Here is a 131,167-nt window from a genome sequence, read left to right on the forward strand (position 1 = left end):
GGCCTGCCCTTCCTTGGGGCGCCTGCCCGGCCCACACCCTGGCAAGGATGAGCAGACACCAGCAGCAGCGCCGCCTTAAGATTGGCACAGGAGAACAGGAAGGGCCCCAAAGCAGCACTCCACACATGCCCAGAGGCACCCTTGCAGAGGGCCCGCCAAGGGCAAAGGAGGAGACTCTGCGTCCTTCGGGGCAAGCCCCGGCGGCCTCCGTATTTCTCAGGCGAACAGTGATGTAATTTTCACGAGGCGGCTGCGTCACAGCACAGCCTATGGCGTCACGGTATAACGGTTTCGAATCATGTGACATGGGCCAGTCGGGCCACGCCCAAGAGACGCGGGTAGCGGGGGAGGCGGCGCAAGCCGAGTGGCGTGGACATGCGCATTAGAGCGGACAGGCTGCCCGCCTTTCCCCTCTCTTCGCCGCCAAGCCCCCAGCGAGGACTCGGGGAAAGGTCACGTGCCAGGGGTGTCCCTGGCGGGGGGCGGGTCGAGTTCGTGACGTGCCTGCGCAGCAGCCCGATCGTGGTTTCATTTCCCCGCCCCTCCCCCGGCACGTGGCCTTCTCCCGCTCCTCCTTCCCAGTCTGTGTCACGTGACCGGGAGGAGGGCGGCCATCTTGGTTACAAACACAAACAAGCGGCGAGAGGAGGAAGGAGCGAGAGACGGCGGAGCCGTAGACGCCGCTGCGGCCTCCCCCTCTTCCCCCTCCCGCGCCCCCTCTCCTCCTCCCCGCCCGGAGCAGCGGGTAAGAGACGCCCCCGTTCCCTCCCTCGGGCGCCGTGGAAACAGGGGAGCCCTTTCCGCGGGCTCCGCCCCCTCCGTCGCCATGGTGACGGGGCCCCCTTGTGCACCCCCCACCACGTCGGGGCCCCAAAGCGGGAGACGCCGTGGGGCCCCTCCCCTCGGCTGTGGCGCTGCATGCCCCGCCCCGCTGCAGGGGCAGCCATGGCAACGGGTTCCCTCCGCCGCCGCCCCCCGCCGGCTTCCCTCCCTGGCCCGGCTCCCCCCCGCATTTGTTTACTGGGCCTCGCTCGGAGGGGGGGCCGCAGAGGAGCCCCGTCTGGCTGCGCGGCCCCTCGCCCGGTGTGGCGTCTGCAGGGGCCTTCGCCGCCAGCGGAGCGTGCGCGGGGTTGCAGCCTGCCGGCGGCGGCGAAAAAAGACTGCTGGGGAACGTGCCGACGGGGTTGGGGGCCTGGAGCGGGGTCGCCTTGCTGCTCCTGGGGAGACGGAGGCCCAGAGGAGGGGGCGGCTGCTGCTGATTCTGTGTGTGGAGGGATGGGAGGTCGACGGGCTCCGCTGCCCTCCCTGCCCTCCTCAAGGGCCTGTGCTTTTAGCCCTGAGCCTCTCCCCATCCCCCACCGCGGCATGCTTGCAAGGTCCACCTAAGGGGTGCACCATTGCTGTCTCCCAAGGCCTCCTCCCTTAGGCAGGTTAAGGAGAGGCTCGCTGCTGGTCTGGGGCAGTTCTGCGGTTCCAGATGTGGCTTTGGCCAGACCTGGTAGGGCTCTCCGCTTTGGAAGTCCTGAGGTGGGGGCTTCCTGTGTGTAGACCTGTTCGAGGTGGGGGTATGTTGAGAAGGGAGGTTGCACTCATCCTACCAGTGTGTTGTCTTCTCTCCAGACTCTCCAGTGTTTTGCCTAGATTCCAACTTGGGTGCCAAGAAGCAAGGGATGCTCCCCTGCACTGCATGAGGCCCTGATTCCTTCATCTCTTCCTCCCTCTTGTTGACCCCTTCATTTTTTTCAGTGTGTTGCTGTTGGGTTAGTTCTTCCTTGCCTTTTCGTGGTCTTGGCCTAGAATGTGTGGATTTCAAGTTACACATGGAATTGTCTGTAGAATACATGGAGTAGTCTGGAGTAACCTCTGTTGCCTGGGGCTGCGTGGCTGGTTTTAGTTCCTGAAAATCTGATAGCATCCCTTGACAGGAAAAGGTGGTTGTCTGCACTAGAACGTTGACTTGTCCAAACATTCAGCTAAGCAGAGGCAAACTTTTGAAAGGCATTGAGGGGTTTCATGCTGGCTATCCAAGTTTTTTGACAGTGTGTGTTCTGTGTGTGCAGAAAGTGGCTGGGAGCACCTTACTTCCAGTGTTGGTATCCAGGATGTTGTGCATTGGACGTGCATGACCTACTAGTATTGGGAATGTGTGGTCTGTGCCAGTGTCTCTGGCCCTCAGGATCTCAGTGGTACCTTCCAGGTCTTATCCTCTACAAGTACTGTTATAGCATGTGAGTTTGGATCAAATAAAAATCATGTGTTGGTTCTGGTTGCTATTCAGAAGGCAATAGCCCCAATAAATATAGACATGTAGATCATATTGAAAATAGAATAATCATCTATACATGGTGATATGAGTAAATCATACAAGGCAAATTATAAATAAGATATAAAGTGTATCCAGCAACAAAGATATAAACATAAGAACATTCAATGAAACATTCAGTGAAAGAACTAAATATATAAACAGCAGCACACCGGTAATCACGCTGTTTCAAGTGTCTTTTTCAAGTATCAATGAAAGTTCATATATTCTTCCAAGGATATCACTAAAATCTTCAAAATTTCAATGCTGTAGAATGCATCTTTTTCATGGGAGACCACTGGTCTTCTGGTGTGATGTGACAATTCTTTTCAAAGGTTTCTGATAGACTATTCAGAAGGGACATGACAGAGTGGAGCATGCTGCACGTCCAGAAGAAGGCAGCTAAAATCGCCAGGGAAGACTGGGGGCAGGGGAGTGAGTTCAGAGCTTCTGGGTGGGGTGGGGAATGAACATCAAAAAAGGTTACAAAATATCATCTGGTGGAGATATTCATGACCAGGTCATTCAATCAGTGTGGTGGGGATCAGACAGCCTTGGCAATAAACCTGCAGAAGTCTATATAGATATAATAGAAGTCTACCATCTATTATATCTCACTTATATGGTCATCAGTAGTCTAAAAGGAAACAAACTTTTGCAGAACCTCTTCCTGTCTTAGAGGTACTGGCTATTGACCAGTCTTGTGTGTTAGGTTAATGGGGAATGCACTTTAACTAATTAATGTGTGATGATTAACCTGTGGAATTCATTGCTGCAGGATCTTGTAATGGCTACTAGCATAGGTGGATTTGGATACATTAATAGAGGTAGGAGGTCCATCAGGGCTTCTTGCCACAGTAGCTAAGAACAGAATCGCTCTTAACAGAAATGGCTTGTTTTTGACTACCAAGTATTGGGGCCAAACAGCGGGTTGTATGATTTTGTTGCTGGATCGTTGGAAATCTTGAATTGTCTCTTAAGTTGCAGAATTATACTAATTAGGGAATGAAGTTCTGAAACCCCATTTTCACTGGGACCGCAGCACACTGTTTCTGGTGTGGTAGAATGGCTTTGGGTTGTTGATTTCTAGAAGGTGGAACCATGAATGGATTGGAAGATGATGGGCAAGGTTGGGAAATTCCAGTTCAAAGTATTTGGAGCAGGTATACAGCTCTTGAGGCCTTGACCCTGTAGAGGGTTGGAGGGAAGATCAAAATTCTTCTGGGTTCAGCTTCAGATTTTACTTTAAAGAATGTGTGTATCCTGCCCTTCCATGTTTTTGGAAGATGAGAGCTTACATTCCTTGGAAATCTTAATCACAGCAAACAACTGCATAGTAATGACAAAACAATTGCCGCAGATAAAAAACTATTTTTTCATTGCAAATGTACCTCCATCTTATGGCGCAGCGGGGAAATAACTTGCCTAGGGAGCAAGAAGCAGCAGGTTCGAATTCCCGCTGGTATGTTTCCCAGACTATGGCAAGTTCCTATATCGGGCAGCAGTGATACAGGAAGATTATTATTATTACTTTTATATCCCGCTCTTCCTCCAAGGAGCCCAGAGCGGTGTACTACATACTTGAGTTTCTCTTTCACAACAACCCTGTGGAGTAGGTTAGGCTGAGAGAGAAGTGACTGGCTCAAAGTCACCCAGCTAGTTTCATGGCTGAATGGGGATTTGAACTCTGGTCTCCCCGGTTCTAGTCCAGCACTCTAACCACTACACCACGCTGGCATCATCTCATACTCCGCGGGAGATGGCAATGGTAAATCCCTCCTGTATTCTACCAAAGAAAACCACAGGGCTCTGTGGGCGCCAGCAGTTGACACTGAACCGACAGCACAACTTTACCTTTATGTGCAAAAATGTCACATGGGAGCTCTGTAGCCTGGGCCCTGTTAGAGAGGAGCGGCTTGTGGTGGTGGTGGGACACAAAGCAGGGCTGCCTCTGCTGATCAGTTGACGGGCAGGTCTGTATTTTGAGGAGATGGTCCTTCAGGGATCCAGGCCAGCACTTTGAATTGCCTGGAAATGAACTGATAGTCCGTGCCACTGATTTAAATGTGAAGAACTAGCAAACCAGAAGTTGCCGGTTCGAATCCCTGCTGTTAAGTTTTGCAAACTATGGGAAACACCTATATCAGGCAGCAGCAATATAGGAAGATGCTATAACCCCTGCTAACTGAGCAAAGAGGCACTTTTTAAAAGTGGTGATTCTCTTTATTTAGCAGGGGGAGAGCAACTGGCCCTATCCAACCCCAGCACAGCATCTCTCCAGTGGCTGTTGCTGGTGTCTTTCGTGGCATAATGTGCTGGACTAGGACCGGAGAGACCGGAGTTCAAATCCCCATTCAGCCATAATACTTGCTGCGTGACTCTGGGCCAGTCACTTCCCTCTCAGCCTAACCTACTTCACAGGGTTGTTGTGAGGTGAAACTTAAGTATGTAGTACTGGGCTCCTTGGAGGAAGAGCGGGATATAAAATGCAAATAATAATAAATAATGTTTCTTAGACTGTGAGCCCTTTGGGGACTGGCAGCCGTTTAATTAATTAATTTCTGTATGGAACTTTGGTTGAAAAGCAGTATATAAATACTCATCATATTCATAAGAAGCTGAAAGGCATCATCTCGTACTGTGCGGGAGGAGGCAATGGTAAACCCCTCCTGTATTCCGTCGACTGATCAGCCAAAAAGGGCAAGCTGTTTGCAACGAAGCATTAAGTACACCACAATGCAGAAGCACCATACAAGACAATAAAATCTAGGACAGACTGGTGTTGGGTGGAAAATGCTCCCATCTTTAGTAGCTTGTGTGCAGGGAGAATTGTCCCCTTCTAGAATTTCACTGGCTAACATCCAGACTAGCAAGTTGCCTGACAAGCAAATCAAGACTCCTGCTGCCACTCTTGACACCTGAGCAGGGCAAGGGGCGATTTTCATCAGTCTCCTCCTTCTCTTCCTCTGAAGCCAACCCTGCATCACTAAAATGTGTCCCCGTTGCAATATTAGGCAAGTTCAGCAATATGGCCACCTAATGGCACAGTGGGGAAGAGAGCAAGAGGTTGCTGGTTCAAATCCTCGCTGGTATGTTTCCCAGACTATAGGGAAACTCCTATATCAGGCAGCACGATACAGGAAGATGTTGAAAGGCATCAACTCATAACTGCGCAGGAGATGGCAATGGTCAACCCCTACTGTATTCTACCAAAGTCAACCACAGGGCTCTGTGGTCGCCAGGAGTCAACACCGACTTGACGGCATACTTTATTTTAACATGCTCCACAGCTTTGCTCTGATCAAGACTTTCGCAGCTGTATTTTGCACCCATTGAGATTTCTAAGCACGTATCTCAAAGGCAGCCCCATGTTGGGTGCATTACAGTAGTCCAATCCTGATGTCACTGAAGGCAAGCATGCCCATTGCCAGATTTACCTCCATCAGGAGCTGATGCATCAGCCTAAGCTGGACAAAAGCACTTCTGGCCACAGTCCTTGCCTGGGCATCCAGGACCGCTTCTAAACCATGCACCTGTTTTTCAAGGAATATGCAGCTCCATCCATGGGGGTGGCAGTCCTGTTGACGAAGAGCATTTCTGTCTTGTCTGCGGTAAGTTTCAATGTCTTTGCCACATGCATCCTAGTGCTAAACTTGGGCATCAATTCAGGGTCTTTGCGACCTCCCTGGAATCTGTGCTGGTGGCGGCGGTGCTGACTCCAGAACTCTGGATGGTTTCTCTCAATGGTTTCATGTAGATGTTAAATAGCATGGTGGAGAGGATACAACCCTACATAATGCCATAAGCCAGTGGCTATTACATTTAGCACAATCTCCCCAGCACTACCTTTTGGAATCACCATATAAAGGTGACTGTGGGCTCCATCCCTGCCCAATACTCCAGAAGGATACAAAGGTCCATGGCAGTTCACACCCTAATTTGTGTGTGGAATGAATTTTGTTCTGAACGGCAATATCAAGGCCGTGTGCACGCACATGCATTCAGAATGGGGCCTTCCTGATTCAGCCTGAGTGGGATCTAAAATGAACTGAGTGGACTTAAAAAAAACTTGTGTGTGTGCAGGACTTAGAGGGAACATTGTTCCATGGTACTGAAAGCTCCAGAGATGTCGAGTGGAACCAACAGGGACACACTCCCCCTGTCCAGGTCCCAGTGTAGGTTATATAAAATGATGACGAAGGCTGTTCCAGTCCCAAAACTGATCGGGAAACAGATTGAAATGGGTCTAGAGAATCGCCTTCATCTGGAACCACCTGGAGTTGAGTCACCACCACCACACTTGAGCTCGTTGCTCCAAAAAGGAGATTAAGCATCAGAAATCAGTACAGTGGGGATCTAGTGGAAGTCCCCACCCACCCCAAAAAGTCTTACCACAACTGATTCTAAGCTCGCTAGTACTGCTCATCCTGGCGGGATTATTAATAACTACCCATTTGGTCAGCCCGCCTTTGACTGCTTTGATCGGCCAGGATGGGCAAAGGTTGAGCAGATGGGTGGTCAGTCTTGCACGTCCAAGAGTTCTGGCTGCATCCTTAGGTTGTGCACATCAAAAGAGATTCATAGCATCCAGCAGCCTTAAAATCAACGAGTCCAGTTTGGGATAGACACAAGTGCTTTCCATCTGCCAAGCATCTTGCGAATTGGCCACACTGGGCCACCAAGGGATTTTCCACTCAGTGCTGAGGACTGAGATGTAAAAGGTCCCATACCACTTGGAACATCTCCACAGGCTAACTGTGCAGACACAGCGGTGGCAGAAAAGTATCCTCCACTAAAATGGGCTCTAGCTATTGCTCAGTTGGACTAGCTAAGTTTCTTCCTCCACTGTTGTGTCATCACTTGCAACTCCCTGGAAAATAGGGCAGCCGGCTGACCTCTTGCGTGTTGGAGAAGGTGCTCCAGAGCCATGGTATCGGCTGCCTGGGCCCCTTCCAGAGGTTGGCCAGGCCTGGACCCAAACTGCCATTTTTAGGTGTCTGGGAGAGCAAGCACCTGGAATCCTTTCCTTTGGGAGGTGGGGATTTTCTGGCTTCCTTCCTTCTGTAGCAGTCTGTATGTTTGCAAGCCAACCTCTTCATTAGTTAAACCCGTAAAAGATGTGAATTTAGACATTGAAGCAGAATGTTGCCAGTATGAGCACTATATGCATTCTTGTTTCATGGCAGTTGCTGTGCAGGTAACACTGTGGAAGGTCAGCACTGCATCTTGTGCACAGAGGTTTTGTGCAGCTGTGTTAACCTTGAGTCTGAATTTGCAACCAAGGGTGTGCTTTCTCTACGGCCCCTCGTTTACACCCCTTTGCGGCAGAGACTGGTCGGTGGGCGAGCTGTGGTGGAACTGCTATGAAAGGGATTAGAACTGGACCGCAACGAAGGAAACATTGTTAACTGACCTGCTTTATTTCAAACCATGGGTTGTTGCATCCTGTAGCGGTAGTATTCAAGACTCCCACACTACCCAGAAGAAAGCCCTGTCTCTGCTGGCCATTAATGTTATCTGAGCACACCAGTGCTCTACAAGCTTCAACCGGGTTTTGGGCTGCTTCGCTGTCATGGTGATCCACAAGGGATTCTGGGAGCTGTAGTTCTGTTCCGTCCTCAACTTCATTCTTGCACAATAACATTTAGTTATGCTGGGCCGAAATAAACCAATACATACATACATACAATAACATTTAGTCCCAGCCTGCGCTTCCAAAATATTTCCAAGTACTAGGTGTTGGATTTAAACTTTTAGATGAGCATGGGGTTGTGAATTTTCCACCCACACCCAGTGTCTGCAGACCAAGAGCAGTTTCATTCGTCTGGTGCATAAGTGACAGTGCTAAGTGATGTGTGAGTAGCAGAATATTGTCTAGTGGTTTAAAAAGTTGAGATGTATAGTTGGTGATCTTTAATTGGATCAGTGCCTAGTATAATTCTTAAGTGCTCACGAAAATGGATTATTTTAAACATTAAGAATATTTGAAATCATTGTTTTCTTTCAATCAGGGCTTGACAAATCCCAGGTGCCAGGGAGTCATGACATTAGAATTTTTTTTGCATTTTAAATTTTATTGGATTTTACAATAGCTTTTACATTCAAATTGCATTCATTTATCTAATTTCTACACATAAGTGAATATTGACTTCCTGCTTGCCTGTCTGCGCGGTTCACAATAACTATACATATAAACCAGGCCTGCTCAACTTTGGCCCTCCTGCAGATGTTGGCCTACAACTTCGATAATCCCTGGCTATTGGCCACTGTGGCTGGGGATTATGGGAGTTGTGGTCCAAAAACAGCTGGGGGGCCTAAGTTGAGCAGGCCTGATATAAACCATTGCTATAATAATTCAAAACATACATACTCCACAATACTACTCGGATTTTACCCTGCAAAAATGGTTCCCAATCTGCTTTAAAACATTCCAATTTTTCATCTCTTATAAGTATAACAAGCCGACCCCGCACAGAGCATCTGTGCACTCTTTGGGGCCGGCTACCTCTCTCTCCTCCCACCTCAGTCTCCGGCCGGGCCGAGTGCGGCCGCCATCACGGCTGGGTCCGCTGCTACCTCGCATCCGGGCCTGCCGCCGCACCCGCGCCGGACCCACCGCCACTCTGGACCTGCTGCCTCATCTCGCCTCCGCGGCTGCCCGACCATAGCCCACTACTGCCGCCGCGGCCTGGCCCGCCACCGCCGCGCCAGGCCCACCGCCGCGCCTTCGCAGCCACCCAGCCGCCAATTCTCCTGGGTGCGCCTTAGCCAATCAGGCGCCCCGCAGCCCAGCCAATCAGCTGGGCTGCCGGGATGCACGTTTGAAAGGCACACCCAGGAGAATTATATATATATAGATTATAAACCGCCCTGAGCCTTTTGGAAGGGTGGTATCAAAGTTTTAATAATAAATAATCAGGGTGGATTTGATTTAAATCAAACTGATTTAAATCACGATTTAAATCACTAGCAGGGTGGATAAAAATCAAAAAATGATTTAAATAAAAAAATCTGATTTTTTTGATTTAAATTGGATTTTTTTGATTTAAATCGGATTTTTTTTATTTTTATCCACCCTGCTAGTGATTTAAATCGTGATTTAAATCAGTTTGATTTAAATCAAATCCACCCTGTAAATAATAAATAAATAAGTACTGTAAGCTTTGCCATCTCGGCATATTCCAAAATTTTTATCAACCAGTCTTCTTTTGAGGGTTTTTAAATGTTCTTCCATTTTTGCACATATACTATCCTGGCCGCTGTGGTTGCATACATTAAAAATGTTCAGTTTTTTCTGGAGAACTCTCTTTCAGTTATTCCCAGCAGGAAGGATTCTGGCCTCTTAAGAAATGTCACTTTAAAGATTTTCTTCAGCTCATTGTATATCATATCCCAAATGGCATTTGCCTTCCCGCATAACCACCACATATGGAAAAAAGTTCCTTCACATTGTCCACATTTCCAACATATACATCATCTTATAATAATTCTCTTTTAAAGTATAACATGCAGTAAACTTTAAATCAGTTTTCCATAATTTTTCCCAAGCAGCCATATCTATATTATGACCTACATCTTGAGCCTCCAAAAGCAACAACTTAGAAACTAGTCTTTCATTATTTTCACACAGCTCCTTCTCAAATCTCGACATTTGATCCACAAACCCAATGACATCTAGAAATTTTAATGGTGGGACCTAGACTAAGATATTCAGAAGCAGAGTTATTAAATGAAATTATTTGTGCCTGGCAGCCCCTTTTCTATTCAAAGTAAGTTACATATAAAGAGGATAAAGAGAAACTCATTTACTCCCCACTTTCTACAGTGTTTGTCACCAAGTCCAGTAATTTGGTCAAATGTCTGTTGTCTGGCAAAAAGATCCAAAGAAAATTTTTCGAGGCCTGCTTTAAATATTCATGCTCTATTAAAAATACAAACTAAGATGCAGTGTGTGTCGGGTGAGGGCTAGTGAGAAGGAAGTGAGAGACAGTTCTGTTGTTCAAATCACAGGTACGCTGGGCCAAATTTCAGTGGGAGATTTGTTACCCGATTCCTCAAAAGAGAGGGGTGTGTGTGTGTAAACTTTGAAAGCAGCACAAGGGAGGGTGGAAACTGGATTGGTACACTGACGAGTGATGGGGGTGAATGGGGGACTCTTTCTCACCTGTGTCATTTCCCCAATCAAAATTTTATTTATTTGAAATATTCTCATCCCACCTTTCCAGGCAAAAGATGTCTGAGTAAGGTAACAAAAAATACTACAATAAAAACAAAAGTCTGTAAAAATAACCCTATGATAAAACTCAAGAAAAATGCAGGGGATAAAACCAGCTCCAAAAAGGCCATGAATAATCTGCTGCATGCTAAAAGCCTGAGGAATAAAAATCTCTCACCTGGTGCTGCCAGGCCATTAGAGAAGGCTGCAAGGGAATTTTGGGGGGCTGCCAGGAGAGCCCCTTCTTGCATCCCAGCCACATGCACCTTGGATGGTGTTGGGGTGTGGAGTGGGGGAAGCCTCTCCAGCAGATTAAGAATGTAAGAACAGCCCTGCTGGATCAGGCCCAAGGAGGCCCATCCAGTCCAGCATCCTGTTTCACACAGTGGCCGAAAAGATGCCACTGGAAGCTTACCGGCAGGAGTTGAGCGCATGCCCTCCCTCCTGCTATTACTCCCCTGCAACTGGTACTTGGAGGCATCCTGCCTCTGGAGGTGACCTATAGCCCTCCGACTAGTAGCCCTTGATAGACCTCTTCTCTATGAAGTTATCCAAACCCCTCTTAAAGCTATCCAGGTTGTTGGCTGTCATCACATCTTGTGGCCAAGAATTCTACAAGTTGATTTCATACTTGAGGTTTACACGGGGACAGACAGTCCTTCAGGTTCCTGGGTCCCCAGCTGAGGGGGACTTTGGTTTGGGCCTGGAAATGGGTCAGCAGCCAGTAGCTGCAATAAGGGAGCATCATGGCCAGCAGACTGGCTGCAGCCTTCTGGACTAGCAGCTCTTTCCCAACCTCTTCCAAGGCTGTAGCCCTGCGTCGATTGCATTGCGATCATCCAAGCAGGATGCAGCTAAGGAACACATGCTGTTGGGCAAATGCTGTCATGGCCATCTCTTGGGTGTTCAGACCCAATGTTGAGTGCATGACAACTCCCAGGCGGCAAGCCTGTGATTTTGGGGATGTGTGTGTGCACTATCCCATCCAGCACAGGCTGGCCTCCTAGCCACAGACCGGCAACTGTGCTGACCAAGAGCACCTGGCAAGACCGCGTCCTAGTCACTTGCCTTTTCTTCCTCCCCCATATTTGCATTCACACCTTCTTGAAAGCTGCTTCTTTTAGTTGTTCTTGGTGGGGGGCGCGGGACAGGCACAAGAGCAGTGCCTTCTCTCATTCCTGTCCCTTAGTGGGACTAATAGCAGCTCTGGGAAGGGGTTGACTTTGATCAGGAAAGGGTAAACACCCTTGATCCCAGTGCCAGAGCGCGCACACACACACCATTGCTGGCTTTGACCCTGTGCTCTCCTGCCTAATTCATAGTTTGCTCTTCTCGCCTCTGACTTGAAGGTTGCCATTCATGAACTTCCCTGGACAACTGAGGTCTGAATTCATGGACATTCAAGTGGTTAGTTGTCTCTATGGTGACCTATATTCAGAGATGTGGATTTTCCGGGAATAATCTCTCATGCAGATTTCCTCCTCATTTGTATAGAACTCTAAAAAAAGAAACAAACAAATAAATAAATATCTACTATACACATTTTCCTGATGCCCTAAATAGATTGTCACTTGATTTGGCATGTTATTTGACCGTTTATACAGTTAAAAAAACCGACCACTACCATATTAATTTCCCACACTGTATCTCTAAAGCTTTTCAAGTAACTGAATTGAAATATTCAAGGTGGGTGGGAATCAATAGATATTTTATGTGTTTTAGCTTTTATACTGAAAGAAAGTCAAATCTTTGTGGGAAGATTTTTTTTCAGTTGGAATACTCAATGTATCAATAAAACATATGTACCCTCTCACACATTACTTAGGGATAATCACTTGAAAAAACTTTAATTACAACTTTGAAATAGCTGAAAAGTAAAGTTGTGCCGCCGAGTTGGTGTTGACTCCTTGCGACCACAGAGCCCTGTGGTTGTCTTTGGTAGAATACAGGAGGGGTTGACCATTGCCATCTCCTGCGCAGTTATGAGTTGATGCCTTTCTACATCTTCCTGTATCGCTGCTGCCTGATATAGGAGTTTCCCTATAGTCTGGGAAACATACCAGCGAGGATTTGAACCAGCAACCTCTTGCTCTCTTCCCCACTGTGCCATTAGGTGGCCATATTGCTGAACTTGCCTAATATTGCAACGGGGACACATTTTAGTGATGCAGGGTTGGCTTCAGAGGAAGAGAAGGGGGAGACTGATGAAAATTGCCCCTTGCCCTGCTCAGGTGTCAAGAGTGGCAGCAGGAGTCTTGATTTGCTTGTCAGGCAACTTGCTAGTCTGGATGTTAGCCAGTGAAATTCTAGAAGGGGACAATTCTCCCTGCACACAAGCTACTAAAGATGGGAGCATTTTCCACCCAACACCAGTCTGTCCTAGATTTTATTGTCTTGTATGGTGCTTCTGCATTGTGGTGTACTTAATGCTTTGTTGCAAACAGCTTGCCCTTTTTGGCTGATCAGTCGACGGAACTGAGGAGAGGCTGCCCCACTTGCTTGCATTTCTTGGGAGTTTCACTTGCCCTTCAAAGCTCACAAGGCACCATGAGACTCTACCTCGCGCCCTTGCAGCACAGCAGGGGTGTCCCAGTGCCTTGGCTCTGGCCTCGGAAAGCTCAGCCCGCAGGCCGTGGGCTGGCCTTTCAGGCACTGCAGCAGAGGAATGCTGTGGCGCTCCTGGAATCAGGAGCCTCTGATCTGCTACGTTTGGAGCCTTGTTTCTCTTTGGAGCTCCAGCAGTGCAGGTTGGGTTGAGATCATGTCCAGTATTGACTCTGGCTGAATGCTGCATTCTCCTTAGTTTTCTACTGGTTCTCATTTTGACAACATCCTCTAGTGTACCTTTATACTGCATGGGTATTATTATGCATCTTTATATCCCATTTTTCAATTTAAAAAAGTTTGCAAAATAAATGAGAAAAGCTATCCCGAAAGGATTCGCGGTCTCAAAAATCGACCACACACACACATGCACGCGCGACACTAGCCACGGCAACTGAGAGGGATGCTGGGCTAGGTAGGGTGATTTCCTTTCGTCCTGCTAATACACAGGTCAACTGCAGTAAAAGGTGCCTCTTTGCCCAGTTAGGAGGAGTTACAGACTGACCGCTGTCTTGGTCCACTTCATGCATCTGAGGAAAGAGGCGCTTGTCTTAGAAAAGTTTGTGTTGAAATTTTGAGGGCCCACCGGAATGTTCTCTGCTGCTTAGGTTGGGATAGACCATGTCCACGTAAAGACCTTCAGAGCTGAGCAGGGATTTGAACCTGCGTCTTTCTCTCTTTCTCCCACCCAGTAGATCAGTTTGCTGCATTGGGTCTCTAGTATATCCAGAATGAGTTGGATTTGGGAGTGGTCACCATGAGAGCACCAGCTGTTGCTGGTCCCCAGTCTGGTTGACTGCAGAAGTCCCTTCCCTGAACATGTACCTTAGTTGGTCATTTTTGACTTAAAAGAGCAGGGGGAGCCCAACTTTGGTAATCATGTTCATCTGGAGTGAATTCTGAACTTGCTCACTGATGATCTGCCAAATAGGTTAGTGACCATCTTGATGCAGTGCAAGGTATCGCATTGGCCCCTCTTGCTGCACCATTTATTTATTTATTTATTTATTTATTTATTTATTAGGAATCATTTAATATACTACCCACTCCGAAGACTCTGGGTGGTGTACAAAAACATGCAAAGCAAGACAACATTAAAATTACATTCTAAATTAAAAACTAAAGTAACTAACAAAAAGAAAAATACAAATAGGTAAACTACAGGGCAAAAGCCTGGCGAAAAAGAAAAGTCTTCAATAGAGATTTAAAAATCAGTAAGGGAGGGGCTAAATGAATCTAAAGGGGAAGGGAGTTCCAGAGAAGTGGGGCAGCGACCGAAAAGGCCCTTTCACGGGTCCTAGCACCCCAAACCTCTCGGAAACCAGGGGCCGACAAAAGGGCCATCTGAGATGAGCATTATGCTTCCAAGCCTGTGTTGGTTTGTCTTGATGGCCTTGTCAGTTTCACTTCTTGTGCTGCTGGGTCAGAGCTGGCTTGTTGGTCTCCCTCCTACCAAGCCGCCTGCCATGGCCAGCCAGCCAGCCTCTGGAGCGGCATTGCTGCTGGAAATGAATGGCACTGGTTTCCCCACCCACTACCCACCCCTGCCTTTTTTGTTTTTCACATTCTGGGACTCCTGGGTCCTGCCAGTTTTGTGACTGGAGTTTAGTCTAGGTCGGTGAGAGGGAGGCGTAGGAGGCAGAAAAGAGACGACGGTGGCAGCCAGGACTGCTCTGTTCCGTTTGCTGCTCTCTGGAGCAGGGAGAGCTCTTGTGGAAGGAAGTCTCCAAGGCTTGCTTTGGATGCGGGCAAATTGATTTCTTCATGCTTTCGACTTAACTGGGCAGGGATTTACAGCTGACTCTTATTTTTGACAGTGCAAGCAGCCAGACAGTCTGACCTCCCAGTCCCTGGGCTAATCTGTTCCTTTGGCCTTTGGCCATAGAGGGAGGAAGGCTCTCTGGGAACTGGCCTCTATGGCCAGAGGCTGGTTTGAATTCTTCTAAGGAGTTGGGAGGACTTAATGCACCAGCAGCATCCATGTGGGGGATGGGGGGGGCGGTTTAAAGAAGCTTCACGAGAGAGAGAGCAAGCAAAGAGTAAACGGAGTTTGCTCCCAGCCTTTTCCCCTCTTAATCCATAAATGCCATTTCATCCAAGACTGAAATGTTTGAGTTCTTCTTGATGGTGGCGGGGCTGCCATCTTGACTTGCACTGTTGGCTCTGCTGAGTGCCGAGGCTGTGAGTGTAGAACTTGCCCCCTGGTGTGTTTGTCTTAAGGTGTGGAAGAAGTTGAGGGTGGGGGGGGGGGAGGGACACAGCATGGGGAAGAGTGAAAGAGCTGCCAACCATTCTCAGGGGCTGTAAATAATGTCTTGCCTAAAAGCAGCTGGGAGAGAATCTGGGCCTGATCTGCTCAGAAGAGGGGAGTGGGGAGGCTGCACATCTGGTGTTAAGCTATGTGGACCACAGGATCAGGGATGGGCAGTGGAAGTCCAAAGAGGGACAGATCCCAGTTGTGTAATCTGAACACCTCCTGGGTGGGACATCACTCACTACCCGTGAAACTTGTTGCCAAGAAATTTAGGGCCAACAAAAGGAACACATAATTAACCTATGGAATTCTCTGCCACAAGATGTGGTGACTACCGCCAGCCTGGGTAGCTTGAAGAGGAGTTTAGACAGATTTATGGAGGACAGCAGATCTACCAATGGCTGCTAGTCGGGTGGCTGTAGGCCACCTCCAGCCTCAGAGGCAAGATGTCTCTCAATACCAGTTGTGGGGGAGCTATAGCAAGAACTCTCTGAGGCATCTGGTGGGCCACTGTAAGAAACAGGATGCTGGACGAGATGGGCTTTGGGCCTCATCCAGCAGGGCGCTTCTTATCTGTTTGATGTGTGGGGTTAGGGAGCTTAGCTGAACTTGAGAAGCGGGTTTCCTTCTGTCTTCTCACTGAAATCGAGCCATGTCACAGCGTGTCATCCTTTCCCTTCCTGGTGGGGTAAAAATGATCACCCTTTGCAACTGTAGAGGGAGCAGCCTGCCCACCCCTGGGGAAGGAAACAGCCTCATGGCATAGCTTACTTCTCCAGGGCATTCTGGGGTGATGGTGTGGGGTGTTTGGGGTGGGGGAGGCAGGCAGTGTTTTAATGTGCTGCTGCAGCTGCCCAGTGGGGAGAGAGAAAGAAGCCTGCTTCTCGAAGTCTGATAAGCCCACCCTGATACGATGCGGTTTGATGTAAAGCTGACCTTCTCCAAGCTCCTTGGCAGACTGAAGGAGGGAGTCCAGACTCTGTGCCCTGCACATCCTGAAAGCACTAAGAACCCTGTGCCCTTGGTCTAGCCCATGGGTAGGTCCCCTCTGGCAGGCCAACTGTTGCTGGACCACAACTCCCATCATCCCCAGTCACAGTTCATTGCCTACCCCGGCCTAGCAGCAAGCAGCGAAGAAGGGCAGGAGTTGGGGGCCCTCTGTCTGCTGCCTTGGCTGTCTCTTGCTCCCAGCGTATGGGATGGCTCCCTCGGTGGCGCTTGGGTGCTTTACAATGGGAGGTGCAGGGAGCCAGGTTTGAAGCTTGAGCTTCTGTTCTTCCTTGCAACCACGGGGGTGGGGGGTGGGGGGGGGGCGCGTCGTGGACTGGATGGTGGGGATGGAAGGCATCCTGCACCTGCTCAGAGGCACCTCTGTCCTTTGGACCTGCGGCTGGCAAGCAGCTGAGGCCTGGCCACATCCGCAGGGGGAAACCAGAGTGCGTCTTCCCTCCTCCTGCATGATGGAAGCCAGTTGGTGCAGAAGTAGCTTTGGCCTTTAAGGCGGGTGGGGTGGGGTTGGCGTATTGTTGGAACCCTTCACTGGGGCGCAGTGATAACTCCGCTCTTCTCTTGCAGAAGGTTCCTCTGATGTGAATTGAGCCCTTGGCTCTGTTGTGGGGGGAGACCAAGCGACCTTCTGGGGAGCTGCCTGTCATCCTCCTCAGGCCAAACTGGCCCCCGGGAGCAGCCTCGCCCGCTGAGATCCCGCACACCAGAGGCCGGCGGTTCCTCCCCGTCCTCCTCCTTGGCCTGCCTCCCCACTCCCTGGCAGCTCACAAGGGAGCAGCGCGTTGTGGGGCTACCACTGAGGTGAGCAACCCTTCCTCAGCCCTGGAGCATGCAGGCCGCGCATTGCGGGAGGAGATCCCCTGGGATCAGCTGCTCACCCTTCCTAGTTCTCATTTCCCCAGCAAAGCTGCTAACAGAGAAAATGACTCGCCAGAGGTGGTGGTCCTCTTGTGTGGCAGGGTGGGCTTTCTGGAAAACATGCCAAGGCTGTGCTTTGGGATCCGATCGAACATGTCCGCTCATGTACTTAGTAAATGGAACTGCAGCGGCACCATCTTAACCTTCATGCTGTATCAACATCCGACAACATATTTTCAGTAGCTTAAAATATTAGCTTAGGGGAAACATCAGTAATGTGACTTACCTGTGCTAAGTTTTCAGTGTCTTGGTGTTTTTCCATATTGTAATAATTGTGTCCTATCCAAAGACTTGTGTGTACCAGGTATCTGTTACACATGCATATTTCCTTGGGATAGCCACCTGAAAGAAGCCAACTAAAACTCCCAATGTAACTGGTACTGAATCCATTAACTATGTTACTAATTAGTTTTAATGAAACAGTTCGTGTTTTAGAAATGAAGAGCCTTTGAAAAAACATTGCAGTGGAAATGTCTCACCTCGCACGACGTCTGAATATTGGCCAGAATGGGGTTGCCCCAAGGTGTCTAACTAAATGTGTTCACACATGGGGTGGTGAGGCCAAGCGGGAGCAGCTTGTGCGATTTGAACCGAGGAAGTCCGGGACTTCCTTTCATGTCTTGATGAATGGGAGTCACAAACTGGGTGGAATCTGAGGCCTAGCTTGTTACGGCTGTGGCCTTGGGACAAGTGCTTGGCCCGCTTTGAGTCCTTGTTGCTTCTCCCAGCAGTAAGCACACTCTTGACGGGCTGGGAGGCCTCTGGCCACGAGGAGGCAGCTCTGAGTCGCCCCAGTCACGTAGCAGCAGAGAGGCCACACAGTTGGCTTGGGAGAGAGAACTACAGATAGCTTGGTGCAAGCCTTCGCTGAGTCTAGTGCAGGTTGCCCCTCTTCAGGAAAGGTGGCTGCAAGTTGGAGCCAGTGCAGAGAAAAGCTCTAGCTGAGGTCAGCCATCTAGGTAGCCTTTCCCCAGCCCTGCAGTTCAGACAGGTTTGCAGTCTGGACATGCCACCCTCAACTTTCCCTCTGTAGGTGCCCAGCTGTCGAAATTGGCCTCCAGCGGGAAGGAGTGATCCAGGGGCAATCCATCAGGATAGAGCAGCGGCAGGTAGCCTGTTTTCCAGTCTCCTCTTGGGGCTTCCGTCTACCTTGTGCACCACCTCTGGGAGTGTCCCGGCTGCGTTGCCTAGAGAGCCCAGGCAGCCTGTCTTCCTGCTCCTCGCCAACTCTGGGAATGTGGGTGTTGTAGCAGAGGCTTTGCTTGAGCCAGAAATCCCTCACTGTGGCTGACTTCCTCTGTCTCCAGGGTCATTGGAGAAGACTGTAGCGCACGAGGGCCTGGGCAAGGAGAAGGAGGATGGCAGCTGAGACACTGAACTTCGGGCCAGAGTGGTGAGTGGGGGAGTGTGGGCAGGGCAGGGGGGGGGTCACTTTAGGGGCTAGTTGATTCCATTTTTTCTGCAGTCCTTGGGAGGCCGTGTAGGGACCTCTGCAGCCTGAGCATAGGGAGGATGTTAATGCTTGTGTTTGATTGGCTCACGTCTGCTAGCCATGGAATAAACAAGAGCCCTGTTGGGTCAGGCCGGAGGTGTGTCTGGCCAGCCGTCTCGCTTCCCATAGCGGCCAACCAGATGCCTCCAGGAAGCCTGCAAACTAGGCATGATAGCAAACATCCCCCCCCCCCCCGCCAATTCAGTGTTCCCTCTAACAGGGATTCCCAGATGTTGTTGACTACAACTCCCAGAATCCCCAAGCAAAAGCCATTGTAGCTGGGGATTTTGGGCGTTGAAGTCAGCAACATCTGGGAATCCTTGTTAGAGGGAATACTGCCCACATTGTTTCTCCCCTGCAAATGGAATTCTGGGAGGCTTGGAATATGGAGACTCCACATAGCCGCCATGACAGGTGACTGGAGATAGGCCTCTCCTCCGCCATGTGTATTTCTAATCCTCTTTTAAAGCAGTCTTGTCCAAAAGTAGCCACCATAGGCCCCTGGATGATGTCCAAACAAGAAAAGAAAGTGTGTGTGCTTGAATTTCTTAAACACTCCCCCCGCCCCCCACGCCATGCCTCTGGGCAGTGGAGGCTCTAGCAGCTTGTACCCGTGGCCTTCCTCCTGGGCCTCACTCCAGCCCCTCCCCTAAATCTTTCCCAAGAGGCCCTTCCCTGCAAGGCTTTACCTCCCTGTGCTGTCGGCTCGGTTGCCTCCGCTTGCCAAAGCAACAACCTCCAGGAGGCAGGGAGGCAACTTGCATTTAACATGGTTCTGTCCTTTGGCTGCAGCAGCTTGGAGAAGCTCCTTCTCCCGCAAAAAAGGATGTGGGGAGAGGAGCCTGCCACCACCCTTGGTGGGAAGTTCAACTTTGTGGCAGGAGCCGCTGGTCCTAATGAGCCAGGGCAGGGGGAGCCAAAGGAGGCACAGCTGCCCCTGCTCCCCAGGGCTCCATTTGCTCCTCCCACCCCTTGCTCCGCACTGCCGGCAGGCTCTCCACTCGCTTAACTGGTTGCCGTGTGGTTCTTATTAGCGCTGGGGTGAAGCAGGGGAGAGAGGAGCAAAGGGAGCTGTGCCCACCCCCACTTGTTAGCACCAGCCGCCTCTGTTTTGTGAGTAGGAGCACAAAATGATGGCGGGGGGGGAGCCAAGGTTGCACTGGGTCGGAAAGCAGAAGCACAGGCAGACTGCAGTGCAAGTTTATAGTAACTGTATTACAATTGACTACAGATGCGAAGTCAAACCAAGTAAATTGGTCAGACACAAAAAAAAGCACATTCAGGACCAGTTTATAAAATCAGCTTGGTCAAATGATAGCTTTCCTAGGCTGCAGGTGGGGGTTAGGAAGTAATGGAATCAAAACAGCCTCTCTCCTCCTACCTGTGATGTTGCTGTTCTAGGTGCAGAAATTCTCCCCACACACAAATGCAAGTCCTCCCCCACCACAAAAAATCCCCAACATATCTGTAGCCAGAAGCACAGTACTTCATCTGCTCGTAGCCTTGAAAGATTCTGAGATCATGGAACTCCTTTTGTTGTGCTGGCTTCAGTCCAAAGGTTTGAAAATGTGGTGGCAGATGTGCGAAAAGATCAACACAAACAGAAGAAGCCTAAATATGTTTTTCTTCAATGTTTGCTGTTTCTAGCAGGCGAGCTAAATTGTTTGCAGGCTAGTAACTTTTGTGTGCTTAATTTCAAGACACGTTTAAAGCCGTTTAAACTAGTGACGATTGCCATTTTCTGTGGCAGTGAAGTCTGTCAATTTCTATATTTAAAATATGTAGCGTTTGCTCCTCCAGCACATTACTGCATGGGGCAGTTCACAAATGGTCTGTGTCAGCATGAAGAAGTCCCTTGCCTCGATCTGCTTCCCCTCCGTTCCATTAGCTGGCCCAGAGTCCTCGTGGTAGGCTGCAGGAGGACTTTCTCTCCACATGGCTTGTGGTTTATAAGCCTAGATCATGGTGGCCTTCTTTTCCAAATCAAAAAGCCCCCCCAGAACAGGAAAGAGGCAGAGACTGAGAGGGGGTCAGTGGCGCTCTGACTCCTGGACTTTGGGGCCAAAGTCTGGGGCCCCCAAATCCTCGTTAGTCTGTCCTGGGTGGTGTGGTCACTGCTGGCCCACGCTGTGCCAGGCAGCCAGGTGTGAGTGTGACCTGTGCCCGATGCTTTAGAGACAGAGGGGGGAGTGGGGAAAGAAATATGTGGGATAAGGATAGGGGATGATGCTTAACTTGCTGGGGTTGGTGGGGTGGCTGGCAGTGCTCCAAAGGCTTTTAAGTCCAGGCTCTAAAATGACCTAGGTGCACCTCTGAGAGGGGTTTGCAGTCCCTCTCAGTCTGGGTGGGGGGAGAGCTTTCCTTCCCCAGCCTTGTCTCTCCTCAGTGCGGGGCTGGAGGCTGCCCACCTTCCTGTCCTCTGACACCCCTCTTCCGCTCTCTTTCCCCACCCTCCAGGCTTCGTGCACTCTCCAGCGGTGGGAGTGTTGCTTCCCCCCCGCCCTCCCCTGCCATGCCAAAGTACAAACTAGCAGAATACCGATATGGGCGGGAAGAGATGTTAGCACTTTACGTCAAAGACAACAAGGTGAGTGCCGTGCGGCTGGCCATGCTGCTGTTGCTGCTGCTCATGATGGTTTAGGATGTTTATGTGGTGATTTCCCAAGCATTTGCATAGCAAAAGAAAAGTGGGCTCCCTGTCTCAAGGGCTCACAGTCTGACAACAAGCACAAAGAAGGATGCCACTGACCAGCAGACATTGGGAGGGACGCTGTGCTGGGCAGAAACAGGGACATGGCTGCTGGAAAGAGTGACTCTTGGCCCGATGAGCAGGGGTCATTCTCGCTAACCCCCATGGTGCCAAAGCAATGGCTGGGCCTGTGCCCCATAACTGCCATGGGCATCCAGGGCTGCTTCACCCCCAGACTTCCTCCAGGCCTGAAATGCTGCACTGGCCAACAAGAGGCTTGCCCAGCTGGCCTGGTGGGTTTGACATGCAGAGCAGCCGCAGAGAGGTGTGTCCTGCTCAGGGCTTTCTCCCTTGGCTGGGAGGCGGCCCTGGCCTTTTTCTCCCTGGCTTCTGGTCTCCCGCATCTGGTGGTCCGAGGAAGCCTGCCTTGGAATTGGGAGGGCTATATGCTGTGTTCTGTGTTTGGTGACCAGGAATTAATAGATTAATTAGTACTTTAGGAGTTCCTGCTTCCTTCTGTGTGTCTTTGAAACTTACAGCCCAGAGGGGGTCTAGGGTGTGGTGAGAAAACTTTCTCTCTCTCTCTCTCTCTCTCTGGGAAGAGGTTCGGTTTCTCGGGTCACTTCAGTTGCCCCTTTGATGCCTTCCCCACAGTGGGATTGACGCCTCCCAAGTAGGAGTGGTTTGTCATGTCACCTGCCTACAGGCAGCTTCCTCCCTTCCTTGCTGCAGGTCCCAGAGGAGATCCAGGACAAAGAGTTCTCTGCGATTCTTCAGGACGACCCTCTGCAGCCACTGGCTCTAGTCCCCTTGACGGAGGAAGAGCAGGTAGGGGCTGGGGTGGAAGGGGAGCTGGGGGTGGTGGGGGTGATGGAGGGGCAGCCTTGAGGAACTTGTCTCTCCCCACCGCTCAGCCTCTCTCTCCTTCTTGGTCTGCTCCAGAGGAACTTCTCCATGTCTGTGAACAGTGTTGCAGTGCTGAGGCTGATGGGAAAGGGGGGCGGGGCAGCCCCTGCTGGCGTCTCCCGTGGAAGAGGCAGCACGCGGAGCCGAGGTGAGGAGGTGGAGCAGCTGCTGTGGGCGGGAGACTCCTGCCTTCCCCTGTGCCCCCCATGGGGACAGAGTGAGCAGCTTTCTGCTTAGTGACGTCTCCTCCCCCATTGAACAGGCCGTGGCCGTGGCGAGAGTGGCTTTTACCAAAGAAGCATCGAAGAGGCAGAAGGAGCATTTGGCCGTGGTGGTGGTGGTGCTGCTGCCCGAGAGATCCACCGGAGCCAGAGTTGGGATGACCGGTGAGTAGGCCTTGCTGGTGGGGAGGGTCCCCTGGGGATGCTAGAGAGGTGGCCGCTGTCCTTGGTTCCTGTTCTGACGTTCCCCTTCCTTCCTTCTCCTACAGAGGAGAGCGGCGATTTGAGAAGCCTGTCCGACGGGAAGGAGGTACAGTTGGAAGAGGGAGGCGCAGAGCCTGCTTTGGGCATGCGCCGTGGCTTCTGGCCATGGCCAGAGGGGTTTTGGCCTCTTGGGAGCTGCCCAAACGAGATGGACATTTGGTCCATGCTTGGGATTGGAAGAGCCTGGCTGCTGGCTCAGGCCAGAGGTCCAGTTTGCCCAGCAGCCTGTGTCCACTGTGGCCAGCCAGATGCCTTGGGGAAGCCCATCCTTTGCTGTTGCTTCCCTGCAGCTGGTATCCAGAGGTTCACTGCCTCTGAATAATGGAGGTCCTACTTGGTTATCTAGCAAAGAGAGGCAACTCCAAGCTATCTGAGAAGGTTACCGATGGACCTCTTCTCCATCATGAGTTTGTTGAATCCCCTGTTAGGGCTAGTGGCCGTCGCCCCAAGTGATGTGTTGTCCGTGCACCCTGGGACATGACGGTCCCTCCAACCTGGTGTGTCTGTTTTAGCCCGGGCTCCGTTTGAGGAGGGGCCTCCCCCAGGCCGCAAAGATTTTGCCCGCTCGGACAGCGACAACTGGCGCACGCTGCGGGAGGAGCACACAGAAGAGGAGGAGGAGGGCGGTGGTGGTGGCGTCAGTGCTGCGGCCGGGTCAGGAGGCAGTTGGCGGCAGAGCGGAGGCGCCCGGCGGGAGAGTGAGCGTTGGCGGTCAGCCAGCCCAGGTAAGGACAGGCCAGGCATGTTACGAATCCAGGCCCACTTGCTACTGCTGGCTATGGGGAGCCCGAGAGAGGGGTGGGCTAGATGTGGCAGGCTGCCTGGTGGCCAAGGAGGAGCTTGGGGAGGTTCTGCCCAGAGCAAGGACTCTCCTTGACTTCCCCTCTTCTCTCTCTCCCCGTCAGATGGAGGGCCTCGCTCGGCGGGGTGGCGTGAGCACGGTGGAGAAGGGCGCAGGCGGAAGTTTGACTTTGACTTCCGGGGGCATGAGGAGGAGCCGCGGAGCGGGCGGCGGCATCGGCACAACAGCGACAGCTTCGAGGAGGACAAGGACGGGCTGCCTGAATGGTGCCTGGAAGACGAGGAGGAGGAGATGGGCACCTTTGACTCCTCTGGGGCCTTCATGTCCCTCAAGGTATTGCCAGGGAGGGCGGCTCCACTCTGGCCCTCCTGTAGATGATGGCCCACCACTCCGTCCCCCCTGACCGTTGGCCACTGTGGCTGGGGATTCTGGGAGCTGTAGTTCCAAAAGGGCTGGAGTGAGCCCTGCTCTCGAGTGGCCTGCTGGTCTCGGCACAGGACGGCTTGCTTTTGTGCCTGGGCCGCTTCGGGGTGGTTGGTCTTAGCTGTGGCTCAGAGAAGCATCTGAAACTGTGCACAGGGCAGGAAGACACTTGTTGCCGGGGGTGGGGTGGGGGTCTCTGGTCTGCTGCTCTTCCCCAGCAAGAGATGCAGGTGGCCCCGGACCTCCCTCCTCCCCACCCCTTGTACTCGGGGCTGGTCTGTTTCTTTCCTTTGGACCCAGCAAGGGTGCTTCTCCTTGCCTGACACTGAACGGTGATTCCTCCTCCCTTCTAAGCCACCCAGAGCTTCCTGGGTGCCACTTGGATTCTCTCCCCAAGCTAATATGGACACCCCCCCCCACCCACCCCGCTTCTTCCACAGAAGAGCCCCAAAGAGTCGATTCCTGAGGAGCAGGAGTTGAGTTTCCAGGCTCTGCAAGAGGAAGAGGAGGAGGAGGAGGAGGAGGATCGGCCAGAGGCCAAGGAGGGCGAGAGGAGAGAGAGCGGGGGTGACCCTGTGGCACCCCCAGCCAAAGAAGGGGCTGAGAGAGGTGAGAGGGCTGGAGAGGGAGTCATGCAGGTGTGTGGGGGGGGGCAGGCTCCAGGCCATTGCTCACATGTGCCCCCCCACCCACCCAGAGTGGAAGGATCCCCGGCTGGTGCCAGATGAGAAGTTGCCAGCTCCTCCCGGCGCCCCCTGGCGGTCAGGCCCGCCTTTCTCCACTACAACTGCTCCCGCTGCCGTGGACGAATGCGACAGTGCCGTGCTGGGGGGCTCCTCCCAAGCGGCGGAGGTGTCCTTGCTGGCTGCTAGTGGCAACCCAGATGCAGACGCTTCAGATGGTAGGTGGGCCGTTCCCCCCCGTCCATGCTCTCCCCTCGTGCCTGGTGGATCAGGAGAAAAAGAGGGCCTCCTCCAGGCCTCGGCGGACGCGCAAGGAAATGGGGTGCTGGCTGGGCCTGGAGCTGCCGAGCGTGGGCGGGCGTCCTAGTCCCCCTCCCCCTTTCACCAGGCAGCTGGCCCCGCTCTGGGCTGCCTGGCAGGATGGGGCTCTGCGCAGCGGCGGCGGCAGCAGAATGAATGTGTCTTGCTCTTGCAGCCCCTCCCGGGGACCCAGGTATTCTGAGTCGCCCAGCTCAGCTCAGCCCCGTGGCCACCTCCGCCCTCCCCTTGCCTGCTGCCTCAGCTGCTGCCACGATGGAATTCACGGTTGGAGACAACGAGGACGAAGATGGGATGAAGCATCTCCAGCAGGTGAGTGACGCAGCGGGCAGGTCTCTTCGGGACGGGGGAGCCCAGGCCAGGGCATCTCCCCTGCCCTCCCCCGCAGGCCTGCGCTCTGCTTGTGGCCCAGCTAGGGGGTGCGGTCTGCCCCTGCGATAGCACTTGGGCCCCCTCTCAGGCCCTCTTCCCCATGCGTCGTACGGAGGTGGGTCCGCCTCCTCCAGCACCCCCCTTGCTGCATTGGCCACCGAGAGACCTCTGGGAATCCTGGCCCCTGGAGGGTACGGAGTCAGTCGCCTCTCCTTCACTCCTGTCTGCCAATGACTCCTCCTATTTGGTGGTGAAATATGGAGCCCCTCGTGACCAAAATGCCATTGGTAGTCCTGTCCTCTTCCATGAATTGGTCCAATGCCCTCTTAAAGCCACCTGAGACAGTGGCCCTCACCTCATCTTGTGGCAGTGAGTTCCATAAGCTAATGTTTATGTTGTGGGATGAAGGACTTTCCCCCCTGAGCCGAATCTGCTGCCTTCAAACATCAGTGTGCGTGTTGGAGTGGGGTGGGGAGAAAGAGAGAAGTGGTGATGTCCACCCTGTGCTTAATTTTACAGCTCTGTAGCATGTATCCTCCCACCTGTCAACAGGAATGGCTTGTCTAATGAGTCGGGGCGGGGGGAGGTTGTGTGCCAAAGGAGGCACAGCTGCCTCTTCCTCCCAGTTTGCTCTCCCCCCCCCGCCCCATGTGCTGCTTGCAGGCTGACCATTTACCAGGTAGAGCTGCACTATTAACGCAGCTCTACCTAATGAACAGCCAGTCTGCAGACAGCCTGGCTCTCATGAACGCTGGGGCAGGGCAGGATGCGGGAGAGAGGCACAAGAGGAGCTCTGGGAAGCAGAGGCAGCTGTGCCTCGTTTAGGATGAACGGACCGACCCAGCCCCTGCCCTGTGGCCAAGTTGCTGGGCAGGCGCCCCTCACCCTTCCCACCCGCCCCCTCCCTCCCCCCCTCTCCAGGAAGCAGAGAAGATGGTGGCCTCCTTGCAGGACAGCTCCCTGGAGGAGGAGCACTTCACGCAGACCATCGTTGAGCACCGCAACACTGCTGCCGCCTTGCCCCTCTCGCACGAAGCAGCCATGAAGTGGTTCTACAAGGACCCCCAGGGGGAGATCCAAGGTGAGCCTGGTCCGGCCACTCCCCAGGGGAAGGCTGGCTGCTGGGTCGGGGCCCTTGCTCTCGCTCCACGGCCCTCCCTCTTGCTCTCCCCGGCCAGGCCCCTTCACCACCCAGGAGATGGCCGAGTGGTTCCAGGCCGGCTACTTCACCATGTCCCTGCTGGTGAAACGCGGCTGCGATGAGGGCTTCCAGCCCCTGGGCGAGGTCATCAAGATGTGGGGAAGAGTGCCTTTTGCTCCGGGTCCGTCGCCACCCCCTTTGCTGGTGAGTCCCCGAGCCACTGGGGGGGGAGGGGGCCTGGCGCAGAGAAGCCCGGGGCTGGCCCACGCCCATTGGGCGTACCCTTGGGAGCGGGGAGGGACGCCCGAAGCCTGCTGCTCTGCCTCCAGCTGCAGAAGGCTGGCTCCACTGTGCCCTCCAAGGTGTACACATGTGCCTGCACTCACACACATTTGTATGTCCACTCAGTTCATTTTAGATCCCACTCGGGTTGAATCAGGAAGGCCCCACTCTGAATGCACATGGTGCACACACGCTGCCTGGACACTGCCACTCAGAACAAAACTCATCCCGCACACAGATGTACAGAACTTGGGGTGGAGGGGGCCTCTTCCAAGATGGCGCCTGATCTCTGAGGGTTTGATTAAAAATGTAATATACTTCTCTCTGAAGTGGCACCCCACATAGTGGATTAGAACCCTTTTCAAAATGGACTAACCAAAGATTTCAAACCTTCCTCATGAAAGAGTTCTTGGTTAGGAGGCTCCTCTCCTAGTCTTTGGTCCCGTCCCCCGTGTGTGTGTCCCCCCCCCCCGCGATCTCTACTGAGATCAGGAATGTCTTGCAGCCAGAGGCAGGGCTTTTGCCGAGTCCTCATGCCACCAAAAGTTCCCTCTCTGGAGGGGTTTGAGGGGAGGGTGGCAGGCAGGCAGGCAGGCAGGCGAAGGGCTCTGTCCTCCTCTTCCATTTTGAGACTTGATCCAGCCAGGCCCCTTGGTCTGCAGGCTTCTTCCTAGATCCCCAGTGGGAGGATGGCTGGCTGGTTCACGTACCACTACCCCCCCACACACACACACCTTGTTCTCCTCCAGGGAAACATGGACCAGGAGCGCCTGAAGAAGCAGCAGGAACTGGCAGCCGCTGCCCTCTACCAGCAGCTCCAGCACCAACACCTGCTTCAGCTCACCAACAGGTAACTGGAGGCAGCCCCCTGGGCATGCATGCGTGCAGGGAGATGTAGTCTGTCCATGTGGCGAGGAGGAGCTGCCCCAAGCGAGAAATGGGCTGCAGGTGGCAAAAGTGGTGGTGGTGGGCCTTCTCTTGGGTTTGGTGGCGGGAGCAGGCGGCTTCGTGGTGACAGTACTGGCAGTCCTCTGGGCGGCTGCTGTGCTGGTGTGAGCAGTACTATGTTGCCATATACCATCTCTTCCATTCGGCGGGGTGGGGGGGAATACATTGGTGTGGGCCACTAGAAAGGTGCCAGCTGCCACTTAACCATATGCATTTTAGTCAGTCAGTTAAGCTTGCATACAGGCAAGACATTTCCGAAGCAAGAAGCCCCCTTCCTTTGTGTTAGCCTAGGCCCACGTGCAGTGGAGCGATTGGGGCACTCTCTTATGCGGGATGATAATAATAATAGAAGCGAGGTTCCCTCTCTTAAGGTTGTGCTTGCCATTACTTGGATTAAACATCCTGTACTCTAAATCATGTGGTGTTAAACGTCTGGCCCATTAATGGGCAGCATCTTCTTAGTCGTCTTAAAAACACTTTCTTCTCATAAGAACAGCCCTGCTGGATCAGGCCCAAGGAAGCCCATCCAGTCCAGCATCCTGTTTCCCACAGTGGCCCACCAGCTGCCTCTGAGAAGCCCACAGGCAAGAGGTGAGGGCATGGCCTCTCTCTTGCTGTTGCTTCCCTGCAACTGGTATTTAGAGGCCAGAGGTGGCCTATAGCCCTCAGACTAGCCATCAACAGACCTGTCCTCCATGAATTTGTTTAAGCCCCTTTTAAAGCCATCCAAGCTACTGGCCATCACCATATCCCTTGGCAGAGAATTCCATAGATTATGCACGGTGTGAAAAAGTACTTCCTTTTGTCAGTCCTATATTTCCCGGCCTTCTTTTCATGGGATAAGCCCCGGTTCTACTGCTGTGAGAGATGGTGAAAAATGTCTCTGTCCTCTCTCTAGTTCATGCATAATCTTATACACTTCTGTCATGTCTCCCCGTAGTTGCCTTTTCCAAACTAAAAAGCCCCAGATGCTGTAGCCTTGCCTCATAAGGAAGGTGCTCCAGGCACTTGATCATTAGTTGTCCTCTTCTGCACCTTTTCCAGTTCTACAGTGTCTTCCTTTAAGATACGATGACCAGAACTGTAAGCAGGACTCCAAATGTGGCCACGCCTTAGATTTGTATAAGGGCATTACAATCTTAGCATTTTTATTTTCAGTCCCCTCCCTAATGATCCCTAGCATGGAATTGGCCTTTTTCACAGCTGCTGTGCACTGAGTTGACACTTTCAGTGAGCTGTCCACCACGACTCCAAGTTCTCTCTCTTGGTCAGTCACCGACAGCTCAGACCTCATCAGTGTCTTATGTGAAGTTGGAGTTTTTTGCCACAGTGTGCTTTACTTTACACTTCCTTACAATGAACCACATTAGCCATTTTGTTGCCCACTCTCCCAGTTTGGAGGGATCCTTTTGGAGCTCCTCACAATCTGTTGTGGATTTCACTACCCTAAACGGTTTAGTGTCGCCTGCAAATTTGGCCACTTCACTACTTAGCCCAAGCTCTAGATCATTTATGAGCAAGTTAAAGAGCACTGGTCCCAATACAGATCCCCACTTCTTACTTCCCTCCATTGTGAAAACTGTCAATTTATTCCCACCCTCTGTTTCCTGTCCTTCAACCAGTTGCCAATCCACACATGAACCTGTCCCCTTATCCCATGACTGCTAAGTTTACTCAAGAGCCTTTGGTGGGGAACTTTGTCAAAAGCTTTTTGGAAGCCCAAGTATACTATGTCAACCAGATCACCTTTATCCACATGCCTGTTGACACTCTCAGAGAACTCCAAAAGGTTAGTGAGGCAAGACTTTCCCTTGCAGAAGCCAGGCTGGTTCTCCTCCAGCAAGGCCTGTTCTTCTATATGTTTAACAGTTTTCTCCTTAACTATGCTTTCCATCAATTTACCCAGCACAGAAGTTAATCTAATTGGCCTGTAGTTTCCTGGATGCCTTTTTGAAGAAGTTATATTAGCTACATTCCAGTCCTCTGTTACAGAGCCCGATTGTGGGGACAAATTACGTATTTTTCTTAGATCAGCAATTTCACATTTGAGTTACTTCAGAACTCTTGAGTGAATGCCATCTGGCCCTGGAGATTTAATTTTCCAAGACTGTTTAGAACATTCATCACCTCAAATTGGCCCAGTTCTTCAGCCTTCAAGCCTGAGAAGTTCAGTTCCAGAAGGGTATATGCTCAGTATCCTCGGTCGTGAAGATAGATGCAAAGAACTCATTCAGCTTCTCTGCAATCTCCTTAACCTTCTTCTTAATAATCCCTTTCATGCCCTCATCATCTAAGAGTCCATCCTCCTCCCTGGCAGGTTTTCTGCTTCTGAGATAGTTAAAGCAGTTTTTATAGTTCCCCTTAACACTTCAAGCTAAATGTTTCTCAGATTCCTTTTGCATCGCGTCCCTGATTATCTCCTTGCATTTTCTTTGCCAGTGTTTGTTCCTTTTTGTTCTCTTCATTTGGGCAGGACTTCCATTATCTTCCCTTTTTAGAGCTTCCCTGATTCTACTTGTTAGCCACACTGGTGTCCTCCTGAACTGGATGGTACCCTTCCTCCTTCTTGGTATACATTCCAGGTCAGCTTCTATTATTGTGGTTTTGAATAAGTTCCATGCTTTCTGGAGTGAGTTGGTCCCCCTGACTTTCCCTTTCAGCTTCCTTCTTACCAGTCCCCTCATTTTTGAGAAGTTTCCTCTTCTGAAGTCCGGCACATCTGTGACAATTCTCCACTCGCATTGAAGCTGAATTGGATCAAACTATGGTCACTGTTCCCCATTGGTTCTGCAACTCTGACATCTGAGCCACTTTTGGAAGGGCAGTATATAAATTAAATAAATAAATAAATCTCACACCAGGTCCTGGGCACCACTCAGGATTAAATCCAAGGTCACCCCCTCTCTGGTTGGTTCCGTGACCATCTGTTCTAAAACACGGCCATTTAGCATGCCTAGAAATGTGGCTTCTCAGTCATTACGCACAGGGGAATTTGCTCAGTCTATGTGAGGAGAATTGAAGTCACCCGTTATAACAGCTCTGCCTCTCTTTGACGCCTCTCTGACTTGCTTCTCCATCTCCAGGTCACTCAGGAGGGCGATAGCATGTTTCCTAGCACCACATTTCCTTTCAGCCCTCCTGGGTTTTCTAGCTTGCTGGGTTTCCCAAACGGGGTTAGGCCATGTGATCCTGGCAGCCCACACTGGCCCCTGTCTCGGTCCCCCTAGGGCCAGCAGCACTGCGGTGCTCCTCTGACATGCTGTGCTCTCTCCTTTGCTCCCTCCGCCCGCCCCCCCCAGCAGGCAGCAGCAGTATGCCCAGTGCGCCCTCCAGCAAAAGGTGGCAACCGGGGACCTGACGCCGCAGCAACTCACCACCTTCCTGCAGCAGCTGCAGTCTCTGAAGCCAAGGTGAGGCCCCTGGGGTCTGTGCTCCCCAACCCCCCTCCCTGGTCTGCCCATGCACCTCTGCAGTACTGTGGCTAGTTCGTTTGCAGCACAAAAGCAGGGGAAGCCCCCTTTCTGGAAGGCCTCCTGGCTAGTTGGCCACAAGAGGGGCCCGGCAAGGCCACAGCACATGTTGCTTGTGGGTGGCTTGATGATGCCCCCAACGGCCTCCTGCTTTGCCCTCAGAGGCTGGCTGCTCTTTGCCCTGGGGGCCCAGGCTGGGCTTGCCCAGGAGACGGGCTCGGCAAAAATAGAGGCACACGCACGTTCTCGGAAGGCTCTTCTGTCTCTGGGTTTCTAAAAGGCCCTCGGGAGAGTTGGTGGCGGGGGAGACGGGCAGGATTGCTCTCGGTACCATCTCTTCCTTCCATGGGTCTTTGCGCCACCCCCACCCCCGGCCTTCTCACCTTCTGTTTTGTTTGTCTTGCAGAGCTGGGGAGCAGGGAATGATTCCTTCTCTGAACCGATCAATATCTGTGCCAGACACCGGGTCCTTGTGGGACACACATACCTCAGCCTCACCGCAAGCAGGTCACTTGCATGTGTGCGCGCGTGTGTGTGTGTGTGCACGTTGGGGGATTTCTGGAAGGTGGGGTGGGCATCAAGAGGAGAGCCACTGGCCTTGGGTCTGCGTTTGTTTATTTGTCAAATTGTACACCGCCCCAAACTTTCGTCTCTGGGCGGTTAACAACAACATAAAACAAGTTAAAACGTACACAAAAATCTTTAAACAAGGCAATCTAAAAATTAAAAACAGGTTAAAGCTTAAAAAGCTAAAAAAAAAAAAAAAAGGCTGAGGAGGTGGGTGGGTTTTCAAGTGCTTTTAAAAAATTGCCCGAGATGGGGAGGATTGTATTTCAGTAGGGAGCTGGCGGCAACTGGAGACAGACCTCTCCCGATGACCTCAATGGGCGGTGGTGGGGCTCATGATGAAGACGTTCTCTTAAATACCCAGGGGCTAAGCCGTTTAGGGCTTTCTCAGTTATAACCAGCCCTTGAGTTGAGATCCCTTCTCAGCCCTGGGTGTCAAATGGGAATCTTCAGCAAGCTACCTTGCAGGGTGGTTGTGAGGCTAGATGGTGCCAGAAATTCAGATTGCACATGCATTTTTTCTTTGGGGGCTATCTAATTGCTGGTGTTCACGAAGCTGGAAGCAGACCTTTGTTTGGGACACACAGGAATTGTTCTTAAGGTTGGAGTCTGGGCTTGATGCTGGACTCCTGTCATGCATCCCGCTTAGGAGTCTAGAGGGCTGTGAGGAGGGTGGCAGCGGTAGCCTTTTCCTGTCCCTAGAAGCCTCCCTCTGGGGTCGACAGCTTTTAGTATCCCGTGGTGGCGGAACTTATAAAATCTATTTACAAGTTCTGTGGAGATGATAGGAGATGGAGAGCAGGTTGCTGCAGATGAAAGGCCGGAGCGTCCACGTGAACGAAGGACCGTCCGTGGCCTGGGAGTGAAGTCCCACGGGAACCATGTGACACCCCCCCCAAGAAGGGTGGATGGCTGTCGCTGCTGCTCTTCCCCCCCCCCCCCCCGGTGTGTCTGAGAGAGAGAGAGACTGACTGAGAGTGACTCCTTGGGCTTCTGCTGCCAGTTACTGCAAGCCAGAGGCTCTGTGTGGCCTCTGTGGGGAGAGCCCCCTCCCCTCCCCTTCCCTCCCCTCCCCTCCGGCTCACGCTTCTCCCTCTTGCAGGTGGTGAAGCCAGCTTATGGGATATTCCAATTAATTCTTCAACTCAGGGTCCAATCTTAGAACAACTTCAACTGCAACATAAAGTAAGCGTTGTGGCCGACTGGCCAGGGGTGGGGAGGGGGGGCGGGCTTGGCCAGCCAGCCGGCCGGCCTGACCCAGTGAGCTTGCCGGCTCTCGCCCGAGTGCAGCTCCAAGAGCGGAGAGGTGCTGAACTCAGGGCTAAGAGGGACGAAGACGAGCGCAAGCGGCGCCAGGAGGAGCAGAAGCGGCGCCAGGAGGAGGAGGAGCTGTTCAGGCGCAAGCAGGCAAGCCCAGCGGTGGGGGGGGGAGAGGGAGGGGCTGGGGGGGGCTGGCCCAAGCAGCAGCACTCCTCTTCAGGGAGGCCGCAGACAGGCGCCCCCCCCCCTCGGAGAGCTCTTGCTTTGCCTGCTGCCCAGTCTAGCCCCTCTGAGTCTTTGCAGGGGTAGGATGTGGAGAGGGCTTGCGGTGTGTGTGTGGGGGGGGGGGCTAGTGGGGGTGGCGTTTCCCCATGGGGCAGCTCAGCGGCGTCTGGTCTTGTGTGGGGAAGCAGGGGCTGGCTTGCTCTGAGGAAAGGGGTTGGGGCTGAGAGGTCTAGGACTCCCAGCAGGAGGGGGTGGGCCAGCCAGAGCCAGCGGCCGGGGCCTGGGGGGACTCTGGAGGCAGCAGGCAGCTGGGGGTTGGCTAGCGAGGCAAGAACGGAGGAAGGGGAGCTTGCCCGAGGGGGCGCCAGCCAGGATTCCCAGGTCCTGAGGCAGCGGAAGGGGCTGGCTTGCTGCCTGGGGGCCAGGAGGTGGGGCTCTGCTCCTGCTGACTCCGCCCACCTCCCTCCCTCCCTCCCTCCTCCCTCCTGCTGCTGCAGCTGCCATCTTCCTCTTCCTGGGGCCAGCAGTCGGTGAACAGCACCTCCTCCCCGCAGAACAGCTTTAGCATCTCTGACGTCCAGAAGCTGGGGGACGCCCGGGTGTGCCGGGAGCTGCGGGACGAGGTGAGCCTGGCGGTGGGCCCGCAGGGGGAGCGGTGGCGCCTGCCCCAGGGGCTGCTGGGAGGGAGGGAGGGAGGGAGGGGCGGGCCCTCGGGCCTGACGGCTGTGCTCGCTGTCTCCCCCTAGTGCCGCCAGCAGGAGCTGCTGCTGAAACTGCTGCAGCAGCAGAACCCCCAGCTGCTGTGGAGTGGGCTGGCCAAGCAGAATCTCTCCTCCTCCATGAAGGCCCTGCTGGAGCTGCAGCAGGAGAGCGACAGGCACCTGCAGAAGCAGCAGCAGCAGCAGCAGCAGCGGGCCCAGCAGAGAGCGGTGAGTGGCGGGCCTTCCCCGGGCCCATCCAGCCCCACCCTCTGCATGTCGGTTGGCCACGAGAGGGGCCCGGCAGGGACACAGCACATGTTGCTTGTGGGTGGCTGGATGGTGCCCCCCACGGCCCCCTGCTTCTCCCTCTTGCCAACCCCAGGGTGGGCAGGGTCTTGTTGGGCCAAAGGGCTTGGAGGCATGACTGTCTCTTCCTCGGCTTGTGTTCCTCAGCATGGGGGCCACGGCCTGTCCAGCCTCCCGTCGCAGTGGGGGGTGGACTCCAGCCCGCTGTGGGGAGGCCATGAGAAGAACAGCTCCATCAGCCTCTGGGAGGAGAGCCTGAAGACCTCCAGTCCTCTGGCCAGGAGCCTCGGTCTGAAGAACAGCCGCAGCAGCCCGTCGCTGGGGTGAGTGTGGCCTCCGGTGGAGGTGGGTGGAGGGGCCCAGTGAGGCCGCCTGGCTCACTCTCCCCCCCCCCCCGCAGGGACACGTATGGCGCCTCCTGTCGGCAGGGCAGGAAGAAGACTGACGAAGAGGAGAAACTGCTGAAGCTGCTGCAGGGAATCCACAAGCCCCAGGACGGCTTCACCCAGTGGTGCGAGCAGATGCTCCACGCCCTCAATACCTCCAGCACCCTCGATGGTATGTGGGAGCGAGCCGTGGGATTCCTGGGCCCCAAAGTTGGCTGGCATATGCCAGCCTCTGCAGAATCCTGCCTTGTACCATGTCTGCCTAGGCCAGGCTTCTCTCCTGAGGAAGGGGGGCTGCTGCTGACTGAGTCTGGCCGCTCTTCTGGGACCCCCAGTGCTGAAAGAGCCACTGCCTCCCTGTGTCCAGGGCTCTTGTGGTCATCGCTGTGGTTCCACAGAAGGGCTTGTTCTCTTGGCTGCCTGTCTTGGGTCTCCCCTGGCCCTGACCACACAGCCCACATTCCAGGAAGAATAAGGCTGGGTATAAATTGGCGTAAAGCCATTTACAAAGCCAACTGTGGTGTGTGAAGTTGGATCCTCAAAAACATAAGAACAGCCCTGCTGGGTCTGGCCCCCCAAGGCAGCCCGTCGAGTCCAGCCCCCCAGATGCCCCTGAGAAGCCCGCAGGCAGGCAGGCGTTGAGGGCATGCCCTCCCTCCTGTTGTGACTCCCCTGCAACTGGTACTCAAGAGGCATCCTGCCTTTGAGGCTGGAGGTGGCCTGTAGTCCTCCGACTAGTAGCCGTTGGTAAACCTCTCCTCCATGAAGTTCTCCAACCCCCTTTTAAAGCCATCCAAGTTTGTTGGCTGTCACCACATCTTGTGGCAGAGAATTCCACAAGTTGATTATGCATTGTGTGAAAAAAATACTTCTGTTTGCTGGTCCTAAAGTTCTTGGCAATCAGTTTTATTCACAACTAGGAATTGCTCTGACATATCCAAAGCTGCCAGGATTGGAATAGCCCACTCTTTACTTAAAGAACTATTTTCCTAATATTGATTTTTCAACAGGGTTTGAAATTTAGTAATATTAGCAGGCTGAGTAGACTAAAATCGAGTTTGGTAAGGTGTAGGATATATGTTTTGAATTATTATAGCAAGGGTTAATTGTATAGTTAGTGATTCACACTGATTGGTGAGCTGGAAGTCAGTTTTTGTTTAATTGGATGTAATGAGATTTTCAAGATATTGTTAAAATCAATAAAAATTTAAAGGGGGGGGGAAGGGATAGCCCACTCTTGGCGAGCAGGGGTGGGGGCTGGATAGTAATGCAGTGAGCAATGGATGGGCTCAACTAGCATAGGGAGGCAGAAGAGCTTTTTGGAAGCTCAGGTGGAGGCCGTGGCCAAGGGTATCCTTACACAGCTTTGGCTAGTGCGCCAGCTGCAACCCTTTCTCCAGAAGGCAGATCTGACCATGGTTACCTATGCCTTAGTCACAGCTGGATTACTGCAATGCGCTTTATGTGGGGCTGCCCTTGAAGAATATTCCGAAACTTCCATTGGTACAGAATTCAGCTGCCAGAGTTTTCTCTGGAACTGCTTGCCCGAACCATATTACCTATTCTGAAAGAGCTGCACTGGCTGCCAATTTGTTTCTGGACCCAATTTGAGGTGCTGGTAATTACCTTTAAAGCCCTTAGTGGGTTGGGCCCTGGATACCTGAAGGACCATCTGTTCCCAAGGGTTTCTGCCCGCCCTCGTCGGAGGGGCCTTTGCTCTGTGTGCTGACATTTGAGAGAGGCTAAATTGTCGTGCATGCAGGACGGAGCCTTCTCTGTTGTTGCCCCCAGGCTCTGCAATGTCTGCTCTTTGTGGCTGCTTTTTAAAAAAAACAACAAAATACCTTTTTATTTGTTCAGGCTTTTACCTCTTAAGGGCTACAGGGTCTCTCAGCTCTCCTGCTTCTGTTTGTCTTTTTTATGGTCGTTGGTTTTTTGGTGTGTTATGGATTTTACTTTTAAACTGATTTAAAGGTTTAAAATGTGATTTTTATGAAATCTTAATGTATTTTGATTTCTGTAAACTGCCTTGAGATGCCTTATGAAAGGTGGTACAAAAACCGAACAATAAATAGGGTGGCATCCTGCGATATTGAGAGGGAAAGATGGAATGGATTGGAAACATGGAGGTGTTTGGCAACTTTCTTCCAGCTTTGGGTCCCTTTTGGAAATGAACATGGGAAATGGCCTCTTCCCACGCAGGACCATTAGTCCATCTGTTCCGACTAGCAGGGGCTCTCCAGACCCCCCAGGCAAAGGGCTCTCCCATCCCTGCCTGCCCAAAAACTGGCACTGCCATGGATTCAGTCTGGGAATCTTCTGCCTGCAAAGCATAGGCTTCCTTGGCTAAGTCAGGGGTTCTCCACCTTGAGTGGGCTACACCTCCCCTCATCCCCCTCAAGCGCTGTGGGTGATGGGAGCTGCAGCCCAACCTCCTCTAGGGAGCCAAGATTGGGAATGGACTGGCATCGCAGCGTTGAATTGAGATGCGGCTCTTTTGATATTCGACTAACAAATTAGTGCCTTTGCAATGGCTACTGTGTCGAAGTCTTACATATAGTCTCTGTTCCTTGCAGTGCATAATTTTAAACATGTTTTTGTTAAAGTTGGGCTCCCTTGTGGTGCTTCCTGAAAGAGAAGGTTTGAGAAGCTGAGAGCCAGGACTCCTGGGTGGGGGGTGTGTGTGTGTGTGTTTTGGAAGGGGTTGCCACTGCATCGTCCTCACCGCTTCCCCTCCAGGGGAGATGTTAGGAAAGCAGCCCCCTCTCCCCTTGAAGCACAGCATGAACCAGAGTGCTTTCTCTCCCCCCACCCCCAAGTGCCCACTGTGGTGGCGTTCCTGAAGGAGGTGGAGTCCCCCTACGATGTCCATGACTACATCCGCTCCTACCTGGGAGACACGCTGGAAGCCAAAGAGTTCGCCAAGCAGTTCCTGGAGCGCCGTGCCAAGCAGAGAGCCAATCATCAGCGCCAGCAACAGCAGCAGGTAGGGGTCTGTGCAGAGCCCGGCCTCAGAGCTGGCTTATGTGTTGGTTAGACCTCTGCCTCCCTCTTTGGAATAGGCTTGGCGCAGCCTGTTGCCTTTTTTAAAGGATCACGTCCCAAGGGGCTCACAATCTGCAGAGGAAAAAGGATTTTTGAAGGGTGGAGAGTGCTCAGTGGGGAGAGGCCAGGTAACAGTGGTGTGCATGGGGTTGAGTTCATGTACTGGGAGGGGATGTGCTGCTTCCCTGCTGAAGACTTCCTGGTTGCTTGGTGGTCTCATTGGTGTGGACGTTTTGTTTCCCTCTTGCCTGCTGGAAGGAAACAAACTGCAGCCCAGAATCTCTGGTCTTCCCCTCCGCTTGTCCTTGTGATGGCAAACATTCCGTGACATCACAGCAGCTCAGCCAATGGCTGGGTATCCCTGTCATGGGCTCTCTGTATTCCAGGGTTCTGTAACTGCTCCAGCTGAAAGAAGGGCAGACGTTCATGCCCAGCACTCTTCAGGATTGCCCGGCTCCTCGTCACTTGCCACGTGCCAGGCCCTCAGAGCTGCTAAGCTGAGCTTGAGACCATTCAGGGGGTGCCTAGTTGCACCTCAGAAACGGGGGGCAGGGGCTGAGCAGAGTCTAAAAGGTGTAGCTTCCGAGCTGGGCAGAACTGTCCATCTTTTCCAGTGACTGCTGAAAGCACAGAGTATATTCTCAGTGTGTTTCCGTTTTTCAAAAGGAGAGTGTCTGTGCAGGCCTGCTCTCCCTTGTTGTGCACCCTCTTTCCTCCCCGCCCCCATCCCCACTCTAGTCTTGTTCTTGGTTAGCAAAGGGGGATCTTGCTTTCATCCAGCCTTGGAAAGCACCGCACCAAGGAGAGATGGCGGTGGGGATAGGGGCGCCCTGCTGTGGAGCTGCCCGGCAGCTTCTTCCCTTTCTCTCCTTGCCCTTGCAGGAAGCCTCTTGGCTCAGCTCCAGCAGCCTGCAGTCCATATTCCAGGCCAACCACAACCCCAAGCCGCCATCTTTTGAGAACAGCCAAGCTGCAAAGATCAAGAGGCGTCCCATGATGCTCCACGCTGATCCCAGCATTTTGGGTTAGAGGTTGAGCATGCAGGGAGGCAGGGGCCCTGTGGGATCAGAGGGCCCGAGATGGGACCAGTGCAGACCCCGGGGGGTGGGGGGACTTGGAGGAAGGGCGGGGGGGCCAAGGAGAGGGAGCTTCCCCTGACTGACTGGCCCTGTCTTCCTCTGCCAGGCTACGCCCTCCACGGCTCCTCAAGCGAGCTGGAAACGGTGGACGACTACTGACCGAAGCCCTCACAGCAATAGGAATCTCTCTTTCTTTCTCTCTCTCTCTCTCTCTCTCTCTCTCTCTCTGTGTCTCCTCTCTGCCGCTGCTGCCTTGATTTAACCAATTTTCAGTTTGGGCTGAATGTGCACTGCAGGAGAGGTGGCCTGGTGCCCTCCTCCCTCCCATATCCCCCTCCCCCTCCTGGATGGGGGCAGGAAGTAGCACGGAGGAGTGGTCAGTGGCGGCAAGGGTCAGTCGGACAGACTCGGAGGGTGTGGAGCACTTCTTTCCTTACAGAAGCACCTTAATGAACAAACAGAAAAACCTTTTTTCTGCCATGCACTTTATCAAGACTTTTTTTTTTACAGTGACTTGTTACAGATTCAAAAAAGGAAAAAAATACAATTTTTTTGAAGTTCTGGAAGAATTTTTTTAAAAAAACATCAAAAATCTACAAAAAAAGTTTTATCATTAAAAGAAAACACTTATTTTTCACATGGGGATAAGTTTAAACAATGTGAATGGCAATTTCACAAAGGCTTGATATAAAAAAAGATTTATAAGAAAAAAACTTGAAGAAATGCACTTAGAAAAAAAAGAACTGTGTGTGTCCTTTTTTTTGAGAATTCTATAGACATGTGTAAATACTGTTCAGACTTTTGCCCGGCACAGTATATTTTCTCTTACAAAGAGGCCATTTTATAAGAGATTTTTTTTCTTTAAAAAAAATTGCACAAAAATGCCTACCCTCCTCATTTCCCCCTTTTTTTAACCCTCTGGATGTACACCTCTACATGTTTTTTTATTAAAAAGGAGAAAAAGAAAAAAAAACTTGGCAAAAAGATGAATATACACTAACCACGAAGCAAGGTTGCTCGTCCCAGAAGCTGCTTGGCTCTACAAGCTGACCCAGGAGTCCTCTCAGCGGGCCGGAAACGTCGTCTGGCTTCCTCCAGGCATCTTAGCAAAGCCCCACCCCCTTTCTTTTGGCCCCTCCCATGTGTTCCGTTAATTTGGGGCTGCCTTTTTTCCCTTTCCCCCCTCTGCAGATGCCCTTTTTAAAATCAATGTTCTGGCGCTACAGCTTGTCAGCACATGCAACTCTTTCGTTTTCCAACAGCTGTTCTCTGTGTCTGTATGAGATGCACTTTTTACAAGAGGGGGAAAGATGTTCCAGGTTTTCTTGATTGCCTCTTTTTCTCCCTGCCGGCACCTCTTTGTTCAGTATCTGTATACAGATGAGAATCCAATCATCCTCTATCAAAAGTGGTTTTTTGAGGGGGTGGGGGAAAGACCTGCGTATCTGCAAACGTCAACCTGGGAACGACCCATGCACTCGAAGCGGAATTGAATGTATCTTCCTCGGACGACAATTGAGCTCTGGAGGGACATGCTCTCCACCCTCCTCCCAAAGCTGCCTGTTGTGGTGGGTTTTTTCTTCTCATGAAGAACGGTGGATGGCTGTGAGACAGGCAGCCATGTGTTTGCGTTTGTTTGTGTGTGTGCGGTTTTTTGTTTTTGTTTTTATTTTTAAGAAACAAGGAAGCTGTTCATGTCTTTTGGTCTGTATTGGAGCTCTGGTGTTTTTATAGTGAACGCCCTGTTGGGGGTGACATTTCGATATGTGCTTTTTTTGTGTGGATATAGAGTATATATAGTATCTTTACAGATGATAACCTTTAAAAAAAATAATTTTGCTTGGACAGATTTTTTTTTTTGCTCATAAGGAACTTTTTTTGGGTTTTGTTTACAATCCATCCCCGAGCCCCATGGCGGGGCTGGTTGCACAGAGGGTACTGGGGGTTGAATCTTGAAAGGTGTGCGTGTGCATGTGTCACGGGAAATGGGTCCCTCTCTCTCTCCCTACAGCATGTGAAGCTGTACAGTCACGAGGCAGCTGGACGGAAGAGAGCGTTGCTGGTGACCACTTCTCTCTTTCCCTTGGGAAGGTTGGGATGCATGAGACGGGACGCTTGCAGCAAAGACCTTGGACACCCTCTATGCCGCCTTCTAACTTTGTGTTGATACCTCCCTGAGCATCTAAAAAGTACACAAATCCCTGCTCCTTTTGGAAATGTGTTTGCTGTGAATGCCACATGAGAATGTTTGGCTGCATTCAGGACTCAGAAGCACCCCAGGTGCCAAGGTTTTTCTCTCTCTCCTCCCTGCCCTGGCGGGGGAGGAACTTAAATCAGCGCAGCTTTTCAGCGCAACAAAACAAAACCTTAAATTTTGTGTTAATGACCAAAATAGTGAAGACCTGCTTGGATTTTTGTTCTTGCTGTTGTTCTTTTGTCAAGCTATACAAGACCACAGACTTCTGTTGAAGGCTTGTGGTGCCGTGTGTCGGGGTTTTTTAAAATATAATTTCGATAGTCCTTGTCATTAATACTGTGATGTTTTAATGGTTCCTGTGTTACCTGGCAGGAAGAGACCTGGAGAAAGCAGGTGAGAGGGTTGGGAATCTGCTCCCCCTCTCTCGCTCTCCCTTCTCGCCTCGCAAAGATGGAATCTGGGGGCATCGCTTTGTTCTCTGCCATCGCTTTTGTTCAGTATTGCTCCACCGAGAAGACGCCTTGGAAGGGCTCCCTGGAGAGGATTCTGGGCTCTGCTGTCAATGACTCTGGAATCCCTGGCTTGTGTTGACGCTGCTACGCACGCCTGACTGGGCGGGATTCTTCACCGTTGGAGCTGGTCGGCTCCAGTGACTCTTGGTGTGAGAACCAGCTCTCCCAGCGTCTCGTCTCTCCTGCCAGCTCTTCTGAATTGGTGGTTTGAGTGGGGAACGCCTTTCTTGCAAGGCCCTCTTTCCCCCGCTTGAGCTTTTCTGGGGTGCCACGATTTGGAGCCTGCCATCTAGGAGTCCGAAGACTGGTGCAGCTGTTTTTCTCCTTTGGGATATTGCCTCAAGAATGTATTTGGAAAAGCTGCTTTCTGGCCTGCCTCTTCCAACCAAGGGCTGTATTTTTACGTTGGATTCCCTTCTATCAATCACTTGCTTTGCTTGCAAAATAGATGGGGAACGGGAGGAAGTCATTGGCCCCCCCCAGCCTCCTGCCATATTTTTTTATTTTGGTTTTTTGTTTTGTTTTTTCCTTTTGCACCAAAACCTCGGGGTGGGATGTTAACTGAAATAATCCTAAGACTTTCATCAAGGTACGGGCAAAGTTTACAAAAGAGAGCTGGCTGGGATTGTGACTCCTTCCACCCTCTGCCCGTGGAAGCAGAGGGTAGGTAGAAGGGGAGGGGGCACAGACAGACAGAGGCAGCCCCTCCCAGCTGGAGAGTTCTGTTCAGCTCTTGAAGGTTATTTTTCAATCTCCACGTATGAGAGATGTGGAGTTCCTCCCCTTTTCTTTCTTTTTCTTTTTTTGAAATGTCTTGTGTTCCCTTCTGTATAAATAATGTTTTGTTTTCCCTACTTACAGCATAACGTTGGGGGTGGGTGGGAATTTTTTTTGTGCGTGTGTGTAACGTTTGCCTTATCAGTTTTTAAGGGGGGGGGAGTGGAAAAAAGACCTTCAGTGTGTGGGTTTTTTCAGTATTATAGCTGTTTTTTTAAAAATAAAATACGTAGCAATAAGGGAAAGAAAATAACCAAGTTTTCAATGAGAATCGTAGCACACAACACTGGGAAGGGTTTTGGTTGCAGTTGTTAGTTGATGTTGTGCCCACTTGCCAAGATGACCTAGAGTTGTGGTGTTGAAGGGGGGTGGAGTACATATTAAGGGGGTCCGGGCTCCCCCCCCCCGGCCACCCCCAGCTGTGTTGGCCTTTTGCTGAGTCTATCAAATGTGAAGGTAGCAAAGTGAGGGCGGGTGGGGGGCAGGTACCGAGCCCCCACATAGAGCTCAGATTCTCCTCCCCCCCCTTGGCCTCCCTTCCTAGAGTGTTACAGTTTCTGAAGCCAGTTTCTCTTTAAATAAGACAATGGAGGTCTGTATGTGAGATGTTTGGGGTTCTTTGGGGGGGGGATTGTTTTTGTAGCAGTGTCATCTTTTTAATTGACTTTTTTCGCAACCATTTGAAATGTGACAATGAATGTAAAAAAATGTGGCAGGCTTGACTCTCCTTGGGTGCTGTTGGTGCAAGACGGGAAGGGAAAGTGGTGTGTGTGTGAAGGGGGTGGGTGAGCTTTGATTTTTGTGTTTCTTTTTGCTTTGGGGATGCCAGAGTAATGTGCATTCAAAGGGAACCTGAGTAAGAAACAGCTACAGGAGGAGGAGGAGGAACCCTTAAATGCCATGCAGCCATTATACGTGTGGTTGGATGCTTACCGCTTGGATGCCAGTTTTCCCAGGGTCTGGGCTGTGTACCGGTGGTGGAGGGAGATGGTCTCTCCGGTGCTCTCCTGGCCCATGGGCACTGGCTCTTGCAGGCACAGGGAGGCCTGTCCCAGCTTGTATCCATCCTCACCCCCAGTGACAGCGTTGTAGTTTTGTTCTGAGGTTTGTTCTGATGCCTTAAATTGTAACACGCGTTGCTTGGGAGGGCGGGCAGGTTTTCTGGTGGGAAGGTGGACTATTTCCCCCTTTGTGTTTGGCAGTGATGAGCGATGCTTTGGCCGGGGGGGGGGGGGCGGGGTGCATATGTCGATGTGGAGGGTGTTGGTCACAAGTCTCCCTTGGGTGAGGAGTTTGAACTTGCTGTGGGACAGGATGGGGTGCCTGGGTTAGCACGTTCAGTAACAGCAGCCCTTCCTGGTTGGGCGGGGGGGGGGGGGCTTTCAAGTTGGAAGAGCTGTCGCCGGACACCTGGGTTCTTCTTGTGCAAATGCAGCCTGGCGGGCCAGTGGCGGGGGGGGGGGGACCAGTGCAACTCCGCCTCCCCGGACTCTGCAGACTCTGCTTGACTCTCAGCTTCTAGCTGTCCCTCTGCCAAGCGGGGGCCAGAAGCACATCTACCTCTCTCTGCTGTTGCTGTCCGCACAGAGACCAGGCGGAGGCGTCCTTCCCCGAGTATTACACGAAACTGTGATGGGAGGTGCTGAAGCGGAGAACTCCGGCCTCCCAGCTCCTACTGAGAGTGGAAACATGTTTACAGACTTCACCTTTTTCCTGGTGCAAATTTGGCAGAGACATTTTCGGGGCTGGGGGGAGAGGGAGCTCCCCCCTCCCAGTTTGCTGAATGTTTGAAATGGACCTGCTGCCCTCCAAGGACTTGGCTGGGGGCGCGCTCTCTCTTTCTCTCTTCCCCTCTCCCCCAGAGGGAGGGTTGGCTGGATGCAGGACTCCTGGGTTCTTCTCCCTTGTGTCAGAGAGCCAAGCTGCGGAGGAGCTGGTGGAGCCGCAACAGCCAGGTTTGCGCAAGTGTGGAAGATGTGCTACAAGAGGAGGGGAAGGCCTCTCCTCCCAGGACGGGACCCTTGGTCGCTTTTTGCCCCCGGGTGCCAAAGGGGGCTGGACTGTCGGATTCTGTTCCTGCGCACTGCGCCTTAAGTTGGGGGTTTCTCCCTGCTGTATATAAAGCTTGTTTCTTTGCTCCTCTCTCCAAACTATGTAAGAACTGTTTTGGCTTTCAATAGGGTGTATGTATATCTATGGGTGTAAGATGCCAAATTTAGCCCCCTTTCCCTTGTGTATGATCTCTCTTCTCGATGTGCATCTTGTAAATGCCCCTTCCTTCCACCCTGCAAGTTTGCAAGGAAATAAAAGCTTAGATGGTTGTGGGGCTACATGTTTCCTTTCCCTCTTTCCACCCCGTTCGTCTAGTGAGAGGAGAGCCCAGCCTGGCTGCAGAAAGGTCTCTGCACGAGCCACTAAGGAGCTCAGCCCAGAACCTTCCCTGGAGTAGCAGAAATGCCCATCTCTAGGTGCCCCCCCCCCCTTAAATAGTCCAGGGCCCTGGGCTGCTGCTCTTCCCACCTTCGTTATCTCCATCAGCTGCCGAGGAGCAGCTCTCCCTATTCCTGTGGGGCGGGTTATTTTGGTTTCTTAATGTAGGCATAAGCACACTTTTTCCTTGTGTGCCCCCACCTCTGCAGACCTTGGGGGGTTTGGGTTCCATCTGTGTGGGGCTGTTGCTTTCTGGAGCACCTAGAAGGAACTGTATTCTCTTCTACAGCAGGCCCCCTCTGGTGTTTCTGGGGCCCTGGTCCACTTCCAGTGTTTGGCCATCCTGTTGGCTAGCTTCTGGTCTCGGAAGGTTTCCCTGGCTGCTTCTAAAATGGGCAGCAAGAGGGCAATTCCAAGGGGAACAGAGAAAGTGGTAACATGGCCTGATTCAACGACTGTAGCCATAACCCAGCATTCATCTTCAGGCCCCATTTTTACAAAAAATCTTAAATATTGCAGATGGTGTCAAAAGTGCAAAACATACTGGAAAAGCCATCGGAATGTTTCTGATTGAATTATTAATATGCTTGGCATGTTTCAAACACGACCTGTAGCATTTAGAGGTTTTCCTGTGCAAAATGTGGTCTGCCAGTGGGCGTATTACAAGATTAGCCTGAGAACGAACTGACTGATGGCTCCAGTTATTATTATTACATGTATATCCTGCTCTTCCTCCAAGGAGCCCAGAGCGGTGTACTACAGACTTGAGTTTCTCTTTCACAACAACCCTGTGAAGTAGGCTAGGCTGAGAGAGAAGTGACTGGCCCAGAGTCACCCAGCAAGTCTCATGGCTAAAGGGGGATTTGAACTCCGGTCTCCCCGGTCCTAGTCCAGCACTCTAACCACTACACCACGCTGGCAGTTATGGAAACCAGGGCAAGGTGGCAAAATGTCCACCTCTGAGTTGCCCATTAGTCCACCTGGTGGCCTCACCACAATACACGTGGCCCTTGTACAGTCTGGAAGGAGAAGCTCCTGCCCATACCAGGCAAGGCAGCCCGCTCTCCTTAGGCGCAGGGGGCAAAGGTGTGGGTCCAAGTGGGCTGTGTCTAGTTCGCTAGGGGCAGCCAAACCCTCTGTCCTCTCTTCTTTGCACATTCATGGGCTAAAGCAGAGGACCCACTTTGAGAGGGAAGCGGGGCTGGAGAGGCCAAGCAAGAGCTTGCAGAAAGGGCCCCCCACCCATGCTTTGGAAGCTGAAGTGGCCCTGTCTGGATACCAAGTCCCAGGTGCTCTTTAGGAAAGTCCTTCTCTTGCAGGCGGCTAGGCGCTCCCCACGGCTGCCTTTCACTGACCTCCTCTGTGGCGGGGACACTGGCCACATACACTCAGCTGACTGCCATTCTCCAGGGCACCCCCACCAAGTGGCCCTGCAGGATCAGGCCCAGCATCCTGTTTCCTACAGGAATACGCTACAGTGGGAGGTGGCTGTCGCCTTACCATCCTCCTCCCCCCCACACACACACAAACAAGGACAAAAAACACCAGACACAGGCTGTTGGTTTCTGTTGTTTACAGGTTACACGCAGGCCTGCCACAGCAGGGGGGTCCAGCACCAACCTCCCCGAGCCTTGACAAAGCCAACCACGGATTGGAGCGGGGGGGGCCTGGTCCCTCGGCTGCAGGCCCAGCTCCTCCAAAGCACCACCGGCTGGTGGAGTGGCAGGGAGGGGAGACAGAGGAGGCTTGTCACACAGAAGGCTTGCACCCACCTTGGGGCCTCTCCTAAAGCAGGGGGGGGGCAGGGCAGGGCAGGGGCAGATGCTCTTGTCCCCTCCCACCAGCAGGGGGCAGACTTGGCCACCCCCCTGCACAGTCACGGAAGTTACTCTAAATCAAGCGAGTGCAGAACTCTGGACACCACCCGCCAAGCGTGCTTTTTGTTGCTCTTCTTAGGGGCCGTGTAGACACCGGGATGGAGCGAGGAGAGGGAAAGGGCCGGGACTTGACTGATCACCCACCCTGCCAGCAGCCCCAGGGCCAAGGGAGCCCCTCCCTTCTGCCCTCGACTCCTTTTGTGGAAACAGACACCCCCACCCCCAGGAATTACTGCTAAAAATCCAGCCTTCACCCCCTCTTTAGAGGGAGAAAACTGGTTTGGTCAGCACGCTTTCAAATGGGAGTGGGGAAAACTTCAGGGGGAGATTGGGGGGGTGGCCCCGTGAGAGAGAGGGGGGGGAGAAAGAAGAAGAGAGTGTCAAGGCCACGGCCCCCTCCAGGCAGAGGCTGGGCTAGGAGGAGACCAAGGGCTCGCCTCCCCGGGCACCCCACTCCTCTCTCACCCCCACCCCACCCCACCCGGCAGAGCGGGCCAGGAGGAATCAGTTCCAGACTTTCAAGAAGCTGTCCCAGGAGCCGGTAGCTACAGCCATGCCGTCCTCTGTCACGCCCAAGCAGCTGACGCGGTTGTCGTGGCCAGCGAGGACCCCTGCGAGAGAGGAAGAGGAGGCACCACGCTGAAGGGGGCAGAGCTGCAACACTCCACCCCCCGGAAGGGGGGGGGCAGCACCATTGCCTTCCATGCAGGGCAGGCCCAGAGATCCAAGGGTGGTCTCGGGGGGACAGGCCTAACAGGGCACGGCACAGCCCTCCTGGTCACTTCACTGTGACAGAGAGAAGCCAACGCCCCAGAGTTGCATGGCTGGGTGGGGACTTGCACTCTGGTCCTCCTGGGCCTAGTCCAACCCTCTAACCACTGCACCACACAGCTGTAGCAGAATGTAGTTCTCCTCTTTCTGGGAATTGTTTCCTGCACAAACAGGCATCCATGCCAGGCCACATTGAATAACCATCTATTAATCTATCTAGCACCTCTGGGATTCCACACCCTTTTTTCCTTCTTTGGGGCTACGTTATTCTCCTTCCCCCTCTTTCTTCCTTAAGGAGTCCCCAGCCTTAATTATTATTAAGGTTGTTATTATTATTAATTAATATTTCTTAAAAGTTATTTTTAAACAAATAAGTTCTCTCTCACAAACTAAGACCCAAGCTAGAAAAAGCTCCTTGCTCCACTAAATCCCTGAATTTCTCCACCATTTTCTAAGGGTAGCTCTCACTTCTACCCCCAGAGGAGGGAAAAAAAAAGGGAGGGGGAGATCTCAATCAGGGCTGGTCAATTGAGGCTCTCTCCAGCCGCAGATAAACTACAACACCCATCATCCCCAGCCACAAGTGCTGGAAGCCAGAGTCTAACTGCTGGAGAGTTCCAGGTTGCCAAACCCACCCCTGTTCTAAAAACCCCCCAGATCATCATCATCATCATCTACATTTCTATCCTGCTCTTCCTCCGAGGAGCTCAGAGCAGTGTACTAGGGATGTGCACAGAACTGGTTCGGAGGCCCTTTATGGGCCTCCAGACCAGTTTGACGACGGGGAGTGTCTAGCTTTAGGAGTGGGGGAGGGCGCACTTACCCCTCCCCTGGCTCCCCCCCCCCCGCCACTGGTGTCCATTTTTGTAAAAGCCCTTCCGGGCGGCAGCATACCTCCCTGCTGCCCCATTGCCCGGATATGACTGGAAGTCCCTGGCGTGCCAGCAGGGAGGTACACAGCCATACTGATGGGCTTTTACAAAAATGGATGCCGGGGGGGGGGGCGGGGAAGCAGCACTCCTAAAAGCAGCACCCGCACCGCCTTCGAGCCTCCCTGCTGTGGTTCCGTGCACATCCCTACGGTGTACATGGTTATTTTTATCCTCACAACAACCCTGGGAGGTAGGTTAGATACATGACTGGCCCAGAGTCACCCAATGAGTTTCATGGTTGAATGGGGATTCGAACTCAGGTCTTCCCGGTCCCAGTCAAACACTTTAACAATTACGCTATGCTGAGTCTAGCTAGTTAAGGTCCATTCACATGTTATGTTCCGCACTCATACAGTGAGTGGACAAATCTGTACCCAGGCACAGGAATACACTTCCTATCTGCACCCTGCATTCGAGGGGCCTGCATCCTGGTTGACTTTTCAAATGAACGCAGGTCCAGTCATTCACACAAACACGTATACGAGTGTGCAGACAACTGCACACTCATACAGGATAATGTCTGGATGGGGCTTGTATCTCTGGTCACAACCACTCGATCTCAATAGGGAGATCACAGGACTTAACTTAGAGCCAGGGATCTTGACCTTGGGATGATGGGAGTTGTAGTCCAAGCACGTCTGGCGGACCCAAGGTCAAGGACCCCAGCGTGGGCAGAGGCTGGAGGTCCAGGAGTGGCCAGAAAAGGGGCTGCCAGCCATGGAGTGTGCTTGCAGCAGGATGGGTGGGGCGCATGGGGAGGAAGGAGGAGAGCGCCGGTGAACTTGGCGCAGAAGTCAGGCGAGTGTCCCGCCAAGGCTCACCTGCACGGTCGCCTTTCATAGAGTCCCAGATGTTGCAGTTGAAGTCATCGTAGCCGGCCAGGAGGAGGCGGCCGCTCCGGGAGAAGGCCACCGAGGTGATGCCGCAGATGATGTTGTCGTGCGAATACATCATGAGCTCCTGGTCGGCCCGCAGGTCAAAGAGGCGGCAGGTGGCATCGTCCGAGCCCGTGGTGAACGCATTCCCATTGGGGAAGAACTGAGGGCCGGCACGGGGAGAACACGCGTCAGAGAACGCTGCCCTCAGAAGAGCCCCGCCGAGTCAGGCCAGAGTCCCTCTCGCCTCGCCCCTTGCTCCCACAGTGGCCAGGCAGATGCCTCCACGGAGCCCACAGCCCTAGCCTCTTGGGCTCAAGATAGGCTGCCTTGGTACATGGAGGTTCCACAGGGCTACCAGATAGCAGCCATTGACAGATTTCTCCACCTCCTCCCAACACTTGTCTAATCCCCCTTTAAAGCCATTTAAACCGCTGCCACATCTTGTGACAGGGAATTCCATTTGTTAGAAAGTTCTAACTTAATACTGGGAGGCCAATGAATACAACTGAGTAAAGTCAGTTATAGTCTCTGGTTTTAAACTGTTAACTGGTTTTAATTGTTTTGTTTTAATGTACGCCACCCTGAGCCATTTTTGGTAGGGCGCTATAGAAATTGCACACACACACACACACACAGAGTGCATTCAGGACTTCATTCAGAAGAGAGAGATCTTCTGCGCACAACAGAGCTGTCTAAGGGATGAGGTTGCAGCTCAGTGGCAGAGCATCTGCTCTGCATCCGGAAGATCCCAGGTTCAACCCTTGGCAGCCTCTCCAGGTAGGGCTGGGAGAGTCGCTGCCAGTCAGAGCAGACAATATTGAGCCAGAAGGACCGCTGGCCCGACTCCGCAGAAGGCAGCTTCCTATGAAGCCTCCCTTCTGCCTTTTCTGAATCCACTGCTCAGTCAGTTCCATTCAGTGGCCTCCCAGTAGCCGGAGAAAGAGAGAAACTCCCTCTCTCTCGCCCCGCGGTCCTCAAATCCTGCTGCACCCCCAGCCACAAGAGCCTAGTCCAGGACTCCACAACTTCAACCCTTTTGCAGAGGAGAGCTGGTCTGGTGGCAGCCAGCAGGCCTTGTCCCCTTTGCTAAGCAGAGTCTGCCCTGGTTGCATTTGAATGGGGGACTAGAAGTGTGAGCACAGTCAGATCTTCCCCTTAGGGGATGGAGCCGCTCTGGGAAGAGCATCTGCATGCAGAAGGTCCCAAGTCCCCTCCCTGGCGGCATCTCCAAGACAGGGCTGAGAGAGATATCCGCCTGCCACTTTGGAGAAGCCGCTGCCAGTCTGGGTAGACAATACTGTGCTAGATAGACCAATGGTCTGACTCAGTATATGGCAGCTTCCTCTGTTCCTAACTTCCATTATCCCCCCCTATTGGCCGCTGTGGTGGGGGGTGATGGACGCTGTAGTCCAAAAACAGACAGAGGGCAGCAGTTGTGCAGCCCTGGCCTAGTCCATCACCATCATCTGGTGAGCCCCCGAGCAAGCTCATCTGTGATTTCGGGAAGGGATTTCGTCAGGTCACCATCCCTTTTGTATCCACCAGAAGACGAAGGGCATCCTCCCTGCAGGGGAGCCCGGAGCCCTGCGCCCCTGAGCCCCCGCTTCCCACCCAGACCTCTGTGATGGGGGCCCTCCAGTCCCTTGGCCGCAGGCCCACAGCCCCGCCGAAGGTGCTGCACTCACACAGACAGCGTTGATGTCGGACTCGTGCCCCGTGAACGTCTGCCGGCACATGCTGTCTCGGATGTCCCACAGCTTGATGGAGGCATCGCAGGCACCCGAGACGAAGGTCCGCATGTCGGGGGACAGGGACAGGGACATGACGTCGCCACTGTGGCCCGTGAACGTGGTGGTCTGCTGGCCTGTTTCTATGTCCCACAGGGCACTGGGAAGGGGGAGGGGAAACGGAGGGTCAGGGGAGAGCCACAGAACGGGGCCACCCTCTCCCACTTCACCGCAAGGGGCCCATCTGCCGTGGCATCAGGCCTCCTCTCCCCCACGATCACCGGCTCACCAGGTTGTGTCTCCAGAGCTAGTGATGATCTGGTTGTCGTTAAGGAACCGGCAGCAGGAGAGGTAGCCTGCAGGGGACAGAGGAGCCCATGTCAGTGGGGCCCAGGAGGGCTTCGGGGCTGGCAGACCGGCCATCCAGCCAACAACGCAAGGAGCAGCATACCTCCCTCCTGGGTTCCGTGCTTCGCCAGGCTCCCTCCCTCGGGGCTTTTAAAGAACAACTAAAGGCCCATCTTTGGAGAGAGGCTCTGAATGTTTTATGCTCAGATCAGATGATTTTTCCAGCTTTTAACGTTTTAACTTGTAGCTCTTAAGTATGGTTATAACTGAGCCTCTTAATTCTTCTTCGTTTCATTAACTTTATATTTATTATATATTTTGAAGTTTGTTTGTGGGTAGGCTTGTGCGAAATAAAACCATACTCCAATTACCTACAGATAACCAAATTTGCATAAACAATCCTGCCACTTAAATTAGCCGAATACACTACCTTTTACACCAAACTGCGCTGGGGGAAGGTTTAGGGGTGTGTGTGTGTGTGTGTGTGTGTGTGTTTTAATAGAATAAATTCAGAGTATAATTTTCCTATTTTAACTTTGTTCTCAGATTTTTAACACTCAATAATCAGATCAATAATTCCAAAATGATCTTATGCCCAAGGAAAGCCAAAGACCTCTCTCACATTCAAGTTTACTATGTTTGGTAATTATTCAACAAAATAAATGTTTTAAGTTGACATCCTACAAAATCCCCCTGTTCTTTTACTTCCCTTTTGTAAGCACATTCATACAAAATTAATCAATTAAAATAGATTAATACATATATATTCAACTGCTTGAGCTTTCTTGTAAGCGTAATCTATGAAAAATGACTTTGCCTGGTCAAACACAGGCTGCACACTAAGTTGCTGTTTTATGTTGTATGCATTTTACTAATTTTATGGGTCACCCCAAGCAGTAGGTGTACCCAGGGGGCAGGCGGAGATAAATGAAGAAACAATAGCAGGGCTTCTCAACCGCAGGCCCTAGATGTTCCTGGATGACGACTGCAACAACCCAAGGCTAGCACCTCTGGAAAAATCCATTACATTAACTTGCTATGAAACAACAGGACCTTTCTTGTAATTAACACAAGTATCACACCTGTTGATAGATCTTTTTTGTCATCCTAATAAACGGAATGCTTTAAGAATATCTGGCTATGATTTGATGGGCGTGAAGCCCAACCCTGGAGGGAACAGAGGGGGCCTCCCCCACCCCACCCCACCCCAGGCCCGTTGTTTTGCGAAGGGGAGGAGGGGAGCAGGGCGGGTCCCTCACCCGTGTGTCCTGGGAGCTCCCGGCTCACCCGAACGTTCCCCTCCCGGGTTTTGAGGCTATAGATGGAGCAGATGTTGTCGAGGCCTCCACAAGCCACGTAATTCCCAGACGGAGCGTAGGCACAGGTCATCACCCAGGACGACCTCAGAGGGATCGCGTGGACCTGGTGGGGAAAGGAAGGACCAAGAGGGATCAGCACTCTCTCTCTCTCCCCCCCCCCCCGGAAGCTTGCCAGCCAGCCTGCCTCAGATCAAATCAACGTGCCCCCCCCCACCCTGGCATCAGGCCCTTACCTTGTTGGTGGTGTAGCTGTCCCAGATGATCAGCTTCCCATCTTGGGAGGCACTAACCAGCAGCCTGCAGGGAGAGACAGCACAGAGATCCAGAGGGAGGGAATCCTGACTAGCCCACATGGTTTTAGGAAGCTTCTGGCTACCAGCAGCCCTGGATGACCTTCCACTCTCTTTCCAGCAGAGGTCTATACAATTATGCCTGGGGAAGTGTTTCTCCCTCTCTCACAACACTAGAACCATCCCATGAAACTCGTGGCCAGGAAATGTAGGACCAACACAAGCAAGCACTTGTTCACACAGCGCATAACCAAACCATGGAACTCTCTGCCACAGGATGTGGTGATGGCCACCCGTTTGGATAGCTTCAAAAGAGGCCCGGGCAAATTCATGGAGGACAAGTCTATCGAGGGGGGCGATGAGTCCTGATGGCTACCAACTACCTCCAGGCTCAGACGCCTCTGAATTCCTGTTGCAGGGAAGCAACAGCAGAGAGAGGGCACCCCTTCACTGCTTGCCTGTGGGCTCCCCAGAGGCATCTGGTGGGCCACTGTGGGAAACAGGAGGCTGGACTAGACAGGCCTCCTTGGAGGGCCTGGTCCAGCAGCAAGCAGGGCTGTCCTCATGAATCCTCTCCCCACCTTGCCGCAGGCTGGCCCTCCCTCCTCTGCTTCCAGAAGTGGCAGCCCTTTGCTCTCACCTGGAGTCCGTCCCCCAGTGCATGGCATAGATCTTGGCCAGGTGGCCCCTTAGTGTGCGCCTCGTCCGCATCTGGATCCGGCCAACCGGATCGAGGCCAGCTGTGATCTTGAGAGGAGGAGAAGGAAGGAGACCGAGAAGAAGGTTAGTGCCTCCGAGAGAGGACAGGAGGAGCCAACAGCTCCAGTGAGAGCTTTCCGCCTCCTCCAAATCCTGGGCGGGTCTGGCAGAACAATGTCGACTATGCATATTTATATGCCACTTTTCAACCAAAGTTCTCAAAGTGGTTTATATAGAAAATAAAATAAAGTAAAGTGGTTCCCAAAGGATCAGGCTCGCAATTTTGTGTTATTTTAGGATGAACTTGGGCCAGCTGCTCAGAAGAGAATCATCACTTTACATAAATTGTGACTAGGAATGATGGGAGTTGTAGTTCAACATCTGGAGGGCCAAGTTTGCCCACCCCTGCTTTAAAAAGGTGCCTCTTTGCTCAGCAAGTAGGGGAACTCCTATATGCCTCCTATTAGAGGTGGTCAAACTTGGATCCCCAGATGCTGTTGGACTTAAATTCCCATAATCCCCCACCACAATGGCCTTCTGGACCCCCAATGGATCCCCAGGGATGATGGGAGTTGAAGTCCAACCACATCTAGGAACCTAAGTTTGAGTAACCCTGCTTATAACTTCCCTCAGGGCTCTGAATTGTCTCCGATGTTGTTTAACATCTACACGAAACCGCTGAGAGAGATCATCAGGAGATTTGGTGTAGCGTGTTATCAGTATGCAGATGACACCCAAATCTACTTCTCCATGTCAGCATCATCAGGAGAAGGCATAACCTCCTTAAATGCCTGCCTGGAGGCAGTGGTGGGCTGGATGAGAGGTAACAGGCTGAGGCTGAATCCAGGTAAGACGGAGGTACTTATTGTGCGGGGTCAGAACTCGGGAGATGGTTTTGATCTGCCAGTTCTGGAAGGGGCCACACTTCCCCAGAAGCAACAGGTACGCAGTCTGGGGGTGCTTCTGGGCACAAAACTCTCCCTGGTGTCCCTGGTTGAAGCAATGGCCAGATGTGACTTTTACCAGCTTTGGCTGATACACCAGCTGCGTCCCTTTCTTGAGATAAATGACCTCAGAACAGTGGTACATCTGCTGGTCACCTCCAGACTTGACTACTAGTAATGTGCACAGAACCGCGGAGCTGTGGTCCGGCACTGGGGTGGGGGTTCCTTTAAGGGGGGGCGGGGGGAGGGTGTACTTACCCATCCCGCCGCTTTCCCCCCTCCGCATGCCTTTTTTAGTTAGCAATTGGGGCGGCAGGATTCCTCCCTGCCGCCCCTTCCCCCAGCTTCAGGAAGCCTTTTGCGTGTGTGCACGTCGCACGCACACCCCATGTCTCCGCGACATGCGCTCGTGTGTGTGGCTGCGCACATGCACAAAAGACTTCCTGAAGCCTTTTGCAGCCAAGCGGGGGGAAGGGGCGGCAGGGAGGAATCCTGCCGCCCCAATTGCTAACTAAAAAAGGCACGCGGAGGGGGGAAAGCAGCGGGAGGGGTAAGTACACCCTCCCCCCTTCCTTAAAGGAACCCCCACCCCAGTCCGGCCGAACCCCGAACCATCCATGTCTGGACCGGTCCGGAAGCCTGTAGAATGGCCTCCAGACTAGTCCGTGCACATCACTATTGACTACTGCAATGCGCTCGATGTGGGGCTGGCTTTGTATGTAGTCCGGAAACTGCAGTTGTTCTAGAATGCGGCAGCCAGGTTGGTCTCTGGGTCGTCTCGGAGAGACCATATGACTCTTGTATTGAAAGAGCTATACTGGCGTTTTGAGCAATATACAAATGTGTTAAATAAAATTACAAATAAAATTACAAATAAAATAAAGAAAGAAGGGCAGAAGCAAGCCACCCTCCAGCCCCTGAAACCAATTCTGAAAAAACTCCACTTTACCTGGGTCAATGTTGAATCGCCGCATGCTTTCCTCGCGTCCTGCAGAAGGGGGAGACGAAGATGTGGGCAAGTTCCCTCTTCCCTAGCCTTGGTCCTTTCACCTGGACAGCAGAGATGCTGCAGGCCGTGTGGCACCCACCACTCCGAGGTTATCAATGGCTACTCGTCTTGATGGCCATAGGGCCCCCTCCCCTTTCAAAAGCCTTGAAGCAGAAACAGGGGTGGGCCACTGTGGGAAACAGGATGCTAGACTAGATAGGCCTTGGGCCTGATCCAGCAGGGCTGGATCTTGTGTTCTTATGTAAACTATTCCTTCTCCACACCAGTGAGGACTAGGAACTTGCGTACCTGGAAGCCCCAACCTTCAGCACGCCCGCACACACACACACACCCTCCCCCTCTCCAAGCACTCACCCTGATCTGGTTCCGCAGCTGCTCCGCCTCCTGTCTCAGTTGCTCCAGCTCACTCATGGCGGACGTCGGCGCAGGGGGGGCTTGGCCTCCAGCCCCACTCAGCTGGCCACAATCCTGATTCCAATGGGAAGGGGGGGGGAGTCAGTTATTCTTTGCAATATTTGACCTGAGCCACACTCCTCTCCCAGCCAGAAGAGGCCAAAAAGGAGGATCCATCCTGCCAACACCAGACCAGGCAGGCACCCTGGCTTGATACACCCGGGTCCAGGGGTGGGCAACCTCCAGCTGCTACTGCACTACAACTCCCATCATCCCCAGCTAGAGAGCCAAGACTGCCTACCACCGGTCACCGGAAAACCTAGGCGTCCTGGTTCCCAGCCAACCAAGAAAGAATAAGGACTTCTACCAAACTGTGCTGCAATCCTTTCATTTATCCACACAGCAGTCTGGGATATATGTTCACTGTTCCCTCTAACAGGGATTCCCAGATACGGTTGACTACAACTCCCAGCATCCTCAGCTTCAATGGCCTTTGGCTGGGGATTGTGGGGGGTGTAAACAACATCAGAGAATCCCTGTTAGAGGGAACACGGTATATGTTACCAGATTTGGAGGGGCTGTGTGTCGGGGGGGGGGTATTAAGAAGCCAAGCTGAAATCTTTTTTCCGAAGATTTTGACCCCCCCCCCGCGCAAAAAAAGGTTTCCTTTTGGGGTGTGGGTAAGCACACAGCATACACACACACACACACACACCCTCAAGCTCCCCCTCTTTCCCAAGAGAACCCAGGAGTCCTGGCAGCCAGTCACCATCCCTTCAGTGAAGATCACAGCCCCAAATCAACCAGAACCAACTCCCATTAAGTCAGGTTATCACAGGAACGTAGGAAGCTGCCATATACTGAGTCAGACCCTGGGTCCACCGAGCTCAGTCTTGCTTACACTGACTGGCAGCAGCTCTCCAAGGTTTCAGGCAGGCGTCTTTCCCAGCCCTCCCTGGAGATGCTAGACAGAGGTCTATGAAATCATGCATGGTGTGGAGAAAGTGGGTAGAGAGAGATTCTTCTCTCTCATGCATAACACTAGAACCAGGGGGCTGACTGCCAGGAAATTTAGGACCAACAAATGGAAGTACTTTTTCACACAACGCATAATTAGCAGGGGGAGAGTAACTGGCCCTATCCACCCCCAGCACAGGACCTCCAGTGACTGTTGCTGGTGTCTATCTTATGTTTCTGTTTAGATTGTGAGCCCTTTGGGGACAGGGACCCATCTTGTTTATTTCTCTGTGTAAACTGCCCTGAGCCATTTTTGGAAGGACGGTATAGAAATCAAATAAATAAATAAATAAATAAATAAATAAATAAATAAATAAATAAAAATAGATAAATAAATAAATAAATAAATCAACTTGTGGAATTCTCTGCCACAAGGTGTGGTGACAGCCAACAACCTGGGTGGCTTTAAGAAGGGTTTGGAGAACTTCATGGAAGAGAGGTCTATCAACGGCTACTAGTCGGAGGGCTGTGGGCCACCTCCAGCCTCAAAGGCAGGATGCCTCTGAGTACCAGTTGCAGGGGAGTAACGGCAGGAGAGAGAGGGCACGCCCTCAATGCCTGCCTGTGGGCTTCTCAGGGGCATCTGGGGGGCCACTGTGTGAAGCAGGATGCTGGACTAGATGGGCCTCCTTGGGCCTGATCCAGCAGGGCTGTTCTTATGGAGAGGAGAGCTGGTCTTGTGGCAGCAAGCATAACTTGTCCCCTTAGCTAAGCAGGGTCCACCCTGGTTGCATGTGAAAGGGAGACTAGAAGTGTGAGCAGCACTGGAAGATCTTCCCCTCAGGGAATAGAGCCGCTCTGGGAAGAGCAGAAGGTTCCCAGTTCCCTTCCTGGCAGCATCTCCAAGATCGGGCTGGGAGAGAATCCTGCCTGCAACCTGGGAGAAGCCGCTGCCAGTCTGGGAAGACAATACTGAGCTAGATGGACCAAGGGTCTGACTCTGTATAAGGCAGCTTCCTAGGTTCTTTTGCTGCCAGGGATTCAACCTGGAACCTTCTGCATGCAAAGCAGATGCTCTATCACTGAGGTACAACCCAACGGCCTTGGGTCTGCAGATGTTGCTGGACTACAACTCCCATAATCCCTAGCCACAACGGCTTGATGGGGGATGATGGGAGTGGTAGTCCCGCACAGGGACTTCAGAATCTGAAAACAGAGACCTGAAATCACACACAACAGATCTAATATCCATGAACCCAAACATCTTGGGAACAAAGCTTGGGAAACCCTGCAAAACAACAACATGCATTTTTTTGGCAGGAGTAAAGAGGCCCATCAGTGGCCATTAATCATGAGGGTGGCATGGAACATCCATGTTCAGAAGCAGTATACCTCCAAGTGCCACTTGCTGTGGAGCGGGGGGCAAACTCCCTGTTGCTGCCGTGCATCAGACACTGAATGCAAGATGGATTTCTTTCCTTTTATTAACATTCCCAAGTGTCCAAAATGCTGCCCGTGCATTATCTTGTGAAACCCCTTACAACAGACTTGTAAGGTAGGCCAGTGATATCGAGGAGTTAGAGCAGGTGCGGGGGGGGGATCACGTGCATGCGTGCACAGAAGCTGAGCTTCCCAGAGCTCACGGTGGCGGCAGCAATGTTCAAACGGGGTGGGGTGGGGGTGGGCTTCCTTTTGCAGAGCTTAGCACCGGCCATTTTGCAGAGGGGGCCCAGGGACAGCGCCCATGTCGCCCTCCACCCACCCCCCCCCAACTCAGGCAAGAGCAGCTGGGAAAGGAGAGGTAGAAGGTGTTGCTGTGGCAACACACACACACACACACACACACACACACACACACCATCTCAACACTCCAGCGGTGGTTGCCTTGGCAACCGGATGTGAAAATCCAAGACCAAAATGGATTTGGGGTGGAGGGAGGAAAGGGGAGGCCAGCCACAGCCCCACGCCAGCAGCAGCTGCCCTTCCAAAGCAGCGGAGGGCGGCCTGCCCCACTCTGGGCCTGTGCTCCGCTGCGATGTGGGGGGCTGGCTTCCCAACAGGCCTGAGGGGCGCTGGGGGGGCAGGGCGGGGAGGGTTAAGCGGACATTTTCCACTAGCCGCATGGCAAACGCTGCTGAGACCACACCGATCTCGTGCGCGCGCGCGCACACACCCTTCCTGCACCCGCAGCCTTAATCCCTAATCCCATTTGCCTCATTAGAGAAAGTGCATTAAGCAAAAACGCAAATCTCCTCAAGTGTAAACAAGATTACGGCGGGATTACAGGAGCGGCCTCTACCGCTTGCCTCCCCACACAGCGGGGCCACGGCCAGGGGCTGCAGGGCCAAAGGGCTACCACCAGGGCGGGGGGGGGAGTCAGAGCCCAAAGGGCTGGATCCTGGGCGGGGGGGGGCAGGGGGCGTGCTGGGGGGCAGCCAGGACTGCTGGCTTGCCTGGGAGGGTCAGATGAAGGGTAGGAAGTGGCCCGGGAACGGAGCCAACCCCCCGCCGGCCCTCCGGGATCATCACAAGCCTTTCATGCTCTCAGTACAAGCAGGAAGCCGCAGGCCGCTCCCGTCCCTTGCTGTGGGATCGCCGCTCTCCCTCCTGCAAGCCCTTGCTCATCGGGCCCTCCTGGGGTGGAGCAAGCGGGGCTGTGGGGCTAGACACAGACATGACAGGAGCCAGCACAGAGGAGGCGGCGGCAGCGGAGACACCCTCAGATCTCCCCACCAGGGCAGAAGGCGTGCAGCCGCCGGGCGCCCAGATCCGCCAGCGTCCTCGCTTTCCAAACCCACCTGGCGGCCCCCTTTTTACTCGGGATTTGCACGGGCAACCAGAGACACGGGTTCTCCCCCTGATCTACCAGCAGCCACCGAAAGCACAGAGAAAACAAGCCGTGAGCATCACCAAAGCATGTTAAGGAGACACTCAAGCCACAACCAGCAGTCTGGAGCAGGCACACTCGTGCCACACACAGACACACACACAGGACCACGTCCTCTGCTCCCACTACCAAGCCAGAGAGCTGGCCCCATGGCGGCAACTTCCTAGCAGAGATTAGCATCCCGAGCTGGTGCACAGACCCTGCAAGCTGAGGCTGGCTCGCGCTTGGGCCCCCAGAGGTTGCTGGGCCACAACTCCCATCATCCGCAACTTCCTTGAGAAGCTGGTCCCTCTCAGCCAGTCGCAGGGTCCTCTCTCTTTCACACACCTTCATGAGCACTAGAAGTTTGCTCCTTTCCATACACACATCCCCTTTGAGTCACCCCACCCTTACAACACCCTGCGCCACTCAAAACCACGCGGAAAGCCATCCACCGATGCCAGAGCATCTCCGCACACACCGATACGGGTGCCAAGCTATATATAGCTCTTCCGATGGGTGACCGCCGGCCTTGGACGTCCTGCCTCGGCCTCCCTCCAAACGCAAGAGAGAAGGGGAGAGAAGGACCCATCACAAGGACAAGGGAAGGGGGCAGGAGTGCAGAAGTGGCATGCCCCAGAGACAGAGGACAGACTCCAGGCTGTCCCCGCCAGCCATTTCCCAATTACAGCTGGGGGCTCCCCATTTATATGGGCACGGTGCCTTGCAATACAGAGAAGGATCCAGTGCTTTTCATTATTATTATTATTTATTATTACTGCAAGGCGCCAGGTATATGGAGCTAAGTATAAGACGTCAGGTCTCTGCCCTGAGGGGCTTACAATCTAGTAACTGAGAGAAGGGAGTCAACAGAGGAAGGCAAATGAAGGCAAGAGGAACAAGGGAGAAGTAGGCTGCTGTTTCAGTTACACACGGACAGCCACAATTTACCTTACTGCACATTGGTGAAAAGCAGAAAGAGTTTCCCCTCCTCAGTTAGGAAGGTGGCCCAGGAGGTCCCAATCTCCCCCTCCTACCGTCTCCGCCCAGCCCCACCTCTGCTCCCCAAGCAGCGTCTTCCCATGGTCAGCTTCTTCAAGCAGGAACCTAACCCAGTTTCAGTTCCTTCCACCACCCGCCGTCAGAATGAAAACAGGCCGGCCAGCCCTACGCAGACACACGCAGGGTAGGCCTTGTGGGTTCGTTCCGCCAGTCGAAGAGGAGACAGAGTTTAGTAGGTGCCAACAAGCACAGCATGCGGGCGCAAGGTCTTCTGGGCCCTCGGTGAGGCAAGGGGGCTGGAAACTGGGATGCCCAAGTTCCATGGAAGAGGGTCTCAACTTCCTACAAAGCCTTTCAGCTACAGCTGCTGGGGGTGATGGGAGCTGTAGTCTAGCCAGAGAGTCTCTGGTTAGCCTCACGACATTGCGGGGCACCCAAAGCAGCAGGTCTGGCGTTTTCCCAAGTCCTGCCCTGAAGTTTACTACAATCAGACCACATGGGGACCCAGGCAACATTCCCTCTAACAGGGATTCCTAGATGTTGCCCACTACAACTCCCATCATCCCCAGTGGCAATGGCCTTTGGCTGGCGATGATGGTAGTGAGCAACACCTGGGAATCCCTGTTAGAGGGAACATGCTGGGCACCCTCAGCATCTGAATCCCACCACATTCCCCACAAGGCAAAAGGCTTTTTCTTTCAGTGTGCCCCACTCAGCTCTGTTCTCCACAGGTACTCTGCATCAAGCATACAAAGTGCCGTACAGGTGTGCAGAGGTGAAGGTTTACAAGGCGAAGGCCCTTAGAGACCCTTCAGTCCCCATCTGAGGTCAGGACCTTGCATCACTCTCACTTGCCCCCCACAAAACAGGCCGACATCCCCCCAAGCTCCCCAGTGCCACAGACTCCAGAGCAATGGCCACGGTTTTCCAGGACAGGAAAAGGCCAGAGGTGCCTCATCCAGAACCCAGTTTCACACTTCCCTGGGTAGCTTGTAGCAACCACTCTTTTGCAGCCTCAGTTTCCCCCTCTTCCATCTGTGAAATGGGAACCACAGTAACCCACTACACAGTGTGAGGATGAACTGGCAGCAGGGGGTGGGTGGGGGGCAATGTCGCAAGAGGCTGTGGACTTCAGCAGTACAAGATAAGAGCTTGGCAAGGGAGGCACTAAGAAGAGCACTCTTGGGGGGGGGGTTGTGCCGGGGGGGGGGGGACTGGCCCAGCACCGTGTCAGTCCCCATTAGAAATGGCACTCCGACGCTGTCGCCCAGGAGTCGGCCACCTTGGTTCCCTAGCGGTTGCTGAAGGATACTTCCCATAATCCCCGGCCAAAACTGGGGAGTTGTAGTTAAGCAACAGCTGGCAGGCCAAGGTTGCCTACCCCTGGGGGGTGGCCCGCCCCCCCCCCACTGCTGTGGGGGAAGAGACAAGGCTGGCTGGGTCCCTGCTCATTTGTGCATCATTAAGGTCCCCAGGCAAGTTCATTAAACAAGAGGTGCCCCAGGGGAAGCCAGCAGCTGCTGCCTCCCTCCTGCTGCCGCCACCGCTGCTCCTCCTCCTCCGCCCCAGCCTGGGAAAGAGGCACTCCCAGGCAGGAACCCAGGCGTCCAGGCTGCCAGCAGCCACACTCCTGTGCAAGGAACCCAGGAGCCCTGGCCCTCTCCAGGGCCTGCCTTAGCCTCTTTTCTGCCCCACAGGCCACAAGAGAGCGAGAGAATGAGAATGTAACCCATTAGCCAGAGGACCCAGGCGTCCGGGCTCCCACTGCCCTCCGGCTGAAAAATCTAGGCCCCAACTCCCCCGCCCCCAGCAAGATCCCAGAAGTCCCAGGGCCTTTCACCTCCACTGCCAGTGCTGTGCCTACTTCCACTAGCCCGCAAGGCACCCCCACCCCCATCCATACACTTGTTATTCAGAGAACCCAGGAGTCCCGGCTCCCCAGCCTCCGGGCTAGCTAGCCCAGGGCCTGCGGATTCCAGGGTGGGCTGGTTTCTAGAGGGGAGGGGGGGCTCTTTGCCTATGAAGGTTGCTGGCTTTTGCGGGGGGGGGCTGGAGGAGCCTTGCAAGGGAGGGGGCTTCCAGAGGGCAGGGCCTGGCTGAGAAAGCTGGCTTGCCCACGGCGGGGGAGGGGCTCTCCCAGAGGAAGTCCATGGGGGGCCGCAGGGGAAGAGGGGGTTGCTAGGGGGCGTGGAGAGGGGCACAAGGTTGCCATGAGGGAGCTCCTGGGGGAGGAGGGTGCCTGGGGGGCGCGGGGGCTGCAGAGAAACGCAAGCTTTTCGGCCAAGGGCGGCCACCGAGGGCGGGGACGCTCCCCCGGGGCTGTGCAATCAGGTGGGCGTTGCTATGGGGCAGGAGAAGGGCTACTGAAGCCCTGACAGGGCTTGTGCAGTGGGGCGCGAGAGGTGCTATGGGGCCGAGGGCCTTCAAGGGGTTGCATTGCAGCGGGGCGGAGCGGGGGAGGGGAGAAGGAAGGGTGTTTTGCTTGGGGGCTGTTAGCAGCAGGGCAAGAGGGACGCGAAGGGGGCAGCCCACCCGCCGTCCCATACATACCTGCTGCAGCAGCGCCGCCGCCGGCTTGGGGGGTGGGGGAGGAGAGGAGGGGGTGGGGGACTCGTTTCCGCTGCTGAGCCAGGGGCGGAAGGATCCCCTCTGCTGTTGCTTCTCCTGCTCCCAGCACGGCGCGGCGGGGGCGGCCGGGACTCGACTCTGCCCTGCGCGGAGCGATCCCTCCCCACCCGGACCCAGTGATGCGGCTCCACCGCCGCGCCCAGAGCCGGACGCGGCCAGAGGAGGGCGGGGGGAGCGGGAGATACCAAGTTACTCCCCGCGGAGGGGAGGGAAAAAGAGGTGCAGACCCAGTGGGGTGGGGAGGCTGGGCATGGAGAGGAGAAAAACTCGGGGGAGGGCCACACTCTCTCGCTTCACCCCCCCCACACACTTTTTAAAATTGTGAAATAGTACCAACTGGGGTAGGCTGGAACTGGAAGCGACCACTCGGCAGAGTGTGGGGTGGAGAGGTCACCAGTGGCTGAGACGGGAGGGAGTCAACCCCCCCCCAGTCGGGGTTTTTTGTTGTTGCTTCTTGGAGGAGGAGATTTTCCTTGCAAAGCGGGGGGGAGGCTTACCCCTCCCCATAAAGGGAAGGGGCGTGGAAGGCGGAGTGCGGGTGGGGTGGGGCTGGGTTATACCAACTCCCTAGAGACTACTCCAGACCCCTGTTCTAATTAATGGAGGCGGGGAGGGAGAGGAGGAAGAAGAGCAGCTGACCTCGCCCTAGCCCTCAACTTTGGTCAAGCAGCGGGCGAGCGGGGGGGGGGGGGCGGAGGTGAGTCATTGCTTTTGGGAAGAGGCTGCACCGAAGTGGGGGTGGGGAGAAGAAATGGTACAGCCCGGAACACGACACACACACACACACACACCAACCCACTTTCACTTTCGCACTTTTTCCTCTTGCACAAGGAAAGAGGCTTTTGCTGTGGTCCTTTTTCCCTTTTTGCTTTTGGACGCCCCTTCCTCGTAATGGCTTTCGTCCTTCTCGACGACCCCTATTCCCGGCGGAAAAGGACCCCGGAGTCCAGGCTGGCGCCCCCTTCCCTCTCCCTCGCAAACCCAGAAATCCGGGGTCTCCCTATGGGACGCAAGGACAGCGCTGCTGGATCAGGCCCAAGGAAGCCCATAGGGACATAGGAAGCTGCCACTTACTGAGTCAGACCTTGGCCCATCGAGCTCAGTGTTGTCTTCCCAGACTGGCAGCAGCTTCTCCAGGGTTGCGGGCAGGAGTCTCTCTCAGCCCTCTCTTGGAGAGGCTGCCCGGGAGGGAGATTGGGACCTAGATGTGAAGAGCAGCTCCATCCCTTAATAATTTGAATTCCTCCTTGATCTGTTTGAGTTAGGAACAGAGGAAGCTGGCTCCATCCCCTGAGGGGAATCTCTTCCAGTGCTGCTCACACTTCTAGTCTCCCATCCAAATGCAACCAGGGTGGACCCTGCTTAGCTCAGGGGACAAGTCAGGCTGGCTACCACCAGACCAGCTCTCCTCTCCCTCACCCATCATCTAGTCCAGCCTCCCGTCTCACACAGTGGCCCACCAGATGCCTCTAGGGAGCAAGAGTGGAGGGCATGCCCTCTCTACTCCTGCTGTTGCTCCCTTGCCACTGGTATCTGGAGGCATCGTGCCTCTGAGGCTGGAAGTGGCCCGTAGCTGTCAAGGCTAGTAGCCATTGATAAGGTCTGTCCTCCATGAATTTGTCTAGGTACCTTTTAAAGCCACCCAAGCTGGTGGCCATCACCACATCACATGGCAGAGAATCCCACCATTCAATATATATGTGTTTCTAAAGCCCCTTCCCCTCTGTTTACTCGAAAGGTTGCCACAATTTCGTGGTGTGGGCTCTGTTTCTTTAAGAGCAACCAGGTAGGCAGACAATCAACAGGTGCAGCCTTCTGGGGCATGGAAGCTTCACCTATTGAAATTCTGGCAGCCTCCTAGCTCTTAATGCACATTGCACAGGTGCCTGTGGTAGCCTGATGCTCCTTTCTGCTTGCCCCCTCCCACCTAGAGGAACCAGGAGTCCTGGCGGTAAAAGGGTGCAAACTTTTACTTCTCTAATACTTGGAACAAAAACAACACTGAAAAAGAGGAACAACTTTCAGGAAATTAAGATGGTGTCTGGAGGAGGGAAAGGAAGTCTCATTCTCCCTGCAGCAGAAGGCTGTGTAATGCATTGAGGGCGCTTGGGGTGGGGGGACAGGCCAGAATTTTGGGGAAGGGGCTTGGCTTGGAGTACAAAAGCCAGTCTCTGCTGTGTTGCAGCCTCACGGGGTGGAGAAAAGATCCCACTGCCCTTGGAAAGCATACAGGCGGTCTCCTTCCTAATTGTTGGCCTGCCTCATAAGTCTCCCCCCCGCCGTCCTCAACATGTCTGGCTACAGACTTGTTTGTGCCTCACATTTTGAATATGCAGATGTGTTAAGAAAGAGAGGCTCACCTGTTGAATTTCTGTTTGTTTGTTTTAAGAAGGCCAGAGAAAACAGCAAGGTGTCCATGAGCCAATGAGCGGTCTGGGGTAGGAAGACCTGGATTTTCAGGTGGATGAAGATAAATGTTCCGCCTTTGGGGGGGAGTGGGGGGGAAACTTTCAAATTTTGGGGTGCAGACAGGCTTAAGTGCCCCATTAAGTCACAAAAAAGACTAGAGTTTTCTCCAACACCCTCTCATATTTTCAATGCACAGTTGTAATTTTACCATTGCAATCTCAATCCAATTATCCAAAAAAATACAGAGTTTATTTATTTTATTTATTTTAACATTTTTATCCCACTCTTCCTCCAAGGAGCCCAGAAAAGGGGCGTTGGGAGTTTAGGAATGGGGCTAACAGGAAGGTAAGCAAAGTCTGATCTTTTTTATTCCAGAGTAACTGGACAGGAATAAGAGCTTGGATGTCTGAACAGACATCTCAGTCTGTAGATGGCGAATTTGGAAATAGGTAGTTATTCCTGTCCAGTTACTCTGGAATAAACAACATCAGACTTTGTTTACCTTCCTGTTAGCCCCAATTCTAAACTCCACTAAAGCAGATTAAGGGTTGTGCCCTCTGAGTCAGACCTATAGCCAGGGTGGGGGGCTAGTGTGTGCCTGCCCCCCCATCTTCCCCCTTTTAAAAACAAGTATTTTTTAAATAAATGAATGCTGCTTGCACTCAGGACTGATAGGTCGAGATATGCTGCTCCCTACTTTTTGGCACACACACACACACACACACACACACACCCACCCACACACCCAAAGTTGTAGGTTGGCTATAGGCCTGCTCTGAGTCACCTGGTGTCTGGTTGCTAAGCAACCATAAGGCCTAGCAAACCAGGAGAAGCCTTTGCTTCATTTTCTCTATCACCCATCATCTCCCATCTTGTGCCACACGGGAAAGTCCAGGGTAAGGATTGCATGGCAGCGGAAGAGAAGCATCATGTGTCATGGTCTTCTGTGGGAACAGAACATTAAGACAGAGAAGGCCAAAATGAGGAGGGTTGGCAGCTGAGACCCAAAAGATTAAGCCACTAGAAGTCCATCACGAGCTCCAATTAACACGAGCTCCAATTAACCCAGTCTCTCAGATCCCACCATCCTGGCTCCCAGCATCTCCCGCTCTAATTCTAATGGACTGCTTCTCCATAGTGAAATGTGCAAAGCTAGATCAGGCCCTCACCCATACCACACTGAGGTCACAAGCTGGAGAGCTAGGGACTTGGAGCCTCATTCAAACACAGCAGAAGAGCCAGCAAGAAAGGGGGCAGATGGAGGCAGAAGAGACCTTCCTGTTCCAGCCTCCTCTCAAATAGGTTTTTTTTTTAAGTGGATTTTTGCCATTTTCATAAATTGTTATGGTTTTGCCCCAGCTGAAAAGCAGTTCTGCACAACCCCCCAAGGAGAGAGGGAAATGGTCGTCGTGTAGCCACCAAAGCCCTAAACAACAGCTTGGGCCCTGGGTTTTTAAGAGAACGGCTTCTTCGTAATGAACCCCGCCGCCCATTGAGATAATCAGGAGAGGTCCGTCTGCATTTGCCACCGGCTCGTTTGGTGGCTACTCAGGGAGGCTTTGGAATGCATTCCCTAGTGAAATAAGAGCCTCCCCATCTCTGACATCCTTTAAAAAGTCCTTAAAGACACATTTCTTCACCCAGGCTTTTAAATTGTGTTTTAAATTTCTTGCTTTTTGAAATTGTTTTGTTTTGCTTTTGTTTTTAATTAATGTTTTACTTTTTAATCTTGTTGTAAACCGCCCAGAGACATAAGTTTTGGGCGGTGTAAAAATATGATAAATAAATAAATAAATAAATAAATAAATCTCCAGGACTGGGAACAGGACCGTGATGGAGTGTCAGGGGGGCCTCCTTGAGAACTAGGTGACCATGTATACCCAGCAGCTTAGTTTCTGAACAAATGGTGTTGACCTTCAGGGTTGGTTTGAAAGCCCTGCAAGACCAACCCCCCAAGTCCCAGTTTAAGAACAACATGTCTATAATGCCATCCACACCCAAGGCTCTTGTCTATACACAACATATCTTGGGGTGGGGTCCCTGCCCTGAGGGCCATACAATCTAAGTCAATATGGGAGACAACAGTGGAGGAACATGGGGGCAGAAGACTTAAAGGATTTGTGTTCATTTCAGCTGTGTTGGAGCTGGTTGTGGTTCCATGGTGGTGGGGGGGCTGAACTTTGCATGTGCTCAGAGGTATGAACTGCTCTTTTTAAGAAATGAATTTCAGGCTGTCCGAACAAATAGATGATGGGGCAGAGAGAGCTGGTCTTCTGGTAGCAAGCCTGACTTATCTCCTTAGCTAAGCAGGGTCCACCCTGGTTGCATACAAAAGGGAGACTAGAAGTGTGAGCACTGCAAGATCCCTCAGGGGATGGAGCTGCTCTGGGAAGAGCATCTAGGTCCCAAGTTCCCTCCCTGGCAGCATCACCAGGATAGGGCTGAAAGAGACTCCTGCCTGCAACCTTGGAGAAGCTGCTGCCAGTCTGTGTAGAGTAGACAATACTGAGCTAGATGGACCAAGGGTCTGACTCAGTATGTGGCAGCTTCCTATTATAGTCTGTGTCCCTAGATTCCTAACTGGCAGCCGCCACCCCCTCCAACCCCTTAGGGGGCCTGGCACTGCCTTTTATCCTCTGACAATGCTTTTAAGGAAGGGTCTTTTATAAAGGAATGGCTCTGGGAAAAGGGAGCCCCCCCCCCCGCCTCATTCCCTGCCCTGTCCAGCACGCCCCCCCCCCCCCCCGCCACCATGCACTGCCTTGGCCCCTTTAAGAATGCAGCTGTTCTCTCCTCTCATTGTCTCTAAAGGCAGCCAATCAGGGGCTGTGCTGAGCATGGGGGTGCAGAGTCTGGATTGGCTGGGGCGCAGCCCCCCCCCCCAGCGCTCTCCCTCTGCAGCCCCCCCTCCCCGGTTGCTGTCCAGCTGGCCCGGGTGCTGAAGCCGCCAGCAAGCCCCTCCAGGACTGGGCCCCCTTCCCCGCCCCCAGGAGCCTCGCAAGGGAGGCTGGAGCTGCCCGGCAGCCGCGATGAGCGGAGGGGTCTACGGAGGAGGTGAGCGCTGTGGTGGCATGCACAGGTGCCGCTGCCTGCAGGGATCGGGCCCAGCCAGCGCCATCCGGGGATTCAGGGAGGGATTCCTCCACAGACCGAGGGAGGGAGCCGTGGCTGCACAGCGCCCCCCGCCCCCCAACCCCGCCAGCAGCAGCAGCTGCATTCCAGCGCTTGGCAAGGGGTGCCCAGCTCCTGCCCATCGAAATGAGGCCCGTGCGCACCGGGAGACCTTCCCTCTGGGGTGTGCCTTGTGTGGATTAGCAGGAGGTGGGTTGCCAGGCCCCCAGATGGCCCCAGACTGGCTCCAGACCGGACCCCTCTGGCTGGTGCTTCTGGGCTGCGCTTGAATTCACTGTCTCCACACCTCTCTCTCTCTGGCTTGGCTCACTTCTTCGAGTCGTCTGATTTGGTTGGTGTCATTCTAAGGGGACACCAGTGTCTTGTTTTTGGCTAGTGACCCCAAAGAAGATCTTTGCTGTTTGTATAGAGAGACGTGTGCAGTGTAGACAACGGTGTGCTTCTTCATACAAGGCATAAACTCATGTGTGGACTTTGCTGCTATGGGATGTAGTGATGGCCACTAGCTTCGATGGCTTTATAAGAGGATTAGAGACAAATTCGCGTAGAAGAAGAGTTCTGTCTCTGCAGCCTAGGTGTGACAGCTAGGTGGAACCTCCATCTTCTGGGGCAGTCTACTTCTGAGTAATAGTTGCTGGGGGGCAACAGTGGGAGAGGGTGCCTGTCTTCACAGGAGACATCCAGGTGGCCACTGTGGGAAGGAGCTGGCTGCTGGACAAGATGAGCCTTTGGTCTGATCCAGCCTTTGGTCTTCTTCTGTTCTTCAAAACCACCAAGAGCCTTGTTGCACCTTGAGGACAACACATGAATTATGGCACCAGTTTTCATGGCTTAGATCAGGGGTGGCCAAACTGTGGCTCTCCAGCTACTGTTAGACTGCAGTTCCCATCATCCTCAGCCAGTTTGTTGCAGCTGGGGATGAAGGGAGTTGTAGTCCAACAACAACTGAAGGCCCTCCAGTCGGCCACTCCGGGATTAGGTGATGTGGCCTCTTGTTGACAAAATTTCTTCTTGCAACCAACTCACACAGCCGTCCCTCAGGAAATCACACATGGTACGGATGTGGGCTAGTGCACAGAGGATCCCAACGTAGGGGGTGCATGTGGGGGGTGGGCTCTAGATCGCCTTGGGTACCTTCCAGCCCCATCACTCTGTGCATCTCACAGCTGCGACCCCCCCCCCATGGTTAGTCTCCTTTCCAGAGCCATCTGCACCTCAGGACACTCAAGCCAGAGGGAAGCTCATTGTCAGGATGTGTCCTCACCCCAGAGGCAAAGGCACCCCCATAAGAACATAAGACCAGCCCTGCTGGATCAGGCCCAAGGAAGGCCATCTAGTCCAGCATCCAGTTTCACACAGTGGCCCACCAGATGCTGCTGGAAGCCACAGGCAGGAGTTGAGGGCGTGCCCTCTCTCCTGCCATTACTCCCCTCCAAGAGAGGGGCTCTGTCTATCTATCTATCTATCTATCTATCTATCTATCTATCTATCTATCACATTTCTATGCCACCTGATATGCGCATCCCTCGGTGGTGTACAGAAGTTACAGCACAACAAATATACAGCAGGATAAAAGGATTAAAACAATATAACGATGTAAAAACAAGCTGTTGCAAATTAATTAATTAAGAGCCTGAGAAAACAGGTGTGTCTTCAGGGTCTTTTTATGTACTCTTTTGGCCCAAATGCCCCCCCCCCCACGCTGCCCCCAAAGCTGGCATCCGTCTGCGGACTGTGACGCACCTCTTGGGTTCTTTCTCAGATGAGGTGGGGGCGCTGGTGTTTGACATCGGTTCGTTCTCGGTGCGGGCCGGCTATGCTGGAGAAGACTGCCCCAAGGTACGATCCTGCCCCTGCTCCAAACCCCTGTCTCTGAGCACCATACGGCAGCCCCCACTGGTCTCTGGAGCCTCCTCCCCACTGGCTGGCCCGGCCCCCTTGCAGGGCCCTGGGCCCAGGCCCAGCGCCCCACCAGCAGTGGTGTCTTTGCAGGCCGATTTCCCCACCACGGTGGGCTTGCTCTCCCACGACGACTCCGCCATGGAGCTGGACGGAGACAAGGAGAAGAAGTCGGGGAAGGTCTACTACATGGACACCAACTCCTTGCATGTGCCGCGAGAGAACACGGAAGTCATCTCTCCCCTCAAGAACGGGATGAGTACGCTGGGCTGGCACGGAGGGGGCTGGTTGCGCCCCTGCCTGGGCGCGCTCTTTTCTAGCAGGCCTCTTGAGCCTGGGGCAGCTCATGGGCATCAGCAGTCCAGCCGCCCCCAGCTTCACCTGTTGAATGGCTGCATGCCAGGCGGCTGCTCAAAGGCAGAGGAGTCCTGGCAGAACACAAAGCGGGATAGGACAGATTATGACTCTCAGGTGGGAGCCGGGTGAGAAGGTGGGTTAATCAGGGCAGGCCCCCGGCTTGCGCACCAGCCACACAGAGCCTCCACCTTGGCACACCCTCCAGCCACCTAAAGACGTCTCCAGGTGCCCCACGTGTTCTGGAGTTGACAGGACATCAGCAGCGTGCACTGAAGTGCATGGCATGGTTCTTGTGGTAGCAAGCACGAGTTGTCCCCTTTGCTAAGCAGGGTCCATCCTGGTTTGCATTTGGATGAGAGACTACCCGGGTGAGCCCTGCAAGAGATCCCTCTGAGGGGATGGAGAGGCCGCTCTGGGAAGAGCATCTTCCAAGTTCCCTCCCTGGTGGCATCTCCAGATAGGGCTGAGCCTGAGAGAAGCTCCTGCCTGCAACCCAGAGACGCCGCTGCCAGTCAGTGTAGACAATGCTAAGCTCGATGGGCCTATGGCTTGACTCGGTAGAAGGCAGCTTCCTAGGTGATAGTATTTGCAGGTGTTTTGCCCCTCCTTAACAGTGCTCTGAAGAAGCTTCTGATTAAGGGCCCAGCCACCCGGCGGGCGGGGGTGTGTGTGTCCCCTTGTGGCTGGCCGTCCGGCCGTCGTCCGGCTGACTTTCCCCTTCCTTTCCAACCATGTCCCCATTCTGCCTGCCGCGCCAGTTGAGGACTGGGACTGCTTCCAAGCCATCCTGGACCACACGTACAACAAGCATATCAAATCAGAACCCAACCTCCACCCTGTGCTCATGTCCGAGGCCCCGGTACGTATCCTGCCCAACCCTCGTCCCGGTCTCTCCCCACCCTGTCCTCTTGTGCCAAGTTCCGCTTCCCCTCATGCTTCGCCCCCCACCTTCCCCACCTGTCTTACAGTGGAACACGCGTGCCAAGCGGGAGAAACTGACGGAGCTGATGTTTGAGCATTACAGCATCCCTGCTTTCTTCCTCTGCAAGACAGCTGTGCTCACCGCGTATCCTTCTGCCGCTGAGGCCTGGATCTGCATACATCAAAAGAATCAGATGAGCATTCTTCCCCACCCCTCGCTTCAAAAGATCAACGGGTCGGGAGTTCCACAGGTTAACTGGAACTGATTTCCCTTCAGGCACTCTGGTGCCCTGATCCAGTGATGGGTGGGTAATACCTGATGGGTACCCAGACGGCATCTCTTCATGCCGTCCGGTGAGAGAAAGGCATTTTGAACCCAGAGGGTTGCATTCGCGGGGGCAGAGCCAGTACCCCCCACATGCTCACTTTCCCTTGCTGAAGCCTTGACCCTTGACCTCCAGTTTTGCTAACGGCCGCAGCACCGGCCTCGTCTTGGACAGTGGCGCAACACACACCACAGCCATTCCGGTCCATGATGGTTACATCCTGCAGCAAGGTTGGGCTCCTGGACTCACCAGGAGGGGATGAGCAGGGCTTGGAGCAGGGCTCCCCAGACGGGGCTGGACTACAACTCCCATCACCCACAGCCGTTGACCATCATGGCTTCTGGTGATGGGAGTTGTTGTGCAGCCACATCTGGGGACAAAAAGTTAGGGAGAAGACAGCCAGGAGTGGGAGGCAGTCAGGTGCCTTTGTGGCAGGAGAAAGAAAATGGCACTGAGGACAAATGCCCCAGGTTCGAATCCCTACTTGGCCACGTTGGTCTTGCGCAAACGGCCACATCCCAGCCTCCAGGCTTTAAAGCCAGTGGCTTTCCCCTGCTCAGAGGGCATCGCTTTGTTTCCTCTCTCTCTCTCAAATTGCCCTTGCCTGTGTCAGGGCAACCAGCAGAGGTTGGCAGAGTCCAGAGTTTCAGAGCAAAGGATTCTGGGAGCCAGGCTTCTTGGAATTGTGGTTTCTGCAGAAGAGGAAGGGAATATTGGAGACCAGTTCTGGCTGTCCCATCTCCAAAAGAAGCTGGGGGAAAGATGGCTCTGTGGAACCTCCAGACTCAGGGGCAGTGTATGGGTTCTAGAGGTGGGAACAGCAGAGGAAGGGCTATTGTCTTGAAGCCCGCTCGTGGGCTTCCCAGAGGCATCTGCTTGGCCACTGTGGGAAGAAGCAAGAGGCGGGCCTAGACGGACACGCTTTGGTATGACCCGGCTGAGGAGCCTTCCGGTGTTTTTAGGCAGGGAGTCCAAAGGAGCTGTGGGACTCACCACTCTTTTACTGTGTGTGGCTTTCAGGCATTGTGAAATCCCCGCTGGCCGGAGACTTCATCTCCATGCAGTGCCGTGAACTTTTCCAGGAGATGAATATCGAGATCATTCCACCCTATATGATTGCAGCCAAGGTGGTATTGCCTCTTTCCCATTCCGCCACCACTCAGGGTTGGGGAGGAATTATCGTTCCATAGGCAGAACATCTGCTTTGCGTTCACAAGCTCCTCAGTTCAGTCCCTGGCATTAAAGGTGCTTCAGGGAGCAGAACTCAGCAAGGCATTGGCTTGAGAGCTTAGAGAAAAAGGTGGGGGGGATTAAACTTAGGGAATGTCACTGTAGGGTGAGAGGTGGGGCTCCATTGTTCCTTGGGACCCCTTTCCTGCTCTGTTTATATCTGAGTAATTAAAAACAATATGCATTAACAAATTCATCTTGTTGTCTCAAGCAAGGATTAACCAGTTTCCCTGGTGAGGAGTCCTGTATAACTCAAAAGCCTCCACCGGCAAGAATTTGTCCAAAAAAGGTTATGTTCTTTCCATACCAAAACCTGACCCAGTGGCTGCAGGAAAGGGGATGTTGCACTGGCAAAAGGGCAGAGTTGGGGTGAGGTAGACTGCCGTGTCCAAAGTGCATGATCCCAACTCACTCCCCAGCCTTTTTGTTTTCTCCCCCTTTGCCCTGCAGGAGCCTGTGCGTGAAGGGGCCCCCCCAAACTGGAAGAAGAAGGAGAAGCTGCTGCAAGTTAGCAAGTCCTGGCATAATTACATGTGCAATGTGAGAGACCCCGGATGCCTGGGTCCTGGAGAGAGGGAGGGGGCGGGGAGAGGCGTGGCGGGGGGGGCAGGTCTGAGGGCACTGGACGGACCTTAATCGTGCTGAGGTTAAGCAGGCCTGGCCTGGCCAGCTCCTGGATGGGGGCCCCCTGGGAGCCCCTTAGATGCCCCCTTCTTGATGGAAGTGGGGGGAGAGAAATGGGTGGTGAGCTGGGCTGCAGGGGCCAGGACTGCACTGACTGCCCCCCCTTTGCGCGCCCCCCAACAGGAGGTCATACAAGATTTCCAGGCCTCTGTGTTGCAAGTCTCTGATTCTCCCTACGATGAGCAGTGAGTATTGGGGCTGATGAGATGGGGGGGGCGTTATGGGGCGGAAATCAAGGAAAGGAAAGAAGTGGGTTTTTAAAAATGCTTCTGATCATCTTTTGTAAATCGCCGGGGAGTATTGCACTCAAAAGACAAGATATGAATGTATAAAAGGAGGAAAGGACTTTCAGGCTACTCTTGGAAGAGCACTCGGTCCCCACACACTTTCAAAATCCTTATTTCTTCCTTCCAAGACACACACACACACCCAATATATGTAGGCGAAGTGGAGAGTCCCTGAATGAGCCCTGGGGAACTATAGGCCAGGGATCCCAAACCTGAAGCTCCCCAGCTGTTGTCACCCACAACTGTGGCCAGGGATGATGGGAGTTGTAGTCCAGAAGCAGCTGGAGAGCTTCAGGTGGGCCACCACCCCTGGCAGAGTGCAGGCACCTCTAGGTTGGCTCCGGAGGGTGGTTAGGTGGGAGGGAGGGAGGGAGGGAGGGAGGGAGGCACGATGCCTCTCCAGACCAGTTGCAGGGGAGCCGCAGCAGCAGCAGCAGCAGGAGACGAGAGGGCATCTCCTCACCCGCTGCCCGTGGGCTTCTCGGAGGCATCTGGTGGGCCACTGGGGGAAACAGCAGGCTGGGCGAGATGGGCCCCCTTGGGCCGGATCCAGCTGGGCTGCTCTGATGTTGCTGTGACCTCTGCGTGGACAGCCCACAAAACCCCCAGCCAGAAGAGGTGTTTGTGCCAGAAGGAACCACTGCCTGGAGGGGCCCTTGGGAGGGGGGGGCCTCTCCCATCGGCAAGTTTGCTCCATCTTGAGGTCTGGAGTGCGCTCATGAAAGGACCACATTTTGCCTCTTGAAGGGATTTTAAACGAAAGAAATAAGGTGGAACACAAGAGTGAGCAGGAGGATGCCTCGGGGAGCAGTAAGGGCTTGTCCCACGAAAAGGGAGGAGGACGGCAGAGGCAGAACACGGCCCCTTGCTGGTCCCTTTGCTCCAGTCCAGGGTTCGGAAGAGGACCCACGATGCCAGGGTGGCCCTGAGGTCCGCTGCACTTGGGGGTGCTCAGTGGCCGATGCTGCCCGTCAGAAGGCACCGTCTGCCCTGCAAGGGAGTGGCGGGTTTCTCCGCTGGAGAGAGGCTTGGTGTGAGGGAAGAAGCCGGAAGCAGGAAGGCGCGTGGGCCACTCTGGAGGCAGGGGCCCTCTCTGGCTCCACCTGCTGGCGTGGCCAAGCAATGCACTGTCTCTCTGCCTCTCCCCCACCCCCTTGTTCGGAGCAGGGTGGCCGCCCAGATGCCCACCGTCCACTACGAGATGCCCAATGGCTATAATACGGACTATGGGGCGGAGCGGCTTAGGATCCCCGAGGGGCTCTTTGACCCCTCCAATGTGAAGGTCAGTGGGGCAGAGGGGAAGACATGTGAGGAGTGTGTTTCTCCGGGAGCAACAGAAGCGGGGCGGGGGGGCAGGTGTGTGTGTGTGTGTGTGTGTGTGTGTGTGTTGTGTTCTTGTTAACCTGTGCAAATCCATGTGCATGCATTTAATTTTCTGGTGCATGGGGTGGGTGTATGGATCTGTTATGTGGAGACTGCCTTTAGAGCCCTAAACCAGAGGTTCTGAACCTTGGGTCTCAAAAGGTTGTTGAATGGTAGGAGTTGTAGTTCAACAAAATCTGGAGTCCCAAGACCTTAAGTGGTTTGGGGCCAGGGTACTTGGCCCCTTCTCCCATATGAATCTGCCCAGACATGAAGATACCTTGGGGAAGGGGGTGCCCCAGATTCTCCCGCCATCAGAATTTCAGTTGGTGGCCACCTGAGATGGGGGCCTTCTCTGTGGTGGCCCTGAAGCTGTGGAACTCCCTCCCCCTTGAGTCCTGGCAAGAGGCTTCCTCCTTGGCAGCCTTTCGCTGGGGATAAAAAACCTTCTTGTTCAGGAAAGCGTTTGCCAGTCCTTGGCTTTCTGGATAGAGGTTTCCCGTGTGGATTTGTTGTGGTTTATATGTTGATGTTTTGTAATTCTATACTGTTTGGGATTGTTTTTGTCTTATTTTGTAACTCTACACCACTTTGTGTGCGCCTCCAAGCAGAAAATCGGTATAGAAATAATATTTATGTGGAGGGAGAGAGGAATGTGTGTGTGCATGCCATAATAGGATTATTTTGCAATGTATCCATACAGATTGGGGTCCGTTTGTATCCACCCCTCTAGGGCCTGTCTGGAAACACCATGTTGGGGGTCGGCCACGTAGTCACAACCAGTATCGGCATGTGCGACATTGACATCCGGCCCGTGAGTCACCCCACAGGCAGGGGGCATTTCCTCCCCTTTACTCTGCCCCTGCTAGGGACGCCTGCCGGGGTGGGTGAGCAGGGGGCGGGGGCCACTGGAGTGAAGAGATGAACTAGCAGGGACCCATAGAAGAAGCAAAACGCAGCTTTGTTCCTGCCAGGGTTCATCTGCCTGTGACAAACTCAGCGGGTGCCTCTTGGCCAGGGGTACCCGTGTCAGCTGCAGCAGTGCCCAGGACGATGGGCACCATGTGTCAAGCACAGGTTAACTCCTGCCATTCTAGCTGAAGAGTTCTCTTGTGTCTCTTGGAAGTTCCCACATTGTCCCATCAAGAGAAATTGCTCCCAACGGAAAATTTATATAACTTTTAACCTTTTTTGAGCAAATTGAAACAGAAAATCCAGACATCTTGGACACACATGCACCCCAGTGGAGCAAAGGGGTGTAAGAAAAGAGGGCTAAATGATCAAACTTATAAAGAGCTTCCTTTGCTGAAAAGGACGCAAGTCAAACTCCACCGAGAATACGGTGGGGTCCCCCTGTAATCGTGCTTCTCTCCGTTGCAGGGTCTGTATGGCAGCGTCATCGTCACTGGTGGCAACACCTTGCTACAAGGCTTCACGGACCGGCTTAACCGGGAACTGTCCCAAAAAACGCCACCGGTGAGCATGTGCAAACATGCCTAGCAGGGAATGCTGGGCAAGCCCCTCCCTCCCTCCCTCCCTCCATTTGCCCCAGTTCGTGTTCTTCTGAGTGCAGGGTGCAGGCTTTCAAGTCACACAGGGCTCTTCCTCAGGCTAGGTGAGCCAAGATCAGGAAAAAGGGGAGGGGAGGGGAGCTGCCGGAGCGGAATGGCCTGGCTGCCCCAGAGCGCCGGATATTTCCAGGCCCAAGGAGCAGGACGGCCCTCTTCGGTTCCTTTGGCTTCCTTTGGATGTCTGTGGTCAATGAGGATGGTTGAATCCGTCACAGTCCAGCTGGGCTGGGAAAATGTCGAGCGCAGGGAGGCTGTTGGTGGGTCGCTGAGGGGGGGTTTCCTTTGGAACCTCCATTCTGAGCTGTGTCCTGCTGTGGGGGTGACCCGGTGACATCACCACACGTGCTCCGAAGATTGGTGTGTCCCTGCAAACGCCCAGCTGGCCTGCAGAGGGCACTGCAGTCCTTTTAACCCCACTTCCCCTCCACTCCTCTTTCTCCCCCCCCCCGCCGGCCCCCGCCCCCCCCCCCATCCAGAGCATGCGCTTGAAGCTCATTGCCAGCAACAGCACCATGGAGAGGAGGTTCAGCCCCTGGATCGGGGGCTCCATCCTGGCATCTCTAGTGAGTCGGGGGTCCTGGAGGCAGCCCTTCTGGGGGGTCAGGACCCAACAGGGGCAGCGGGGAGCTGGCAGGCAGGACGCCTGGGGGGCTCTCTGGGAGCAGCGGGGCTGGGGGTGGGGGGGTGGGAAGCAGAGGGGCTGAGCGGTTTTCGGGAAAGGGGAGGGGGGGCTAGTGGTTTAAGGAGTCCTGGGGCTGCAGTTGGGTCGAAGGAAAGCCCCCCCCCCCGCAAAGGGCTTGCTGAGGGGAGGGGGGCCAGGACTTTCCTGGGGGGGTGGGGAGAAGGGACTGGAGGTGGCCCAGGTCCCTCTGTGGGGGGGACCCTGTTGGCCAGGGCTCTCCAACCTCGGCTCCCCAGCAGCAGGGGGACCACAACTCCCATCATTCCCAGCCACCAAGGATGATGGGAGTTGTAGTCCAACTGGGACAGCTGGGAAGCCGAGGGTGAGAACTCCGAGTTGAAGGGGGGAAGTGGGGGGAGGCAGGACGCCTGGGCCTGCCTGCCTTTCTCCTCTCGCCGCCTTCTCCTTTCCCTCCGCAGGGCACCTTCCAGCAAATGTGGATTTCCAAACAGGAGTATGAGGAGGGGGGCAAACAGTGCGTGGAGCGGAAATGCCCCTGAAAGGAGGCCTGGCCCCCCTCCTCACCCCACCCAAGGGGCCCCCTGTGGATGCTGCAGCCCCCTCTGCCCCACACCTTGGTTTGGGGAAGCCTTCAGGGCCGCGTGGTGGAGGCCCAAGGAGGCCCCGTCCTCCCTCCCCTCTCAAGACGGGCCCCATTCTGCCCCACCCAACCCAACCCCTGCCTCCCGTCTTCTAGCCCCCACTCCACTTCCAAAGAGTCCAGGACTGCCGCCCCCCACCTTGCTCCAGACCCCCTGGGCTCGAAGGCTGGCCTCGTCCCACCACCGCCCCTACGCCCCGCCCAGAGAACCCAGGAGTCCGGGGCCCCAATCCGCAGGGCCAGGCTCTGGATCTCTGTGTGCGGCCTTGGAGGGCTGCCTGCGCCCGCAGCGGGGCCTCCCTGTGTCCGTTGGTGTCCAGTGGCGCCCCCCCCCCTCGCTGGCTGCCGCTCACCCTCTCATCTTCCGGTGACCATTTTGATATGTGACCCAGTTGGCTTTCTTTCTTCGCTGGATGGCTTAATTTATGTTTTGATGGTTTACATTTTTGGTGTTGCAAAATAATAAATGTCTGGGTTTGGTTGGTTTTTTTAAAAAAAGAAAAATTCATTTTTTTTAATGTCATGACAACATTTTTATCTAAGGAGAAATGCAGAAGCCGTCATTCTAGGCAGACCCTTAGCACACTCAGACAACGTGGCACAAATCTTGTGAAGCAGCCTTGGCGTTCGGGAGGACTTCATCTGGCTGGATGTTAAGCAGAGGAGCAGCTCTGGCGGGCTTATGTTCTAGCAGGACCCAGCGGCATCTGGGGGGGGCACGGCACGAAACAGGAGGCTGGACTAGACGGGCCTCCTTGCGGGGCCTGATCCAGCAGGGCTGCTCTGATGGTCTTAGGAGGACATATTTTGGTTGAACCTTAGGAGAAATTTCTGAACAGGTAGAGCAGCTCAGTGATGGAAGCAGCTACCTGGGGTGGGGGCGGGGGGCAGAGGACTTCTAGCAGAGGCCAGACAAAAGCTCTAGCTCTGGATTTCCTCCATTGAGCAAAGGGGTGGACTAAATGGCCTCCAAGGGCCCCTTCGACCTTAAGATTCTACGATCAAAGCAGACAAGGGAGTGTGGTAGCAGGCATGGGGAAATCGCCCCCAAAGTCCGGCATTTTACATCAGACTGAAGATGGAATCTGGAGGAGTGATGTGAACCCAAGTGGAGACCGGGGGGGGGGGGGAGAGGCATTGCACCAGGCCCAGATATCACAAACCCCGCCTGCCCCAGAGTTCTGGCAAACTGGAAAGCTACCTGCTCAAGCCTTCCTGCCACGGTGCCTTTGGGTTGTTTTGTGTGTGTGTGTGTGTGTGTGTGTGTGTGTGTGTCTTATGGGCCAACATGGCTGGCCACTGACTAGAATCATTCATTCATGCCTCATGGCTGCCCTACTATTCCGAAGTGTAAGGGTTACACTCTTACCTGCTGTCAGCATTTCCCATCACAGGAAACCAGCAGTCATCCCACAGCCCTAAGCAGGAGGAAGCAGCCACGCCTTCTTCCGTGGGACCTCCCCGGAGCCGCCATGCTAAGAGGGGCACTAAGAATCCCCCCCACAAAACTCCCCCGAGGAGAACACGGAGTTAGCCCATCCTGGGTGGCCGTTCATGGCCCCAGCATGGGACGGGGGGCAACTCTTGGCCTGGCTGCAGCCCCCCAGGACCGCAGAGGAGCCAGAATTCTGTGGCAGGGGAGCCCGTGGCAGCCAATGCCACGTGGCAGCGAGACAGGCAAGCCGGGAGAGCCGCCCCTGCCGCCGTGGGGCCCCTGCCACTCTCTCGAGCCCCTTTTCTCACCCAGGGAAAGACGAGGGCCCCGAGAGACTCAGACTGGAGGCTCCACCCCCCTGCCCTCCCCTTTAGGCCCCACTTCCCCTATCCAAAAGCTCTAGGGAAGACCGATAGCGACCTTTTATTTCAGTCCTTGGCCCGTAAAATGTAGGGACGTGTTTTGAGGTTCCCCAGCGACGCTCAGGGCGAGCCGCCTTCCTCTCCCACCAGGGGCTTCCTTCTCTCAAGGCTGGCTGCAGTGCTTTGAAAGATCGGGAGCTGGTCCTTGCCCGGGCGCTGGGGGGGTGGGGTGGGGCGCAGGCCCCTTCCCAGGCGAGGCTCCAGCGTGGGGCCCTGGAACCCTCCCCGGCCCAGAGCCAGGCTCAGCAGAGCCGTCCTCTGCCCTTTTGCCGCGTCTGGAGATCCCACCCAAGAGGCTCCAAGGAATCCTTCCCCTCACTTCTTGGGGTCAGCAAGGAAAGGCCTCCTCAGGGGAGCCGTCACAGCCCGGCTCGCACTTCTATTCCAGACAAGCGGCAAATGACCTAAACGAGGGGGGTGGCCAGCCGGAGGGTCTCCAGCTGTGGTTGGACTACAACCCCCCTCACCCCCGGGTGCAATAAACTGGCGGGGTGATGGGATTTGTAGTTCAACCGCTAGAGAGCCTCAGGCGGGCCCCCCTAGCCGTTCTCGCTGGAGGCCGCGTCCAGGGTCCGTCCTGCCCGCTGTCGGACGGCAGCCGTGTTTGCCAATGTCCCGTCCTCTGTTTCTCGCCCCACCCACCCCATGGCCTTGATTGGGAAGGAGAAGCTGGCCCCCCAGACCTCCCCACCCTTCAGGGATCCTCCACGGCCCAGGCGGTGTGGTGGGGAGAGGTGAAGTGAGCTGGGGAGGGGGGCCTGGGGCTGCCTGGGAGAGGGGAGTACGTGGGGTCAGCGGCATCCCAGCTCTGCCCCACCCTATGCTGGGGGGCTCTGGAGCTCGGCTTCTTCTGAAGGCTTCACTTCAGGGTCCGGCGGCTGGTGGGAGCGGCTGGCCAAGGTGCCCTTCACGCATCCCTCCACGGTGGATTTGAGCTGAGAAAGGGAGGGCGAGAGGTGGGGATTTGAACTCGGCACCTTGCGCTCTTAAGGAGGTTTGGCAACCTCCCCAGGTCCCCTGACACTTCACAGCTGCCCCAACCTCCTATGACGAGTAGCCAAGGAAAGAGAGACTTTCCATGGAAAATGGGCCTCTCCCCCCCCACTGCCCCCCCCTCAGTTCCCCAAGTCCCAGGGGAAGGAATGCCCTATCTTCACACACACACAGAGACACACACACACAATCTTGCCCAAGGACTTTCCACCACCGGGGGGGGGAGGGGAGTGGCGGGCAGTGAAGGCACCAAAGCGGGGGGGGGGGGCGCATCGGAGGCTCTCCAGCTGCTGGTGGACTACAGCTCCCATCATCCCCAGCCACAATAAACTGGGGAATAAATGGCCAGAGGCCATCGTGGCAGGGGGTGATGGAAGTTGTAGTACATCATCCTCTAGGGACCCAACTTTGAGAAACCCTGACTGAAAGTATTTGTGCAAAATACTTTCTTTGTGCAGAATACTTTTACTTGTACAAAATTCTTCTCCCTCTCACCTCACACTAGAACCAGGGGTCATCCCATGAAATTGATTGCTGGGAAATCTAGGACCAACAAACGGAGGTACTTTTTCCACACAATGCATAATCAACTTGTGGAACTCTCTGCCATGAGATGTGGTGACAGCCAACAACCTGTATGGCTTTAAGAGGGGTTTGGATAACTTCATGGAGGAGAGGTCTATCAATGGCTACTAGTCGGAGGGCTGTGGGCCACCTCCAGCCTCAAGAGGCAGGATGCCTCTGAGTACCAGTTGGAGGGGAGGAACAGCAGGAGGGAGGGCAGGCCCTCAACTCCTGACTGTGGCTTCCAGCGGCATCTGGTGGGCCACTGTGCGAAACAGGATGCTGGACTAGATGGGCCTCCTTGGGGGGCCTGATCCGGCAGGGCTGTTCTGATGTTCTTATCTGCCTGGCCTATCAGGACAGAGGCCTGACATAAGCAGATAAATACTTCCGTGAGACCTCGCAAGGAAACTCGCAGCAATCACCAAACCGCCCAAGCGGAATCTGAGGCTGGTGGAGGCGCCCAAGCTTCGGCGGAAGCCCTTGCAGCAGGAGTGGCCCACCTAAAGGCTGCAGTGATGAGCACCGGGTGAACTTCTGCTGCTGCTGTAGTGAGAGGGAGCGAGAGAGCTCCAAAGGAGCAGACGGGGCCACCACCAACTCAGCCCTGCTGCTGCTGCTGCTGCTGCCGCCAGACACATGCCCAGAGGAGGGCTCGGAGGGGGCCGTTCCATGAGCAGGGCAGGCAGGAGAGCAGGCAGAAGGAACAGCTCCTTCACGCAGCCCAAACATCTGGCTTGCGGAACTCACTGTCACAGTGTGCAAGGGTTGCCATGAGCTGAGATGTCTTTGGGAGCAGTGGTGGAACCAAGGGGGGGGGGAGTCAATTAAAAAAAAATTTGAGGGGGCACAGAAGGGGCAAAGCACATTCATGGGTGGGCGACCTGGGTCTCACATATTAGATTTTGGAAACAGAAATTGAGGGCAGGCAGTGGGGGGCAGTTTTTGGGGTGGAAAGACAATTTAAAAAAAAAATTGTTGGGGGTGGGAGAGAGAAAGACAATGCTTTTTTATTGAACCAACAAACTACCTAAGCATAGTTAGGTAGTTTACCTACTTTACCATTACACAATTATATACAAAAGAAGATCTGTTTTTACATTGTGTGTGTATATATACACAATATATATACAGACAGATTTACAGATAGGAGGTCGGAGAACAACCGAGTTGTGAGATATACGTTAACAATACTGCAGCCAAGGGGGAAAGGGTTTAAAGCAAATCGGGGTGAGGCATTTGCCCACACATGCCCCCCACCCCCTCTGGAGCCGCCCTGGCTCAAGAAGGGGCGAGCGCCACACCCACGAGGAAGGGGGAGAGGCCTGCCCACAACGACGGGTCTGCGTGGAGCCTCCACCGCCAGGGACAGTCTAGCCCCCTCGGGCGCCGCATCTGAATGCTCCCCGAGAGCGCTGCGCGAGGCTCCGCCCCCAGAGAATGAACGTTCCAAGCGGAAGCGGAAGTAGGAGCGTGTGGCGCGTGCGCGTGGCTGCCTCCTTCCTTGCCTCCCCGTGCAGAGGTAAGGGGGAGGGAGAGGGGGGCAGCCCCCCGCCGCCCAGGGGAAGGGGCTGCCCCAGGCGCCGAGGGGGAGCTGGGCGGAAGCGCGAAGGGCCCCCCCTGGGGCGGGGCGGGGCTGGGCTGGGGGGCGGGCATGGCCAGCTGGGGGGCAGGGAGGGGCTGCCCCCCGTCTGGGGAGAAGGGGGCGTCCTTGGTGTTTGCTGTTATTTATTACTCTTATTACGTATTAATGCCTAAAACCCGAGCATGGGACTGAAGGCGTGCAGCTTAATACTGGTGGCGGTTGTTAACCTGACTGGACTACTTGTTTACTTAATTGGGTCAGTTTCATTACTTTTATTGTGTATTGTATCTGTTATTTATTGTTGTGAGCTGCCCGGAGCAGTAGTGTGTGTACTGGAGGGGTGGGGTATAGATAATTTAGATAAATAAAGTCCAGAAGAAGAAGGGGAGCAACAGGCACTGGGTGCAGAGAGCAGGAACATAGGAAGCTGCCATATACTGAGTCAGACCCTTGGCCCATCTATTCTTCTTATTATGTTTGCATTTATACCCCGCTCTTCCTCCAAGGAGCCCAGAGCGGTGCACTACATACTTGAGTTTCTCTTTCACAACAACCCTGTGAAGTAGGTTAGGCGGAGAGAGAAGTGACTGGCCCAGAGTCACCCAGCTAGTTTCATGGCTGAATGGTGACTTGCACTCAGGTCCTAGTCCAGCACTCTAACCACTACACCACGCTGGCTCTCAATCCTGACAAGCTCAGGATTGTCTACCCAGACTGGCAGCGGCTTCTCCCAGGTTGCAGGCAGGAATCTCTCTCAGCCCTGTCCTGGAGAGGCTGCCAGGGAGGGAACTTGGAGCCTAGATGCTCTTCCCAGAGCGGCTCACACTTCTAGTCTTCCATTCAGATGCAACCAGGGTGGACCCTGCTTAGCAAAGAGGACAAATTCATGCTTGCTACCACTCTTCCCGCGAAGGCATGCACATGTGCGGATGCTCACACTTTTTAAAAATGTTTGCTCACTTCATTTTAGATCCTGCTCAGGCTGAAGCAGGAAGGCCCCGCTCTGAATGCACAAGGGCGCACACACTGCCTTGAGACTGCCGCCCAGAACAAAACTCATTCCACACACAGATGAAAACAATTAGGGAGAGCACTGCTTGCCTCCAGGAGAGCAGCGTTGGAGAGCATGGGCAGCTCCGGGGTAGTTGCTTGCTCGTTTGTTTCTGGTATTTGTGCTCCGCCCCAAACTCGCATCTCTGGGCAGTTCACAACAAACATAAAATGAATTAAAACAGAGACGTGAGCACTAGAATCAGTTTATAACCACAATTCCAGTTAAAAAGCTGGGGAGAATAAATGCGTCTGAGGGCCCCCCCTAAAAGCTGTCGGAGCTGGGGAGGGAGGGCGTTCCAAAGCCTCGGGGCGGCAACGGAGAAGGCCCGTCCCTGGAATGTCCCGATCAGGACTAGGATCTGCCAGTGTGGCTGGGGGCGGCGGGAGTCGGCGAGCCAAGGTAGCCAGCCCTGGCCTGGAGGGCAGCCTCCGCCCTCAGCCTCTCCTTCTCCCCTCCCAGGGCCGCCATGTCTGATCCGGGCCCTCCCATGGAGACGGAGTACGCCCTGCGCCGCCGCCTGCCCCGCCGCCTGCCCCGGCGCCGGAGCGACATCTATGTCAACATGAAGACGGATTTCAAGGCCCAGCTGAGCCGCTGCCAGAAGCTCTTGGCCCCGGCGAGCGGCTGCCCCGAGATCTGCATCCACGGCCTGGGCTTGGCCATCAACCGCGCCATCAACATTGCGCTCCAGCTGGAAGCCACTGGCGGCGGCGTGCTGCGCTTGGCAGCGAATACGTCGACCGTCGAGCTTGCTGACGTTGCTGAGCCGGAGGGGGACAGTGACGAGCCGCTGGCCCGGACCCGGAACAACTCCGCCATCCACATCCGGGTGTGCCGCGTGGCCCCCGAGTAGCCGCTGCTTGCGGTTCCCTCGGCAAACGGGCCTCTGGGTGTTCTGGAGTGACCAGGTGCCCCGGCCTGTGTCCAGCGACTGCTGCCCTCTGCGTCCAGGAGTGGCGGGCCTGGGGAGGTCTCTGCCCCTCCAGAACGAAAGTCCAGCTCTGCCCTCCCTTGACTCGCCAGTTGCAAGATACTCTCAACTCTCTTGCCAGCACACACACCGCTCAACGGAGACTTGTTTGCCCTCCTCTGGCTAAACGGGGGCTGGATGCTCTCACTGGACTCTGCTCGGTATGACGCCTTGTGCCCCCCCCCGCCCCCCCGTGGCTGTGCTGGGAATAGAAGCCAGAACCCCTGGTGGGACGAGGTGCTGAGTTCTGCCTCCTGGTGCTGGATCCTCTCCTCGCCTTGTTCCTGAAGGAGAAAGTGGGCTTTGCACCTCCATTTGCTCATGGGAGAACTGACTTTGGGGGCTGCACCTTCTGATGCTGCAACTCCTGGGGGGTCTTGCTGTTGACATCCCCAAGTGTGTGTGAATGTGGGGGTCTTGTGGCATTCTAGGTTGGGAGTGCGTGTCTTGCTGAGAAATAAACGATTCTCGAGTGTGTCCCTGGAAGGAGAGTGTTTTCTCAGTCTTCGTGGGGCACAGATGGGGCTGAAGAATCAGGCCCCTTAGCGGGAAGGGGGGCCTGGTGGACTTCTAGGTGGCGGAAGGAGAATGGGGTGTTTCCCTCTTTTCAGGCACCAGCGGCCTTCCCCCTCCTAGCTGGAGCAGAGGCCTGCGCAACATCAAGCCTGGGGGTGGGGGACTCTTTTCCTGGCCCCGGGGATCCTGCAGCAGCAACACAGGAGCTGGGAACTGCCTGACGTGCTTGCTCAGAAATCTGCTCCATGGTGTGCCCAGCGAGGCTTCCTCCCCTGTAAGCATGCCTAGCATTGCAGCCTGAAACTAGCAACAACCCTTGAGGGAGAGGAGAGGACGTGGCCTTTGCGTGGGGCTGGCAGGCACTCCAGGGGCCCCACTGATGGAGCCGGGACAGGAGCTCTTCTCTGGCCACTCTCCTTGGTCAAAACGGTGGGGCCCTTGGCAGGGGGCATAGGTCCACTTTCACGTCATGATGTGCTCAACATTTGGCCTCAGTTCCTTCACGCCAAGCTGTGGGCACTGGAGTTGGGCAGCCCTGCTGTAGCCTCTTGAATCGACGCAGCAGGAGGTGGCGCAGTGACCGGCCTCTGCAAGCTCCCAGGCAAAGTGGAGCGGCCCCTGGGTCGGAGGCCGGCAGGGATTCCATAGACGAGTGCCTTCCTCCTCCTCCTCCGGAGGCAGCAGCTTCTCCGTTGGGCGCAGGGTGTCTTCATAAGCCTCTGGGCGGGCCTCTGTTGGCTGGCCACTTCTTGCAGGAAAGGCGTTTGGATGGAGCCCTGCCCTTGGTTTTGAGCCCAGCAGGCTTTTAACCCGTGGGCCAAAGAGAGCGTTTGCTTTCTTTTGCCAGCCGCTCCAGTTCACGCCAGCAGCAGCGGCGTCTGCTTGAGGCCGCAGCGGTGAAAGAGTTCAGCTGCAAACACACACACACACGCACGGAAACGGAGTGGTTCTTTTACACTGTTTGGACTGTGCAAGCCAGTGCAGAGATGGAGAAAATTCAGCTAGCGACTGAAGTGACTCTTGCAGAGGAGAGAGAGAGAGAGAAAGAGGAGACGCCCATTGTGGAGATGGGGGAGGCATGGGGACATCCCTCCCCCCTCATTCCCCTGCCCCACACCAGCCTGGTTCTGATGGCAAGATCCAGCCTGCCTTATCGTTTCTGGAACGGCTTGTGGAAAAGCCACCATCAAATGGACTTTTTGCTCAGTGGCTGACTTGCAGAAGCTCCAACCTGTTGAGCCTGCACTTCTTCACCTGCTGGCTTGATTTGTGTACGGAAAGTGTTCTGAGGTGGGGCAGTTCACAAAACGGGACCCTCTTGCAGCAGCAGCAGCAGCTGGAAAAGCCCAGTTGTGGCAACGCTGCACTTAAGAGGAAACCCTCCCCCTTAAGGAGCTCCCACCCTCCACAGTTTGAATTGTTTCATGCGCTTTGTACACTCACATGAACTCAGGGTTTGTATTTTGATGGCAGCGGTTCTCAGCCATGGGTCCCCAGATGTTGGTGGACTACAACTCCCATCAACCCCAAGGCCGTTGTGGCTGGGTGTAGATGGGAGTTGTAGTCCACCAACATCTGGGGGGACCATGGCTGAGAACCTCCCTTTATACTCTCAGAGTGTGAGGTGTTTCACGTGTACTGTCACGATGTTTATTTTATTTGTTTATTTATTACATTTATATCCCACTCTTCCGAGGAGCTCAGAGTGGTGTACTTGCTTAATTTTACCCTCACAACAACCCTGTGAGGTAGGTTAGGCTGAGAGATACATAACTGGCCCAGAGTTTCATGATTGAATGGGGATTCGAACCCGGGTCTTCCCGGTCCTAGCCCAACACTCTAACCACTATGCTATACTGGCTCCCCAGTATATTTACAAGTTAAGCATAACTACCCCCATATAGTGGAGCTCCCATACAACAGTTGCAGGGGAGTCACAGCAGCAGGAGGGAGGGCCTGCCCCGTTCAGCTCCTGCCTGTGGCTCCCAGCGGCATCTGGTGGGCCACGGTGTGAATCAGGAGGCTGGACTAGATGGCCTTCCTTGGGGGGCCTGATCCAGCAGGGCTGCTCTGATGTTCTTCTGTGATTCCCCTCCTACATATAGGGCCATGCCCATTGGCCCAGCCACAGTGGCCTTCAGCTGGGGTTGATTGTAACTGAAGTCCAGCCACATCCGGGGGCCCACGGTTGGGCCTCCCTGCAGTGGGCCATGGGGGCTCCGAAGGGGGCGAGCCAGATCCTCGTGGAGAAAGTGTGTCTTGAAGAGGGGCTTGCAGGAGGCCGGAGCATGGGGGGGGGCAGCATGGCACAGGTGTGGGGGGCAGATTCACCGCGACTGCCCTTCTTTCGCTCCTTCACCCACTCGGATGAGCACTGCCCCTGGGAAAGCGTCTTGGCATGGACGGGCAGTGCACCTGTGTTGGGCAGAACCTCCCTGGCGTGACCCGGAGGGCCCAGAATGTGGTCTTGCAACCGCCCCCCAGCTTCTCCTCTGGAGATGACGCAGAAGCAGCAGCCGCAGCGGCTCCCGGCGGCCTCTCTCGGGCGCCGTCCGGCTCCTGGCCTCGCGTCCGGAGGGAGCCCTTTCGCTCCTGTCGTCACGGCGGCCTGTTGGAGGACTCTGCTATCGGGCTGCGTTGGAAATAGCCTTTTTCCACCAGGGCTGGCATTCCCCTGCTGCCAGCCAGAGAAACGCGGCCTGCGTCCGTCGGCAGCCTGACGCGAGGCACTGATAAGCCTGCCGGGCCCAGAAGGCTGGCTGTGTCCCCCGAGGCAAGAGCCGGGCTTTCCTCCTGGCGGGCCCCGAAGAGGCCCTTGGGCTGGCCTGGGCCGGAGCGGCGTTTCTGGCATGAGGTCTGGGGCAGCTGCCTCCTCCGCCTGCAGTGCCGGAGGGGGGTTGGGGGGCTGGGTGGGAATCCCTTTGCATGAGGCGGCTGCCTCGGCTCATTCCGGTGCCCCAGATGACAGCTCCCTGCCTGTCTCTGCCGTGGGACGGCGCCACCGCTCAGGGCCAGAGCACACTGGGGCCGTTCCCAGTATCTCCCGCTAAAGGGTCTCGGGCAGTGGATGCCGAGAGCGGGGCGAGGGGCCCTCTCCTTGCCCGAAGCCCTGGAGAGCTGCTGAGCTGGGCAAAGGCGGCTTCCTACTGCTTAAGCCTGCTGCCAGCCCACCTCGCCCCCCCCACCGGAGCCCTTCCCTCTAATCCAGGCCTGTGCAACTGGGGCCCCCCAGCTGCTTTGGGACTACAACTCCCATCATCCCCAGCCACAGTGGCCAATTGGCCTGGGCTGGCCACCAGTCCTGCCGTGCCGGAATCCAACGGGCTGCCTCCCTTCCCAGTTCCCTTTCCTGGCCATCTCCACCCTGCAGGGCTCGCCCCGGCCCTTCCCTGCTCATCTTCCCACTTCCCTGCGCGGCTGCATTTGGGGAGAGTTCTGGGGGGTTTCCCGGGAAGTCCGAGTCGTTGCCTCCATAAGCGGCTGCTCCGTCCCGCCCGAGAGGCAACATCCCCTGCCTTCACCTCCCTCATGCAGTCCTCCTGGCTGCTGTGTTGGGTGGGTGGGAGGGAAGTTTGGTTGTGGGTTTTGAGGAGAGGCTGGAGAGAAAAGCGACTGGCAGCAGAAGGGGGGGGAGAGGGGCTGAGCGCTGCCATGAGGCTGGCCGCAGGAGAGCTTGTGCGGGATGAGGACATCCGGTGGCATGAAGACGATCACCGCCAAGTTGGGGCTCGAGGAGAAGGCTGGTGCTGTGGGGATGAGGGAGAGGGGTTCAGCGGAGGCACTCTGGTTCTGTTCGAGAGGGTGCCCCATGCAGAGGAGGCTGCCAATCATGGCTGTGCAGAACTTCCACGTCCAGAGGCAGTGTACCTCTCCATGCCAGTCGCTGCAAGGAGCTGTGTCTTCCTTGCTCTACTTTTGGGCTCTCTGGAGGCGAGAGTCCAGGCCAGGATGCTGCCCTAGATGGGCCTAGATGGTCATCCCACTGGGGTCTTACAGCAAGCTTGACTCGGAAAGGCCTGGGGTCAAATCCTGCCTCTGCGTCTGCCTCGAACTCGCCCCGTGGCCTCAGTCGTGCCTGCACTCTCATCTGTAAAATGGGGAGAACTCTTGTGCTGACCTATGATCGTAATAAACGGATGGATGGATGGATAAGAACTGTTGTGTGGCCGGCCTGGCCAGCCACTGTGAAGGTGAAGGCAGCAGGGACGCTCTGAGCGGCAGGACGGAAAGGCTGCAAAGAAATCCGAAGAGCAGCCCCCGCGTGCCAGGAAGGAGGAGGCAGCTGCCCGCCGAAGCCGGAAGGGGGCCCGCAGAGCCCCCGGCTGTAGCCACTAGGCCCCGCTCCAGCCTGCCCGGGAGAGGCACCGCGCGGAAGACTGGCGGCCAAAGGTCGGAGGGCCCCCTTCTTCCTGCCCGGCCGGGTTGATCTGTCACCGTTTCTGGCGCCGCGCAGCCCACTCCCTGTTTGGAGACGAGGCCAGGATCGATGGAGCCGTCGGCCGGGTCGGCAGATCAAGGCTTCCGCGTGTGCAGGCCGGCACGTATGAGTTGCCGGCAGCCGCTGGGATCTCTGGCTCCTGCCCAGCAGCAGGAGTGGAAGCGGGACCGGCCGAGGAGAGGGGAGCCTCCGGGGCCAGGACGCCTTCTGGGTTCTGCCTCTGAGCCCGAGAGGGGACCAGGCGCCCCGAGACTGCTCTGGGAGAGGAGCTGGCGTGGCTCGCGGGGGATCCCAGCGCAGCAGGCTGGGGAGCAGGGCGCCTGGTTCTCTCGGGCAGTCGCAGGGGGGCCCGTGCCTTGCTTGCCTTTCTTTTGGCTCTGCGGGCAGGACTTTTCTGCCTGTTGCAGCTGTACAGCAGGCAGGAATTCGACCGGTGCTGCTTTTTCTTGGCACAGGAAGTTAGCGATAGAGCACTGCCTTAATTCCTGCCTGCCCGATTTCTGCTGTTTAAAAGCACTGGAGCCTTGTGAAGGTGGCATCCAAACCTGGAGCCAGAAGTGGCATGCCAGGAGTTCTGGGTTCCGCCAGAGAAAGACTCACAGGCTCTTCTTGTGAGTCAGGGCAAGGGATTCCCAGCCATGGACCCCCAGATGTTGTGGGACTACAACTCCCATCACCCCCTGTCAGAACAGCCGGTGGGCAGGATGAGGGTGGTAGCTCCACAACACCTGGGGGCCCAAGGCTGGGAATGCCTGGATGAGAAGAAGAAGAGACCAGGACAGCTGGAAGGCGAGCTACAAGCAGAGGTGAATCCATTTCAGAACTTGTGTCTGAACTTAAAGGGAGGAGAGGAGAGCTGGTCTTGTGGCAGCAAGCCTGACCTGCCCCCTTAGCTAAGCAGGGTCCACCCTGGTTGCATCTGAATGGGAGACTAGAAGTGTGAGCAGCACTGGAAGATCTTCCCCTCAGGGGATGGAGCCGCTCTGGGAAGAGCAGAAGGTTCCCAGTTCCCTCCCTGGCAGCATCTCCAGGATCGGGCTGAGAGAGGAGACTCCTGCCTGCAACTTGGAGAAGACGCTGCCAGTCTGTGCAGGCAATGCTGAGCTGGATGGACCAAGGGTCTGCCTCGGTATATGGCAGCCTCCTATGTGGGGGTCTGTGGAGTGAGCGGCTGGATGACAGAACCCCTGGGTTTGCTGGAGAAAGAATGAGGACTAGTGGCTTGAACAGCCTGTTGGGCTCAGATGCAGGGGCTTCTTACGTCCCACTCTGTGACATGGTCAGCCCCACCCTCTCTGGACAGACTCGACCAACTGACCCTCTCTTGGCCCTGGTTCTCCATCGGCGAAATGGACCTTTATTATATTCCTACAACTATAAACATCTGATACTCCCTTCCCCGTGAGAGGGGTCTCTGCCCCTGGCTGGCTGGTAGACTGTTGGGAGCCAGGACTCCTGGGTTCTGGAGGAGGAGGTGGGCCTCGAGGGTCACAGCCTGTTGGGCCGGGGGCTGGGAATCGGGACCCCCCAATCCATCACGGCTCTGCTCCATTTCCGATCCTTGGCCGGGTATCTTTTCTGCCCCGTTAAGAGTGACCCCCACACCGCTTACGGCTCAGGACACGTAAGCACCAGCCCTGCGCCAGAGGACAAGCCATCTGGCGTGTGGCGTTCAGAAAGGGGTCCCCTGGGGGGCCATAACTCCTGCCGGCTCCACTCGGTGGCGTCTGGTTGCCAGGGCCATGAGAGGCCACCTTCCCATGGCTCTCCCCTGGAGGAAGTCTCTGACAATGGGCTCCTGCCTTTGTCTGCTCCTGGACGTGTGATCAGACACCGGGGCTGTGTATGGCATGTCACAGCGTGTGTGTGTGTGTGTGCGTGCGCATGTGCAGCAGGGGGGAATTGTAACTGCTGGTGCGCAGAGCCAATAGGAATGCAGCTTGTCTTAACCAAGGCAGAGGGGATGCGTCTTATGGCTGCCCCCCCAACACACACACACACACACACACTGCCCACCGAGGGCTGACCACCTTTCACTCAGCATGCAGAAGTGGACTCACAACACAATTCCTGGGAATTTTCATACTGTGGACCAGCAGCCTATGGAACATGCTGCTTCATGATACTGTGATTACCACAAGCAGCAGTGGTTTGGTTTGCAGGGCAAAGGGACAGGGTGATCGTAATTAATTAATTAATGCAGAACAAGCTCGACTGTTGGCTACATCTGCGTGCTTAGAAGTGTGAGTACTGGAAGATGTCCCCCTCATGGGGTGGAGTCGCTCTGGGAAGCAAATTCTGGTTCCAAGTTCCCTCCCTGGCAGCATCTCCAAGATAGGGCATCTCTCAGAGAAGCCGCTGCCAGTCTGTGAAGACAATACTGAGCTAGATAGACCAAGGGACTGACTCAGTGCAGGGCAGCTTCCTAGGTTCCTCCACCCTGCTTCTGCTGAGGCTATATGAAGAGCTGAGTGTAGATTCTGCACCTGCCGTGTAGAAGCACAGAATTGTGCAGAATACCATATCCTGAAAATTCTGAGAAAAAGTTTTGTTTTCCGAAGCAACTTTCTAGTCCTTAGGATACAAGGATATAGACAAAATGCTTAATTCTCATAAGCTGGTGGAATGGAATGGAATGTGTGTGTGTGTGTGTGAGGGAGAGAGAGAGAGAGACAGACAGACAGACAGTTTTAACAGACTCTAGTTTAGGGGATGGACTCTTGCTTTGCACGCAGAAAGTTCCAGGTTCCCTCCATGGCAGCATCTCCCAATAGGGCTGGGAGAGACTCCTGCCTGAAACCTCAGAGAGCTGCTGCCAGTCTGGGTAGACAGTACTGAGCCAGATAGACCAAGGGTTTGACTCAGCATAAGGCAGCTTCCTATGTTCCTGCAGAACTCTTGTTGTTTTATTCCAAATAAATCTAGTCTCTCCCAACCAACTCAAAGGCTGGTGGGACCCTTCGCTCCATGGTAGAACCTCTGTTCTCCAGGCAGGTCCCGGGTTTGAATCTCAACATCTCTTGAAAGACCAGAGGTTCCCAACCCTTGGATTCCCAGATGTTGTCAGATGACAACTCCCCAAATCCCCAGCCAAAAGCCATTGTGGCTAGGGCTGATGGGAGTTGTAGTCCATGACCATCTGAGGACCCAAGGGTTAAGAACATAAGAACATCCCTGCTGGATCAGGCCCACGGAAGCCCATCTAGTCCAGCATCCTGTTTCCCACAGTGGCCCACCAGATGGCATGTACATTGGGGCAAAAAAACCCCAACTTCACATATACGCTGATGGGATCTGAGCTGTCGGTGGCTGACCAGGAGAGGCATCTTGGGGTCGTGGTGGACAGCTCCTTGAAAGGGTCGACTCAATGTGCGGCAGCTGTGAAAAAGACAAATTTTGTGCTTAGGAAGGGGATTGAAAATAAAAATGCTAATATTATAATGCCCTTATACAAATCTAAGGTGTGGCCACATTTGGAGTACTGCATACAGCTTTGGTCACCATATCTTAAGAAGGACATTGTAGAAGTGGAGAAGGTGCAGAAGAGGGGAACCAAGATGATCAGGGGCCTGGAGCACCTTCCTTATGAGGCTAGGCTACAGCATCGGGGGCTCTTTATTTTGGAACAGAGGCAACTAAGAGGAGACAGGATCGAGGTGTATAAAATTATGCATGGAGCAGAGAGCGTGGACAGAGAAATGTTTCTCCCTCTCTCACAACACTAGAACCCGGGGTCACCCCATGAAACGGAAGGTTGGGAAATTTAGGACTGACGAGAAGTATTTTTCCACAGAGCGCCTAATTAATCCATGGAATTCTCTGCCACAGGATGTAGTGATGGCCACCAGCTTGGATGGCTTTAAAAGGGGCTTAGAGACATTCATGGAGGAGAGATCTGTCTATGGCTGCTAGTCAGGATAAGGCAACAGCAGCTTCTTCTGTGAGTCTGGGCCCCTCGCTTGGTGGGAGAGGCCTTGCGTGGCACGCAGGAGGTGCTGGGTTCAATCCCTGGCAGCATCTCCAGGTAGAGTAGTCTGGGAAAGGGATCTCCGCCTGCCTGAGAACCCGCCTTCTCATCAGAGGGGCTGCAGGTGGGGCAGAGCAGGGTCCCCTTTGCGTTCAGCAGGCCCCTCCAGCTCCAAAGGATCCCAGCAGATCTGGTCGCCTGGGAGAGTCTCTACCAGTTGGAGCCCAGGCGCTGCTGGGGGATGGCCCGACTCAGCAGGCAGTGGCTTCACAGGCGCACCGGCTGTCCTCATGAACATCCATGCAGGACAGGCCTGTCCACGAGACAGATCTAGGCAGTCGCCTAGGCTGCCAGTTCACGGGGAGTGGGCGCTCCATGCCTTAAACGAAAAACCGGATCATAACAGCCCCCACCACACCCACCCACAAGTTGTCTCCTTCTACTGAACAAGCAAGCATGGACCTACCTGACTTGCTGGGAATGCCGACATGCTCTCCTCCCTGGAGGGGGAGGGGGGGTCCCAGTGTGGGGAGCAAGCCAAGGCAACCGTGCCTTGGTTTGCTCTTTTGCCCGCCCTGGTGAATAAGCAGCCTGCACGGCTCAAGTTAGAGGCCGGGCGCCCCGCTTCTCGGGTGAGGTGGGGTGGCAACGTCTTGCCTCCTTGAGCCTCCAAACCCCGAGGGCCTGGATTTTGGCCTCTGGAGAAGGCAAGTGCTCCAGTGGTACTCCTGGCCACCGCAGCATGCGCACGAGAGAGACGAGGCGTCCCTGCCCCGGCAAGCCTCCCTTCTCTGCTCCCAGAGGCGGGTCGCGAACCCTGGCAGCAGCCGGCAGAGGCGGCCAGCCCTGCGAGCCGCGAGGAGGGCAGATCTTGGCCAGCGGGGAGTTTGCACAGAGATAGCTGGGAACACAGAGCGCTGGGCACGCGCGGTGGGTGCCAAGTTTGGCTGGCATTTCGATGCAGATAGTGCCGGGCAGGCCAGTGGCTGGACGCCAGTGATGGGGAGGAAGGCGGCCCCCGCCCGCCCCAAGGAGGGGCGAGCTGAATACTCAGGCTGGGGAAGGGAGGCAGCGGCCTGAACCAAGGAAGCTGCCTCATGCTGAGTCAGGGCCCGGCTCCGTCTAGGTCTGGGTGGACTGGCAACAGCAGCCGCCGCCGCTGCCGCTCTCCAGAGAGGAGGGGTCTGCCCTGCCCTGCCCTGCCCTGCCCTGCCCTGCCCGGAGAGGCTGGTGCTTGGGCCTTCTGCCCAGAACGGCTGTGCTCCTGGGGGCAACTCCCCCAGGGGACTCGGGAATTGTGGGGCACGGATCCTGGCTTAGGCAGGGTTGCCACCTTTTGGATGGGTGCAAGTTCTTGTGCTCCCAATAGCTGGAAGATGGGGAGAAATCAACAGGTGGAGATCACTGGGCTTCCTTCCTTCCTTCCCGACGGTCCATCTGGTCCAGCATCCTGCTTCTTCCCACAGTGGCCCACTCGATGCCTTTGCCTGCCAGCCCTCCCCACTCCCGTGCCCCAGCAGCTGGCATTGAGAGCTTGACTGCCTCTGAAAAGCTCCCAGCGAAGGCCCAAAGTATTGCGGTGCCCAGGGGGAGGGGCCAAAGGCTGCCTGGCGCATGGGCCAGCCCCCTTTCAGATCGGACCCCCCCACGCTTGGGCAGTGGAGCAGGGGGCAGGTAGCCTCCTCTTCCCTCCGAAGCTCCTTGCCAGGCGCCCAGAGCGTCTCTGGTGATGGCAGAGGGGGCCTCTTGCGCATGCCCCAATAACCTGCCCCCTGAGGCAGCCGCCTTCCCTCGCCTCATGGAGGGGCCGCCCCGAGTCCGTCCTTCCGCCTGTCCTGCATCTCCTGCCCATCACGTTGACGGGATGTCCCTCCTGCTTCTGGAGCTGTGAGAGAGGAAGAAGAGCATTGCTTTGTCCTCTCTCTCTCTCTGCACCATGCCTGACGTATACGCCTCAGGCATGTCCCCCCTTCGTCACCTTTTTTCTGAACGATCCAGCCCCAAACATGGTAGTAGTTCCGCACAAAGAAGGAGCTCAAACTCTCGTATGAGGTGCCGCCCTCTGCACCAGGTGCCCCAAAGGGAAAACCCACAGGTCGAGCCTGAAAGCAACAAGCCTCCCCTGCTTGCAGAGGTTGACTGCCCCTGAATATGGAGGTTCCCTAAAGCCGTCATGGCCAATAGTCACAGATAGACCACTGCTGCTCCTCCTCCTCCATGAATCTGTCTAATCCCCTTTGCAGCTGCCTAAGATGGTGGCCACCAGAAGATCTTGCAGCCATGAATTCCACAAATTAATCATTTGTTTGCAATAGCCCTTCCTTTTGAGCCTACCAGTCAGTTTCACTGGATGGCCCCCCACCCCCAGTTCAGGAATGTGGGGAGAGGAAGAAAAAACCCTCTCTGTCCACTTCTTCCACACGAGCCCTATGGACAGCTGCCGTGAACTGCCCAACGGGTGTGTGTGTGTGTGTGTGTGTGTGTCTAAAACAAGGGCACATCAAGGTGGGGTGTGCAAGAAGACCCCGTGATTGGAACCGAAATGGAAGGCTTGCCCACTCTGCCAGGAGCTATTCCTGGATCTCCCCACCCCTGCTCCACCACAATATTGTTTCCCAGGGTGGCTCGCTAGGCACCTAGAGATGGGGGCGGGTCCCTGGTGACTTCCGGACAGTCCTGGAAGACTGGCCCCCTGCTAAAAGACCGGACTCTGAAATAGATGCATATCCCTCCCCTCCTGACCCCTTTTCCCGTGGTCCTTCCCTGACCCCACGGTGGTCTCTTCTGTGTCAAATGCTGCAACGAATGAAAGCCCCTTCCTGTTTTTAACCTGGTATGTATGTATGTATTTAGGAACATAGGAAGCTGCCATAGACTGAGTCAGACCATTGGTCTATCTAGCTCAGTATTGTCTTCACAGACTGGCAGCGGCTTCTCCAAGGTTGCAGGCAGGAAACTCTCTCAGCCCTCTCTTGGAGATGCTGCCAGGGAGGGAACTTGGAACCTTCTTTCTCTTCCCAGAGCAGCTCCATCCCCTGAGGGGAAGATCTTACAGTGCTGCTCACACTTCTAGTCTCCCATTCAAATGTGACCAGGGCGGACCCTGCTTAGCTAAAGGGACCATTCATGCCTGCAACCACAAGACCAGCTCTCCTCTCCTTTATTTGGTCATGTATGTTTTTATACCATCCTATATAAAATCTCAGGATGGTTTACAGTTTTAACCAGCCAAAACCTACAAATCTCTCTCTCTCTCTCTCTCTCTCTCTCTCTCTCTCTCTCTCACACACACACACACACACACACAAACATTACCATCAATCAAACTTTAAAACATCTTAAACTAAAAGCCTGATAAAACAGGTCTCCCTCTGCAAAAAAAAGTTCTTTAAGAACAACCAGAGATGTTGAGGTTCTGATTCCATTTGGGAGCCTGGGGGCCACCCTGGAGAAGGCCTGGTTTTGGGTCGCCACCAAACAAGCTGGTGGTCACTGCAATATGCACGTGGAGGACTCTGTAGAAATCAAGCACATCTTCCACAGGATGGGCACTGAGGATTTCCTTGTACATTTCTTGGGAGCAAGCATCAAGCTCTAAGACCCCGGACGGGAGGCTGAGGAGCCAGGACCCTGGGCTAGAGGTCAGGTCTTCAGGGGGCTCTTTCGGCACTCGGGTTCTCTCAGGGGATGCAAGACGCCTTGGGCCCCTTGGGAAGGCAGGAGGGAGTCAGAGGTGGAGACGCTGGAACTCCCCGCTCTCTGCCCAGGTCTGTCCTGGAGACGGCCATCCGCGAAGGGGTGGTCACCTGCGGAAAGGAGTTTCGCTTTGGCCGGCTTGAGGAAGTGGTAATCCTCACACCCATGTTTGGCAGGCCTCCCTCACTGCTGGGCAGCCGGCCAGGACGGTGACCTTTCCCACCTTCACGCCTGAACCTGTCTCTGGCCTCCGGCCAGGGGCCGACGTGCTTTCTCTGGCATGAGCCTTTTCTTGATGCGCTTTCGGAACCTGGCGGCGGGCTGGAGCCCCTTCTGGCTTCCGGCCCGCGCCGGAGTCAAATGGCCCATCTCTTCCAGGTCTGTCCAGTGACACTCTTGCCTCCAGCACCACAAGGCTGTGTGTGTGTGTGTGAGGGGTGGGAGAGGGAGTGAAAAGCAGCCGCAGGGCAGCCGGCCACTGAGAGCAGAGAGCAGGCGGATGAAACATTAACTGCGCCTCCTCGTGGGCCGGGTGTTGGAGTTTGCAGGCTCTGGGGTCTGCAGGGAAGGGGGGGGTCTCTCTGTCAGCAAGCCTAGGTGGAGAAATTCTGCAAAATGCCAGAGAGGGTCCTCTGCGGCTAGCAGTTTGCAGTGTCTGCGGAGAGCAAGTCTGAGCCTGATGTTCCCCAGTGCTGGGAGAAGAGATTGAACTGCGTACGGGTTTTAAGCTGGGATTGTGAGAGAACCCGAAAGAGGAGAAGCGGCCATGTCCTTGGGGGAATTAGGCCTCAGGACAGAGTTGCTCTAAGGTCAAAAAGAGACACTGCTGGGACCGAGATCCTTTGTAAACTCACCTTGCCGTGCAACCGCTGCTGGTCATCGGAGACGTCTCCATTGGTCAACCGGTTGGACTTTGTGTGATCTGGAGAAAGCGAGCGGAGGGGAAAATATTAACCACCTGCTGTCCGTTGCGTGGAGTGGACGTTCGGCCCCGTCAGCAGCACCTGAGCAGCTGCCGAAAACCAGCGATGGCGCATGTGGGGCCCACTAGCCTCTAGGACCATGAAGTTTTGGCTATGGGGATACCTGGTGAGTAGCACCGTCTGCTGCGGCTGCCAAGGGGGAGGGCGGCGCGCTCTTGCCAGCCGCAGCGATCGATGGAGTTGGGCAGCCGCCCAAAGGGCCAGGCAGGGTCCCTTCCTGAATCCTGCTCCTGCTTCTCCCGGCGCTCTGGAACTGGCTTGCTGCCGTTAAATATTGATTGAGGCAGCGAGGGCTGCTGAGGGCAGGAGAGCAGCAACAGACGCCCGGCCAGGCTCTTAGCAGCCAGGGAGGGCGGGGAGATGGGGGAGCAGCCAGGGAGGCAGCTGGGGGGCCCCAGTGATGGGGGTCAGGTGCAGGGGGGTGCCCGGCTGGGTGCTCAGTGGAGCTGCTGACCCGGCACCTGATGGGTTCTGTTCTGTTCCGTCAGTTCCAGTCGGCCCGGACACCTCGCTCAGGGCAGGGCCAGGCTCAGGGCTTGTCAGTCACACGGCCGACCACAGTTTCAAGGGGGCCGGCTCTTGGGAAGACCCCACACTGGAAGTGCATCCTGGCCAGCCGTCCTGATGTCATTCGCCAGTCCTTCTTAGAGCAGCAACCCCCTAAGCAAGCAGGAGGGTCTTCTTGTGCCCACCCCCCTGCAGAGGGGAGACTGAGGCCGGAGGAGAGGGGCTTGTCTGAGGACACGGAGTGAGTGTGTGGCAGAGGAAGGCCGGGGGGGGGGGGCAGCTCAGCCACTTGGCAGACACACGGAGAGTTCCTGGGGTCTGGTCTGGAGAGACAGAGGGCCCTGGAGTTGCTCTCCGCGTCAGGGAGAAGCCTCGGGCAGATTCCCAGGCTGGACTGTGGGCTGGAGCCCTCCGGGACAGGAGGGGGGGGGAAACGGAAGGAGTTAAAGCACAAAGGAATGGAAGGTGCAGATAAGGGAGTCTGTCAACACTGCAGGCTGATAAACTGGAGCTGAAGTGGATCTGTCAAGCCCCATTGGAAACTGGAGGAGAAATCTGGCATTTTGTCTTGGAAGCAAAGCAACAATAAACAAAAAACGCAAAACGCAAATGGACACCATGCAAACGGACTCCAAGTGCCCAACTCCTGTCCCTGATTCTGACGCTGGAAGCCTCACCGGTCTTATTTCTGCCGCTGTTGAAGAGGAGAAAGGGTGACAACCCAAAGATGTCATGGTTGAAAGTGGTTGTAATTTCTCTTGGATCTAGAGTTGGGGTTTGGGGGTTCAAAACCAAACCTGGAGTTTGCTGTGCTCAGATCAAGTCGTGGGATTCTAGAAGGAGAGAAAATTCCATTTGTGGCTTGAGCAAGACAGAGAATCACAGAGGGGGGCAGACGGATGGGGAAGTGGGCCAGGAGGAGGGGTTCGCAGTGCCTGAAGTTGACCTAATAGCTTGCCTCTCCCCCCACCCCGCAGGGCTGATTCCTTTCCTGTTGATGTTGGGATTCTTGGCCTCGGCTCTACTCACCCCTCCACAGCCCATCTGCGACCCCCGCGTCATGGGCAAATTCATCCAAGAAGCCAGCAAGGCCGAAAGTGAGATTGTACGTCCACCTCTTTCTCCTTGCAGTGATCTCTCGCTGCTTTTAATCGGAGGCCCCCTTTCCTGTCTGCCTCTCAGGCCCACCGTACAAAACAGATCCGAACGGCACGCCTGCACACACTCCCGTTTCAGGGTCTCTGCAACAATTCTGGCTCCCAGCAAATGAATCCTGAGAAACTTAATGCTGTCGAGCCAAGCCGAGGGATTTCCAAGAAAGAGCTTTGACTCAATTCTTGGAGAGGTCTCTCACTGGCCTATCGGCCACGAGGATGGCTTTATAGAGCCTCTGAGTCGCCAGGCAGTCTAGCTCTGAGTATGAGGTGCAGTTATCTGCTTGTGGGCTCCCTGTGGGGGTATCTGGTTGGCCACTGATGGCAAAAGGAGCAAAAGATGCTGGACTAGAACTGGCCCTTTGGTCCAGCCAGGCTCTTCGGAGAGTCTGCCGTGCCTTGGGGAGGGTCCGAGGGCAGGTCAGCAAGTTCCCAACAGCAGTTTAAATGTGTCGCACTTGATGTCAAGAGACTCTTGGCTTGGTTTCTTTACAGAGGCAGTTCTGCAACACTTCTTGTGACTTATCCGAAAGCGCCGTGGTGCCAGACACCAAAGTGAATTTCCACACCTGGAAAACCATGCCTGTAAGTTTGAGCTGGGAGGGGGACTGGGGGGGGGGCTGAGCGGGGTGCCCTGGGGCTGTGCCAGAGGGGCTTGTCCACGGACTGACTGATTCCCCCCCCTCCAAAAACAAAACCAACCCCCAGAGGGCAAGGCAGGCACTGGAGGTGTGGAGAGGCCAAGCCCTGCTCTCGGCAGCCGTCGACCAAGCCCGGGTCTCCGGCCAGCAGCCAGCTCTGCAGACCTTCCTTGCCAGACAGCTCCAGGTGATGACCAGCACACTGCGCAGCGTCCGGGAGATCCTGCGTGGCCACAACATCGAGGTGAGCGGGGGCAGGAAGGGGGGGTGCTGGCTGCTGGTGAACAGAGGCTGGGGCTGCTTGCTCAGAAGGCACTGGTGTTTGCTGAGAGAAATGCACTCTGCACATCCTCAGAGGGGCCCTCTTAGCAGAGATGATGTTTGCAGAGACTTTTTGCTGAGGGAAATGTACTTTGATAATACCAGTGTGGCGAAGTGGTTAGAGTGTTGGACTAGGACCAGGGAGATCTGAGTTCAAATCCCCATTCAGCCATGAAACCCACTGGGTGACTCTGGGCCACTCACGTATCTCTCAGCCTAACCTACCTCACAGGGTTGTCGTAAATGATAAACATAACCATGTATACCACTCTGGGCACCTTGGAGGAAGAGCGGGATAGAAATGTAAAATAATAATAATTTAATTCTTAATTTTTAATTCTTATTTATTGTTTATATACCACCTTTCATTAAAACAATCCCAAGGCGGTTCACACAAAAATTAAAACAAGACTATAAAAAATACACAATTAAAATATAAGATAAAATATAAAAACATAGATCTGACTAAAAAGATTTAAAATACAAGTATAAAATAACCATACAGAATACAAAGAAGCAGCAGTACATACAATCATATAACAGCCTGGGTAAAAAGCCAAGATTTCAAATGCTTTCTAAAAACTGTGATGGAGACTGAGGAGAAAATAGCCACTGGGGGCAGCCACAGAGAAGGCCCTGTCCCGTGTATGGTGGTGGTGATGATGATGATGATGATGATGATGATACAAATCTAACTTGAAGTCATGGCCCTTGACTGAGGAAGTGTTAGCTTGGGACTCTGCGCATCCTCAGAGGCAGCCTCTTCTCCAGGGTCTCTTACCTCCCGGAACACACTTAGTTTTTCCTGATGAAGTTTGATTGTGTTGGGACAGTGTTCTATTTTGGTGGGGGGGGGTCTTCCCAGCCTTGGATTCCCAGATGTTGCTGGACTACAACTCCCATCATCCACAGCTGCAATGGCCTTCAGCCATTGTGACTTGGGTTGATGGGAGCTGTAGTCCAACAACAGCTGTAGACCCACATTTGAGAAATCCTGTTCTAAGAAATTCTTCTGAATCCCACTTGCCCAGGCGGGTTGTGCTCCGGGAAAATACGGCCTCCGTCCATCCACTTGGGCGCTCTCGCTAGTCCTGCTTCAGAAGCTGCCTGCCCCCCCCCGCCCCCCACAAAGTCTGCATGGCAAATATCACGACTGGCCACTCCACTAGGCAAGGAGGGGCGACCGATAGGGAGCAAGCATGACATTGGAAGGATGCAAACTATATTTTGTTTGGAAAATACCCCGGCAATGCATATGATGCAAACCATATTTTTATTTGCAAACCATTTAACTTTTGATGGTGAACTGCCCTGAGCGTTCTCGGGATGGGTGGCATAGAAACCCAAGCCAAGCCAAGCCAAGCCAAGCCAGTGATGTCAGGAAAATGACCAGGAGGGTAAAGGTGGGAGAGTGGGAGGTGGGATGAAGGCACTGAACAAAGCGGTGAGAGAGCAGCGTTTCTTACCAAGAAGGATGACCTGATGAGTTCTGTTAAACTCTAAAGCTTGCATACTCTGGCACCCGCCTAAACTGGCCTGGCACATGTTGTTTTCCGTCCATCTCACACCTCTGCTGCAGGCAGCCCTCGGATTGCAAGATGCAGCCCCCACCCCCATATCCCGCCTGAGTGTACGGACTGTGGAAAAGCTGTTCAGTGTTTATTCGAACTTTCTTCGCGGAAAGGTCAACCTGTACATTACTGCTGCCTGTCGAGTCAACGGCAGGTGATGGAAGGATGGGCCGGGCCGCTCTCGCCACTCCGCCTGCCGCCCCCCACGGTGAGGGGGTGAGCCCACGCCACGGTTGCCAGCTGAGAGGGGGCCAGCTTGATTGACTGCTGGGTGCCAGTCACACACACGCACACACGCACGCACGCATGCGCACCTGGCTGGCACATCTGGATTGCAGTTCTCAGACAAGAGGGAGTTGCTTCGTCCTGCTGGGAGTGGCGAGGCCTGAAAAGCCGCCGCCGCTGCCGCTCCTTCTGGCCTGGACACACACACACACAACACACACAGAGGCAGGCGCTTCCTGCTGTGCTCCAGGCGCTGAGCACCGAGGCCTGTTTGGCGGAAGTCGCTCTGCCGGGAGGGAGAGGGGGACCAGCCCAGAGGAGCCACCAGCCCAGCGTGCGGCTCAGGCCCTTCACGGGGGAGGCAAACCCGCCTGCTTGTTGCTCCTTCCCCCTTTGCTGAAACCACCTTGGCCGCCCTGGGAGGAAGGGATTCCTTTGTTGTCAGGACTGGGGCTGCGTCTGCCCAGGGAGAGGAGAGCGGCAGGGGGTCAGCGGGGTGTCAGCAGGGTGCGCTGCTGCGGAGGAGGAGGAGGATCCCTGGCTCCGGCGGCTAGCAGAGAGCAGGGCTGGCTGGCCCGCCAGGACCCACTGCAGCCGGAGTGCCCAGAGCCCTGCAGACCGCCCCCCCAAAGGGCTGCCCCCCCCCCCCGATCTCCTCCACACAGGCCACCCCAAGCAATCACTGGGGTTGCTTTTGCAGGGTGGAGGGGTGGGGTGGGGTGGGGTGGGGTGGGGGGCTGGCTGGGAGGGACTGGATGAGACAGAAATCATCAGAGGCGAGGTTTTGCAGGGCGGGGGAGAAGCACAGTGAGGATCTGGTGCAAGGATGCAAGGGATGGGGGGGCGGAGGGACCCACACACGCAACAGACAGCAGGCTTGGGGGCTCCTGTCTGGGCACGAAAGGAGGGCTGCCAAGGTTCAGCACTGGGGGTCATCTGGAACTGGCTTCTGAGGGTCCCCCGTGCATTCAGGGGGCTTCTGCACCAGCCTCTCGCTCTGGGACTCACCGGTTTTGACGGTGAAGCTGGAGGACGTGGCGGTCAGTCTGCTGCCCACAGGCCTTTTCTCTGCTGCCCTTCTGTGGCAAAATGTTGTCTGCCACAAAATGCAGCGGCTCCTCTGGCCTGTCCAGTCTACCGAGACGGGAGGGAGGCTTTTCCTAGGCCCCCCGAGGAGGAAACGTCCTCTCTGCAAGCCCTGCCTGTTTCCTGACGGTCTCAACTTTGGGCCCATGAGCCAGCTGGAGTCAGTGGCCAGCAGTGCCCCCCCCCCGCCCCCCATGGCAGGGATTCTCAGATGTGGCTGACAAAATCTCCCAGCACCCTCAGCTGCAGCAGCCTTTGGCTGGGGACTATGGGACTTGTAGTCAACCGCATCTGGGAATCCTGCTAGAGGGAACCACTGGGGGTCAGTCGCATCGGACTGGAGTGTGTGTGTGTGTGGGGGGGGGGATGCCCATGGTAATTTTCAACCAGCTCTACACCCCGAGCCTTGCAGGATTCCTCCCAGCTTCCAGGGTGTGGCCCTGCTTGCCTCGCCCTGACCATGGCGCAACTTGCAGTGGTCTTCCAAAAGCTTTTGCAAGTTAACACACACACACACACGACCATCAAGTTTGATCAGTCTGGCCAAGGGATGGAAAGGGAAGCTGGCTGGAATGTCCTCCAAAGACGACTCCGTGGAGAGGGAGGGGGCAGCACTTGGCTCACTGTTGCCCCTTTGTCTGTGTAACAATGGCAGGGACATAGGGACATAGGAACAGAGGAAGCTGCCACATACGGAGTCAGACCATTGGTCCATCTAGCTCAGGATTGTCTTCACAGACCGGCAGCGGCTTCTCCCAGGTGGCAGGCAGGAATCTCTCTCAGCCCTATCTGGAGATGCTGCTGCCAGGGAGGGGACTTGGGACCTAGATGCTCTTCCCAGAGCGGCAGCTCCATCCCCTGAGGGGAATATCTTGCAGTGCTCACACATCAAGTCTCCCCTTCATATGCAACCAGGGTGGACCCTGCTTAGCTAAGGGGACAAGTCAGGCTGGCTACCACCAGACCAGCTCTCCTCTCCTAGCTCAGTATTGTCTACCCAGACTGGCAGTGGCTTCTCCAAGGTTGCAGGCAGGGGCCTCTCTCTCAGCCCTGTCTTGGAGATGCTGCTGCCAGGGAGGGGACTTGGAGCCTAGATAGATGCTCTTCCCAGAGCAGCTCCATCCCCTGGGGGGTGGGATATCTTGCAGTGCTCACACTTCTAGCCCTCCCTTCATATGCAACCAGGGGGGACCCTGCTTAGCTAAGGGGACAAGTCAGGCTGGCTACCCACAAGACCAGCTCTCCTCTCCAGGGACAAAGAAGGGGTGATAGAGAGCTGTGAATGCAATAAGGCTAACACCTCTTTTCCATCTCTAGTTGGGAGTTAGACATTGCCAAGGATCACGATGAGAGCCTTCACCCCGAGATAGGCCATGGGTGGGCCAGCCTCATGGACTAAATCGATTCTGACTCCTGGTGCCCACAAAGCCCTGTGGTTGTCTTTTGGTAGAATACAGGAGGGGGTTGACCGTTGCCTCCTTTCATGCCCGTATGAGATGATGCCTTTCAGCACCTTTCTACATCGCTGCTGCCCAATATATTACTAGCTGGGATTCAAACCGACAACCTTCTGCTTGTTAGTCAAGCATTTCCCTGCTGCCCCACTTTGAGTAGCCTCTCTAAATGGCCCCAGGTCAGTTTCTGATCCTTGGTGCAGAGTGCGGGAGGAGGTTTGCATTACCAGTTTCCGCTCATTGTTTTTTAGAATTGCTTTTGTATAGGAATAGCACTGTTTTATGCTATTAAAGACGGCAGGGGAGGGGGGAACCACAGAAACCGTAATTAAAGCCTCTCATCCCACAGGAATAGAAACAGAGACTGGGGCAAGGAGAAGGACTATTCATGGGCAATTAATTACTCACCCTCTAGGCCAAATCAAAATTGGGCTGCAAATTTGCAAAAAAAGATCTGAAATGCAATTTTTTTTAAAGGAACCTTGGAAAGGACTTTTGCTGACTGGGGCTTACTTATGAGTAGACATGGTTGAAGGAGCATGGCCACAGGCAAGGTATTGTCAGGTAGTATAAAGCTAAGTTAGTCACACAATTTTTACTTTGCAAAAGGGTAGAACCATGAAAGCCACCTATACAGAAGCTACATGGGATGTTTTTTTTCTGGACTTCTACACACACACACACACACAACTTGGGAAGCCAAAGGAAAGAGGTTTTGCTGTAAATTGTTGGAGCAGTTCGAGTGGAAAGGGACATCTTTAAGATTGCAAAGCATCTGTGCCTTAACAGGTCCGAAGTGGAGGGTGGGGGGTGTACTGGTATTGTGACTGGCAGATATTTGGCCCCCCTCTGGCTTGGACATGGTGGGTGGCTGAGTGCGGGTGGGAGAAACTGGCACCTCTTGCTCGGACCTGAGGAGACGAGTGATTGACAGCTTCCAACTCTGGTTTCTGTGCTGAAGCCAGGATTGTTCCTTTGGCTGTTTCCCAGAAGGGGATAAAGGACTTCCGAGTCATGCTGAGGCTGGATATGTATAGTTTTGTGCTAAAGGACTTTATGAGAGTTTATATTTGATACTAACTTAAAATATGTTGTCTGTATATTTATCTGGTTGACTTCAGAGAGCAGCTGGTTTGTAAACTGGGTTCCAGAAGGGAAGATTCCTGGTGGTGTCTTTTTGTAGTTCCTGATTATCTTCATTAAAGGTCATCTTGCTTCCCAGAAAACCCCACGGTCTGCGTTTCTCCGCGGGAGAGCTCTCAGGCCTGCACAGAAGGCTTGATGGGAAGGTCCTTCTTGCGGCCTTCTTTCCCCCTGCAGCCCCAGCCGTGTGCGGGGACCAGCTGTGGTTATAGACACAACCGGGGGGGGGCACTCTGCACATGGCCAGAGGCATGCTTTTCTTTATCATCTACTTTGAGTCTTCCAGAGATGAGCCTGGAAAGCAAGCGGCGTGTCTTGCGAGGGCTTCAGAAACACACCACGCAAGTGCCGAGTGTTGTTACTCTGGCTGCTGGGAGGAGTCCTGTCTGTTGTTGTGGCCAGCCAGCCTCTCCGTTCCCAGCCTGACCGCTCACCGTCTCTTCAAGCCCACAAGCTCCCTGACTGCCCAGTGCCCATTGCTTCCAATGGATGTGGTTTCAAAGCAGCAGCAGCCACCCGCTGACAACAACCTAGAAAGATCCGTTGCCTCGGAAGCTGCCAGCCTGGGTTTGGGCTCATGAGATGGCCGTTCCCCTTTACAAAGTTTAGGACACACACACCCCACCTCCACGCTTGCAAGCCAAACAGGCGTCCTGGGGCCCAGCTGGCCCCGCTCCCTCCCTCTGCACTGATGAGCCCCACCAAGAGAGCCCTGATGCAATCAGCTGAGGACAGCCCCACCACCAACAAAGGGTTTGGGTTTCAAATCCAACGCAGATGAGCAGGAGGATCTGGGGTCATTTGTCCGAGAGAGAAAATAAATATTTGCTGGTCGGGGAGAGAGAAATGTGCCTGCAAGAATCTAAAGAGGTCTCCTAAAGAAGGGGCAGAGAAATGACTCTCTGCTGCCCTACTCCTGGCTGGGGTTCTCCAGATGTTGTGGCTGGGAATGATGGGAGATGAAGTCCTACTGCATCTGGGGACCCAACCCCTGCCCTGATGGTCCAAGCCAATGGCCACTGAGTCTGGGGTGTCGGGAGTCATAATCCAGCAACATCTGGGAACCCGGGGTGTGTGTGTGTGTGTGTGTGTGTGTGTGTGTGTGTGTGTGTGTGTGTGTGTGTGAAGAAGCTCTGCATTCATGGGTATAAAATGCTGTGCTCCATTTTGAGTGGATTTCTTCGCTGTGGAGAGCTGTTCCCTAGGACAAGATCCAAGAACATTTCTGCAAAGATATCTGAATGCGGACTGGGACATTTCTCCAAAAGTTGTTGCACCCAGGTCAACGTCATCCTACCCCATCATCACCCCCTTCCTGCCCCACTAGGTCCCTGTTCCTTTTCAGTGATCTTCAGGGTCCAGTTGCTGATGTGCTCCCCCACACTTTTCAGTTTGGGGCCAAACAGAGGTAGATTATTGTCTTAACAGATAAATATTGCCCTAACCGTGGGTGGAGGCAAACATTCAGCAGAGATGCTAATGGCTTTCCTTGGCTCTTTTGTTCCTGGGGGTTACAGGAATCGAATCCAGGTCCAATGGCCAGATTCCTCTTCTGTTATTTGTCCAAAAGGAGATGGAACAGTTTGCAAATCCCCCTTATCTTAGGAAAACATGACAGAAGAACCCAGAGCTGCTGTTTCCTGGATGCCAGGCAGAAGAATGACACCACAGCAAACAACAGCATGTGTCCCAGGAAGCGATACCCGTCTCTGCCTAAAACCCACCCCCCAAAAGCTAGAGCGAGGGTGCACTGAAGGCTCATGGGACAAGAGAATGTGCTAGACCGCTTAAGTGAAGAGCCTTGGGTTGGAACAGTGGAACATAGGAAGCTGCCATATACGGAGTCAGACCCTTGGCCTATCTAGCTCAGTGCTGTCTACCCAAACTGGCAGCAGCTTCTCCAAGGTGGCAGGCAGAAATCTCTCTCAGCCCTATCTTGGAGATGCTGCCAGGGAGGGACCAAGTGAATTTTCAACAGTCACAGAACTCCTCCTCAGAACCAGGCCTGGATGGAGGGTTCTGTGAAACCCAAAGGCACAAGTTGAAAGGGGGCAGACTCATCACCAAAGGGGGTGGGCTCCTCTTTCGTCCCGCCCTCCTTGGTGCCACCAAGTCTGACAGCCTGGCTCCAGCTCCTTCTTATCTCTGCAAAGCAAACATCCGCTCTGACCCCTGCACCTTCCCCAGGGCAGCTCTCGGGGTCCCTCTGCTTTGCCAAACGGTGAATTCAGCGCCCGGCTTGGTTTGGCATTCCGCCAGGGTCCACCTTGGCACCTCCACACGTGACTGGGCGCCTTGCGTCAGCGTCTGCACGCTCCTCTCTCTCCTCCCAAATCGGCTTTGCAGTCTGGGCCTGTTTCCATGCAGGAGACATTAAAACGCTGAAGCAACATCAGGGCCTCAAAAGTTCCCTTTCGTGGGGGAGACACAGCACACCCAGCCAGCTTCTCTTCCACTCCTCCTCCCAGCCAGGACTCTCCTGGGCCCTCTGGGTCTTGGGCAGGGGTGGGCAAACCTGGCCCTCCTGCTGCGGTTGAACTACAATTCCCACCATTCCCAGCCACATGCTGGGGATGATGGGAATTGTAGTTCAACGGCAGCAGGAGGACCCAAACTGCCCAGCCAAATCTGGTCAAGGGCATTTGTTGTCCAGGGCCCAGAAGTGGGCGGCCTCCTAGGTGGTGGAGCTGCCCCAGAGAGGCCACCCATGGGGGGGGGAAGAGCAGACAGGTGCCAAGGAGGACTCTTTTCCCCTTTGTAGCTACCCACACCTGCAAAGCTGCTGTCTGCTGAGCCCGCTGACTGGCAGCCGCTCGCCTGCTCTGGTCCTTCCCAGAAGTTGTGTGGGGGGTGTGTGTTCATCCATTTGTCATTTCTGGAGCGTCGCCTAGGTACGTGGTGCTTCACCAAAACAGTGCGGCGGAGAGTGGTCCCTGCCCCAAAGAGCTTCCAGTCTAACATTTGGCAAAGGGGAAGGGTCGGGAAGCTGTGCAGGGGGGCAGAGAAGGGAAGAAGATGGGGTGGCTTCTGTCTCATGCGCTGAAGGTTAGCTCGCGTGGCAGGCGGGAATCCGGGTCCCACAGCACCCACTGCCTTGAAAGAGCCCATTTGATCTCCGGGGATGGGTTGAGTGACCAGAGGCTTTGGCTTCGGAGTGGGGCGGAGCAGCAGCATGGAGAGGGAGTCACCTGACTGGGGGGGAGGGACGGAGGGAGGGGGGAGGGACAAGAGTCCTGCCATCAAGCCACCCAGTCTCTGAAGCCACCTCTGCAAAGCCAGGACTTGCAAGCCCCGGTGAGTCTTGGGGGGAGGATGACCTTTGCGGGGGGGGGCTGGATGGGGCAGAGATGGGGGGGTGGGCCAGAGGTGGATTCTCTGCTTGGAAATGATCGACATGCATGGAGAAGTCTGCAACACTGGGGCCGCAGGGAAGCGTCATACCTGGGGGGCCCCTTGGGCACCGACCCACCCCCTGATGTTTGGTGGGGCAGGGACAAACCTGCTCTGTTCCTGTGTCTCTAAGCAGGGGCGTAGCTAGGGGAGAGGGGGCCCATGTTCACCCCTCTCTCTGGCGACCCCCCAGAGTGAGGGAGAGAACGAAGATAGTAGGAAGGGGTGGAGCTGGAGGGCCCTCAGGAGCTGGGGGCCCGTGTTCCTTGAACCCTTTCGCTCAAGTCTAGCTACGCCCCTGCCTGTCTCTAAGGATGTCTGCATGGAATCACTTTTGCTTCTTTGCACCAGGCTGGGGGTGGGGGGGGGAGGTGGCTTGTGCCTGGGGAACATGGCGGGGGGGGGGGGTTTCAAAGGGGTGGAGAGGCAGATGATTGAAGCGGGTGAGGAGAGCACCTTGCGTGTGGCGGCAGCAGGCCAGGGATCTGGGGAGAACGCTGAAGGCCCAGGAGCATCAAAGACGGGGTCTGGAAGGTCCCCCCGGCTAATGTGGGGAAGGACACCCCCACCCCCACTCCCCATAACGCGAATGCCTCAGTTGGGCTTCACCTCCATATGAGGAAGAGGTTCTGGAAGCCAGGACTCCTGGGTTCTCTGGGAAGGGAAGGGACAGCCGGCAGATGAAGGCAAGAGGTCTGGCAGAAGTCCCCTCCCTGGCAGCATCTCCAAGATCGGGCTGAGAGAGACTCCTGCCTGCCGCCTGGGAGAAGCCGCTGCCAGTCTGTGAAGACAATCCTGAGCTAGATGGACCAAGGGTCTGACTCAGTATACGGCAGCTTCCTCTGTCCCTGTGAACTCCTCCTGGGTTCTTTGCTCCCCGCCAGGCTAGAGGCAGATCCCAGCAGGCTGAAACAGTGGCCAGCAGTCAGGATTCCTGGGTTCACTTGGAAAATTTGGTCTTCAGGGAGTTAGAGCAGAAAGGCCAAGAGCCAGGACTCCTGGGTTCTCTGGGAGGACCAGCTATCCCCTGCTCACTTGGCAAAGAGGCACCTTTCTAAGGTGGCGATTCTCTTGATTGAGCAGGGGGAGAGCAACTGGCCCTATCCGTCCCCAGCACAGCATCCCTCCAGTGACTGGTGCTGGTGTCTCTCTTATGCTTCTTTTTAGATTGTGAGCGCTTTGGGGACAGGGAGCCATCTTATTTTTATTGATTATTTCTCTGTGTAAACTGCCCTGAGCCATTTTTGGAAGGGCGGTATAGAAATCAAATAAATAAATAGTAGTAGTAGTAGTAGTAGTAGTAGTAGTAGTAGTAATAATAATAATAATAATAATAATAATAATAATAAATTGTTTGGGTTAGGAAAGCCTCATTCCTCTTCTCAACAGTCAAGCCCTTCCCAATTCATGTCACAAAGTGGGAGGTGTTAATATTTAACAGATTTTGAGGGGAAACAGGATACTCATTATGTTAACCCTATAGCAGCGGAGGGCCTGCCCCAAACCAGGGTTCCGGTGTTTGGCCCCCCAGATGCTGCTGAACTACCACACTCAACATCCCCAGCCTTCAGCTGCTGTGGCTGGGGATGATGGGAGTTATAGTCCAACAGCATCTGGGGGATCAAGGTTCAGAACCCCTGGCCGAGGGCAGTGGTAGCCAACCTGAGGCTCCTCAGATGTTGCCAGACTACAAACCCCATCATCCCTGGTTGCAGCTGCAGTCCAGCCACAGCTGGAGAGCCTCAGTTTGGCCAGGGGGGACCAAGAGAAGAGTTGGTCTGGTGGTAAAGGAAAGATTGTGCTATTGAGTTGGTGTTGACTCCAGTAGCAAGTACGAATTGTGCCCTTTGCTAAGCAGGGTTCACCCTGGTTTGCATATGAATGGGAGACTCCATGTGTCAGCACTGTCAGAGATTCCCCTCAGGGGATGGGGCTGCTCTGGGAAGAGCATCTTCAAGCTTGCATCATGCAGAAGGTCCCAAGTTCCCTCCCTGGCAGCATGTCCAAGAAAGAGCTGAGAGAGACTGCTGCCTGCCTGCAACCTCGGAGAAGCCGCTGCCAGTCTGGGCAGACACTCCTGAGCTAGATGGACCGAGGGTCTGACTCGGTAGAAGGCCGCTTCCTAGGCTCCTAAGACCCCAGTCCCGCCCCTCTGCCTGTGTCCACGGAAGGAGCCTTTCAGCCTACGTGCGGCAGGCAGGGCTGGGTGGCCTCCTGCTTGCTGTGATAATAACCGGGGCCCCCACCCTGATAACTCGGCCTCAAGAGCTGCCACTACAAAAACCAAACCGCCTCGCTCTGTGTACGTGAGAGTGCGGGGGGCGGGGCGGGCGGGGGGTTGCCGTTGGCCTGATAAGTGCAGGGCAGGGGGGGGATGACCTGATGCCACTCTGAAGGGCTGCTGGTGCACATATCTCTGCAGGGCAGGAGCTGCGTGGAGCCAGAGAACCCCATGGCGCTTTGGAGGCCCCTGCTGCGGAGGACGGTAAGGAGGGGTTCCGGCGGCAGGGGCTGCCAGTGGGGGCCTGGCTCAGCCCTGTGGTCCACCAGTCCAGACGCCCCCCCCCCACTCCCCGCCCCCCGCCCCATGAACACCAACCTCTCCTGACTCTCCTCCGCCCCAGAGCAGCCAGAAGCCGGCTCGCCGGTCCTATACCATCTACCACAACACGCCGGAGAGGGACAGGGAGCCCGACCTGCAGGTGAAGATGGAGGGGGCCGAGGAACCCCCTGCCAGCGTGGCTGCCAGCAGCCGGGAGAAAGCGAGGGGATGCTGGCGGCAGGGCTGGTGGAAGACGGTGGCGTACCTGGTGCTGGTGGGCCTTCTGATCTTCATTGTGGGTGAGGCACTGGGAATGGGCCCCTGGCCACACCTGTGGGACTGGCCACCAAGCGTGCTGGCGTTGGCCACAAGCAGCCCTGTGCCTCAGGGAGGGCAGGCACCCTTCCCCCTGGCACCGAAAGTGATGCCCTCCCCATAGCCCCCGCCCCGGCTTCCCCGGGGGCCCTCCCCGATATCCCTCGGCTGATGCTTGACTGCTGGAGAGAGGGCCACCTTCTGTGCTGCTGCCCAAATGAGGGGACCCTTTCCCTGGAGACCTTGGCCTGACACCTTTGATCCCATCCTTTGGGTCAGGGATTCTCCAACTTGTGTCCCCAGATGCTGTTGGACGACAGCTCCCATCATCCTCTGGCCAGTGTGACTGGGGGTGATGGGAGTTGTAGTCCAACAACCTCTGGGGACCCAAGTGCACAAATCCCTGCTTTGGGTAGCAGGCAAAGTCCACACGGTTCTCTTGGGCCTTTAAAAGGACTGGAGCCCTTGGAATGGTCTTGAAGCTTGTCCTTATTTCCTGCCCTTTGATCTCCTGGCTCTGTTGCTGGTATTTTGCTGGTGGTTGTTTGAATGACATTTGATGGTGTTTACTCAAAAACATCAGAGGAGCCTGGCTGCAGGATCAGCCCCCAGTGGGTCTGCCTTGTTCCTGCATCCCCCTCCTCCTCACAGTGGCCCCGTCAGAGGCCTCTTGGAAGCCCACCAACGGCAGGGCAGGAAGGCAGCAGCCCTCTCTCATTGTTGCTCTGCAGCAGGTGGCATTGAGAGGTAGACTGCCCTGGGAGCTGGAAGATCCACAGAGCTGCCAAGACTGAGATCCATTGATAGACCACCCCTTTTCCTTCTCAGATTTGTCTAACCCCCTTTAAAAGCTGTGAGGCCATGTTCCCGGGGCAAGGGGGCAAGGTACGAATCCTTCCACTCAAGAAATGAAACCTCTTCCTCTGTGACTGGCTGGCTGGATGTCCGAGGCCTACAGTTCGGCCAGGCCTGGTCTCAACAGCAAGGGCCTGGCTTCCTGGCCCTGGCCAGCCCTGCTTCCTTGCCTCCCCACTCCTGCTCTAACTCGGACCGCCGGTCGCCCCCTCCTCTGGTCTCCCCTCTGCAGCCTTCCTCCTGGGATATGTCTCGTCTCGGGTGAGCTGTAGAACCTGCGGGGACTTCCTGACTGTGGTGAGCGACGAGAGCCCATATGAGGAGGAGGACGACCCGGGAGGAGCCCCCTTGTATTGGACGGACTTGAGGGAGATGTTCCAGAGGTTCCTCAACGAGGAGAAGCTCGAAGGGACCATCCGGTGAGCCCCACTTCCTGCAAGGGGATCCAAAAGAGCCCTTAGGAGGAATCGCTGGCCCCATTCATAAGGAGGGAGGTTGCCGGATGAATGCCAACACTCCTGGGTTCTCCTCCTGCCCCTAAAATGAACGACAGAGACAGGCTGTAGGAAAGGCATGAGTTCTTTCCAAGGGGCCACATGAAATACACGGGTCCCTTCCAGGGGGCCATAGGAAATGCATTAGTTTTTTTCTAAGTGGCCATGGGGAATGTATGGGGTTCCCTTCCTTCCAAGTGACCACAGGAAATGCATTGAATTGAATGGCCCACAGGAAATGCATTTCCTATGGTTCCTTTGGAAGGGACCCATACATTTCCCCTGCCTCCCAGTGCCAATTCCTTTCATCGCTGGCATGTTTAAAGGGGCTCTCCCTGTTCATGTGACTGGTGCCTCCTTTCCTGCCCCTCTGCACAGAAAGATGAGCGAGGGCCCGCACCCACCTGGATCAGCCCGCCTGGATGCTCTTTCCAGACACGTGCTCAATGCCTTTGCCTCTTATGGACTGGACCACTACTGGACCGACAGCCATTATGTGGGGCTGCAGCGCCCCAACTGGTCAGTGCAAGAGGGGACGCTGGGGCAGGCGTGAGGCAGAGTTTCTTTTGGGGAAGGCAACTGTGTGTCTTCCAGCATCACCCGTCTCTCTCCCACAGGAGGCAACCCAATTTTCTGCATCGAGTGAATGGCGATGGCGTTGTGCTAGAGAAGTTGCCTCTGGGAGACCCTGAGGTCTATTGCGCCTACAGTGCCTCGGACATTGTCACGGTAAAGTATTTTATTTCTTTCTTTAACTATTTCTGTACTGCCCTACGTAGTACTAATTAGCAAAACCTCCCTTTATAATTATGCTGTAACTTAGCCATGTTTTGTCGGATTCATTCGAAAACTGGCATGCTTATTCAGTGGGTGATTCTGAGCTTAAAAAGGTCTGTTGTAACATGTATACTGTAGAGGGAGGGTTTTGAGAAGCCATGGAATGTCAGGGGGATGTCAAATGAAATAACATGATGGTTTTATCTCTCCGCCCATAATACGCAGGCACTCCTGTGCCGGTGTAACTATGGGATGTAATTCTGCCTCTGGCCATTAGATGGTGACTTGCCTATACTCAAGAACACTGACCTAGAATATTAATGTGCCAATCAAAAAAGATGGTTGCCTTAAAGGAAATAACCTAAAAAACAAAAGTTTCAGAAAAATATTAGACGTGGGATGTTGGTAGCATTCCTTCATTTCCCCTTTTGTCGCCACTTCCATTCTAGTCTCTGGGTACAGATGGCTTTCCCCATTGCTGAAATCTGTGAGGCTTCCTAAACCTCTGCTTCCACCCCATCTCTTCTTAGGGTGGCCTGATCTTTGCCAACTATGGACGACGACAAGACTTCGCCACCTTGAGGCATCGGGGTGTTAACCCCCAGGATAATCTGGTCATTGTTCGTGTTGGGGAAATCAGCTATGCTGAGAAGGTAAACTTCAGCTCTTGAATGTTAACCTCTGTGAAAACTGTGCAGGCCAATTAGTATGCACGGGGTGACGCCAGAAAGCTCTAGAGGTGGGAGAAGTGTCTTCTAGATCCAAGGGCGAGGGTCAACTGAGAACCAGAACTTCTAGACCCTAAGGAAGTAAATGGGCTGGAGAGAGGTGTGAGTGATGATGGATATAATGCACTGTAATTCTGCCTGTGTCCACCATATGGGATCTGGTTATGCTTAAAAACAGAGAGCTGGGATATTCATCTGCCTGTCAGAAAAGATGGCTGCCTTAAAGGGGATGCAAATAATAAAGCAATGTTGAGGTTGGGGGGGGGAACTGGGTTAGAACAGGGGGAGATAGGAGCAAGGTTCTCTGTGAAGTGACGAAGATATGGTGGTAAGTTATCGCAAAGAGGTTCTCTGTGCCTGTCTTCGCTTTGTCTCAGGTGGCCAACGCAGAGGCCTTCCGTGCCAGAGGAGTTCTCATTTACCCAGACCCCTTTGACATCCCCCAAGAGCCTCGCAAACTGGGGCTGTCTCAGAACACAAGCATTTATGGACACGTGAGTCGGGGTCAGGCAGGGCTGTACTGGGGTCTCCTCAGCAAGCTGGGGCAGGAGCTTCCTGAGAGTGATGCCTCTCCCCTCCTGCTTCTAGGTGCACATGGGGGCTGGGGACCCCTACAGCCCTGGCTTCCCCTCCTTCAACCACACCCAGTTTCCTCCCATACAGTCTTCCGGGCTCCCCCAAATCCCAGCACACCCCATCAGTGCTAGTGTGGCTGCTCCCCTGCTCAGGTGAGTCGGGTGGAGGCAGGGGTCCCTGTGTGGCAAACGGGTTGGCGCGGGAGGAGGACCCGGGAGTGGACGGAGCCTTTCCTTCCCATCACCGCACCCACTTTCCATTCCCCTTGCAGGCAGCTGAGGGGCCCGGCTGCTCCCCAGAACTGGAAGGGGCGCCTTCCCGATGTCCCGTACCAGCTCGGACCGGGGGAACCCGGATTCCAGCTGCAGCTGGGAATTCAGAACATCAAGCAGTCTGTCATGGTCAGGAATATTTTTGGATGCATCGAGGGGAGATTTGAACCAGGTAGGTGGGACTGGGGGTGGGAGTCCCTTGGGGCCTCTGGGATGGGATGGGGGGCTGAGGAGCGTCACCGGGGTGTGTGTGTGTGTGTGTGTGTGTGTGTGTGAAGGGAACTCAAAGCAATCCTCTCTTGTCTGGAAGAGAAGGTGCCATTCTGGAGACGGGAGAGAAAGCTGGTGTGGATCTGGGTCCTGCCGCTGGAGGGGTTCTTCCACCGAGGAGCCCTTTGACTCTCAATGCATTTGTTCCCGATTTCTACCCTCAGACAATTACCTCATTGTGGGGGCTCAGCGGGACTCCCTCGGCCCAGGAGCGGCCCGGTCTGGCGTGGGCACAGCCATCCTGCTGGAATTAGCTCGCACGTTTGCAGCCATGGTGCGGAATGGTAAGACTGGGGCATCGGGGCAGTGAGGATGCGTCCTTCAGTCGGGCGGGGTCACTCCGGGCAGGTGGTGGGATCCGTGGACACACGCGGGTGGTGAATTGGAGCCCTTTGCTTTGCCTTTATCTGCCAAGGGCTTTATCCGAACATATCCTGGAATACCAAGGTGGCTGTCAAAAAAGATGGCTGCCTTAAAGGGAATGGAAGGAAATACACCATGCTGGTGTAGAGGAGCAGATGAGAGCTGGGCTGAGGGTGGGCTGTTCAGGAATCGGGGTGCTGTGGTTTTTTGGAGGCAGCGGCAGGCCCTGTGGGCTCTGCATCGATGCTTTCCCTTCACTGTCGCAGGTTTCCAGCGACACAAACATATCCTGGAATACCAAGGTGGCTGTCAAAAAAGATGGCTGCCTTAAAGGGAATGGAAGGAAATACACCATGCTGGTGTAGAGGAGCAGATGAGAGCTGGGCTGAGGGTGGGCTGTTCAGGAATCGGGGTGCTGTGGTTTCTTGGAGGCAGCGGCAGGCCCTGTGGGCTCTGCATCGATGCTTTCCCTTCACTGTCGCAGGTTTCCAGCTACGGAGAAGTTTGCTCTTTGTCAGCTGGGACGCTGGTGATTTTGGCAGTGTGGGCTCCACCGAATGGCTTGAGGTGAGCTGGACACCCAGGTCCTCCCTGGAAAGCTGCAGCTGGCTTGACGGACGGGAGTTTTGAAAGAGGAGGGAGGCCGGGGCAGGTGTTGTTGGGGCTGCTGCTGTTTTGCAAGCGGGGAACTCTTTGTGGCTAGGTCACGAGCCTGGAGAAGAAGGGGGGCATTTCCCAGTGTGTGTTTGTGTGTTGTGTGTGTGTGTGTGTGTGTGTGTGTGTGTGGCTTCCTGAACAAAAGGACCTTGGTGAGAAGGAGAAGCGGCTCTTCCCGGTCCCTGCAGAGCAAGCTCTGACTGCCCAGGGCTCTTCTGGGCTGTGCCTTTTCCTGCTCAACAGCCCTCCCCGTCTCTCTTTGCAGGGGTACCTCACCATGTTGCACCTCAAGGCGGCTGCCTATATCAGCCTGGACAATGCCGTCCTGGGTGAGTGGGGAGCAGGAGGAGGGCGCGCTACTCCCAGGGGGACCACTTGAGGAAGGGCTGCAGCATTGTGGGAAGCATGGGCGGGGGGGGGGGTGGGGGGCAAGGAGCCAGAGCTCCCGTGGGGTAGGCTGCAAGGTGCTGGGGACTCGAATGCCTCAGCCTTCTTCATGGCCCAAGGACCCGAATCCCCCAAGTCCTCTAGCCCAGGAGTAGCCAACTGGAGGCTCGCCAGCTGTTGTTGGACTACAACTCCCATCATCCCCTGCTCTGTCCCATATTAGAACCAGGGGGTCTGAGTTATCTGGGAGGAGAGGGTTTTAGGATCCAAAAGGCACTGGAGAGAGATCAGAGTCTTGCCACTTACTTTGGGCGACTGAATCTCTTTATCTTGTCAAGACCTTTCCCTAGACTGACATCCCCATCCGGGATTATACAGGATGGGTGCTGGTGAGAGAGATGTACATTTGATTCACTAAATACTTTGTGTTTTATAAGACTGGAACTCCCAGTGAAATTGACTGCCAGTTAATTCTGGACACATGAAAGGAAATCCTTTATGCAATGCAGAATTAACATAGGGAACTCCTTGCCACAAGATGCAGTGATGACCACTGGTTTAGACAGCTCTGAAAGGGGATTGGACAAAATTGAGGAGGAAGAGTGGTCTGGCACCATGGTTAAGAGGTGGTATACTTTCCATAAACTACTACTATTACAAATATTTATATATTGCTCTTCAACCAAAGTTTTCAAAGCAGTTTTACATAGAAAAACAAATAATACACAAATAAGACGGCTCCCTGCCCACAAAAGGCTCACAGTCTAAAACGAAATATAAGGCAGATACCAGCCACAGCCACTGGAGGGATGCTGTGCTGGGGCTGGATAGGGCCAGTTGCTCTCCTCCTGCACAATATAAGAGACTCACCACTTTGGAAAGTGTCTCTTTTCTCTGTTAACAGGGGTATACATCCTGGGGGACTGGCACCTGGGGCAACGGAGAGAGGAGCTGGTCTTGTGGCAGCAAGCATGTCTTGTCCCCTTAGCTAAGCAGGGTCTGCCCTGGTTGCATATTTATGGGAGACTTGATACGTGAGCACTGTAAGATATTCCCCTCAGGGGATTGAGCTGCCCTTGGGAAGAGCAGAAGGTTCCAAGTTCCCCCCCTGGCAGCATCTCCAATGAGATAGGGCTGAGAGAGACTCCTGCCTGCAACCTTGGAGATGCTGCTGCCGGTCTGTGAAGACCATACTGAGCTAGATGGACCAAGGGTCTGACTCAGTCTATGGCAGCTTCCTGTGTTCCTAACCAAGAGGCTGAGCTAGATGGACCTTCAGGCTGAGGAGTCTAGCAGGGCTCCTCTGGCATTCTGAGAAACCAGAGAGTGCCATGACGGGCCTGACTCAGGATGTTTTAATGCAGGTGCAAAAGGCGGAGACAAGTGCCGAGAAATATTAATGTATTCAGATCTCTATTGAAAGAGACAGGACTTCATAGCATCACCGCTCTAATGTCCTGTTAGATCTTGTTGGGGTGGGAGGACCAATGAGCCAGCGTGGTGTAGTGGTTAGAGTGCTGGACTAGGACCGGGGAGACCCGAGTTCAAATCCCCATTCAGCCATGAGACTTGCCAGGTGACTCTGGGCCAGTCACTTCTCTCTCAGCCTAACCTACTTCACAGGGTTGTTGTGAGGAGAAACTTAAGTATGTACACTGCTCTGGGCTCCTTAGAGGAAGAGCGGGATATAAATGTAATAATAACAACAACAACAACCACCTAATCAGCTGTTGTAAAAAGATCGCACAGACTGACTACAAACAAAGGCATGACAAGGTAGCAGGAATGATACACTGGAGCATCTGCAAAAAATACAAGCTACCTGGTGGGACCATAAAATTGAAAAAGTTGAAGAAAATGAAGATGTAAAAATATTATGGGACTTCCGACTGCAAACAGACAAACATCTGCCACACAATACACCAGATATGACTGTAGTCGAGAAGAAAGAAAAACAAGTCAAAATAATCGACATAGCAATACCAGGGGCTAGCAGAATAGAAGAAAAAGAAATAGAAAAAACCACCAAATACAAAGATCTACAAATTGAAATTGAAAGGCTGTGGCAGAAAAAGACCCAAATAATCCCAGTGGTCATTGGTGCCCTGGGTGCAGTTCCAAAAGACCTTGAAGAGCACCTCAACACCTATAGGGGCCACAGAAATCACCATCAGCCAATTACAAAAAGCAGCTTTACTGGGAACAGCCTATATTCTGCGACGATATCTAGAACAACTGACAATAAAATTCAGCCATCCCAGGTCCTTGGGAAGGACTCAATGTCTGGATCAAACCAGTCAATAACACCTGTCTGGCTGTGTAAACAAACAACAACAATAATAATAACGATAAATACCGACTGTGTAAACAACAACAACAACAACAACAAACACTGTACCCTAGTGACTAAGGTCCTCTGCTCCCCAGCATGGCCAAGACAAACAAAAAAGAGAGAAGAGGAGGAGGAGGAGTCCATCTATATTATGCAGAGGAAGTGTGTGGGGAGGAGAAAATGAGAGCAGAAAGAGGTGGCGCTATAGCAGTGAGGACTAGCACCTTGGTGTTGACGTTAAATGCTTCCCTTCTCTCCTCGTTCAGGCTATGACAAATTCTTTGCCAAGACCAGCCCCGCTCTCCTCAGCCTCATTGAGAGCATCATCAAACAGGTGAGTTGGGGGCGGGGGGGGGACGGGGGCAAAGTTGTGTCTGGGGTGGGGCGGGGAGTCAGGCCTCCTGGGGAGAGAAGGGGCCTGGCCTTGTTCACAGGGTTGTGGGCCAGGATGCGAAGCCTCCAAGGTTGCGTTCATTCTCAGGCTGATGGGTCAAGAGGTTTTGAGCAGGGGCCTCAGGCCAAAGGTCAGGCTTTGGGTGGGGAGCCCCCCTGCAGCTGCCATCTCCTGACTCCTTCTCTGCAGGTCGATGGTCCCAACCGCAGCGGCCAGAGCATCTTCGAGCAGGTGACCGAACAGGGCCGGCCCTGGGAGAGCGAGGTGTAAGAGCTCAGAGCCGCGGCCTTGACCCACACCCCTGACGTTTCTAACCCCGCTTCCTGGGAGCCCCAAACCTTTGACCCCCCAACTCCCCCTCCCCCTCCTTCTCATTGGAGCCAGCCCAGGGAGGCTGAGTTCTGGAACCCATTTCCTGCCCTGAGCAGGGGGTGGACTAGAAGACCGCGAAGGTCCCTTCCAGCTCCACAATTCTATGGATTTGTGGAACCAGAACCTGGAGCAAACAAAGGAAGTCATGCTAAACGGGGGAGTTCCCCGAGCATATGCAGAACGTGGTTGCTCCTGCATATATGGGTTATGCAGGAAGCTGTCTTATAGTTAGACCCTTATTTCTTCTAGCTCAGTACACCAGAGCAAACTTAGCTAGGGATGTGCACGGAATTCACATGAATTAATTCGAATCTGAATAGAATTCAAATCGTTTCGATTTGGAACCCTTGAACAGAGTGGAGATTCATTCAAATTGATTCAAATTTGGGCAAATTCGAATCGATTAAAACAAATCTCCACTCTGTTCAAGGGTTCCACATCAAATCGGTTCAAATTAGATTTGAATTTGAATCGATTCGTGCAAATCTAATGCAAATCCCTAAACGTGGCCTCCAGCTGCTGCTGAACTGCAACTCCCATTATTGTGGCTGGGGATGATGGGAGCTGTAGTCCAGCAACAGCTGGAGGACCAAGTTTGCCCAGCTCTGGTCTACACTGACTGGCAGCAGCTCTCCAGGGTTGCAGACCAAGGTCTGCCTCAGACCTACCTGGGGATGCTGCCTGTCAGAGGTTGAACCTAGGGCTTTCTGCCTGCAAAGCTCTTCCACTGAGCGATACTCCTTCTTCTTCTGAGTGCTCCCCCCTGCACTCCCCCCTACACATCTGGGGTTAAAGATGCAACCCAAAGAAGGGCCTTCCTGTCACCCCATGGGAGACCCCCCCCCATTTTGCCTGTGCTCTCTGTTTGCCTTTTGACGCCCTGTTGTTCTTCTCCCCTCCCTTTGGCTTCAGCATCCGCCCCCTTCCGATGGACAGCAGCGCCTTTGCCTTCACTGCCTTTGGGGGGGTCCCGGCTGTGGAATTCTCCTTTGCAGAGGTGAGTGCCGCTCTGCCTCCCCTCTCCCAGTTTGGTGTTCATCGGGAGAGGAAACCTGGACTCAGTATTGGGGGGGCTAGGGAGAGGGGCTCCAGCACGGGACCCCAATTCCGCCCTCCCCCAACCCAGCCCCGCCAGGCATTTAAACTGTGCTTTTTGCACAGGCTGGGTGCTCTGCTCTCCTAAGCAGCTTCTGGCCTCTCTGGATGTTCTAAACAAAAAAAGGACGGCTGACATTACTCCTATCTCTTCGACGGCTGACTTCCCAGGAAGAGACAGACAGACTCCTCTTATGCCCCAGATAATTACCCCTTTCCTGCTAATGGCTGGGATTTAATTTTAGCTGGGTGCTTTACTTATGGGAGGAGAGCTGGTCTTGTGGTAGCAGACATGACTTGTCCCCTTTACTAAGCAGGGTCTGCCCTGGTTTGCATGCGAATGGGAGACTACATGTGTGAGCACTGGAAGAGATTCTCCTCAGGGGATGGGGCCACGCTGGGAAGAGCACCTGCACACTTGCATGCAGAAGGCTCCAAGTTGCCTTGGAAGCTAGATGGACCAATGGTCTGCCTCGGTCTAAGGCAGCTTCCTATGTAACTTTAATTAAATTTAATTTTAGCTGGGTGCAGCTCCTCACCTCTCAAACAATATGCAAGAAGTAAAACTCCTTGCAGCATGAGAATAAAGACCTCTGAGCATGTGCAGAATGTCTTTTGCAAAAAACAGCCACAGGCCCACCTCACATACTGGTTAATATGTTAGCACCCCACAGCCCTGGCACCCAGAGATGACGCCTCTCCCCACTGCCGTTTCTGCAGGGCTCTCGCCCCTATCCGTTCCTCAACACCATGGCCGACTCCTACGATAACCTGAACCGGGCCCTGTACGGGCGTCTCCCCGCTGTGGCCAAGACTGTGGCGGAGGTGGTGGGTCACGTGCTGATCAAGCTGTCCCACGATCACCTCTTGCCCTTGGACTACTGGTGCTACGGGGATGTGCTCCTGCAGCACATCAACCGCTTCACGGAATACACAGCCCTCCTGAAGGTAGGGGGGGCCAGTTATGGGTTTGGGGTGGGGGGCTGGGGGGCGCCTCCATGGGGGGCCCAAAGGGGAGGGGACGAGGCACGGGCTCTTCTGGTCACGGGAGTCACTCTGCCGCCCCCCCCCCCCCGCATGGGGACCATGGGCACGGAGGTGCTCTGGAGTGGGCCCTCCTGAGGTCCTCAGCATGATGCCAACCCCTGACACCAGCCTTGGGTGTGGGCTGCAGGGGCCAGATCCTGGGAAGCCTCCTGAGACACTACTTCAAGGGGGAAAGAGACATCTTTGAGAAGGGGTTCTCAAGAGGGTACCTTCACTCCCTGGGCCGATGGATGAGACCAGAGTCCAGCACCCAGCTGCCCATGAGGAACAATCAGATACCCCTCTGGGAGGCCCACAAGCAGGACAGAAAGGCAACAGGCTTCCCTTGTTGTTGGCCCCCACAGCGATTGACATTCAGGGGTAGACTGTCTCTGGAAACTGAGGTTCTATTTAGCCATTGAAGCTAGAAACCACTGAGAGACGATTCCTCATCCTCCATGGATTTGCCTCATCCTTTTTTAAAGCCACCTAAACCAGTGGCCATCACTACAGCTTCTTGTAGCAGTGAGTTCCACAAATGGATTCTGCAATATGTAAAGGAGGTCTTCCCTTTGTCTCTCCTGAATCCTGAATCTCCTGCCTATCGATGACATTAATTATTTCTTGTTTACACAGTCAGACAGGTGTTATTGACTGGTTTGTTTTATCCAGACATCGAGTCCTTCCCAAGGACCTGGGATGCCAGAATTTTATTGTCAATTGTTATAGATATCGTCGCAGAATATAGGCTGTTCCCAGTAAAGCTGCTTTTTGTAATTGGCTGATGGTGATTTCTGTGGCCCCTCTGGTGCTGAGGTGCTCCTCAAGGTCTTTGGGAACTGCAGCCAGGGCGCCAATTACCACTGGGATGATTTTGGTCTTTTTCTGCCACAGCCTTTCAATTTCAATTGGTAGATCTTTGTATTTTGTGACTTTTTTCTATTTTCCTTCTATTCTGCTATCCCCTGGTATTGCTATGTCGATTGTTTTGACTTGCTTTTCTTTCTTCTCGACTACAGTTATATCTGGTGTATTGTGTGGCAGATGTTTGTCTGTTTGTAGTCAGAAGTCCCATAATATTTTTGCATCTTCATTTTCTACCACTTTTTCAATTTTATGGTCCCACCAATTCTTGGCTACAGGTAGCTGGTATTTTTTGCAGATGTTCCAGTGTATCATCCGTGCTACCTTGTCATGCCTTTGTTTGTAGTCAGTCTGTGCGATCTTTTTACAACAGCTGATGAGGTGGTCCACGGTTTCATCTTGACAAAGGCGGCACTTGCTGTTTGTGGTGGATTTTTCTACTTTTGCTCTTATTGCATTTGTTCTTAGTGCCTGTTCTTGGGTTTCCCCTCCTTCCTCCCCTCAACTGTCTGAATCAGCAGTGAACAAGCACAGACCAAAACCCCCTGACGCGTCTGGTCTGGGAGGATTCTGCGCCTGATCCCTGGCTATGCTCGGTTCTGGTGGGAAGCGGATTCTCCGCCTTGCCCGGCTCGGTGCAGTCCCGGCTCTTTCCACCAGGGGGGGCATGTGGATCCGGGATATGGCACCTGGCACTACAGCGCCATCTAGTGGCCAGAATGTGCAGTGGCAGGCCTGCATACTGGAGCTTCCTCGGGGCATGGACTGGATCCCCATTCCATAAGCAGCCCCTCCAACAGGGGTTCTGAAGCCAAAGGCCATTCTGGCAGGGGGTGATGAGAGTTCAGGACCCCAGCCCCACACACCTTCCTGACCGCCCTTTTCCTGCAGTGTGGGGGTGTGTGCATCGGCTAAGCCCCCGCGTCTGTCCAGCCTATGGCTCCCTTCCTCCCTGGCTTCAAGCCCCCCTCTCGTCTTTTCCTCTGCCCAGAGCCGTGGGCTGACCCTGCAGTGGATGTACTCGGCCAGAGGCGATTACACCCGAGCTGCTGAGAAACTGCGCAAGGAAATCTACAGCTCCGAGGAGCATAACGAGAGGCTGCTGCGCATGTACAACGTCCGGATTATGCGAGTGAGACACACAGGGATGGGGTGGGGTGATGGGGTGGGGTGGGGGCAGAGGCGCTCTTTCCCCTGGACATCCGGGCCTCCGCAGCCCCAGGCCCCCCCCATCCTCTTTGGTCTTCTGTCCCGGATGGTGTGGTCATCTGTCTGAGCATGATGGCGCTTAATTTGCAGGGGAGAGGCGCCTCCAAAGGCCTCCAGGTCCAGGCTCCAAAATTATCTAGGTGCACCTCTGGCGGGGTCACCTTAAGTGGCGCAGCGGGGAAATGCTTGACTAGCAAGCCAGAGGTTGCTGGTTCGAACCCCCGCTGGTCTTTCCCAGGCTGTGGGAAACACCTCTATCAGGCAGCAGCGATAGAGGAAGGTGCTGAAAGGCATCACCATGCGCAGGAGGAAGCAATGGTCAACCCCTCCTGTATTCTACCAAAGAAAATCACATGGCTCTGTGGGTGCCAGGAGTCAAAATCAACTTGACGGCACAGATTACCTTTTACCTCTGGGTGGGGTGGCATGACGGGTATTTTGTCCACATCTTTTCACAGGAAGAGCGCCAAGTTTATGCCTGCAGATTTGGGCACACGTGCTCCAGGACGGGGCTTCCTGGCACCCCCCCCCAGGTGGTGTTGGCCTACAATTCCTATCAACTCCCAAAGGCCATTGTGGAAGGGGTTGATGGGGCTTGTAGTCCAACAAGACCTGGGAACCCAAGTTCCAGAGCAATTCTCTGCCGAGGTGCTCAGCAGCTGGCCACTGGAGCCATGTTCCCTGCAAGAGGAGTCCCCAAATGTTGCTGACTACAACCCCCGTTGCCCCCAGCCAAAGGCCACCGCATCTGGGGATGATGGGAGTTGTAGTCCGCCTCCTCTGGGAACCCTGCCCTTGAGTCTCAACCCGAGTGACTTGTATGTGGGGAAACAATGTTGTCCTCTCGCCCCCAGATCCCTGTTAGTGACGGCCAGTGTAGGACGAGAGCATGGCGGCTGTTCCGTTTGGAATGAGGGACAGGCCAGCATGCAGCATGCCCTCCTCCAGGTGCATAACGATGCCCCTTCCTCCACAGATCGAATGCCCCTACTCAGAGCAGGCTGGCAAGAGGCCCAAGACAGCCTTGCTAGACCAAAGCCAAAAGCCCTTTCCCAGAGGGAGCCGTCTGAGGCCCCAGCAGGAAGCCCGGCAACAGCAGCCTCCCCCCACTCTTGTCCCCCAACAAATGTGACTCAGAAATGGACTGCCCCAGACCTCAGAGCTTCTCTTACTAGCACCTGCTCGGAGACTTATGCTGGATATATCGGTCTACTCCCCTGTCCAAAGCCACCTAGGCTTTAAACATCTTGTGGTAGTGAGTTCCATGGGCTTTAGCCCGTGGCTGCCACTGCTAACAGCTTCTGTTCTGTGGCCCAGGTGGAGTTCTACTTCCTGTCTCAGTATGTGGCAGTGACGGAGACCCCCTTTCGGCACATCCTGCACGGCCGGGGCCCCCACACCCTGGAAGCCCTGCTAGAGCACGTGAGCCTGCTGCGGGAGGCACCGGACACCTTTGACGAAGTCCTCTTCCGGCGGCAGCTGGCCCTGGTCACCTGGACGTTGCAGGGGGCAGCCAACGCCCTAAGCGGGGACGTCTGGAACATCGACAACAACTTCTGACAAGGATCCCTCTCCCTGCTGGAGCCGGAGTGACATTTGGTGCAGGCTAGAGAGAGCGGTCCCAAGCATTCTCCCCCACTCTCCAAATTGGTTTCGGCTCAAGTCCTGATCTGTGTGTTATTCTCCTGCCCTTCCTCGAGCCTTCAGTGCCAGTTCTTAATTTATCAGTGACAGGGGTCACTATAAATGGTTCGTGTGTTGCTCTGTAAGAGGGTACCATGCTGTGGTTGTATCCCCCTTGACCTTAATCAACGTCCCCCCTTAATTACCACCTTGTCCATTTCCACCCCTCCCCCTAATTTATCAGCGGCAGTGTCTGCTATAAATTGGACGGATTTATTGCTGTGTGATCGGGCGACATCCTGAGCTACCCGCTTCCTTTTGCAAAGGTTTTAATTGTTCTTCTTCCTTGCTAATTCCCACCCATCCCCGCTTAATAGTTTATCAGTGGCTGTGATCCCTATACATGTTTATTGCTCTGTGATAGGATGAAAACCCACCTGACCTCGTGAACAGTAATCGAATCCTGGTTAATTTATCAGTGGCAGAGATCGCTATAAATTATTTCTTCTTGCACTGCTGTGGCCATCTGTGTGATTGCCCGCCTGAGCGGAGTCCGTCTTCCTTATCCAGCTAATCAGGCCTACAGACACGAACTCAGGACAGAGAGACAAACCTGCACGTTACATGCACCACGAAATAGGAGGGCCGTCCGCACCGTCAGAATGAGGGCAGGAGAAGCCCCCTACCCTAATTGGGGAGTTGGGCACTCCCCTGGCGCTTGATTGCGTGTTAGGTGGGGGGCAGGCTTGTCTGTCAAGTCCCTGCTGCATAGGACCGCCTTCCCGCCTGCTTCATTCAGAAACCGGGAGCAGAATCTGGGTCAGGCGCACGGATCCTGCCCAGTTGGGGCTCGGCAGGCACTCCAGCTCCCCACCTCCCACCTTGTTCTTCTCCCCCTGCACAATCAAACAGCTGGAGCTCACCCAGCTCCTGCATGAGGGTGGGAGGCTCCTGCTACCCGAACGTTGATTGTGAGGACCCTCCAGTGTGGCTAGAAATAATAAGAGACCCCTAGAGCTGGGGGGGCATTGGAGGCCATCCAGCCCAACCCCCCCCCCCGATCAAGGCAGGAAACCCAGGTCTAGAGCATCGCCCATGGCCGCCACTTGACAACAGGCGTCCCCCAAATCACAGCACTTCTGGCGTCTCGGAGAGGACAGCAGAGTAGAACTTGCAGCTTGGTGATACTATCAACACGGAGCGCGACAAAACAGGCCCAGTGTTTGTACAAACAAGGGATCCCGGAGGGTTTCAGCCGCACCCCGTATTCCTGACAAGGTTGTGTCAAGAGCAGCCTGTTGACTTCCTCTGCAGACTCGGCTGGAGCGGTGAGCCCAGGCTGACGGGCTCTCCTTCAGCACTGGCCTTGGTGAGCAGGGCAGGGGTGGGGGGCTGGGGGCGAGGGCCATTCAGGGGCCCCAAGGCCAGCATGCCCAATAGGGCTGCCAAATGGCACCAGGCCCTGCTCACTCCAGCTGCAGGTCAGACAAGAGGGGCTGCTTCGGGCGGGTGGGTGGGAGTGGGAAAGGGGCATCTCAGAAGGGAGCTCCCCACTACCTGATCATGCCAGCAGGCGTTAAGAGGGGGCCGGGAGAGGGTGCCAGGACGCCCACAGCCCTCAGCCCTGCCCCAGAGAACCAAGCCAAGCAGCACAGCTTCTGCCAAGCAAAAGCCCACCCCACTAACCTCTCTGTGAAGGAGGGTGCGTCAGGCAAGCGGGCGGAGGTGATCCTGCAGATGTGCACTTCCAGAACGCTTTGGACCAAGTCCCCCATCAAAGGCTCTGGAGGGCGCTTGGCAGCCGTGGGATCAGGGGACAGGCCCTTTGCTGGACTGGGACTCGGAGAGGAGGGATTCGTGGACACTGGCCACAGTGGAGGGACGTAGGGAGCGGGCTCCCCCCCCCAGCATCTCTGTCGCGATCCGGGCTTTTTCACTGGCTCATCAATGATGGGATACCCAAGGAGGGGGCCAGGTCTGCAGATGATACCAAACTATTTAGAGTGGCGGTGACAAGCAAAATGGATTGCCAAGAACGCCATTGTGGAATCTCTCCAAACAGACACAGACACACAGACACACACACAGAGGCGTCTGAGCTGTTGCTGACTAGTCAATGCACCCCAATCCCTCCTCCTCTCAAATCTCTCCCTCTTCCTTCCCGTTTTGTTAGGAAGGGCAGAGGAGAAGCACCGTGGGGCAGCTCGTCCTAAGGAGCAGGGGGCTGCCCAACGAAGCGCAGGTGCCGCTGGTTCCTGACGGTTCTGTCTGCACCTCTCTCTCACCCCACGGCTAATGAGAGCTGTGCTGCCTGCAGGCTGGTCATTCCTCAGATAGGGTTGTGGGGCTCAGCCCGACAAACGGCCAGCCTGCCAGAAATTGCCAGCTGTGGAAAAGGCCAATTCCACGCTAGGGATCATTAGGAAGGGGATTGAAAATAAAACTGCTAGTATTATAATGCCCTTATACAAATCTGTGGTGTGGCCACACTTGGAGTACTGTGTCCAGTTCTGGTCACCGTATCTTAAGAAGGACATTGTAGAACTGGAGAAGGTGCAGAAGACGAGGGCAACCAAGGTGACCAGGAGCCTGGAGCACCTTCCTTAGGAGGCAAGGCTGCAGCATTGGGGGCTCTTTAGTTTGGAAAAGAGGTGACTAAGGGGAGACATGATCGAGGTCTATAAAATTATGCATGGAGTGGTGAAGGTGGACAGAGAAATTTTTCTGCCTCTCTCACAACTCTAGAACCCGGGGTCATCCCATGAAACTGAAGGCTGGGACTTGTAGGACCGACAGAAGGAAGTCCTTTTTCCACACAGTGCATCCCATTAACCTATGGAATTCTCTGCCCCAGGATGTGGTGATGGCCACCGACCTGGAGGGCTTTAAAGGGGGCTTAGACATATTCACGGAAGACAGGTGTATCCACAGCAGGTGGCTACAGGCCACCTCCAGCCTCAGAGGCAAGATGCCTCCACATACAGATCGCAGGGGAGCAGCAGC

General features: G+C 54.5%; 6 protein-coding genes across 19 annotated transcripts; 5 read left to right on the top strand and 1 right to left on the bottom strand.

Moving 5' to 3' along the window:
• The first annotated feature begins 602 nt into the window (after positions 1-602).
• Positions 603-44,688, top strand: GIGYF1 (GRB10 interacting GYF protein 1). Of its 6 annotated transcripts, none has more exons than XM_053262545.1 (28): positions 603-745; positions 16,951-17,184; positions 18,335-18,410; positions 18,609-18,694; positions 21,251-21,380; positions 22,215-22,310; positions 22,425-22,536; positions 22,651-22,774; positions 22,879-22,919; positions 23,386-23,598; positions 23,779-24,008; positions 24,539-24,707; positions 24,796-24,999; positions 25,257-25,411; positions 26,393-26,552; positions 26,650-26,816; positions 27,644-27,744; positions 31,142-31,252; positions 31,719-31,819; positions 32,982-33,064; positions 33,170-33,286; positions 33,862-33,987; positions 34,111-34,293; positions 34,519-34,694; positions 34,772-34,929; positions 37,577-37,743; positions 38,685-38,826; positions 38,988-44,688. In XM_053262545.1, exons 4-28 carry the CDS (start codon positions 18,660-18,662, stop codon positions 39,038-39,040), a joined length of 3,354 nt encoding a protein of 1,117 aa, XP_053118520.1. In that variant the 5' UTR covers positions 603-745; positions 16,951-17,184; positions 18,335-18,410; positions 18,609-18,659; the 3' UTR covers positions 39,041-44,688. The 6 variants fall into 6 exon arrangements, with proteins under 6 accessions (XP_053118520.1, XP_053118524.1, XP_053118523.1 ...); XM_053262549.1 differs by having other exon boundaries at positions 33,889-33,987; XM_053262548.1 differs by having other exon boundaries at positions 31,145-31,252.
• Positions 44,689-46,355: 1,667 nt separating this feature from the next.
• GNB2 (G protein subunit beta 2) lies at positions 46,356-63,916 on the bottom strand. Of its 2 annotated transcripts, none has more exons than XM_053261656.1 (10): positions 63,775-63,916; positions 55,946-56,059; positions 55,532-55,570; positions 53,580-53,686; positions 52,883-52,946; positions 52,590-52,752; positions 51,272-51,338; positions 50,941-51,142; positions 49,199-49,415; positions 46,356-47,285 (listed from the first exon to the last, which is right to left on the bottom strand). In XM_053261656.1, the coding sequence occupies exons 2-10, from the start codon at positions 56,000-56,002 to the stop codon at positions 47,179-47,181; spliced, it is 1,023 nt and encodes a 340-aa protein (XP_053117631.1). In that variant the 5' UTR covers positions 56,003-56,059; positions 63,775-63,916; the 3' UTR covers positions 46,356-47,178. The 2 variants fall into 2 exon arrangements, with proteins under 2 accessions (XP_053117631.1, XP_053117630.1); XM_053261655.1 differs by lacking the exon at positions 63,775-63,916 and adding an exon at positions 63,360-63,535.
• On the top strand, positions 63,047-79,383 carry ACTL6B (actin like 6B). 3 transcript variants are annotated; one of them, XM_053261654.1, is made up of 14 exons: positions 63,047-63,140; positions 70,741-70,817; positions 70,971-71,136; positions 71,993-72,093; positions 72,203-72,300; positions 72,617-72,711; positions 73,502-73,608; positions 74,162-74,251; positions 74,519-74,580; positions 75,850-75,964; positions 76,778-76,858; positions 77,425-77,520; positions 78,092-78,178; positions 78,717-79,383. In XM_053261654.1, the coding sequence occupies exons 3-14, from the start codon at positions 71,019-71,021 to the stop codon at positions 78,795-78,797; spliced, it is 1,131 nt and encodes a 376-aa protein (XP_053117629.1). In that variant the 5' UTR covers positions 63,047-63,140; positions 70,741-70,817; positions 70,971-71,018; the 3' UTR covers positions 78,798-79,383. The 3 variants fall into 3 exon arrangements, with proteins under 3 accessions (XP_053117629.1, XP_053117627.1, XP_053117626.1); XM_053261652.1 differs by lacking the exon at positions 63,047-63,140 and adding an exon at positions 66,670-66,742; XM_053261651.1 differs by lacking the exon at positions 63,047-63,140 and adding an exon at positions 68,739-68,900.
• Positions 78,093-86,407, top strand: POP7 (POP7 homolog, ribonuclease P/MRP subunit). 4 transcript variants are annotated; one of them, XM_053261660.1, is made up of 3 exons: positions 84,036-84,153; positions 84,868-85,038; positions 85,411-86,407. In XM_053261660.1, the coding sequence occupies exon 3, from the start codon at positions 85,418-85,420 to the stop codon at positions 85,802-85,804; it is 387 nt and encodes a 128-aa protein (XP_053117635.1). In that variant the 5' UTR covers positions 84,036-84,153; positions 84,868-85,038; positions 85,411-85,417; the 3' UTR covers positions 85,805-86,407. The 4 variants fall into 4 exon arrangements, with proteins under 4 accessions (XP_053117634.1, XP_053117633.1, XP_053117632.1 ...); XM_053261659.1 differs by lacking the exons at positions 84,036-84,153; positions 84,868-85,038 and adding an exon at positions 78,093-78,178; XM_053261658.1 differs by lacking the exons at positions 84,036-84,153; positions 84,868-85,038 and adding an exon at positions 83,690-83,834.
• Positions 86,408-99,126: 12,719 nt separating this feature from the next.
• EPO (erythropoietin) lies at positions 99,127-107,706 on the top strand. Its single transcript, XM_053266473.1, has 5 exons — positions 99,127-99,627; positions 100,010-101,133; positions 101,678-101,767; positions 101,891-102,067; positions 103,724-107,706. The coding sequence occupies exons 2-5, from the start codon at positions 100,756-100,758 to the stop codon at positions 103,871-103,873; spliced, it is 795 nt and encodes a 264-aa protein (XP_053122448.1). The 5' UTR covers positions 99,127-99,627; positions 100,010-100,755; the 3' UTR covers positions 103,874-107,706.
• A 2,757-nt stretch (positions 107,707-110,463) lies between these two features.
• Positions 110,464-128,677, top strand: TFR2 (transferrin receptor 2). 3 transcript variants are annotated; one of them, XM_053266589.1, is made up of 19 exons: positions 110,464-110,514; positions 113,436-113,498; positions 113,638-113,854; positions 114,958-115,144; positions 115,598-115,738; positions 115,837-115,948; positions 116,527-116,649; positions 117,102-117,218; positions 117,313-117,452; positions 117,572-117,744; positions 118,007-118,126; positions 118,690-118,772; positions 119,128-119,191; positions 121,848-121,915; positions 122,165-122,241; positions 123,260-123,344; positions 124,163-124,390; positions 126,324-126,464; positions 127,859-128,677. In XM_053266589.1, exons 2-19 carry the CDS (start codon positions 113,466-113,468, stop codon positions 128,099-128,101), a joined length of 2,352 nt encoding a protein of 783 aa, XP_053122564.1. In that variant the 5' UTR covers positions 110,464-110,514; positions 113,436-113,465; the 3' UTR covers positions 128,102-128,677. The 3 variants fall into 3 exon arrangements, with proteins under 3 accessions (XP_053122564.1, XP_053122563.1, XP_053122566.1); XM_053266588.1 differs by lacking the exon at positions 110,464-110,514 and adding an exon at positions 110,863-110,917; XM_053266591.1 differs by lacking the exon at positions 110,464-110,514 and adding an exon at positions 110,863-110,917 and having other exon boundaries at positions 117,388-117,452.
• Positions 128,678-131,167: the final 2,490 nt, after the last annotated feature.

This window comes from Hemicordylus capensis, chromosome 6 (genome assembly GCF_027244095.1).
Source record: "Hemicordylus capensis ecotype Gifberg chromosome 6, rHemCap1.1.pri, whole genome shotgun sequence".
Classification (NCBI taxonomy): domain Eukaryota; kingdom Metazoa; phylum Chordata; class Lepidosauria; order Squamata; family Cordylidae; genus Hemicordylus; species Hemicordylus capensis.

Excerpts from the sequence above, each read along its gene's own strand:
- EPO (XM_053266473.1), top strand. The coding sequence starts at position 100,756 with ATGTCATGGTTGAAAGTGGTTGTAATTTCTCTTGGATCTAGAGTTGGG. Across the intron at positions 101,134-101,677 it reads GCAAGGCCGAAAGTGAGATT|AGGCAGTTCTGCAACACTTC; the intron begins GTACGTCCACCT and ends GTTTCTTTACAG. Across the intron at positions 102,068-103,723 it reads TGCGTGGCCACAACATCGAG|GCAGCCCTCGGATTGCAAGA; the intron begins GTGAGCGGGGGC and ends CCTCTGCTGCAG.
- GNB2 (XM_053261656.1), bottom strand. The coding sequence starts at position 56,002 with ATGAGTGAGCTGGAGCAACTGAGACAGGAGGCGGAGCAGCTGCGGAAC. Across the intron at positions 52,947-53,579 it reads CACTGGGGGACGGACTCCAG|GCTGCTGGTTAGTGCCTCCC; the intron begins GTGAGAGCAAAG and ends CTCTCCCTGCAG. Across the intron at positions 52,753-52,882 it reads ACAGCTACACCACCAACAAG|GTCCACGCGATCCCTCTGAG; the intron begins GTAAGGGCCTGA and ends TTTCCCCACCAG.
- ACTL6B (XM_053261651.1), top strand. The coding sequence starts at position 68,876 with ATGAGCGGAGGGGTCTACGGAGGAG. Across the intron at positions 72,094-72,202 it reads TGCTCATGTCCGAGGCCCCG|TGGAACACGCGTGCCAAGCG; the intron begins GTACGTATCCTG and ends CCTGTCTTACAG. Across the intron at positions 74,581-75,849 it reads GATTCTCCCTACGATGAGCA|GGTGGCCGCCCAGATGCCCA; the intron begins GTGAGTATTGGG and ends TGTTCGGAGCAG.
- GIGYF1 (XM_053262545.1), top strand. The coding sequence starts at position 18,660 with ATGGCAGCTGAGACACTGAACTTCGGGCCAGAGTG. Across the intron at positions 27,745-31,141 it reads CTGCTTCAGCTCACCAACAG|CAGGCAGCAGCAGTATGCCC; the intron begins GTAACTGGAGGC and ends CGCCCCCCCCAG. Across the intron at positions 38,827-38,987 it reads CGCTGATCCCAGCATTTTGG|GCTACGCCCTCCACGGCTCC; the intron begins GTTAGAGGTTGA and ends TTCCTCTGCCAG.
- TFR2 (XM_053266589.1), top strand. The coding sequence starts at position 113,466 with ATGGCGCTTTGGAGGCCCCTGCTGCGGAGGACG. Across the intron at positions 118,127-118,689 it reads TGCAGCCATGGTGCGGAATG|GTTTCCAGCTACGGAGAAGT; the intron begins GTAAGACTGGGG and ends TCACTGTCGCAG. Across the intron at positions 118,773-119,127 it reads GCTCCACCGAATGGCTTGAG|GGGTACCTCACCATGTTGCA; the intron begins GTGAGCTGGACA and ends CTCTCTTTGCAG.
- POP7 (XM_053261657.1), top strand. The coding sequence starts at position 84,080 with ATGGGACTGAAGGCGTGCAGCTTAATACTGGTGGCGGTTGTTAACCTG. Across the intron at positions 84,154-85,410 it reads CTACTTGTTTACTTAATTGG|GGCCGCCATGTCTGATCCGG; the intron begins GTCAGTTTCATT and ends CTCCCCTCCCAG.